The following is a 137,058-nucleotide window of genomic DNA, read 5'->3' as shown; positions in this document are numbered from 1 at the left end:
GGAATAAGCCCATCACCCAGAAGCAGCTTCCTGGACACATGGTTGGAATGCCACAGTCAACCCTCCACAGCTGTGCCAGATAGGGTTAGTATTCTGCAGGATGTTCTATATGCTTTGAGCAGTTGCTGTAATAACCAGAATTCGAAAATCAAGAAACCAAAGAGTTCCTCTCCCTATTAGACACAATAACTCACCTGTGTTTAGACATCAACCAGCTTTAGAGCTGATAACCCCAAAGGATGAAATGTTTCCTTCAGGAACCATATTGGTTCTATTCAGAGACCAGATCACCAAAATGGCTGTTACCTACCCAGTGAAGGAAAACTCTGAGAAACTTTTGAGTTCCTGGACCTTGCAGGTCTTGCTATAAAACAGCCATGTTCAGGCAAGAATCTGGGCTTTCTGCCCAAAGGTCTAGCATGGCCACCCCATTGTCGATTGGAGGCATCCCTGGAAGGAGCACTGGTTTTGTTTCCAGGAGGTTGAAAATTTGGCAGCGACAGCTGTGGGAGGTAGTATTTTTTTTTCTCCTTTAGTTTGCAAACCTTACCAGGTACATCAGAGCTGACTGGCAACAGACACCTGCTGAGGTCAAAAGCCAAACTGAAAGTTTTTTGTTGTTGTTTGGTACTGGGGATTGTGCTTACCACTGAGCCCCATCCTCAGCCCTTTTAAATTTTTTTTATTTTCAGACAGGATCTCAATAAGTTGCTTAGGTCCTTGTTAAGTTGCTGGTCTCAAACTTGTGATCCTCCTGCCTCAGCCTCCAGAGTTGCTGGGACTATAGGTAGGTGCCATCTGGCACCTGACTCAAAAAAACAAACTGAGAAGGTGGTATCATTTGTAAGGAAAAATGTTCCAGTGATCAGTGAATCAGTGCTTGGAGGATTTTTCTCCCCTTTTGGAGGCTTTCTGCTTGACATGGCTTACACTTTGGAGGACAGTTCACTTCCTTTTGCCTGGTTTGATTGAGTTCTTTTTTTTTTTTAAGAGAGAGAGAGAAAGAGAATTTTAATATTTATTTATTTTGTTTAGTTCTCGGCAGACACAATATCTTTGTTTGTATGTGGTGCTGAGGATCGAACCCCGGGCCGCAAGCATGCCATGCAAGCGCGCTACCACTTGAGCCACATCCCCAGCCCTGTTTGATTGAGTTCTTATGTTGTATTGTGTTGTTTCTCTCTCTCTCTCTCTCTCTCTCTCTCTCTCTCTTTCATCAGATTTCAGTTGTTGTTTTTTTTCCAATCAGCAGCCTCTACTCTTTATTATAGGTGTTGAGGCTCTCCTCCTTTTCTCTGCTTCCTCCTTCAAGTGGCAAATATGCACAGCTTTCTGGAGGCATCTGCTGGTACAAGTTAACTAACGTGGCCCTAACAGGAGCTTGGTGAGAGTGGAAGAGAGGCACTCTGCACCTGTCCCAAAATACTCGTCACTTGGCTTATCTGGAAGTCAGCAAGAGCAATTCTTCTCCCCTGCATAAGATGCTTGTCCAAACATGTTGAAAGATGACTCACCAAGGAGGATGAGTGGCCTCTCAAAGCTTGTTCCACACTGTAGATTTGGAAAAGAAATAGCAAATGCGTATATACCTTCTGATTACCTGCTGCCCAGAAAAGAACTAAATGAGTTTGGCTTTAAGTATGGAATATTTTGGTATGTTGGTGTCTACTTTCTTTTTTAGTTGGTGTTCCATTACAGAAAGAAAGCTATTTATACCTGTTATTATTATCCTGTCAAAATGGCAGCATAAGCACTATAATTGAAAACCCTGAATACAGAATGAAGTATGCTGAAGGCACGTGTCGTGCTGAAACTATTGTATTTGGCAGAAAGATCTTAAGGGAACCAACTGGAAGAAATGCATCACTGAATGGTCAGATTTAGCAAATCAGTTAGAGGCACTAAGATATTTTCCACAGAATGTTCCCATAAATAATTTTTTATTTGTTTTGTTTTGTTCTTTATGGTAAACCTAGTGACCTTAGATGGGGAGGAAGGAGTTCTCGAGTTCTTCTTTCATAGAAAAAGACCCATAATTCCTTGAAGTTCAGACCCTTTATCCAGTCAGTATGAAATGGAGCCTTTGAACAAGAGTTCTGAGAAGTATCATTCAAGGCATTCAGAACTGAGAAAGATGGCATGTTCATAAATAAATGATTGCCATTATGAAACGTAAAATAAAAGCAATGGGATCTATAGATTGGATCAGATAGCAACTGGCCCGCCACCACTTTCTCCATCTTTTCTCCTCTGAGGTGAAGGTCTTCCTTGGTTACCTGCCAAATTCCTTTATGTACTTGGATGTCATGGATATCCTTTCTTCAGTTGACCCACCTTCACCTCCAGCCTCTTGATCACTACCTGAACATTTCTGTGAACTCTCACCCTGCTTTCTATGAGCAACAACCATAACATGACCTTTGGCTCGATTTATTAGTACAGCATTAGTCAACTGGCCCAATCAGTATCTTCCCAGTTCTAGGGGAAAGGACAGAGAAACAGAGACAGAGAAGAGAGAGGAAATGTAATCCATAAAGCTCTGGAGTGTTATAAAGATGCGATATGAAGAGCAGAGAAGCCAATTCACAGTAAAAGAATAAAGCAGATTTTCTGAAAGCAGTAAAGTGCATACACCTTGAGAACCTCCAAGGTCCCCTAGGGAACACCAGTTCCTATTTTGATAACTGCACCCCCACCCAAAGACCCCACAAGATGCTCCACTATACTTCTAATAAAATGGTCCCCATTGGATTCCTGTCATTTACAACCAAAACACCCCCAACTAATTTCCTGAAGCTGATAGGGAACTGATGGACATGCATAGTGGGAACAGGAGATTAAAGAATCATTCTACAAACTGGGCCCACGGTACTGACCCCCACATGCTTTCTTTTCTAAAAACCAATTTACTGGGGTTGGGGTTGTGCCTCAGTGGTAGAGCGCTTGCCTTGCACGTGTGAGGCACTGGGTTCAATTCCCAGAACCACATAAAAAAAATAAAGATACTGTGTCCATCTACAATTAAAAATATTAAAAAAAAAAAAAACAATTTACCTGCAGCCTGCCTGGCCTAAGTCCATAAGATATGTTACATTCCTCAGCAAATTCCTGTTATCTGCAGGAGAAATGTAAGCCCAAAATGCTGATTTAAACACACACACACACACACACACACAAGTTACCCTGAAGGGGGGGTGGATTTTTGTGACCCTTACACACACCAAATCCTAGAACTCAGGGAGATAAGGATAATTATAAAATAAAATCTATAAGAACAGATTCCAGTTAGAACCTGTCAGCATAGGCCTAAGTGTGTTGGCAGTGGGGACTTGAAAGTATGATGTCATCCTGCTATCAGATGAAAATCAAGAACTGGACCAGGTGGGACTCTCTGGAATCCTCCCTGGGACCCTCAATCAAACTAGAGGACAGGAGGAGTCAGTCCCTCTCTTCTCTAAGAGGACACACTGTCTCCCTTGAGTGTGTTCCCTTTTCCTATCCTTTCTAATAGATTCATGCCTGTAATTCTGAGCAAAATGTCTGAAATCTTTGTGGCATGATTGCATGAATCAGGGTTTGAAGAGGGGCCCTCCGTGCTGCATCATTTTCCCAGGAGGCCCCAGCCCTATAACAGATCTACCTCTGGAGTTTATTCTGTGTCTTTGACTTGTCTGCCCATTCTTATGGCAATGCCAAGTGTGTTTGAATTAGCCAGATTTATAATATATTTTATTTTATTTTAGTCAAATAGAATTTTTTTAATGGTCAAGTTGTCTCCTGGCCCACTCTTTATTATATGTTTTTATATCTGGCAGGATAAGTCCCCTAGTTATTGTTCTTTTTAAATTTTTCTGCTGGCTACTTTCATATGCTTATTCTTCCAGATAAATATAGACTCGTTGTGACAAATTCTAAAAAAAAAAAAAAAAATTGCAATAGAATTTTTATTTCAATAACCTTGAATTTATAGATTAATCATGGGAAAATTTATTTCACCACAATTTTGAGACTCCCTAGCCAAGAATCAGTTAGCTATATTTGAGCATGTTTATGGCCTTCATTAGAGTTTTAGAGTTGTTTACACAAACACAGTGCACATTTTTTCCATTTGTTCTTAGGTATTTTATGTTTGGGTTGCCATTGGGAATCCTAATCATCCCTGTTGGAGTTTGGATATAGGGACCATAGTTGGGACCCCATATCAGACCTCCTTGACCCACTGATTTCAACCACAACAGAGATGGACATTTCCACATGAGTTCAAACAGCTCCTTGTACTGAAAACATCCCACTATGAGCATGAGCTATACGTTCTGCTCCAGGGCTTTCTCTAGTACCAACAGGAGGAGCTGCTCAGCCATCACCAGTACAGCCCAGAATTTCCAGGGAGTTAAAACCCATGAGAAGCAGGGGCGGGTGGGTAAATCCTCCAGCCACCCCTTCTTTAAGTCAACCATTCTGTATGCTTAGGAGATGCTGATGAGCTCCAGTCACCTAACGTGGGAGTAATCTTGATAATGCCACCCTATTGGAAGCATTTCAATCTTCTCATCTCACCCCCTCCTCTCCTTCATTCCTGCTTTCTGGGATCCGCTCCCAAGAAAAACACGTTCTGCAAATCCTTCTCTCTGGCTCTGTTTTTGGGAGACTCTCAAACTAAAACAGGCTTCCTATGGGAGACTGACTCATAATGAAGCAACTGAGTTTTATAGGAGAAACACTTGAACCAGTTGGAGTTCTGCTGCCAAGAAACATCACACCTACCTGCACCCAGCTGTCAAGCAGAGCTGATGGTCTGGCCTAGGGTCCAGAGCTGCTTCAGGTAGAAGAGAGTGGGGTTACAAGAATGACAGGCAAAAATAGCTAAATTGGTCTTCCAGAGAACCAGGGGAAGAGGGGTCAAAAGCCCTGATAAATAACTGGGTGTGGTGGCACATGCCTGTAATCCCAGTGATTCAGGTGGCTGAAGCAGGAGGATTGAGGACCACAAGCTCGAGGTCAGCCTCAGCAGTAGGATTGCAAGTTCAAGGTCAGCCTCAGCAACTCAGCAAGACCCTGACTTGAAGTAAAATAAAAAGGCTGGGGATGTAGCTCAGTGGTACAGCACTTACCCAGCAGGTGAGAAGCCCTGAGTTCAATCTCAAGTACTGGAAGAGGGAGTGAAGCCCTGAAGGATATGGTTCCCATTCTCTGACTCTTTTCTGGCATACTAGAAACAGGCGCACACACACACACACACTCACACATATCCTTCTGTGAACCAGACACCCTGAGCAATTAAGCGGCCAGAGTATTCTATTACCCTCCCCACCATCTTTTATTTTATTTTATTTATTTATTTATTTACAATGCTAAGGATTGAGCCCAGTACCTCACACATGACAGGCCAGCACTCTACCACTGAGCCACAACTCCAGCCCTACCCTTCTTTTTAATACCTCTGAGAATCTTGAAGCTCCTCCTCAGCACTGCCCACCCACTTCCCTGGTCTGCCTCACCCCAAACCCAGGTCATGGCCTTCCCTTTATATTCTAATGCACAGTCAGACAATAAAGAGAGAAATAAGACAGTATCTAGGGAGGCACCAGGGCATCAAGCAAGGAGAAAACCTTTGCAATGGGAATAGTCCACAGAGGGGGCAGGTGAGTATACAAAAGAAAAGCAACAGCCATTGGTATAGGTTAAGGAAATGCAGGTGGCCCCTGACTTATGTTGGTTCAACTTATGATTTTTCTACTTTACGATAGTGCAAAAGCAACATGCATTCAGTAGAAACCATATTTCGTATTTTGGGTTTGGATCTTTTTCCAGGCTAGCAATATGCCCTGTGATCAAGCCTCTCTCCAGATACTGGACAGTGGCAGAGAGCAGCAGTTCCCAGTCAGCCATACAATCCAGGAGGAGAAACAGCCAACACTCCACAGTGTACTATATTGCTAAACTGTGGTGCTTAGTAGATTAGGTGTATTATAAATGCATTTTCATTTTAGCAATAGCCTTTTAGCAATAGCCTAGACCTACGACAGATTTATTGGGATATAGTAATTCCATGGTAAACTTGTGTATCTGTATATTGCTATTGTGGGTTTTTTGTTGTTGTTGTTGTTGTTAGGGGTGGGAGGGTGGCTACATAGGCATGTTCATACTGTGTACGTTATTTTGCAGCTTGCATCTTTTTGATTTCTTAAAATCTTTTTTTTAAAAGAGGGAGAGAGAGACAGAGAATTTTAATATTTATTTTTTAGTTATTGGCGGACACAACATCTTTGTTTTGTATGTGGTGCTGAGGATCGAACCCGGGCCGCACGCATGCCAGGCAAGTGCACTACCGCTTAAGCCACATCCCCAGCCCCTGATTTCTTAAAATCTTAAACATGACTCTCCCCAGCTATCATGATAAATTAGCTTCATTCACTCAAGATTCAACATTCTGGGAGAAGAGACACAGTGAGCAACATCTCCAGCACATGCCCACTTCTGGCTATACCAGGGAGGCAAGAAGAAGGATATAGTCTCTAGGCTACTTGTGAACATAATGAGGGATTCCCTAAAATAGAGATGACAAGTGTTTACTACAATATCTTTGCCCATTTCTCTGTTGGGTTGAGGTTCTTTTTTTTTTTCCTTGTTAGTTTGTAGGAGTTCTTTATATTCTGGATATTAATTACTTGTTATAAATATTGCAAATATTTCATCCAAGTCTATTGCTTATTTCTAACTTTAGTTCTCATATCTGTCAATCTTTTCTGTAGAGGCAAAATATGATTTTCCCACATTGGATTTGTAAAAAATATATATATATCATCTGTATTTTGGTTAAGTTGTGTTTATAGACTGCAGTTTCTGGTTCATCTCTAGTGATTAAAACACATACAAAGTTGAGAGAATAGTAAAATGAACACCTTGAACCTGCAACAATTATCCACATATGACTAGTTCTGTTTCTTCTATACCCTTCCCCATCTCCCCACCCCCAAATATGCTAAATTATTTCAGAGAGAATCCCAGACATATTATTTCACCTATAAATATTTCAGCATGTATCTCTAAAACCCAGAACCTCTTTTTCCTCAACTTAACTTCATCACTACAATATGATCATGCCAAAAATAATTGACAAGAGGGCTTTATCCAGTTAGTATTTGAATTTACCTGATTTTCCCATGTCTTTTTGCAATTGCTTTGTTCAAATCAAGATCCAAAGTCCAAGCATTGAATGTAGTTGCTATATCTTTCAAAGCTCTTTTAATCTATAACACTTCCTCCTCCCTCTTTTATTTCTTGCTATTTTTTGTTAAAAAGACCAGAAATTGTGTAAAATCTACCACCTTCTAGAATGACCAAATGCATGCCTGCATGTCTATTTCTCTCCCACTGCATTTCCCATAAACTAGTAGTGCTGGAGGCCTAATCATATTCAAGTTCAAGGTTCTTTGATAAAATCATTGCGCAGGCAGGGATGTGTCATCCCTGTTGCATCACAATAGAAGGTACAGAATGTCCACAAATTTTTGAAAAACTGGCCTCCTCCTTTCTCATATCTGTATCCTTATTTCCTTCTCTGGATCAACTTACAAAACAAGTCCAAGTGACAATGCACTCCTTATCTGAACTCTGTGTTTACTGAAAATGCTTCTCATATCTCTCAGTTAAGAGTCATGTCAGGTGTTGAAATGCACAGTTGCTAAATTGGATAATAATCTATCAGGCACACTCTCCTAGCACCCAGGAGGCACTAGGTTGCCTCCAAAAGTAAGATTATGTGGATTATAACATATGAATTCTTCTCTCTCTCTCTCTCTCTCTCTCTCTCTCTCTCTCTCTCTCTCTCTCTCGTATTTAAGATAGTGTCTCACTATGTTGCCCAGACTGGTCTTGAACTCTTGAACTCAAAGTCATCCTCTTACCTCAGCCTCTCAATTAACTGGGACTACAGTTATGTGCCACCATGCCCAGCTCATATATGCAGTGTCCGTGTGTGTTAAATGTAGCCTGACCTCATTCTCTCTCTCTCTCTCTCTCTCTCTCTCTCTCTCTCTCTCTCTCTCTCTCTCTCTTTTTAGTGCATTATAGGTATCATATATTATAGGTATTATAGGTATCATGGTGCTGGGGATTGAACCCAGGGACACTTAACTATTGAGCAACATCCCCAGCACTTTTTTGTTTGTTTGTTTTTTGTTTGGGGGGGGGTTGTTTGTTTGGTTGGTTGGTTTGGTTTTTTGTTTGTTTGTTTTTGGTTGTTTTTTTTTTTTTGGTTTTTTTGGGGGGTTTTTTTGGTACTTGGAATTGAACTCAGGGCACTTGAACACTGAGGCATATCCCCAGCTCTATTTTGTATTTTATCTAGAAACAGGGTCTCACTGAGTTGTTTAGCACCTCGCTTTTTGCTGAGGCTGGCTTTAAACTCATGATCCTCCTGCCTCAGCCTCCAGAGCTGCGAGATTACAGGCATGTGCCACCACACCTGGCTACTTTTTATTTTTTATTTTGAGACAAAGTCTTGCTAAGTTGCTGAGGCTGGCCTCAAACTTGCAATCCTCCTGCCTCAGCCTTTCAAGTCACGGGAATTACAGGTGTGCGCACACACACACACACACACACACACATATATATATACATACACACACACATATATATATATATATATGTATTCTTTTTTTTTTTTTTTGGTACTGAACTCAGGGGCACTCAACCACCGAGCCCATCCCCAGTCTTATTTTGTATTTCATTTAGAGACAGGGACTCACTGAGTTGCATAATGCCTTGCTTTTGCTGAAATTGGCTTTGAACTCATGATACTTCTGCCTCAGCCTCTGAAGCCACTGGGATTACAGGCATGTGCCATCATGCTCGGCTATATATATGCATTCTTTTTATTTTTTTTACAATACTTTTATTTTATTTATTTTTATATGGTGCTGAGGATCAAACCCAATGTGCCTCACTCGTGCGAGGCAAGCGCGCTCTACCACTGAGCCACAAACCACAACCCTCCCCTCTGACTTTTTTCAATGACTGGGTATAAAAAGACAGGTCACTGATGTTCTGAATTGAATTTCTCTAGTTTCTAGGGATCGTAAGCATGTCTTCTGCAGGCTCCCTGTTCTATGAACAGCCTGTTTCTACCCTTTTCCGCTTCTCTGATAGGTCTCCTATCTTCTTCCTCTCTGTGTTCCTTCTTTGCTGGATGCCTTCCATTTGTTCCTCCAGACTCTCTCTACCCTTTTCTGGTTGTTCTGTGGCCTGGAAGGCTGAACTGTATGACTGCATCAAATTGCTCCCTTGCCATCTGGCTCCCAGGTCTAGCAGGAAATTGGAAGGAGGAAAAGGGGAATGAGGATGTTGCCTCTCAGCATGCTCCCTGCAGGGCTGCTGTGGGCTGGCTGCCTCCCACAACTAAAAGTCACAGTTCCTGTTGGGAGGCCCTCTACCTCTGGTCCCACTCTGGGGTACCTGGGTTCCCGTCTCACTTCTTGTGGCTTCCTTAATCCTGCTAACACCTTTACGAATAGTTCTTTTATTAAAACATCCTTCAATTACTCATTTTGAGTATGCCATGTGTTGCTTGCTGGGAGCCTAACTGAAACCTTGTCATTGAACTGAAATTTCTAAATTTCATGCGATTTCAGCAAATTGTTCTGGCTTTTCGGTATGTGCTTTGGAGGGCTTATCAAAAAAAAAAAAAAAAAGTACTTTTAAGTCCTTCTAGAAGTCCTAGGAATATAGATTTCCTTCTCCCTACTTTCTGTTTGTTCTCTAACTTTCATGTTTAGGTCTTCAATCTATTCAGGATCCAGCTATGTCTGTGGTGTCAGAGATGGATCCAATTTTATTTTTCTTAATATAGAAAGCCAATTTCCCCAATATCTTTCCTCCACCAATTTTAGTTGCCTGCTTTTTTGTATATTAAGTTCCCATTGACCCACAGGTCTGTCTCTGAGTTCTTTTTTTTTTAATGTTGATGGAGGGCTGGGGTTGTGGCTCAGTGGTAGAGCACTTGCCTTGCACGCATGAGGCCCCTGGGTTCAATCCTCAGCCCCACATTTTAAAAAATAAATAAAAATAAAGATATTGTTGTCCATTATAACTAAAAAAATTTTTTAATATAAAAAATAAAATGTTGATGGACCTTTATTTTATTCATTTATTTATATGCAGTGCTGAGGATTGAACTCAGTGCCTCACACATGCTAGGCAAGTGCTCTACCACTGAGCCACGACCCCAGCCCCTGAGTTCTTTATTCCATACTATTAGTCTATTTGTTCTTATATAATTGCAGTACTGTTTTGTTTTGGTCTTTATTTTTCTTTGTTTGTTTGTTTATGTGTTACAGTAGTGGAGATTGAACCCATGGGCTCTCTACCACTGAGCTACATCTCTAGCCTTTTATATTTTTTTGAGACAGTGTCTTGCTAAGTTGCCCAGGCTGGCCTCAAACTTGCAACCTGCCTGAGCAGCTGAGATGACAGGCTTACACTACTTCACCCAGTCATATTTTTTGATTGCTTTGTTTTACGGTACTGGGAATTGAACCCAGGGTCTCAAACACGCTAGGCAAATGCTCTACCACCAAGCCACACATCTCCAGCCTTCCAGCCCTACAATTGCAATGCCTTTTCCTGTCTTATACGGTTTGTTCACAGCAGCAATAACAACTCTGTGACAGAGACTTCCAAGAGATCTCTAATATCAATTCTCCCATTTTTTTCTAAACCAGGAGTCAGCAAATATTTTCTGTAAAGAATCAGATAGGAAATATTTCAGGCTTTCCTAGCCACACAGTCTTTATCATAACTGTTCCACTCTGCTGTTGAAGCTTCAAAGCAGTCATAAAGGATACATCAATAGACAAACAGTGCAGTGTTCCAATAAAACTTTATTTACAAAAACAGGTGAGTGCCATAATATGTTGACTCCTGCTCTACAAAAATAGAATTCCCTGAACTTTTCCTTGTGGAATAAAGAGTGCACCTCTCAGAACCATTTGCAGCTAACTGTGGCCCTGAGACTCACTCTGATCCAAGAGATGTAAGCTGACAACTTCCAGAATTGTCCTGTTGACAGAGAAAGAAAGTGTGCTGTTGTCCTTCTCTTTTCCCTGGTCTGGAGTGTGTCGTGACTGGGGCAGGTGTCTTGGAACATGTAGTCAAACAGCAGTGAAGCAACAAGATAGAAGCTGCCAAAGTCCTGAAAGGTTTTATTGTGCAGAGGAGCTGAACTTTTGCTGAGGGCTTTTCTGTATTGTGTAATTTTATCTTTTATCGTCCCTTAATCGATCCTTCTATACTCCCTAAATCTATCATACTAACCAATTTTTCTGATGTTAAATTATCTGAATTCTTGATATATATGCTACTTGAATATGATATCTCATAATATGCTGATTTGATTAGTTAATTTTGATAGAGAAGTTTTATATTTCCCCTCATGGTAGTGAAAATTCCCCATTAGAAATTTATTAAAAGGTGCTTTATGTCCCAGTATTTGCACCATTTTTTTTAAATGTCTGGGAGTACTTGAAAAGAATGGATATTCTGCAGATGATGAGTGAAGTGCAGTGAATATGTCCATTAGGTCATAATAGATTATTCTGCCTTCAAAACATCTGTATCCTAAAGGTTTTTATTTTTTATTTGCTTGATCTATCAATTACTGAGGAAGATGTTTGATCATCCTTTTACAGAAAAAAAAATATAGGTTTTTCTATTTTTTCTTTTTTAAAAAAAATATTTTTAGTTGTAGATGGACACAATACCTTTATTTTATCTATTTATATGGTGCTAAGGATCGAACACAGTGCCTCATGTGTGCAAGGTAAATGCTCTACCACTGAGCTACAACCCCAGCCCTCTATTTTTTTTCTTGTAGTTCAAAATTTTGTACTTCATAGGTTTTGTGGCTATGTTATTCAGTGCATACATACTTATTACTGGTGTATATTCCTGTTGAATTTTTGAACATTTTATCTTTAGAAAGTGGCCCTCTTTTTCTCTAACAATACTTTTTGTTATAAAGTATACTTTCTTATGATAGTTTATTTCAATTAGAATTTGCCCCAATATGTTTTTCATATTTTTGTTTTCAACTTTTCTGATTCAGATGTGTCTTTTGAGCATGTAATTGGATTCTAGTTTGTCTGGAAATGTCTGTCTTTTAACAAGACAACTTAGTTTTTTACATTTAATATAATCAACAATGTATTTAGATACATAACTGATCCTTTATTTTGTTTTTTATTTTCTTTCTTTCTTCCTTTTCCTGATCCTGAGAGATTGAAACCACTGAACTACATCCTCAGCCCATTTTTTTTTTTTTTTTTTTTTTTTTTGAGACAGTATCTCACAACATTGCTTAAGGTCTCCCTAAGTAGCTGAGGCTGGCCTTGAACTCGTGATCCTTCTGCCTCAACTTCCCAAGTTGCTGGGATTACAGGTGTGCCCCACCATACTCATCCCCAGCTTTTTCCCTCTTTTAATTTTGAGTCAGGGTCTCCCTAAATTGCCTCAAACTTGCAGTCAGCCTCTCAAGTCCCTGGGATTACAGATATGGACCACTGTGCCTGGCTGTTGATACATTTTTTACAGGATGTACTTTGCTCTCCATTTCTAACTGCTATATTATGGTCAGAGCACTGCTTGTTTTTGAAATTAGCATATGTCTTGTATGTGAGCAAGCACTCTTGTCTATTTTTGTTACTATTTCCAGAAGTATCTGTAAAGTCCTAATTGTCCTCACTCCCAGGCTTGACTGTTGATTCTGTTAATACTGATGCTTCTCTTTCAAAATCCTGGTTGTCCTCATATGTTTGGTGACTCAGGTTGTATGTATTCATGGTATTTGTCACCTGTTTATGAATGTGACTTCTATTTAATGCACTGAATATAATAGATGCCAGTGAGTTTTATCCAAAGTGTTTGTTTGTTTGTTTTTGTTTTGTGATACTAAGAGTTGAACCCTGGGCCTCACACATGCTAGGCAAGTGCTCTATCACTGAGTTACTTCCCTAGCCTTTTTTTATTTTTTGGAGTCTCAATAAATTACTGTCTGGCCTCAAACTTGTAATTCTCCTGTCTCAGTCTCCTGAGTAGCTTGGATTATAGACGTCACCATGCAAATGGCTCATTTAAGGTATTTGAAGCACTCAACAACTTGGGGTGGTTCAGATCTGGAAGTATTGCAGCAGGTAGATGGTCCCCACTAACAAGCCTATCTTGTGGCTGAGTTTCATAGAACAGAGTTACTTGCCTAAGCTCAACACTTGCAAATAACAAGGCTGGACTCCTACCCAGACCATCTGGCCCAAAGCCCATTCAGTTCTCATGATACCTCTACCTGTCCAGGTCTTCCTAATGCCAACCAGGCCGCTCCCAGTTCCTAATGCCCAGTAACCAGACAGTTCATAGAACGTTTAAATATATTTCTCTTCCTTTTACTCTAAAAAAAAATTGTCAATAATAAGCTTCACACTGCTGAAAGTGTCATGGGTTGCCATCACCCCACCCTTCCAAACAACACTGTACACTCACCCCTCCCCTTACATCCTAGATGAAAATCCCCAAGACAGTGCAGACCCCCACATAGGAGGATTTCCAATCCCAGACCTCAGCAGCTCAAGGCATTGAGGAAATAAATTAGGGGGAGAAAGGCTCCTAGTTGGTTTTGCCCAGCTCTGTCTCACAGACCCAGCGGTAGGGCCTCTGGCAGAAGTCATCATTCCAACGGCCATCAGGGGTGAAGTGGGCACAGTCCTCGCCTCCTCCCAGCCCATGTCCATACCAGTCATCTGGCTGATCTGGTCTCCAGTTCCTGTAGACAGGAGACAGCCAGGTGCCCCAGGAAGTCAGACTCAGCCAACATCCCCAGGAGCCCCCCCACCCTGGAGCCAGAGGTTGGGAAGGTGCCAGACACAAAGCTTTGAGCAGTCACACCCACTCACTTGAAGCCTGTCTCATAGTCAGTCCCATCCACCCATCTCCAAGGGCCATTTTGATCTGTTAGACCCATCCAGGTGTTCAAAGGGCCCATGTGGTGCTGGACAAATTTCTGGAAAGAGAAGAGAGGAGTGGTGACCTCTCCCTTACACAAGTCAGTCTCCCAGAAGTGCCCACCAGGGCCTCACCTGCTCGTTCCAGGAGGTGATCACCACCAGATGAGAGTTCTCCAGCTCACAGTACTTGTCAGCCTCCGGCCAGGGCCTCCCAGAGCTGGAGAACCAGTAGCAACTACCTTCATGTTCCACCCAGTTAATGGGGCAGCAGGTCCTTACAGAGTCTGAGAGGGAAGAGGGAGGGTGAAGAGCCTGGAGCGCTACCTGGAAGGGGGGCAAAAAGCGGGGTTGGGTGGCCCCCTCACCATTGCCCTGGAGGACAGCCATCTGACAGCTCAAGCTTCGCAAGTCAGATACAAACTGCTTCACGTGGAGCAGCAAGCTGGAGTGTTCTGGGGAGACAGAGGACAGAAGGGGAGCAGGAGGAGGAGAGTATGAGAGGGAAATAAGGTCAGTATGAACATGATGGGCGGGATCTGTCATTTCTCTGGGAAGACCAATCACAGATGCCCCTGCCAAGAAGCCTTGGCTTGGTCTGAGAGTTGCACTCCATACCCTGCACCTACACATGCACACACACACACACACACACTCACACACACACACTCTGACCTTCACTCAGGTCCTGCTGTTGTTTTTCCAGCTGGGACTCCAGCAACTTCATCTTTCTTCCCACATTGCCTCCTGGGGGAAGAGACTTGCTCAGTGTCCAGATGTCCTAACCATCCCCCTGCCCCAGCTCCCAACCCTAATCCCCCTCACCCTGGGTGCTCAGGGCCTTGACCTCAGCCTCAGTGCTCACTGTGAAGTTGCTGAAGGTCTTACTCAGGGCCTTCAACTCCTCCTTCAGCTGGGAGTCTGTGCAGGAGAGGCCATGGGGATGAAAACAGGAGGAGACTGTGTTCACCAGCACTGAACCCATCACAATATTGCTCCCTTCCCTGTCACCCCTGGGCACCCACTTTGGGATCCAATCACACAGACAACCACCAGCAACAGAAGGCTGAGACTCAAGGAGAGCAGGAGGAGGCGGGGTCCGGAGCAGAGCCGCTGCAAAAAAGGCTGAGAAGGAGGTAACCCTGCAAGAGAGAGGATCAGGAGCTCAGGGACACAGGCCAGCCTGGAGTAGGTGCAGGGCACTTGGTGAGGAGCAGGCTAAGGCCACTCTAGTAGACTAGGAGGAACCATACAGATTAAGAAATCCAGGCAATGGGCCACTTTGCAGGGCCAGCATAACTGGAGGTGGGGAAGGGAATAAGGATCCCCAGGGGCGCAAATCTTTGACCTTCCCTAGCATTGCCAAAGACTTGAGACTTTGCTGACACCTAGTGGCATTACTGTGACACTGCAGCTAATGAACCTCATCAGAGGCCCACCTAGGGGAGTCTGTCACTGTGCCCCCTGAAAGTGAAGAGGTTTCTTCCTCTCTCTGTGAATACCACCCATCTTCATGTGCATGCAGACAAAAGGCAGGGTCTCGCTCACCCATGAAGAAGAGAATGACACTGAGTCTGGTCCCTGTGAACTGGAGTGTAGGGGCCTCCCCTTCCCGTTCTCTTCCCCAGTACCCACCATCCCCACAAATGATTCCTTTTTGCTCTGGAAGACCAAGAAGTGGGGAGAGGGAACTTATTTTGGATGCACGAGGAAGGGGATTCATCCTTCCCAGAGCAGAGACCTTCTGCCTTTTTCAGGCTTCCTAACCTAACCTCTTTGGCCAAGCTGATCCTGACACCGCGCCCACCCACACACACTGTCCAAGCCTCTCCACAGCTGTGTTGGAAGAGGAAATGAAGAGGGCACTACCTTCGAAGAAATAAGCCCACCTCTCCAACTTCCAGTTGTTCCCATACCTTGGATTCACTCCCTACCCAAGATCCTGAGAATTGGGTAACACAGTAAGGAAGCTTGGGCAGCTGTCACCAAGAAAGGGACTCTAATCCCACAGCCTGCACCTCCCCTAACGTGTGGGTCTCGACCACCATTTTCCATGTGAGTGCGTCAGACCCAAGGACAGAACCAGGTGTCACAGAAAAAAGCAGACTAAGGGGGCAAGAGGTTCCCAAATACTCCTGTTTCAGATGGGAGAGGTGTCCCTCACCTCTTCGGAGCTGATGATGGTCATTCTCCTCATTGTCCAGGTGCTGAAGATCTTGATATTCCTTCGTCATGATAGGCCTGGTGTTGGACCTGGGACAAGTCAAGGCCAAGGTTGGAACTGAGTTTGGGGCTGAAGGGAACAGGGCCTAGAGTGTGGGATCTGTTCCTTTTTTACCTCTGACCAGTGACCCAATGGAGACTCTTCTTTCTTTCATCCCCTCCAAGGCCTACATCCAAAATCCATCCTCTGCCATTTTTCCACCCAACCCCACCAACACACAGAGAGAGAGAGAGAGAGAGAGAGAGAGAGAGCCCCTTCAATCACTCCTTCAACTGTTCTCTCTCTCCATCCCCATTTTACTTGCTGAAGTTCTGTAGGTCTGGCTCCCAGGTCCCTGGATGCTATGCAGATCCCAGGCTAAGAAAGGGGCTGAAACCTGGAGAATTGGAGTTGGTGGCCAGCCCTGAACAGTGGGAGTGGAGAAGGCAGGGTCCATATGAGGGCCCTGGACCCGTGTGTCTGTGTGTATGGGTGTCTGTGTGTCTGAGCACACAGAATCTGGCATCTCTAGTGTTTGGGACTTTGGACAGTAAACAAAGATGGAAATAGATTTGGAACTTGGGGGTGGGAGTGGGGGATGAGTTGCCTCTGCTCTCCTCCCCAGGGAAGGGGAATCTTCTGACCTGTCCCCACACACACCCACAAGCCAGTCACCTCACACCTCATTGAACCCTTTAGGAAGAGGAGCAGGCCTGGGGGCGCTGGGATGCTCTGTGTTGTTTCCCCCTCTGTCTCTGCCCTTTTCACTCTCCACCTCTGAATTTCCCAGAATTGTCAGTGTCTCCAAATATCCCTGACCAGGATCAGAGGGACCGACCAGTTCCCTGCTCTTGCCCAATTCAGGTCTGTGACCCCGGAGGCCAGCTCCCCAGCCTGCCTAACCTGACTCCATGTCTTTTCTGCAGAGTCTGAAATCCTTCAAGCAGCATGGAGGACAGGGGGCAGCGGGGAGCCTCAGCTGGTTTGATGCTGAAGAACTTCCACTGACTCCTGCTATGTATCCCAAGGCTTTTCACTCATTCACTTTGCTTATAATCCCCCAACACAACCCATTTTGCAGAAGAGAAAGCTAAGGCCCTGGTTGGCAATAGCTTGTCAAAGCAGCAGAGGAAGGACTGGGCAACCTGGCTCCACCCTATGTGCTGCCCCCAGAACTGGGCTCCCGTTCCATCCACACATTACAGTCCTGGGGCCCCAGAGATGCTAAATCATGGGCTTCAGAGAGGGTTGTCTGAATTCAAATTATGCTAAGTGGAAATTAACATAATTTAAATTATAGAAACTGGGCAACATTAAAGATGCTAACAAGTCTCCCTTAAGGCTCCAAATGTGAAATTGTACAAATCCTGCTTTGCAGATATTTCAAGAAAACTAGACTTGAATTGTCTAGATTATGTGAGAGATTCAGGAACACATCACTTGCATAAAGAGTGACAGCTCTGTGTGTGCCCTCATTTCTCTGTGTCCTGAAAACCCTTGTGTTTGTTTACATGCACTGGGCCCATGGCCAGTGATTTTGGTAACAATTGGGTTGTTAATTTAACACTCTCTGATTTTATCACTTACAATCTGGTTTATTCAGGCCAACAAGTCTATGCTAATTCAGTCAGAATACTGATTACCCAGTAGGTAGAGACTGGCAGAGAACACAGGAAGGTCGGGGAGTGAGAGAACGTCCACCTTATTGGTCTGGATGCTGGTCATGCGGTGATGTTCAGCTTGTAAAACTGCAGAAAGCCGTATACTTACCAACTGTGCATCTTCTTGTTTGCATTTTGTACTGAAATAAGATGTTTTGAAATCTGTTTTCTACCTTATAACCATGTTCTCCATTTATTGATTAGACCACTGTGCTTGGACTACTGCTAAACATGTATATATGTATCCATATACATATATACATATATGCATCCATATTAATCTTTTTATTTTGTACTGAGGATTGAACCCAGGGGTGCTTAACCACTGAGCCACATCCCCAGCCCTCTTTAATATTTTATTTACAGACAGTGTCTTGCTGAGTTGCTAAGTGTCTCACTAAGTTACTGAAGCTGGCTTTGAACTTGAAATGGTCCTGCCTCTACCTGAGGAGCCACTGGGATTTCAGGCATGAACCACCACACCCAACCACACATATTAATCTTTATGTTTCTATTTAGAGTTATATGGTTTATAATGTATTTAATAGGTTTGTGCAGTTGTACATGTGCATTAGTTATCTTGCTACAAAATAATTACTCCAGCCAGGAACAGTGGTACATGTTTATAATCCCAGCAATTTGGGAGGGCTGAGGCAGGATCTCCAGTTTAAGGCCATTCTCCATAATTCAACAAGAACCTGTCTCAAAATTAAAAAAAAAAAATTAAAAGTTCAGTCTGAGGGTGGGGCTCAGCAGTAGAGCACTTGCTGGCATATGAGAGGCTCTGGGCTCAATCCCTAGCATCACAAAAGTAACAATAGAAAAAAAAAATTAAAGGGCTGGGGATATGGCTCAGTGATAGAACACTCCTGGGTTAAAAAATCCCCAGCATATTGGGCTGGGGATGTGGCTCAAGTGGTAGCGCACTTGCCTGGCATGTGTGCGGCCCGGGTTCGATCCTCAGCACCACATACAAACAAAGATGTTGTCTCTGCCGAAAACTAAAATGTAAATAAAATATTTTTTAAAAAATCCCCAGTATAGAAAAAATAATAATAACTACCCAAAAACTTCACAACTTAAAACAATAAATAGTGATCCTCTCACCCAGCTCCTGAGGGTCAGGGTGCAGCTTTGCTGACAGATTCTGACTCCGGGTTTCTCACAAGGGTGCAACCAAGATTTCAGTCAGGGCTATGTTCATTTGAAGACTTGAAAGAGACTGGAAGATAACTACCAAGAGGACTCACTCACATGGTGGGCAAGTTAATGCTGGGTGTTGGCAGCACTTGGTTCTTTACCACAGGACTACTTGAATGTCCTCACAACATGGCTGCCAGCTCCTGCCAGAGTGAGTGAACCAAGAGCACCATTCCTTTTATGGCCTAGCCTCAGAAATAACAGTCCATCATTTCAAAGCTATCTTACTTGTCTCAGCCCTACTCATTGTAGGAGGGAATCACACAAGGATGTGAGTCTGAGAAAAAGGGATCACTGGGAGCCATCTTGAAGAATGAGTGAACACATATTAAGGGAACACGTGCTCAAAAACATTTTGCTGGCAGGGACATGTGAGCAACTCATTTAAAGACTGTGACTATAGATTATGGGGCCCATGAACAGTTGCAGGTAGGATAGTGCTAGGTCAGATCTCTGACTGAAAGATGCCTGGCCTCTGTGTAGGAGATAGTTCAGAGGTAGGTGGCTCAGAGTCAGGGAGATCAGTCCAGAGGCTGCTGTTGGTCCTAGTGGGAAACTACAAGAATTGAGGCCAGACAGGAAGAGCCACATGGACAAAACTTTAGCAGAGGAATGGAGTGGACCTAGTATTACTGAATGTGCAAAGAGCGAGGGAACATAGCTGGGGAAGACAACAGCAATGTACCTGACCAGGGTCCAGAAGGCTTCTGGGGATGAGTCTGGAGTCACAGGGATTTCTGGGCTGCAGATCTTGAAGGCAGAGTCTTGGGCATGGCCCAGTGGGGCAAAGTGCCAAGAAAAGCCCACCCAGTAAGAGGGCAGAGTAGGAAGAAAGTCCCTGCCAGAATCAGAATCAGAAGAGTGAGCCCCAGAATTGCCACTGGGAAATTGGGGTGACTTTCAGGGCTTCCTGGAACCCCAAAGCCAGGTTAAAATCCACTAGGGCCAGAGAGAGAAATGAGCTTCCTGTCAGAAGAGTTGGGAAGAAGGAAGTACTTTTTAGGCTGGGGAGGCCTGAGCAGCTGGTGGGCCAAGGAGAAGGTACTGACAGAAAGAGAATAAGTGGATATAGAGATTTAGAATGAGCCAGCAGGAGGTCCCCCAGAATGAGGTTAAGTGGGCAAAGCTCATTATCAGACAGTTCTGGGCTCACCTTGCTCTCACCTGGAAAGTGTAGGTGTAATGCCCATCTGGGAGAATAAATGTCAAGGTTAAGTAAAATGATAAAGAGCACTTGGCACAGCACCTGCACTTACTAAGTGCTCAGCACATGGTGGTTGTTTTATTTATTTATTTATTCTTCTAACAGCATGGCCAAGAGTTGAGTTGAACCTCTGGGGCCTCTTTGTGTGTACAGGAAAGGGGCTTGGGGATCAGGATGGCAGAAGAAACCTCTCTCCATACCCCAGAGAATAATTAGCTATTTCACTGGGACAATCCTGGAACCCCAGAAGGACGTCTGAGTTCAGACAGCCCCCCTATCCTTCCACAGAAGAGACCTGGATTCTGAGCTACCCCGGCCCTTGCCTACCCCTCTCAGAACACTTGCAACATTGTGCGGGGGAGGACCAACCTTGATCTTGCCCCAGACCATGAAGGTGAGGTGATACCTCAAGCTCCTTGGCACCACTGGCCAACAGACAATGTAGCACTTCAAGATCTCAAGAAGAGGTAGCTCAATGCTGACTTGCCAAAAAGGTTGGCCTATAGGTCCCCATAGCTAGGAAAGCTTGGGAAGGGCTCAGGCTGAGAAAAAGCAGGAGAGGTTAAGAGAGAGGCACCCAGGCAGTCGGGCTCAGCACATAGGTAGAGGCAAGGGAGTGGTGACTGATGGGGTTGGATGGAGGAGGTGGTCCTCTGCACAGATGTGTAAAATCTGAACTGACACGACCACCCCTTTCAATGAGCTTGAACATCCTAGCTCTGTAGTGGACAGGGACCTTGCCTGTGGGGTCAGGTGTGAACTCTTGATTCTGGCAGGGTCTTTCTCCATCCTGGCTCTCATTTTCCCAACTCTACTCTCTCTGTCCCAGGCACACGCCAACTTTCCAGTCTTGGGACAGCTGGAATTCTGTGAGACCAGGACCCTCTCTATGTCCCTTTTCTATTTTCATTTGTTTTGGTACCGTGGATTGAACTCAGGAGTGATATACTACTGGGATACATCCTCATTTTTATTTTTTTTTTAATATTTATTTTTTAGTTATTGGCGGACACAACATCTTTGTTTGTATGTGGTGCTGAGGATCGAACCCGGGCCGCATGCATGCCAGGCGAGAGCGCTACCACTTGAGCCACATCCCCATCCCCAGCCCCTCATTTTTATTTTTTGAGACAGGGTCTTCTAAATTGCCCAGGCTGGCTTCAAACTGGCAATCCTCCTGCCTCAGCTGAGATTCACAGGCATGTGTCACTGTTCCCAGACTTCTTTCCTACTTTTAAAGGGTGATAATTTAAGAAATTAGGGGAGGGGGTACTGGGGATTGAACTCAGGGACCTCAATTACTGAGCCACATCCCCAGCCCTATTTTGTATTTTATTTAGAGACAGGGTCTCACTGAGTTGCTTAGTGCCTCACTATTGCTGAGGCTGGCTTTGAACCCTTAATCCTCCTATCTCAGCCTCCCGAGCCACTGGGATTACAGGCATGCACCACCACACCTGGCAAGTAAATTTTAGAACTCCAAATTATCCCAGGTTTTATTTAACTTCCAGGTTCATCCAATCACTGAAAACAGACCGAGAGGCCAATAACAACCGTTGTTACCATTCCCTATCGTTGCCAGGCACTAGACTAAGCGCTTACAAGTATTGTCACCTTTCTCACAAGAATTCAGCAAGGCAGGCCAATTTCATTTTACAGCTAGGGAAACAGGCTGAGAGGAGGCGCTCCTTGCCCCAAGTGACAGTGGTGCCACTATCGTCCCCTGTCTTAACCTCAACAACCTCCCTGGCTCTCTATTGTCCCCTGCTATATATTCTCCACCAGCTCCCAGGGCCACCTTGCAGAAATAAAAACCCTGAAGCCCCCTTCTCACAGCCCTCTGGCAGCTTTTTATGGCACTTGAAATAAAATTCATGTAAAGGCCTGTGTGTCAGGCCTGACCCATCTAATTCTCTCCACCCCAATGCCCTTCTGTCCTCCCACCTTCTAAACTTACCCCTACCTTGTCGTTGCCCTACTTGGCACAGTCCCCTCACCCCAGTCTATGTCAACATTCAAGTCAACTCAAATGTTTTTCTCCAAGAAGAGGACTTCCTGGCCACCCTGCATAAACTAGCAAGGACACATGTTCAGTGGTTACTTTATTTGCTTAATAACATTGATTGAATTTCAAATTATCTGTTATTCCCACTGGGTAAACCCCAAATTCCCTGAAAACCGATGTTGCCTTCTCAGCATTTTGAATACTGGCTGGTACCAAGGAAGATCCAAGTGTTTGTTGAAAGACTTAAAGTGCATGGGGAAAAGAGGAGCCAGGATTTGAAGCCTAATCAGCTTGGGAGCCCAGAACTCTTATTCACTGAAGTACCCTGCCTCCTTCAAGGGACCAGGGAAGAGTTCTCTATAGATTTGGAATACTATATCCAAAACTGTTACCATGGTGGATTAAAATGAGGACCTTTTCCAACCATATGTATTTCTATATTTGAATATTTGTCAGGTACATGTATTGCTTTTATACTTCAAACTAATGCATGAAAATCCCACATACTTTGGAGGTTGAGACAGGAGGATCAAAACTTTTGAGGCCAACCTGAGCAACTTAGTGAGACCCTGTCTCAAAAATTAAAAATAGCTGGAGATGTATGTAGTTCAGTGGGAGAGTACTTACTTAGCATCGGAGAGTCAGTCCTTATCATCATTATCATAATGCAGGATTATGTGATTTTTACCCCTTCTAGGTAAACTCCTTAGATCTGGACCCACTGCCTGCACACACTTTCCTCAGCTCCCAGATTTCTCCCTTTAGCCCATGGTAGAGAACAGCACAGACTCATGCCATCTGCTCTTATGCAGAATCAAGCTAAGAGGATTATTCATAAAATGTCCTCTAGTAGCAGTGCTTGTCCCCACAGCAAAACATCAGAATCACCTGGGTGGTTTCCTGAAATGCACACACCTGGATCCCTCCCACCGCAATTCAAAAGGTTGGGTCCTATACAATAGGGTGCTACACAGGTATTTTTTCAGGGTGATCCACAGAGGATCACTGGTGTAAGCAACACCTTGATCCTTGGACTGGTTTAGGCTTGGGCCTCCCCAGGGTCAGGATTTTGCATCCCTCTCAGCTTTGCTCAGGGGTGCCTACAAAAACCTCTTCTGCAACTGTTCAGGACTTAGACACCACAACACTTAGGGCCTTCCACCTCAGCCTTCCCAACTGAGGCCCCTGAGAATCAGAGGGGACAGAATCATAACTGGTGCCAGAAACACCTTACCTATGTCAACCTCAGGTGAGAGCTTGCCAAGCACATGAGCAGGGGCAAAAGAAAGGTTGAGAACTACTTTTCTATAAAGCAGCAATCCAAGCAGCTTTGTTTAGGACTTAGGGCCAGGAAAATCTGACTTCCTAAAATAAAAACTAAAATGACTTACCTTTTATTATAAGGAACTAGGCAATGAGCCATTTCCCATTTTGTCCTGGCTACCAGGAAGCTGAGATAATATTTACCCTCATAAGTCATCCATTTCTCCCATTTATATCTTTAGGATCCAGTTTCTATTTTCCTACCCTCACTATTTGCAAAGCTGCTTCAAATTTTTTTTCTATAGAAATGAGGCATAAAGAAACCAAATAAATAAATATTCATACAGCATTCCTTATCAGCAAACCTCTATAAATGTTATCTCTAGAGCCCAGCTGTCTACAACTTCATGAACATAAAAGTTTCCTCGATACAGACCTCAACTTACATATGATGGTTCAGCCCATGGTTTTTCAACTTGACGATGATACAAAGGCAATACACATTCAGTAGAAACTGAACTTCAAATTTTGAAGTTCATGGATTAGCAATATGCTGTACAGTATGCTGCAGCTGCCCATCAGGCACACGTTTATTCTGTATTATACAGTAGGTTTTGTGTTAGATGATTCTGCCCAACTATGGCTTTACGCAAGTGTTCTGAGAACATTTAAGGTAGGCAAGTCTAAGCTATGATGTTCAGTAACTCAGGTATACTAAATGCATTTTGTTTTTTAAACCAGGGATTGAACCCAGGGGTACTTAACCACTGAACCATGTCCCCAGCCCTATTTTATATTTTATTTAGAGACAGGGACTCACTAAGTTGCTGTGGCTGGCTTTGAACTTGCAATCCTCCTGCCGCAGCCTCCCAAGCCATTGGCATTACAGGCATGCACCACCATGCCCAGCCTAAATGCATTTTTTACTTAGGATATTTCCAACTTATGATGGATCTATTGGAATATGAACCCATCATAAACCAAGAAGCTTCTTTACTTTGCAGGCAAGTCTTCCTGACTATCAGTGACTTTGGACAGAGCTCCAGCCCTCCCCAAGCCCATTCCTCAACAACTTGATTTGCTGCTTCCCTCCAAAGCCCCTATCTCAGGCCACCCTATTCTCTCTGGGTTGGGATGAAGAAGGATCTGAATTTACCAGACCCACCCATCCCTGGGCCCCCACCCTGTCTCCCTCCACACCCAGGACCCAAATAACCAGGCCACACACTGAGTTTCAAGTATCTGTCTCTTCCTTTCACTCTCTCAAAAGAAAAAATAAATAAATTGCAGAAGGCGGCAGCATTTCCAGTCTTCCCCTGGCTCCCAGACACCCAACCCCTAACCCCTGCCCCCCACCCTCCCTCCCATATTTCCCACTCCCTAGACCCATCCCTCCCCTTTCCCCCCCCAAAAAAAAAAAAAAAAGGAAAAAGAAAAAGAAAAAAAGAAACAAAGAAGAAGAAGAAAAATCCCAGGGAAAAAAAAAAAAAGCCACAGTTAGACCTTCCACTCATGCAAACCAGCAAAGAAAAAAGGTGGGGGCATGTGGAAGGCAGGGGACCTGCAGAAGAGTCCCACTACTTCTCCCCAAAAAACCACCTTTTAGGAGAAAAAAAATGGAAAAAAAAAATTGAGAAATCAAGGGACATGGGGAGTTATGATGGAGCAAGGGTGACCCCAGACCCTGCCTCCAGAGAGCGCGGAGGCCTGTGGCCCTGCATCCCTACAGTGGGTGCTCCTTGAGAGGGGCCCTGACTTCTGGAATGTATGGGGGAGGGCGGGCAGCCCCCAGTGGGTCTGTGTGTGCATTGGGGGCAGGTAAGGGTAGGGATCCTGAGGAGCAAGGGCTTGGAACCAGGAGCCCGGCTCCCCGCTCAGACCCCAGGTTCCTAGGATTCTGGAGCCCAGTTCTGGGGTGTAGGGATACATGCAGAGGAGTGTCCCCCCTCCAATGAGCTGGATCCAGTTAGAAAGGAAATAAATAAGAAGGGGTCAGAGGGAGGCTGGGGTGCGAAGGACGTGGGCAATTCAGTCCAGACCAAGGGCCCGGATGATGGAGGCAGGGCGAGTCCAGGCCAAGCCAGGGCAGGAATCAGAGTCTCTCTCGGGCTGGGACCCAGATGTAGGGGCCTGAGAGGTCCTCGATGACACGCTTCACCTTGTGGTAGATCTCCTCAAAGCTGTCACCCTCCACGATGGCTGGGAGTGGGTAGAACAGGGAGTGAGGCCAAGGGACAGAGGATGCCTGACCAAGGCAGGATACAGCCCAGAGAAATGGGCACCTTTTCCTAATTCCCCCAGCCATGAGCCATGAGGCTGCACCCACCTACGGGGCATCTCTTCCAGAGCCATCCCTGCAGTGGGGTGAACTTTGTCAAATCTGAGCAAAAGTGCCGTGTGTGTCACCACTGCAGCCTCACCTGAGAAGCACTCTGTGAACTCCTGCTCCAGCTTGGTGGCTCTGTCAAAGGCTTTGCGGGCTTGCTCCTCTGTGATCCGCTTGTTAATTTCTCTGTGAAGAAAGAAAGACCCAGAACTTTACCTCCTCCATCCAGGGATGTTAGGCTGCAACGGGTACTTTCTTATTGAAAGCAAGTAGCAAAAAATATAATTCCTGATATCCTCTGGTGTCACAGATGAGCCCCCACCCACAACCCACCCCAGCCAGGTGTGGGTATTTCCAGGACCTCTCTAGAGTTTATCCTTCCAGTCTTCAGCCCCAGAGAAGGAGTTAGACTCTAACTCCCAACTGCTCCTGAGGCCCTGGCTTGCCCCAGCAGGCATGTGTCCCAGGAACTACTGGGAATTGTAGCCTGCTTAACTCAAGGTAGGAAAAAAGAGGAAAAGCCTGGGATTCCTTGCAATCTCTGGGTTTCAGCTCTCCATGCAGATCCCCACTGAAGGCTGCTGGAGTTGCTGTCCAGAGTTCTGAGGGGAGAGTTCAACACAGAGGCCTTGAGAGGCCCAGGACCACAAGTGCGGGGAGCAGAGGGGAGGCCCCCAGGACCATACTCACAGCACATTCTCCAGGGAGCGGGGGCGGATGAAGATGGCGATAGGGTGCAGGTGGGCCGCCTGCAGCCGCCGCACAGCATTGGCTGAGACATCGAGGATGCAGTGCTTCCCCTGGGGGCAGGCAGGGTAGGCGGAGGGGGACCAGCAGGTGGTGGGAAAGGACAGACAGAGGTGCCAAGAAGGGACACAGAACATGGAAAAGAGGGGAAAAGAGGATGGCCAAAGGGGAAGTGACATGAATGTCAAAAGACACATGGATAGAGTCAGGATGGGAAGGGGATATGGACAGACAGAGTGAAAGACAGAGAAAAAAAAGGAAAGAGAAGACAGAGAGCCAAGCACAGGAGGGCAGCGAAAGAACAGGATGGAGGATGCGATGAAAACCAGGCAGGAAGGGGACCCAGAAGACGGAGGCAGAGCAGGGTCAAGAGGGGCAATGGAGAAGGGGGGGTGGGGCACGGAAGGTAGGACAGGGCAGTAGGGAAATAAAGCAAGGGAAAAGGAGAAAGGAAGTAGGATAGAGGGAGGAGGGAGAGGAGGACAGACAGAGGACAGACAGATGGAAGGGACAAGGAGAGACAGATGGAGGGAGGGAAGGCAGATGGAGCAAGGAGCCATGGAGAGAGGGCAGGCAGGGTGGCAAGCATCGGTAAAAGGAGTTAGCAGAGGAATGGAGAGGGGCGTGGGGACCCCAGGAAAAGGAAGGAGAGGGGAGAGGGCCAGGAGGAATCAGGAAGAAGGGAGGGACCAAGTTGGAGGAGGCCAAGATACAGCCACAGAAAGAGACGAGAAGTGGGGCGAGGAGGAGGGGAGCAGAGGAAAGGGACAGATGGCAGTGGGGAGCGTGGGGTCAGGAAGCGAGGGCAGCAGGGCACAAAAGAGCAGGCAGCCAGACAGAGTTGCCCAAGAGGAGAAGGAGGTGGAGGACGGAGTGGAGACCCAGCAGGGAAAGAGACAGAGAGAAAGAGAGTTAGAGAGAGTTGGAAGAGGCAATGGGGTAGGGAGAGGGCAGAAGGAAGAGGACCAGGTGCTCACTGGGTCCTACCTGCTCTGCCACCTCTCGCACGGACTGGACGCTGGTCCCGTAGAGATGGCTGTTGTACTGGCCAGCCTCAATGAACTTGTGCGCCTGAATGTCCTTCTCCATTTTCTCCCGGGACGATACAAAGTGGTAATCCCGGCCATCTATCTCATACTCCCGCTTGGGCCGTGTAGTATCTGCCAGGAAGTCACCCCACCCCCCCAAAGATCTAACCACCATCCCTCTAGCTTAAAATTTGCCTCACCAACCAAACCCCCAAAGTGCCCAACTCATCCTTGATAGGAGGCCACTGTGGAGACTAAAACTCAAGAGGGACAGAACCACTCCCCCCACACCCGCCAGAGTCTCCCATTTTCTGGCCTGGGGTTGACTCCTGTATAACATAAGGGGAGCTGAGAAGACCCCTTCTTTGAGGAATCCTGTGACCCCTGCACTCCAATGCCTGCAGGCAGTTTTGCCTGCGGCCCTCACAAGAGGGGCTCCTCAGGCATCCCACTCCTCCACCCCCACCTTCACCTCCACCTCCATCCAAGGCCCCAGCACTCACGGGGAACACAGGATCCAAACTTGTCGGGGAACTCGGAGAGAAGATCGTCATTGGCGCGGTCCTTGGTGGGTCCAAGGATGATGATGGGGCGAGCGTAGTGAACTGAGGAGAGGAGCTGGGCTCAGGCATCGAACAGACCAGGGGAGCAGGAGGGCTGGGGCTGAGGCAGGGGCCAGGGCTCACCTTCCATCTGCGTCACTGTCTCGTAGCTCAGAACCGAGTCTTCTCGACCTGGTAGAAGACAGAGCGTCTTCAAGGGTCTCCAAGACAAGGGACCTGGGGCCCCCTTGCCTTCTTTGGTGTTCCTCTCACCCCAGGGCTTCCCAACTGGCCCTACTTACCCTGTGATCCAGAGCTGGAGCCCCAGTCCTGGGAAGAAAAAGCAAGCCATGGGTTGGTTAAGGGTTCGGCTCTGTGAGGACCCCACTCTTGCACCAAACTCACCCCTCCTCCACCTACCTTGGCCTTTAACCTTGACCACTCCCGTCGCTCAACCCTGTGGAATACATGGAGATATGGAGGGTGGGAAAGTGCCTAGTGAGGCCTAAAAGCTCCCACACTCTGGACCCTGTGATCCTCAGTGAGGAGCTGTCTGCCCCAAAGGCTCACAGAAGCAATAGTCATGAGGAGGGCCCACCAGACAGACTCCAGAGAACCCCCTTTTGGCTGCCACCCTGGAGAACCTTGGGAATTTCAGTGCCTGGAGCAGGAAGTCTGCAGGTCCCAGGAGCCTCACCGTCGTTTGCTGGGGATGAAGCCAATGTCATCCGTCTCACTGTCAGAGTGGACCCGCCGTGCCTGCCACCACTCCTCATCGCTAGCATCAATTACATGCAGCACATCCCCAAAGCGGAAGCTCAGGGCCTGGCTCAGGAAGCCGCAGTCCTTGGTCTTGTCGTAATCAAACAAGGCCCTAGAGGGCAAATGGCTATGGATCAGGGCATGGCTAGTACTCCAGCCACTCCAAGAACCAGCCTAGAGGTTCTGGGCTAGGAATTTGCGGCAAAGCTTGGGTTGTTAGTGGCATGCCCACAGGAACCCCAAAACTAGGAAAGAACCAAAAGCTCTGCTGTAACATATAATTGCCATTACATGTATGATGTGTCCAATTTCCAGGATGAGAGCAAGAACTCCAGAAAGAAGTTTTCAATATTCCTGCATGCCACAGAGTTCCCTTGAATCTGCTCAAATTCATAAGGGAAAAAAAAAAAAAAAAAAGTCCCTCACTGGCAAACATTAGTTACTCTTATCCCTTATCAACATCAAACTCCTGTCAGGGAGTCAAAAGTACTAGGGTTAGGACAAGAAAACTATTGATTCTCCAAGAAAACAAAGATGCAGAATAAAGCAATGGGACTGGGAATATAGGGAGAGAGTCTGGAATTGCTGACATCATCTGGGAGTCAGAACTGAATAACTCTGGGGTCCTACTGGACCCCAGGAAGGAAGGAGAGCCAAGTGGAACCTCAGGTATGAGCCAGGTGTCTAGGTGGATGGTGAAAGAGAAAACAAAAGCACCCAGGATAGAGAACATGAGCTCAGTGCGGGATGTGTTGAGTGTGACATGCCGGTAAGACATCTTAGCAGAGATGGCTAGAAAGCAGATGGCCAGTCCCAATAACCAGGAAGCTGAGGCAGGAGGAATGCCAATTTCAAGGGCAGCCTCGGCAATTTAGTGAAGCCCTAATCAACTTACCTGTCTCAACAAAAAAAATAAAAAGAACTGGTGAGCCGGGCATGGTGGCACAAGCCTGTAACCCCAGCAGCTTGGGAGGCTGAGACAGGAGGATTGCAAGTTCAAAGCCAGCCTCAGCAACAGTGAGACACTAAGCAGCTCAGTGAGACCCTGTCTCTAAATAAAATACAAAATAGGGCTGGGGATGCAGCTCGATGGCCAAATGCCCCTGAGTTCAATCCCTAGTACCAAAAAAAAAAAAAAGAACTGGTGATGTAGCTCAGTAGTAAAGTGCCCAGGCTTCAACCCTGTGGCATGCCCAGGAAGGAAAGAAGGGAGGGAGAGGGAGAGGGAAGAAGGAAAAGCAAGCAGATGGCGAGAAAAGCAGGTCTGTACCTCTGAGAGGTCAGGCCAGGGCCGACGGCTCTAAGACACATGTGCAGACTGGAGTGGCAGATGAGGCTGGGCAAGTGAACAGGACCAGAGAGACAGAGAGAGAGAGAGAGAAAGGGGAAGTGCAACAGAAACTTAAGCCACAGTGCCCACACTGGGGAAGAGCACAAAAGAGAGTCAATAGGGAGAGGAGTCCTAAGAAGGGAATAAATAAATGCTTCTGAAGAGACAGGAGACAGGTGCAAGAGAGCTGTGTGGTCCATCTCTCTGAGAATTCCCACAGGGATGCCAAGACTGAAACAATATTAAAAATATCCTAGGGCTGGGGATATAGCTGGGGATATAGTTGGTAGAAAGCTTGCCTTGCATGAACAAGGCCCTGGGTTCAATCCCCAGCACCACAAAAAATATATATTTGTATATATCCTAAAGTTGAGGACAGTGACATATGCATAAAGTCCCAGCTATTCAGGAGGCTGAGGCAGGAGGATCATTCAAGCTCAGGAGTTCAAGACCAACCTGGGCAATATAGCAAGACCCCCATGTTAAAAGTAAAAAGCTGGTGGATGCCTGTAATCCCAGCAACTTGGGAGGCTGAGGCAGAATGATCACAAGTTTGAGGACAGACTCAGCAATGACAAGGCCGTATCTCAAAATACAAAATAAAAAGACCTGGGGATGTAGATCAGTAGTAAAGCTCCATTGGACTCAATCCCCAATATCTAAATAAATAAATATAAAGAAATCCTAAAAGCCCTGTGTTTACCTTTTAAATGCCCAATTGTGAGGCAGTATGAGACTCCTTGGGGAGAGGTCATGGTGCCCTGGGGCTAGAAGGCAAGTGGAACACTTGGGGTAGAAGTTATTTTCCAATTCAGATGGTGTATTTCAGAAGATTAATCTGTGTCACTGAGCCTGTGAACAGTGGCTAAGCAATAAGCCTGGGTGTGGGGCAGGCAGGCGGGGTGTGGATCAGGCAGGGTTTAGGGCAAGAGCTGGCTAAAGAATAGGGAATGGGCACAAAAGAAAGAGGAATCCACAGAAACCCAGAAAGCTCAGCCCAGCAAGCCTCTGACCTGATATAGAAACCCCTTTTGGGGTTGCTCCGAAGGGAGGCAGTCCCTGAGCCCAGGCTGCTGTTCATGAGCTGTTCCCGAAGGTCGTGGATCTTGGCCTCGAATCGGCTGTACTCTGAAGAAGCACAAGAAAGTTCTTGAACTGTGCTCCATTCTATCACCAAAACCTCTCTGCCCTACCCCATCCTCATCCCTGCTGAATCCATCAGTTGAGGAAACAAGTTCTGAGCCCACAAGATGGGTGCCTTAAGCCTGGTACCTTCTGGTTTATATTGAGCAATGATTGTGACCGTCTGACCCGCATTCTTGAGGGCAATGGCAGCCTGCTCATGGCTGGCATTTCGGAGGTCAACACCATTAACCTAGAGAGAGGAACAGAGGCTGAGTAGCTTGGCATTTCTCATGTCTAAGTGGCGCAGGGAATAGTCCAGCAGGGGACCAGGCTTCGGCCCACCCAGCCCCTTCCCAAGAGCTCTGGGCTCTGCTGGGGGGACAGGGTGGGCAGGCTGGCAAGGGCAGGCCTTCCCTCACCGACAGGATCTGGTCCCCCTTCCGCAGCTCCCCGCTGAGGTCCGCAGGGCCCCCGGCCAAGATGAAGGAGATGAAGATGCCTTCGCCGTCCTCACCACCCACAATGTTGAAGCCCAGGCCCGTGGAGCCCCGGTGGATCACGATTCGCCTCGGTTCTCGGGGAATGTCTTCCTCCCCAAGCAGGTCCTTGGCCACTGGAGAGTAGCGCCGAGGGGAAGTGGGGGTCATGGCTGTGGGGTAGTCAGTGCCCAGGTAGCTGCTATGACTGATCTCATTGTCCAGGTGCTGGGAATAAGCTGAGGGAAGACATAGAAAAAATGAGATGAAACATAAGGAGGATACCCATCGGCACCCACCAGCCCACCCTCTCCAGCAGGAGCCAAGAGAGCCAGACTCAGACAAAAAGGAAGTTATTCTGCCAAAGATATTTGGTGATGTGGTAAAGAGGACATCAGATCCAGCAATGTCAGAGGTCAGGAATTTATAGCATCAGAGATCGGTTCTCTTAGGGGATAAAGGACTTTAAAGTTATGTGTTGTCCTTGATATGCCAGGGATGGTGATGTCAAACGACAATATTAATACCATGCTTTTTGGGTTTTCTTTCTTTTTGGTTGATATTTTTCTCAAATCTCTTAATCCATAAAAATTTCTTTTTTTTTTTTTTTTTTGGTCCCCTCCTCTTTGGCCATTCATCTGTTGAAAAACTAGGTCATTTATCTAAAAAATTATCCCAGGTTTTATGAGGGAAATTCTAACAGGGAAAATTCCTGCATAATACCTGTGGTCTTATTTAACCTATGCCTCTGCTCCTATATCTCCTGTAACCTGGGGACTTTATTCTAGAGGCTTCATCAGATTCAAATTCAATATGTGAGTAAGCAGACTTCACAGGTGGCGCTGTGCACGCCTACTGTGTCACAAAAGGCTGCAATGATGTCTTGTTGTCTTTCAGATGTATTCAGCCTTGTCCACCCATCAGCCTCTCATCCAAACTTTCACAGCCACTGATGATGATCACTGCCTAGTTTGGATATTCATCTGGAACCATCAAATGATAACAATTCTGTTGTTTTTTTTTTTTTTTTTTCTGGTGTGTGTTTCTTTTTCAGATGGGACAACATTAATCAAATTTTCTATAAAGAACTGTCCCATATCAACCTTTTAGTTAATCTAAGGTATAGTTTGTACAGGAATGAAGGATGCTCAGCTCTTTACCAGTTTTCAGTAAATGGGTTTCCTAGCCTCTTCCAAAGAGACCCATTTTTTTTTTCAGTCCTAGGGATTAAACCCCGGACCTTGTACATGCTAGGCAAGTGCTCTACCACTGAACCATATCCTCCAGCCTAAAATTAATTTAATCATAATTTGTTTCTTATTTTTGTTTAATCTTTTCATTATAGATGAACACAATACCTTTATTTTTTTTTTAATGTGGTGATAAAGATCACACCCAGTGTCTCACATGTGCTAGGCAAGCACTCTACCACTGAGCTATAACCCCAGCCCTTGTTTTTGTTTTTGAGACAGGGTCTTGGAAGGTTGTTTAGGCTGGGCTCAAGCAATCCTCCTGCTTCATCGCCCAGGTAGCTGGACTATGGGCACTTATCACCAAGACTGGCTTCCCAATTATTATTATTATTATTATTTTTTATTTTGGTACTGGGGATTGAATCCAGAGGCACTTAACCACTGAACCACATCCCCAAACCTTTTTATATTTTATTTTGAGACAGGGTCTCACGGAATTCCTCAGGACCTCGCTAAATTGCTAAGGCTGGCTTTGAACTCATGGTCCTCCTGCCTCAGTCTCCCAAGTGGCTGGGATTACAGGATTATACCACAATGTCCAGCCTCAATATTTTTAAATATAATTATGACCTCGTGGACTTTCACCTATTGAATGAGTTTTCAATGAATGCCCAGGAGCCTCTTCAACATGGCTCTGTGTCTTTAATGTGACCCTAGTAGTCTTAGATATCTTCCTTCCTTTCTAATATGAAAGATGTTGAAGTTTGTCTCATATATTTCTTGCCAAAGATTTGGAATCAGTCATTTTCCAAGGAGCCCAGGTTCCTTTACATAGATTATGGTATCCAGAAATAGTACCACGTGGTTTTAATGTGGGTTTAAGTATGATTTCATATTAGGTAGGGGCAGCCACACCTCATTATTCTTTTCTAAAATGTCTTAGCTCTTCTCCCACACATACTTTTCCAGCTGAACTTTAGGATCAATCTGCTACATTCCCAGGGGAAAACCAATATTAAAATTCTGATTAGGATTGCATGAAATGTACAGATTAATTTGGAGAGGGTTGAGATCTTCTACTTATTAAGGTTTTCCATCCAGAATCATTGTTTTGTACCCTTCGGTAAATTTTTTTTTCATGTAACTCTCACACTTCTTGTCAAGTTTATATTTCTATCAGATGACAACAGTATTCTTCCTCCCACCTTCTTCCCTTTGGTAATAACAATAAAAAATGTTATGACAAAATTACCCCAGCAAAATTACCCTGGTTGAAAATTATTGCTTTTGACCAAAATAATAATAAACAGATGTTAGATTTGAAAAGAAAGAAACAAAATTAATCTTATTTGTTAATTATATTGTGGACCATTTAGACTAAAACACAAAACAAATTAACTGAAAAACTTAGAAATAAAATGGAAGGTTAAGAATGTGGGGCTAGGGTTGTTGCTCAGCAGTAGAGCACTCGCCTAGCATGTACGAGTCCCTGGGTTTGATCCTTAGCACCACATAAAAATAAATAAATAGAATAAAGATACTGTGTCCAACTACAACTAAAAAAATAAATATCTAAATAAAAATGTGGCCCTGGAAAATAAGTAATAAGAAATCATAGCAATGAGAAGATGTAATAGGTAAAAAGAGCCCAATTAAAAAAAAAAATCTAGGGAGGGGAGGGGAGGGGGGATAGGAAGGGGATAGGAAAGGCAGCAAAATACAACAGACACTAGTATGGCAGTATGTATAAACGTGGATGTGTAACCAATGTGAATCTGCAATCTGTATACGTGGTAAAAATGGGAGTTCATAACCCACTTGAATCAAATGTATGAAATATGATATGTTAAGAGCATTGTAATGTTTTGAACAACCAATAAAAAAAAAAAATTCTACAGAGGCTAGGGGACAAGCTTAATAGAGCATTTGCCTAGCATGTGCAAGGACCTGGGTTCAACCCCTAGCACCACCAAAAATAAAAAATCCTGGAAATTACAAGAACAACAAAGAGTCATTGGACCCAAAGATGTCAACAGCACCAACATTAAGAAACCTGGTCTAGGGCTGGTGATATAGCTCAGTTGATAGAGTGTTTGCCTTGCATTCACAGGCCCTGGGTTCAATTCCCAGCACAGCCAAAAAAAAAAAAAAGTGAAAGAAAGAAAGAAACTTGGTCTAGGGCTGGGACTGTAGCTCAGTGGCAAAGCATTTGCAGTGGCAAAGCGTTTGCCTAGCACCTGCGAGGCACTGGGTTCAATCCTCAGCGCCTGATAGAAATAAAATAAAGACAACTAATATTTAATTCCCCTCTGTTTAAAAAAGAAAAAGAAAGAAAGAAATCCCAGTCTAAGCTGGGTACAGTGCAATCCCAGCAACTCAGGGGACTAAAGCAGGAGGATCACTAGTTCAGGGTCAGCCTGGGCACTTTAGCAAGAAACTTTCTCAAAAAAATAAAAAGTACTAGGGATGTAGCTCAGTGGTACAGCACCCCTGGGTTCAGTTTCCAGTACTGCAAAACAAAAAGAGAGAGAGAGAGAGAAACTTTGTCTAAAACAATAACAGTATCAGTAGTAAGAGGCATCCTATCTCATTCCTAAATGAGAAAAAGGACACACTGCAAAATGTTCATTGCTGGTTGCTAGTAACTACTCTTCATCACATTAAGGGAAAACGTCTCTGCTCCTAGTTTACTGAAAGTTCTCACCCAAAAATAGATGTTAAATTTCATCAACTGACTTTCCATATCTATTTAAGATGATTCTATAATTTTTTCTCACTTTTTTTTTGGACAGGGGATTAAACCCAGGGGCACTTTACCACTGAGCTATCTGCCCAGTCCTGTTTATTCATTTATTAATTTTTATTTTGACATAGGGTCTCACTAAGTTGCTGAGGGTCTTGCTAAATTGTCAAGACTAGCCTCAAACTTCTGATCCTCCTGCCTCAGCCTCCCAAGTTGCTGGAATTACAAGCATGCACCACCAAATCCAGCTTCTCACTTAATTTTTGATATAATGAATCATAGTAAGAAATTTTCTAATAATATGCCACTTTTAGTTTTCTGAAACAATCTTTTTAAAAAATATTATTCTCTTAATATGCTAGCCATATTGGGGTTCCTACTATGACACTAAAAATTTCTGCATCTCTGTTCAAAAGTAAAATTATTCTTTACTTTCCTTCTTTTAGTTTATCTTTGTGACTATTTAAACTGGCCTTATAAAATGAGATGTGAAGCCTTTTATCTTTTCCTACTCTGAAAGAGCATAAGAATCATCTATTGGGGCTGGGGTTGTGGCTCAGCGGTAGAGCGCTTGACTAGCATGTGTGAGGCCCTGGGTTTAATCTTCAGCACCACATAAAAATAAATAAATAAAATAAAGGTATTGACAACTACAACTAAAAAATAAATATATTTTTTAAAAAAAGTCATCTATTTCTTTCTTTTTTTTTTTAATTATTATTACTGGAGATTTAACCCAGGGGCGCTCAGCTCTGAGCTGCAATCCCAGCCAGCCCTTTTTGTTTTTTGTGTTTTGAGACAGGGTCTCACTTGCTTGAGGGCCTTGCTAAATTCCTGAGGCTGGCCTCAAACTTGCAATCCTCCTGTTTCATCCTCCCAAACCGCTGGGATTACAATCATGCACCCCCATACCCAGCTAGAATCTATTTCTTGAGAATTTGACCAAATTAGGCATAAAACCAAGCGGGCCTTAAGCTCTGGAGGGCAAGATTGTTTATCTTTTCTAGTGCTTCTATGGTGACTCATTTTCTATCACTTCTCCAACCAGAGCAAGGATCAGAGGTTGTGACCATTTTATGGGGATAATCTGCAGAGGAATGGTCACAGGGAATATCCTAGAATTATATGTCATGGGGATAACTAGAATGGGTCATGAGGAGCTTTTGAATTTGGAGGGCTCTCACAGGTTGTGATGTCTGGGGGAGCATAGCTGTCACTCAGGTAGGCATTGCTGGGCTTGGCCACCTTTAGGTAGACAACATCATACGTGTTCTTCAGGGCTGCCACAGCATCCTCATGCATGACGTCTTCCAGCCCCACACTGTTGACCTGGGGTCAAGGGAAGCAAAGCTCAGACAGACCAGAAATGGCAACACAGCAGATGTAGTGGGGTGAGGTAATAAGAATCCTGAGCCTGTCTAGGGTCTACAGGTGAGACTCAGGTCTGAGCTAGAAAAGTGGAGGTCCTCACCGCCAAGATCTTGTCTCCAATCTGCAACCTCCCATCCTTGTGGGCAGCACCGCCTTCGATGATCTTGGTTACATAGATGCTATTATCCCCAGGGATGTGCTGGTTCCCTACGCCCCCTGCGATGCTGAAACCAAGACCTGGATGAAAGGAATGGCACAGGTGGGTGCTCAGGTACCTGGGAAGCAGGACTTTTTTTGGGGGGAAGGGAGGAAATTTAGGACAGGAGTGGGGACAAAACTGGTTACTACCTTTAGGCCCCTTGATGAGCTTGATCTCCATGACCTTCTCAGCTGGGGGCTTCCGGCGCATGACGTAGAGGCGCACGATTGAGCCTGCCTCTTTGAGAGCCTCCACCGCTGCTGAGTGGGTCACCTCCCGCACATCCACTTCATTTACAAACAGGATGCTATCGTTGACCCTGGGAGCAGCAAGGTGGGCCTGAGCCAGGAGCTTCCTGCTGCCCTGGCCCTCATTTTCAAGCGTACTAGCTTCCTAACCCCTGTCTCCCCTCCCCACCTGAGGCGACCATCCTGGGCTGCAGCCCCTCCAGGAATAATCTTGGTGATGAAAATGGATGGATCGTCACCGATGTGTGGGTTGTCAGTGCCACCTGCGATGCTGAAGCCCAGACCTGAGTTACCCTGAGAAAAAGGAGGGCAATAGTTAGCCTCCCTCACTGAACAACCAATTCTGGCAAGGCAAGTGGGACAGGGAATAGGTCAGAGAGTTGTAGCCAGAGCACTAAGGGACATGGTTAAAGGGAAGGCCACCTAGAAAACATGGGCACAGAGACACAGGCAGGGAAACAAGAGGAACTTGAAAGGAGGAGCTGGCTCACCCTTTCCAATGTGATCTCCTCGTATTCCATCTCCCCCTCGGTTCCGTTCACCTGCAACTCCAACATGGGACAGAAACACAAAAACAGTGAGATGGACATTCCAGCCTGAGAACCTGGCCCTCCCTCCTCATGCAGGGACTTAGGTCCTCCATCCCTCCCTCCCTCCTTCTGCAATGGTCCCTACCCCAAAATCTAAACAACTCACATATCCTGGGGCTTCTAGGGTATCTGTGTTGACAATCACTGGGGGAGAATTGGCCTGTGAGGGAAGACAGGAAACAAAAAGCTGACTCAGCCTTGGCTTAAGAGGGAGCCCATAACCAAGGATGGGTCCCATCAGCCTAGCTCCCCTTTCAGCTACTTCGCCAAGCCCCACTCTGCCACCCTTAGGGGCTCTTCAAGGACCCAGGCTCAGCCCACATTTCATACACACACACACACACACACACACACACAGATACACATGTGCATGGATTCAACTCTGCTCAGCTCAGGTCCCCTGCAAGTGAAAGGAAGTGTATGAGAAATGAGAAGGGAGAGACAGCCAGACGGAGAGGGGAGCAGCAGATGGTAAAGAGTGGTGGTGGGGGGGGAGCTTCTCACCGGATGTAACACCACGGGGTGTTACATGCCTTATGTGCTACACACATACACCCCAGGGCTCCTGTCCACCAGGTCCTGATCACCCCCTTCCTGCCCGCTCCCTGTCATTATCCCCCCACATTTTTATAATGCACCCCCAGATTTGTCCCTCACCTTCGCATACACTTGCCCTAAACCCAGCGCCCAGGGAATCCGGGATTTCCCCAGCTGCAGGCCCCTCCCTCTCTCTCACCCACCAGCCATCCAATCCACGCCTTCCTCCAGGGACCTTGTTGCCTAGCAACGGTATCTAAGCCCAGTCAAGACCTGGGGAGACCCACCTCCAGGAGGCCCTGTCGTCAGGACAGCCGGCGGGGGAGATGGGCGTGGCCTAGGGTCGACCAGAGGCCTGAGCGCGGCAGGACTCTGCTGGCCCCACCTTTCCTGGCCTGGGCCTCGCCCCCCACTAGCCGGGGCGAGAGGAGGCCAGGTCGAAGAGGTTCGTGGGCACAGCACATTCTGAGTAACCTGCCTTCTAGTCTCCCCTGCGCCCCTCACCCTACGCAGCGCAAAGAAACGTCAGAAACAGGGAGTGGTGAAAGACATCCGGGTCCTAGCCTGCACATCTACTCCCTCCCCCTCGCCTTCATTAAGGAAAGGGTTAAAGTTAGGCGTTCCCAGGTCTTTGACGTCAGGCGGCCAGGTCTCTGGACTCCCGGGCGGGGCCAACTTCAGGCCGGTCCTAGGGGCTTCCCCAATTGCCAGGGCAACCAAAGCCACGTCTCTATGGCAATGGGGGAAGGCAGCCAAGAGCCTCCTTCCGGGGTCCCCAACCTATTTCCTCCTTAAACAGATTAGTTTAAACAGGCTAAAGGATTCTCCTAGTCTCCTTCCCACTTTCCCCCTCCAAAGAGGCCCTCCTCTCTTTTACTTCTATTTCTCAATTCTAGAAACTGCCGGCCATTTTCAGGCTCTACCATAGATTTCACATCCATAAATCTACTACCGCCATCCTCCCAACCGCAGCAAACACTGTTGTCCAGCCAACAGCCACAGACTGCTGAAATCTTATCCACATGTTCATCCCCATTCCTATCCTAGACCCTCCCTGATGCCCCATCCTTCATCCAAGATTACATTCATCCAACACCATCCATCTAGATCCCTGTACCCACCCTTCAGTTTCTATCCTACAACCCCAGCCTCCATTCTCTATCCACTTCCATTTTCAGACCCCTGCCCTATACTTTATCGAGCTCCTGTCCTTACCCTCCATCCCAATTTGATTCTCAGAGAGGGAATCAAATGTTACCCCATATTCAAACCCTCCATATTCTATCTCCAAATCACCCCTTCACTTCTCAACCCACTACCCATCTGAAGATTGGGACATCTCCTGTCCTACAACTGAGGCCTTGTCCTGAGATGTCCTCCAGCATCACTTGTGGCCTCCAGCACCCTCCCTCCACTCCCGTTTGCTTCCTGAGCTCTGGTCCCAACACTCCCTGGCACCTTATTACCTACTACCCCTCAAACTTCCCTTCTCTGATTTCCTCCTCAATAACTACTTAATGGCCCCATCTTGTAAAAGGCATTGCACAGGCCTTGCAGTCAGAATTGCACACAAATGCTGAGCATCATCCCCATTTCCAGGGCCTCACTTTCTTTTCTCTGGACCCACTCAATCCACTGCCCCGATTCCACAGTTTCATCCCTATGTCCTCTTCCCACCCCCATTCAACACCTCTCCTGCCACTTCTAATCCCAAGCTTAGGGGACTCTCCTTTCCTCATCCCCTTAGCTCAGAAACTTCCTCCCCATTTCGTGATAAAACATCAGCAATCTCCCCCTTCCTGGGGCTTCCACACCACTGACCCTCGTTGTCCTCAATCTCACAGCTTGCCTGTGCTCTCCATTCCTCCACATCCTGTGTCCCAGAAAAGGAGACTGAGGGGGAAGAAGATGGAAAGTGGACTGGAAAATAGAAGGTTTCAGAAACAAGGCCTCCCAGGACTGGAGAAGGGAAAGCACACTGAGCAGAGAAGCGGGGGAAAGGGGAAACAGGTGGTGATGAATAATAAGGGGGAAAGTGGGGGAAAGAAAGAAGATATGGGTGGAGGTGAGCCCAAGAAGAGAGGAACAGGGAAGGTGAAACTGAGAAATAGGGAGCTGGCTGACCAAGGAGAAGACTGATCAGGCCGCAGAGGCCTGAGCTGGGGATCAGCAAGGGGGGGAAGGAGATGCGTGGGAGGAAGAGAGAGACAGCATCAAGAACCAGCCAGCCAGCCAGCAGGGAGGAAAAAGCGGTGGAGGGGGAGGAAGAACAGGAGGAGAGCAAAGACTGGGGTAGAGGAAGAGGCAAAAAGGCCCCACGACGACGTGGTGAAGTCTCAGGCCAGACAGATGGAAAGGGCTGGAGACTCAGGGACAGGGAGAGCAGGCCCAGAGGCGGAGGTGGGGGAGGAGGCGGGAAGGGACAGGAGCAAATGAGGGCAGCAGGCGCTTGGAACAGAGCTCTGGACACAGAAAACACAGGAAGCAACCGGAGGTTGGGGGTGTGAAGGAATGAAGAGGGCCCTGGTGCAGGGGGCCTCCAGGGGGATGCAGATGTCTCAACATGCGCACACAGCACGTAGCGCTCAGACACACTCAGAGAGGACACACAAACACACAAGCACCTCAGGCTCCGGACCCACTCCCACTTGCCTGACCTGTTTCTCCTCGTGGGACCAACGTGTTTCCAGCCCCCCCCCCCAAACGCCCCCTCCCCCAGGCCGCAGGAGCCCAAGCCCCAAATGCCCCACCCCAGACCCAACCTTTCTCCACAGCTCTTGCCCTACCGGCCCGTGGGGGTTGCTGCAGCTCCGAGGCTCCGAGGGCCGCACGGGGGAGGGGGCCGCCAGGGTCTCCTACCTTGAGGGGGGAGAGGTGGGCGTGGCCCACGACCCCGTGGACGGCCTCGAGGTGGGACAAGTTCCTCTCCGCCACGTGCACCAGCTCGGGGGCGTTTACCTGGTTGGGGAGGTGGGCCGGGCTGTGCTCCAGAGGGGGCGTGTCTTCATCTTGGTAGCGGTATTTCTGGGGATGGGGACCGAGGCGTCACTGGGCCGGCCCAGTGCCTCAGGCTCCAGGCCGCCGGCCCCAGCCGCCTCCTCTTCCCCCAGCCAGTGCAGCGCGGAAGGCCCTGGGGCCTGACCAGCTCCTCCCCCTCCCTCTCCCTCTCCTCCAGCCCATTGGCTCCCCTCTCTCCACCCTCCCGACGGCCCCCTCTCCCGCCAGGGCCTCAGCACCTCTCCTCTCTCCCCAAATTCCAGCTCCATCCCCCAACTCCTGCTCCTCACATCCCGGGGCCTTGGCCTTCTACCCAGCATACCCTTCCTTGGGCATCAGTGTCTTCACCCCTTTTCCAGGCCTTCTTCCCTCCATCCTTCAAGAACTCTTGCCCCTGAACCCTGATACTTCTATTCTCCCCCAACTTCTTTGCTTCCCTAATCATCTAAATCCCACTCCCATGTTTTAGACTCCCCCTCCCATGCTCCACTTGATGTTCCTGCTTTGCACCTCACCTTCATCATCTCCGTCTCCCCATTGCAACCTCTACCCCATGAGCAATGGGTTTTCCAGCACTTTGCATGCATGAAGCAGGGACCAAAGTCAGCCTCTCCAACTAGAAGGTATTTGGCATCAGACCCCAGGAAGGACAAAGCCAAGTCTGTCTCACTCTTGAAGGGCCTCACTAGTTCCCAAGTAGTCAGCAAAGGGACCCCAGAGCTAGCTGCAACCTTACAGTAGTCCACAGCCCAGCCAGCTAATCCGGATGTACTAGAAAGGGACGTGATGGGGGAGGAAGGGGAGGAACAAAGGCAGTAGGGCTCAGAAGGGGACAGAAATGAGTGCCAGGTCCCTAACTGGGGAAGAGGGTAGCATGCTGAACCTTACAAGTGAATTCAGGTCTTCCTCTGGCCTTTTGGGATAAAAGATCCAACATGTCTCCTGACTCCCTACCCAATTAACCAGCTGCTACCTCAAGGGCCTCCAGTACTAGCTTCATAGGAACACCAGTAAATGAGATTAACTGGGGGCAGAGCGAGAGGAAAAGGGCAGATGAAGGCAGTACTGAAGGACAATTCTGCCTGGCTCCTTTTACAGCTGCCTCTGTCCACCTGTGCTACTCTCCTCAGGAGTTGACCCCCACAGTAGAAGGGTCCAGACTCCAGGTTCAGGGAAGCAGGCAGAGGGTACCAGATGCAGGGATCTCTCAGGGACTAAAAAAGACAGCATACAGCTACTAGTATTCATGAGAAAAGGGGGCAGAATTTCCCTCTCAATTTTTTCTGAAAAGCTGAGAGTACCCCAACATTTGAAGGGAAATAATTGCAAGATCAAATAGGAAGAAGCTTATCAAGTACTATGCCTGGTATATGATGAGTATGATTCTGGAAGTTAGGATGATGAACCAAGGCTGAGGATGTAATTCAACACTGTTGTAGACTAAGGGTGAATGAAGTAAGAGAACTAGAGGAGGGAAATGGTCCTGTCAACATAAAGATTCTCAACTCAGGACACAGAAGCAACTAGAATTAAGAAGCACCTGGATATGTTTAAAGAGTTTTAAAGAAGGGAAATAGGGAATCACCAAGTCTGGGCCATGGATGTGAAGAGAGAATCCAAAACTTCAGGGGTTAATACCATGGGCACAAAAAGTAGAGAAGGAAAGTGGGAGTAGTATGCAAAACAGCCCTCCTCAAGGGCTGAGCTGTCTTGGGTAACAGCACTATGAACTGAAAGAGGTTGTTCATTCCATATCCTGAGAAGGTGGTCTTCATCCTGGACAATGCGCAAGCCGAGGGACAATGCCCTGGAATTGTAGGGTCTGGGAGAAAGGGAGGGAAACAAGTCTCTCTTCTCACTTTGTAAGGCCCCCAATTTCCTGCAAAATAAATTAGACTAAAATTTGTAGTTCCAAGTTTTGGAGTCTGGGAGGGTTTAAGTCCAATGTCCCTCCATCTTCACCCCCTTCACAAAGAAAATTCCTGAATCTGATGAAGAAATGTCAGTGCACCGAAGAAAATGGAAGCATGAAAAGAGACATTTCATGGTTTATTCTAGAGAGGAAATGAAGGTAAACTTTTATCACAGTGAGACCCCAGACATCTCTCCCTGCCCCATCCCCATGGGAGAGGGGAATGTCTAACACTGAGGAAAAGGCTTCTGGGGACTCATAGGTAACAGGAGGAAAATGAGGAACATAGAATGAAGAACTGAAGGTCCCAAAATGTGGTTGGAGGAGGTTAGGCCCTATTACAGCCCCTGGAAATTTTCAATGTATATGTTGTGAGGGGGAAAATAAAGGGGGAAAGGTCTGGAGGGATGGGGGTGGGGACCAGAAATTCTGAAACTGAAAATTGGAGGATGGGGTTGTCAGCACTTCTCAGTCCTGGATTGGGGCAACTAAAGCAGGACAGGAAGGAGGACACCCCCCCCCCCTTTAGCCCACTGGGACTTAGGGCCTTGAGCAGTGACAGCTCAGATAATATTGGATGGAATAAGTCTGCACTCCCAACATATTAGGGTTTGACACAAGTGAAAAGCCTGGAGGGACATAGACGGGCTCGCTGTTGTTCCTTCCCTCTTGCCCACCCCCCGCCAAAGCCCCAGTTTCACGAATGACCTGGAACCAAGGCTTGTACCCCAAAACAAGGATGTGAGTTAGTGGATGATAAGAGGGGCGACCCACTGTGCTTGTCCCCAGGAAGTTGCAACGCAGAGACCCCGAGCCAAGCAGAGGCAAAAGCAACAGCACTTGAAGCTCACACCCTGAGATTTGGGGGGTCCGGGAAGAGGGGAGCGGGGCCGGATCCCGTACCGCGGCACGTACCACGCAGAGACACATGGAGGCGAATCTTTTCCGAGCCGACATGGAGGAGGGGAGGGGAACTGAGGGAAGGGGGCGGGTGGGATATCAAGGGTCCCGGGTTGGGAAAGGGGGAGGGGCAGAGGGGCGGGGGCTGCGGCGGCCGCGGCGACTGGAGGCTGCGGGGGGGGGGGGGGGGACGGCGCCTGCGCAGTACGGGAAAGCGTCACGATGGGAGAGAAGGGTGAGGGGAGACCCTCTTAGCCACCAACTTCCCTGGTCCCAGCTATTTGTCTGTGGACCTCACCTTATATAGTATATTCCTATCCTGACTTCTACAAATAGACTCCCCAATTTATCTGTCTGGTTCTCAGGGACCCCTTATCTCATCTAATGCCCCATGCCCAAATCACCAGGCCCCTAACCATTCACTGAACAGTTCTCCTTCACTTAAAAGAATTCCTAAGGGATCAAAAATGCCTCTCCCAACAGCCCCCACCTTAGACTGTTACTATGAACAGCATCCCCTTCCAAGACATCTCCTATTCTAATAGGCATAGGTCTCCCCTGAAGTCCAGCCCTACTTGATAACCAGACAATGCTTCTTCAAGAGTTTAAAAGACCACACGGATCCTCGCTGTGCCTTCAACTTTATATACCCCTATATCATCCCTTTCTAAATCATATTTGTCCCTCGATTCATTAATAGAGAACTTGAAATTAGTGCAATTCTTACCTTTGTTCTAATATAAATATCCAAATGAGGAGCCTACCAATTTGGGGGGATACCCTGTCCAAATTGCGGAATCTAATGATACTCAGGACTTTCAAATATACCAATCCCCCACAAGAACCCAATTTCATGAGATATTTAATCCACCTTAAGGCAGGCCCTCCCAATTCAACTACAATCTTCTCAATTTATTTCCAAACCCTATGTTAGGAGGTATTTCTCTATTCTTTTCTTTACCCCTCAAATTCATAATTTACTCTGACTGACTCCCTACATCAACATTCCCTCTATGATTCTGAATTCCAGTTTTGTTGGAAAAATCACTCACAAATATATATTCCCTACGCTCAAGACTCAAATAATATTCACCAAAGTAAGATCTGGACTGTAATTTGCTGTGACCCACAAATCTTCCAGAACATCTCAAACGAATTGACTCAGGTTTCTTCAGAGGCTTCCATTTTCTCCCAAACAACTGAAATTGAAAGGCTATCTTCAAAATATTCTCCCATTGAACACCCACCTTTCCAGTTCTGAAATCCCAGTAAGGGGTCTCCTCAAATGGGTTATCTGCCTTCTATAAAATGCCCACCCATGGCAGAAATGACGATTTCCCTAGAACCTCACCCATTGGCATCTGATAGATGCGCCCCCAAAATGACCCCCAATGTCCTAGTTTCATATCTGGATAGAACAAAATGCTTGACTCTAAAATTTTTTTCTAGAACAGAAAATGTACAGGCCCTTCTTCTCCACTAGTGGGCGCTATACCCCATTAAGACCCTCTCCCATCCCCCATTTCCTTTTTCCCTCCATTTTCCGTTTCCCCGTTGCCTGGCAACACAGCAATCAAGGACTTTGGTGTCGCCTAGCAACCGTCTCCCTGGAACAGAGAGCTGAGGTAGGAGGGGTGCTCTGATGAAATCTGAATAGGTCTCCATCTTGGGAAAATTGAGACGTCAGACCTCCCAACCCTCGGATTCTCTTTTCCAAAGACCCCAAAGTCCTGCAGTTCGCGGACAACTGCCCCTTAAATCTGGTCTCCTTTCGGCGCAGAGGACCACGCCACGCCTCTCCTGGGTCAGCCCCGCCCTCATTTCGGTCAGGTAATCCAGCCCCTCCCCTTTCCAAGGGTTGTTGCCCGCCTCCTCTGAGAGTAAGCCAGACCCCACCCACCTGCCTCCTAAAGACCACGCCTCCGTCCACTTCCCGCCCATTCGCTCCCCCGGCCTCGCCCACACTGTCCTTCCGCCACGCCCATGTCGGCCAATGAATGAGGCGGTTGGCCACACTGCCCCGCCCCCGACATCTTAACTTTGCCCAATAAGGACCACCCAGAGGGTTTAACCACTTCGCCTCCGGGGTCCTGGCCAAAAACCCCTCATCTTTTCCCCACTTTATTCCCACCCCCCACTTATTCTGCTCCGCCCTCCACCACCCTCGCCCGGCCCTCAAGTCTGCCACGCAACTTCAGTCGTCGACGGTTACCATGGCAACGGCGGCAGCAGCGCGGGAAGAAGGGGGAGGGACGGGGGCGGAGTGGGAGAAAGAGATGCTCAGAGACAGAGATACTGGCAGAGATAAAGGTAACGAGTAAGACTGTGATAGCTGTAAAACAGTTTGCACAAAGCACAGAGCCTAGCACAAAGTGGCGTTCAGTAATGCTCCTTAAATTAATGCGGAAGGAGTCTATAAATATAGGTGATGAAAGATGGAAAAGCCGTCAAGACCGAAGTGGGGAGCTCAACGACCACAAAGTCTGATCATTCCCTATCTAGCATTTTCGGGGGGCCGGAGCCATGTGCCCCCTGCTGGTTGCTCCTGGGTTACCCTCCGTTGCCCTGGATAGAGATAAACCACAACTCCCAACAGTCCTAAGGGCAGCAACACTCTAACACTGAGTGATCTTGTGCCTCAGGGTCTTATGGGAGTTGAAGTCTTCGCCATCCCGAGACTCAAGTTTTGCGGCCAAGGAATGTGGCAAGCCTATGTCTCTATGCCTCAGAAAAACCCCCAAATGCTTTCTGCAAACCTCCTTCCTTCAAGGATGCTCAATCCTGCACTCCATCAAAGAGGTAGAAGTCTGGAGGGGAGAATGAATAACCCCCATCCACCCACCCAGAACAGGCTCCAGGGCAGACAAGCCCCTCATCCTTGCTCACATTAATGTGTTTGTGTGTTGGAAGCAAAACCCACACATTCCAACCAGCCTGCTGTATATACCTGTACACAAGGGACCATAGCTAGGGAGCCAAGGCCAGGGAGCAGGCTGAAGGGCAGGAGACAGGAGGAGCATCCAGTCACAGACATTGAAAGAAACCAGAACAGGGAAACTGAGGCACAAAAATCAACCAGGAAGAAAGCCCAAAGCCCACAGATTGGGAGACAAGTAGTCCTGGTGAAGAGTAGAGATCTGGGCCTAAAGGTCCTTAGCCCTCAGTCTCTTCCAGTCATGCTCACACGTGCACAATGCATGTGTACACACATGTGTGAGTTTGTGGCAAGGAACATGTGTGTCCTCAGCTCCCTCCCATGAGAAGCTGCAGTTCTCACTAAATATAACCCCCTCCCCAGCCTGTGACTCACCCAGACCCCGCCTCTCCCGGCCCCCACTTCCTGTCCCACCCCCCAACCCCCAGCTGCCTGCCACCCGCCCAAGCATCCCTCCATACACCAGGCATCCAGCTTTCCAGTCCCAGAGTCTGGAAGAAAAGACCTAGGTATTCTGCATCCCACCAGGAGCTTGCTTGCAATACCCATCCAAAATCACCCTTTCCAGGCTCTAACCACGGGGACACCCTTGTAGGGAACCCCACTGCTGCCAGCCTTGCCCTCTTCCTACGCCTTCATCCTACTAGCCTCTTCACACCACTAACCTCAGTCATAAGTCCTCAGGGACCCTTACATCCAGGTGTTCTCCCCCACCTTGATCCCAAGCATCAGGGGTAACAGTCCCCTCCATCTGCTCTTCTCCCTCTTTCTTGAGCAGGGCTAAAAGCAGTGTGGGAGGAGATGGGGATATTTGGGCACCTGCTTGGGAAACCCTCAAATTTTGTACCACCCATCAGGTCCCCCTTTCCAAATCCCCTCCCCAAACCTCTCCTCCTCCTTCACAGAAGCTGGCAATCTCAGCTGCTGCAACCTTCTAGCTCCCAAGGGAGAACCCCAAGTCCTAACCTCACCTGGCCCATTCCCTCAGGTGATTCTATGTCAGGCCTCAGCCTTCGGACAACTCCCAGTTATCTCCGTTCCATATGACTGAACCCCAACTTAACAGTTCCCTCAAATCAAGAGAGCACCCCCAAACGTATATACCATGAGACGCTTGTTCTATAGCCTGAAGGCCCACCCCTTCCCTGCCAGCTGACACCCCCAGTCCAGTCAGGCACTCACAACCAATAACCTTTAGCCTCCTGCCAAGAGCCCCTCAAACTGGACAAGCCACCTGGAAGCCAGCTTTTCCCCCAGGAGGGAAAAGAAGACCCCCACACACATAGCCCACCTTGCCACATACAAGAGGACTCCCATGTGAGCCAGGCTTCTCCTTAAATAAGTTGCCCTCAAACATCGCTAGTGAACCCCCAAACCCTTGGGACCCTGAAACCATGGAATACCCCCAAATTTTCATTTCTCTACAGGTACAAATGGATCACTCCAGGGGGCACCTGTGGCCAAATCCAGGGTTTTCTCGTATGTGAACCCCCAAACTAAATTATGACCCCCAATACATCTTACTTCTGATGCTCTCACTCCAGGGCCTCAGTGCCAGATAAGGCCTGCCTGACCCCTCCCCACATATTCACATGCTCCCTCCAGTTTGTAGCCCCCCCCCATCATGCTTACCTTGGTTGTCACTATACAGAGACAGTCCATGTTGGGGGGCCTGGCCGCGGCGGCGGGTAAGGGGCTCTGACTTCATTGGAGTTTCGTTCCTCCCCTTGGTGGGTTCTCACCCCTCCCCCCTCCGCACCCCACTTTTGCAGGGGGGGCCAGGATGGGGGGAGGGGTGAGAGGGGAAGGAGGGGGTTGGAGAAGGGAAGGGTAGGGGAGCGTGGGAGGGAGAGGAAGGGGGCCCTAAAAGGGGCTCCCCAGTGGAGGGGAGGGGGCTTGGGGAGCACACCCCGATTCTCAGGAGGGGCGGGGGCACCGGGGGCTGGTAGCCCCGAGGTTCGGGGGCTGGGGCATGAGCTGGGATGGGGGAGGGGAACTGGATTTCGGGGAGCCCCGCGGCAGGGGGGGGGTTTGCCAAACGGCCAGGGGCTAGGGGCCGTGGCGGGGGAGTGGGGTGGGGGGGTTGGAGACGGCAGCAGCCGAGGGAGCCGTGGAGCCGAGGAGGGAAGGGGAGAGAGGAGGAGAGAGGAAGCAGGGGGAGGGAGGGAGGGAGCTTGGAGCCAGAATGGGGGGGTGCCTTGGCAGAGTTAACTCCTTCGGTGCTGGCAGGAACCCGGATAATGGGAAAGGAGATAGAAGCAGAAGCAAAGAGGCCCTAAGGCAAACATGGAGACCTGGCCAGTTTCCAATGATGAAAGCAAAGACCATGAGGATAGATTTCATTTGTCAGAGGAGGAAGCTCCCACCGTTAGGCTGGGAGCATGGCGGTTGTTTAAATACTGGAGGGAAGCTGTGGCAGGGGGTAGGGTGTGAGGGAGGGGCTGGCAGGAGGGAATTCCTGGGGGCCTAGTGCTTCCTCAGATTCACAGGAGGAAGCCTGAAAAGTAATTATGTCCTGGGCTCTAGTGCCTGAAATTGGGGCAGGCAAAGAAAAGGGAGAAGAGAAAAGAAGAAGAGCTACAGGACCAACTGCAGAAAGTGCATTCTCAGTGCCCCCAACCTCTGGGCCACTGACTCAGGATGCTGTCAACAGGGCCCCCAAGTCTCAGTTTAATATTGGCAAGACTTTGCTCCCCACTCCAGCCCTGCGTGCTCCCTCAGGAAGGCAGGCACCCACCCCCACCTCCTTACCTGACTCTCTGAGATGGAAGCTTCATAATAGTCCAGGATGTCTGTCACAGGAGCAGAACTGAGTTATCCTCCCCCACCCCAGGCTTCCCCAGACACCCCTGCCACCATCACTGCTGTTTGTCTTGCAAGGGAGGAGGTCCTTCAGCCAAGGCCAGTTGATCCTGATGGAGAACTACTTGGGGATGACCCTGCGTGGGGCTCCAGCTTGGACCAAATGCTGTCTAGGCTCCAACCAGCCCCCAAATTCAGTACTTGGCCTCACAGGCCCAGGCTAGCCCTTTCCACTGTGTTCCCTGAGAAAATTGAGGCTACTCACCCAGCAAGGCCTGGAATAGGTCACTATGCAGCACTGTGAGGAGGGGGGGTGCCCAACGCAGTAGTGGAGGGGCTAGGAGCCAGAGGGCTGACCTGGGAGCTGGTAAAAACCAAGTGATGGAGGATTGAGATCAGAAAGAGAGTAACACTGTCACCTTAGTTTCCCCAGACTTTTCTATGAAAAGATTCAGGGATAAAGATCCCTGAGTCCCAGCCCTCCCACTATGCTCCCAGGCCTCCCCTCCACAGGGATCCCTATTTTTCACCTCTTGGTCTCTGAGACATCTCTCTCTTCTCTCACTTTAATCTCCCTAATCCGCCTGGATTGGGGTTGAGCTGCCTTGTCCCCACCCAATTCTAGCTGTTAAGCAAAGTAGGCAGTCTCTAAATGGACTGTCCCATTCCTCCTTAAGTCTCCAGGAATCACCTTGCTCCCCTCCCTCCGCCCCCCAAAACCAGGCACAATAAGTTACACTTTCCTAAGGGGTCAAAAAGAGGGTCTTTCCCACAAAGGCTCCAACACCTCAAAAAGAAAGGAAGCTGAACCCAGCTCTCTCCTTCCTAGGCCTCTCTCCCTTCCAGTGGGAATCGAAGAAAGAGGGGTATATATTTCTTGGGACTTCTTGAGCCAGAGAAGTTTGAGGAGGGGACATGAGAGCAAGAGAATTTCTCTTAGGCCTGGGAAGAATCCATTTGTCCAGAGGTCTAGCGTGGGCACGTGGGCACATGGCAGAGAAATGTCAAGGAAACTCTTTCTCAGAGGCAGGAAGGGGAGAGGCAATGAAATCAGGAGTTTTGAGAATCAGTGACACCTCCTAGGTCTCAGGAAAATTTGCATGGAACACATTCCCAGCTTGAGTTCCTCCCTCTCCACCATTATCCTCCATTCAGATTTCACAAGGACCCCAAAGAGTCATCTTTCTATGTCTCTGACTCTATCTACCTCACACCTTTCACTTTTCTCACCTCTTTTTCTTTTTTTTTTTTTTTTGTTGTCAATGAAGCTTTATTTTATTTATTTATATGTGGTGCTGAGAATCAAACCCAGAGCCTCACACATGCTAAGCAAGTGCTGTACCACTGAGCCACAACCCCAGTCCCTGCTTTCTAACTCCACCTGGGAAGTGCTCCCTCCAGTCTACCTCCATTCCTCTGGCTACAGTTGCCTAAGCGTTCTATTCCATCACCTCTTCAGAAGACTATATTATAGTTCGGATAGGCGAGATGAAGATACTAGGGGAAGTCAAGGGACACTTGGAGATCACTCCAGGTCAGCCAGAATTCAGGCGCCTGGGATCGCCCTGAAACTACAACTCCCAAGAAGACATGGCGCCCGGAAGCCCCGCCTTCCACCGTGCGGTGCATTGTGGAGGATGAGTCAGGGACCGGGCACCCAGACTTGGGCAGGCGGGACGAGAGACCGAGGTCACCGCTCCAAACAGTGGCGGCCGGAGCGGATTGGACATGCAGACGTCTCGGATGACTCCGAGCATAGGGCGGCAGCTGCTGAGGTTGGGGAGTCGAAGGTCTGTGTATGACAGGAGGGACGGGGACTGGGGACGGTTGCCATGGGACCAGACCAGAACTGAACCCCCTCTCCCTACAGCTTGCGGCCCAGTGTACTCCAGGGAACGCCCCGGCCTAGCACTGCTCAGCGACCCTATGCCAGTGGAGCCGCCCAGGTAAGTGACAGCAGCCCTTGGGAAGGGGTGTGGGAGTAGGGTTGCGACTAGGCTCTCACCCCCCTGCCACCAGCAGGGGTCACCCTCTTCGTCCCAGTCACCTGCTGACAGCTATAACTCCGAAAGTAGGGGAAAGGGCAAGCCAGGGTGTTCTGGGGTGAAACTAGGGGAAAGGCACCAGGTCCACCCAACCCCCACAACCAGCTCTTCCCCAGTCCCCTCTTTGACACAATAGAAACCCCTTCCCCGGCCTAGCTAACCACTCCTTTTCCCAGGCTGTTCTGGACAAGTCAGATTCCCTATCCTCTGATGCTTCCACTAGGGAAAAACAGACCAAGGCGGTATGTGGCCTAAGGGGGCGTGCGACCTAAGCCAGGGATAGGCCTATTCCAATCAGTTCCCTGAAATCCTCTTCTCCCTGCCCAGGAATCTAAGTCCTTTGCTGTGGGGATGTTCAAAGGCCAGCTCACCACTGATCAGGTGTTCCCATACCCATCCGGTAAGGGAAGGAGTAGTCAACACCGGGTGGGACAGGGCAGTCTCACACCAAACTCACCTGACCCAACTCGCCTGACTGACCTGTCTTTCCCCTCCCCATCTCTGCAGTACTCAATGAAGAGCAGACACAGTTTCTCAAAGAGCTGGTAGGGCCTGTGGCCCGTTTCTTCGAGGTGAAGAATGACTGGGGCACTGTCTCTGATGGGGTGGGCAGAAATGCTAAAAAGCTTAAAGGAAGCAAGCCTGGACTTAGAATCCTGTGCCTTTCGCAGGAGGTGAATGATCCTGCGAAGAATGATACTCTAGAGAGGGTGGAGGAAACTACTTTGCAGGGTCTCAAGGAGTTGGGGGCCTTTGGTCTGCAAGTGCCCAGTGAGCTGGGTGGTGTGGGCCTCTGCAACACCCAGGTGAGGGAAGCCTTCTCATTATTTCTCAATATCCCACCCTACTCCAGCCTGGCCTCCTCACCCCTAAAGCTAAAGTCCCTTCCAAACAACTGCCCTGGGGGCCTGTGGGAATGTAACTCTTACAGTCATGTATGCAACCCAGTCCTCCAAACAATACAATCTACATGCAGTCCCCTAGGACCATGGACTTCACCCTTCATCCTTGGGGACTGCCTGACAAGGTAGCATCTTCTGATAGGATTGTAGGAAGCCTCCCTCCCATCAAGACCTAGGACAAAAAGCATCCTATTGTACCCTCTTCATGATCCAAGTTCCCTTCTTCACTCTGGAAAATGGCCTAGGCCCTGCCCTGTTGCCCATACTCTCTTAAGGGCAGGTTCCCATGCAGCCAGTTACAGCCCCAGATGCCTGCTTCCTCTTCAGTACGCTCGTTTGGCAGAGATCGTGGGCATGCATGACCTTGGTGTGGGTGTTACCCTGGGGGCTCATCAGAGCATCGGTTTCAAAGGCATCCTACTCTTTGGCACAAAGGCTCAGAAAGAAAAATACCTCCCTAAAGTGGCATCTGGTAAGACAATCTTAAGATTTGGATTAAGAGTGTCCTGGGCTTGGCACAAACTAGGCCAGTTGGTATTTAGATTACTACAAAGTTAGGTACATCACTCAGGAGATCCTGGGGAGGCATCACAGTATGTTGATGGGAAAATGCAGAGAAACTGAATATAGCTAGAGTATTGAGCTGCCTGAGGGGATGGGAAAGAGGACCAAGGGGAATTCGATGTCCATGAGGACCTCTGGTAAAAGGGCGCTCTACCCAACAGGGGAGACTTTGGCTGCTTTCTGTCTAACGGAGCCCTCAAGTGGATCAGATGCAGCTTCCATCCGAAGCTCTGCTGTCCCCAGCCCCTGTGGAAAATATTATACCCTAAATGGAAGCAAGATTTGGATCAGGCAATCTCCTATTCCTACCTACTTCTTCTCAGCCCAGTTCTACTCCCCACTGCTCTGAGCTCTCCCCACTCTGACCACCACCCCCTCATTCTCCCACAGTAATGGGGGCCTGGCAGATATTTTCACAGTTTTTGCCAAGACACCAGTTACAGATGCAGCCACAGGGGCTGTAAAGGAGAAGATCACAGCTTTTGTGGTGGAGAGGAGCTTTGGAGGTGTAACCCAGTAAGTGGATTTGGGGAGGAAGTGGTAGGACCAAGGGCTGGGAGCAGCACTGGGCTCCAAAGCAAACAGATATTGTAAGTCATCTGGGGGGTGTGCAAAAGCTATAGCAGGGTGGGCATCACCATTCTCTTTGAGACATATATATGTATGTGGAACTGACCTAAAACTTTGGCTTCAGCAACCAAGTCCCAACAGGATAGCAGGCCTCTGTAACCCATATGACATGCAAGCAATATTACCTGTACCTTTCCTGCCTTGTTACAGTGGGCCCCCTGAAAAGAAGATGGGCATCAAAGCCTCAAACACAGCAGAGGTGTACTTTGATGGAGTACAGGTGCCATCGGAAAATGTTCTGGGGGAGGTAGGGGGAGGCTTCAAGGTTGCTGTGCATATCCTCAACAATGGAAGGTTTGGCATGGCTGCAACCCTTGCAGGCACCATGAAAGCCATCATTTCGAAGGCGGTGAGTACCCTGCCTGAATTCCTAGCTAGCCTGAATCAATCACAATGTCCCACTTTCCACATATCCCTGTTCCCTTGAAGGCACTCCCTACTCCAGAGATCCCTCCCCTGCCAGCAGCTCCAGACCTGCTAGCTTAGGTCTCCATCCAATGTGGATTGACCTCTTGGTTGTGGCAAAAATCTGTCCCTCCTAAGCCTAACCCCTCTCCTGGATACAGCAGACAACAGTGGAACAGGTGTGCCCTCTTCCAGGTGGATCATGCTGCTAATCGTACCCAGTTTGGGGACAAAATTCACAACTTTGGGCTGATCCAGGAGAAGCTGGCCCGAATGGCTATGCTGCAGTATGTGACTGAGGTAAGGGCCTCCTGTGCCCCTCTCCCTGTGGTTTTCTTCCCAGTCGGGTCAGACTACAACCCCCAGCAGCACCTGGGGCAGTGGGTCTCCAGCTTTACACCAATGCCCTAGGGGATGCGGGGAGGCATAGCCAGCTCAGCTTCTGAAGGGGGAAGAGTGCTGCTGCTCTGATGAGGCGCTTCCCTGAGGTAACACAATTCTAACCCCAACCCACCCTTTACCTTCCACCCCTTTCAAGAAGTCCAGGGCCTGGATCCCCTAATGCATCAACTTGGAGGACAAAATATTTACATGTGTTTGACCTGACTAGAGTTGGAAGGTGAATGCAAGGGCCATGAGAAGCTAGTCAGACCTAGTTTTCAAGATTTGGATGTTGAGGTTGAATCTGACACAACGCTTTTCAATTTTCCTTGCCTTATGCCAACCATTCCACTTCAGTCCATGGCTTACATGCTGAGTGCCAACATGGACCAGGGATCCACAGACTTCCAGATAGAGGCTGCCATCAGCAAAATCTTTGGCTCGGTGAGGACCCAGGCATGACTGGGGGAGGGGGGGGGGTTAGTTTTGAGACCTCAGTTCCAGGATAATCTCATCTAGTTCTTTATCCCTAGGAAGCAGCCTGGAAAGTGACAGATGAATGCATCCAAATCATGGGTGGCATGGGCTTCATGAAGGTACAGGATGGTCCTCTGCAAGGGGTAGCCAGGCAGTGTGGATAGGCACATCTCAATAGGGACTTATTCTGTTTTCCTTTGTGCTAGGAGCCCGGGGTAGAGCGAGTGCTCCGAGATATTCGCATCTTCCGGATCTTTGAGGGGACAAACGACATTCTTCGGCTCTTTGTGGCTCTGCAGGGCTGTATGGTAAGAGAAGAGAATTGGGAAGAAAAGGTGGGGAGGACAGTTAGTTCTGAATACTGGACCTTCCTCTCCAACAGGACAAAGGAAAGGAACTTTCTGGGCTTAGCAGTGCCCTAAAGAATCCTTTTGGGAATGCTGGCCTTCTGCTAGGAGAGGCAGGAAAACAGCTGAGACGGTAAGTTCAGGGGCCATGGCCAGGGGAGAGCAAGGTGGTTCGTGGTAACTAACCAGTCTTTCTCCCCCTTCCTCCCAGGCGGGCAGGGCTGGGAAGTGGCCTGAGTCTCAGTGGAGTGGTCCACCCAGAGCTGAGTCGGAGCGGTGAGCTGGTGAGTGGTCAGGAGTAGAGCAGAGCCCAAAGCAAGAGCTGACGGGGATGGCCCTTCCAAACCCTGTGACCATTCTCTATCTCTTCAGGCAGTGCAGGCTCTGGAGCAGTTTGCCACTGTGGTGGAAGCCAAGCTAATAAAGCACAAGAAGGGGATTGTCAGTGAGTAAGCTCTGTCTTGTGCGCCCCTCCCCTTGCTGTTCCCTCCCTCAGACTCTAACCACACATACCCCAATCTACCTGACAGATGAGCAGTTTGTGCTGCAGCGTCTGGCAGATGGGGCCATTGACCTCTATGCCATGGTGGTGGTTCTCTCCAGGTGAGGAGGCAGAGGTGGGGTGGGAGGCATGAGCCACAGTGGGGCTGGGCCAGGATCATAGCCCAGGGTTATATTCTCTTGCTTCCTCACCAGGGCCTCAAGATCCCTGAGTGAGGGCTACCCTACAGCCCAGCATGAGAAAATGCTCTGTGACAGCTGGTGTATTGAGGTAAGCCTTGGACTACCCAGTGTAGGCAGAGCATTCAAGGCACAGGCCTGACCCCCTCCTTCCCTCTCCACAGGCTGCAGCCCGGATCCAAGAGAACATGACTGCTCTGCTGTCTGACCCTCGGCAGCAAGAGCTCTTCCGTAACTTCAAAAGCATCTCCAAGGCCTTGGTGGAGCGGGGTGGTGTAGTCACCAGCAATCCCCTTGGATTCTGAATACTCCCAACCAGGACCTGGCCTGGTTATGTGCCTTCTCTCAAGCCAAAGAGCAAGCCCCCTTCCTGGGGGCCTTGGTCTGCCATGAATAAGACCTTGTTTTTCCAGGACTGTGCCTGATCTCAAAAGCACTTAACTGCTACAAATAATAAAATTTCTAACAATTCAGGCTTTGCTACTGTATCTCAGTTCTTTCCCTCTTCTGCCTGCCTCCCTCCCAAAGAAAGGAGCCAGAGGCGTGGGGAGTTTGCCTCTATTGCTTTATTTGGTGTTTTATACAAGTGACTAAAATAAATAGAATAACAAAGGCAGCTACACAACCCCCAAATACCAAATACCCCAGCTTCCTTGGACTGCTGTCTAGAATGTCCAACCCCCTTCCTCCTCTCAGTGTACCACTGATCACCCCCCCGGCCCTGCAAAGGGCAGAGCTGACTGGACAACTGGAAGAAGAGGTCACATTCTGGGGTTAGAAGAAGGGGCCCAGAAGACAGGGATTCTTCATACAAAAAAAGAAAATGTCTATTTAAAAAATTCCCAAAAATGTAAAAAAGTCTATTTCAACCCCCCAAAAGGCTTATAAAAAACAATAAAGCTAAAAATAACCAAAGGTCCCTTGTCTACCCCTGAAGGAAGGGGGAGGACCAGGCACTGTTGGTGAAAGTCACAGTGGTAATGAAATGGTAGGCTGAGCCCAGGCACTGCAAGGAACAATAAGGTGGTGATTGACAAGACACCCAGTCACAGAACAGGGACACCCAAGCCAACGCTGGACAGGCCAAGGTACAGACCCAACATGACCCCAGAGTGCCCTCTACATCACATCCACAAAGAACTCACTGGGGTTGCCCATGGCCATATGGAAGCTTTGGCGGCTGGCTGTTAGTTCTGGGGGCACAGAACCCAGATCTCTGACTGGAGGAGCACCTGGGGGTTGCACTGCTGGAGGAACAGGTGGTGGGGGTGGGGGCATCATGACCACCATCATTGGGTTATAGGGGAGAGCCATGCCTGGAGGAGGTCCATAGGTATGGAGCCCTGGGTGGGCTCGAAGATTGGGAGTACCTCCTGTTGAGCCTCTAGATGGAGGAGGGCCCATATCACCAGTCCCACTAGATTCCCCACCCCGCCGAAGGCTGCCCCCCCGACTGGAGGGCTCAGACTCACTGCCGCTGCCAGACTTCGACTCAGGGGCCCGTTCCTCAGGTCTCCCTGTGCGTCCAGCCCCCCCATCACTTCTTGTTGAGCCACTGCTCCGGCTCCCTATGGGGAAAGAGAGGATGGGGGAAGTGAGACTCGGCCCACTTCCTCTGGCTTCTCCAGCCCCTGTTCCAGCCTCTCCTCCCTGGTTCCCCTCCATTATACACTCAGACCTTGGTTGTATTGGTATCTGGGGATGACTTACCCTCACTGTGCTGGCTGCTGGCACTGCCCCCACCATAGGTGTAGGATGAAAGCTCATGGTAGGGTGGAGGCTGGGGGCTATAGGGGTGCGGGGCTGGGTATTGATAGGAAAAGGTGGGCAGTAGGGGCCAGGGGGTCGCTCCAGGCAGAGGAGCCAGGGTGTCCTGGTCTGAAGCCCCACTAGAGCCATCATTATCATTCAGAGACAAGTTGACTAGGTCTGCAACACAAAGGAAGAGAGTTAAGAAATCACTGTTTTAAGAGGTCAAGAACCTAAGGCACTGAATGGAGAGGAACTGGGAACCATTTCTCCAGAGCCACCCATAATGGGGGTCAAATGTCACAAGCGCTTCTGGTAAAAAAACAACTGATTCTAGGGCAGGGTCCCAGCCAAGGTCACCACTAGTCCATATGCTGCTGCGAAACTAGGCAAGAAGTGTCCCCAGGAGCCACAGCTCTGCACCTGGTGCATACCTTGTTCAGCAAAACATGGGTGAATGTCAGCTCTCACTCAGAGCCAATGCAGGACACATCTTGCTGGTCACTGTTCACAGTGACCTTGACTGCAATTGCTAGTCTGTTCTGGGGTTGGAAAGGCAGGCCACGCCTGTCTCCCAGAGCTGTGATGGGGACTTACAACTCTCACAGCCGCCACTGAGGTCCCCGAAGACATAGTAGCACTGCTCAGAGAAGGTGATCTTATTCACAGTATGTCGGATGAGACCAGCCTTCAGAAGCCCGCTGGCATACTTGCGGGCCTCCCGTCGTTCAGGAAAGCCCTCCACATGATGGTAGAGCCAATCAACCACATCCGAGCCTAATATCAGTGGAAAAAAGCCTCAGGTTCTCCTTCCAAACCCTGCCCTCACCCCTCTTGGCTTTGGTTGCTTCGTCCCATTCCCATGCCACCTGCCCAGGCTCAGTGGTACCCAGAAAGGCATTCGGGATGGTGATCTTGAGCCACATGCGGTCCCGGACTTCCAGTCCTGATTCTGGAGCTGCCATGGCCTTAGTCACAGATGCCATGTCCATATGAATAGAGAGACCCCGGCCCTCACAGCCTGACAAAGAAGACAATGGGAAGTAGGGGACAGGGCCCACTCCCACCCATGGCCAGCCAACCAACCTTCCATGGGGATGGACTGTGGAGTCACCATCAGGCAGAGAGGATCCAGACGTAATGGTGCTCATGGATGAGGAGCCTGGATAGGCTGGGAAAGTGCCAGTCAGTGCAGCTGAGTGTGACACCCAGGCAGCAGGGTCAATTGGCTGGATGGGCTCATCTGAACAAAGCAAGCCACAGATCACGTCTCAATCTCAGAAAGCCAGTCCTCTCTATCCCAAACTTGGATTCTGATTCCTCTTCTCCCCGACCCTCCCCATCCTATTCCCCATAGCCTAGAGACCCAGCCCCATCTCCCAGCTCCCCTATTCTCTTGGATTAGGGCCTCAGTCTAAGTCTTACTCACTTCGGGGGAGTGTGAAGTAGGCCTGAGGGGAGGGATCCCAGCACTTGGCCACTGTCAGCACAATGGGGCTGTGGGAAAGAAAAGGCCAGTAAGGAGGGATAGGGAAGAGGCTCAGAAGGGCTGAGGCCTGGAACAAGAATGAATTCTGAGACAGAAAGGGAGGAGCACACACATGGCTGCGATGGAGAAAATGAGGGTAGGGGGCTCTATAACATGGACGACTCACCAACATGGGTAATTTAATAACACTGCAGAGTGAAACAAGGGGCTACACACTGTATAATTCCATATGCACCAAGCACAAAACAGGTAACAGGGAACCATGTTGTTCCAAGATTCGTGCACAGGTGAAAAAAATATCAAGGAAAATGGAAGTTTTCTTGACTAAGTAAGTAGTGAAGGTAATGTTTACCCCTATGGGAGTGAGGAGGTTGGAGATGGAAAGGGACAACAAGGGACTGGGGGCATCTCTGAGCTATCAGCAACCTTCTGTTCCAAGACCTAGGTGGTGGTGACAAAGAAGTCACTCTAGAACTATTTGCTATGTTCAATTTTTGCTTCGTACCTTTGAAGGCTACGTCATCCCACTTCTTGAATTACCAAAACACAAAATAAAAGGGCATAAACAGGAGGCCCAAGAAACTGAGACTAGCTCAGAGGCTTACCCTGGCTTGTGCACAATGTCCCTCAGTACCCGCACGGCATCATCATTGCTCATGTTCTCGAAGTTCATGTCATTCACCTGGAAGTGAAGGGAAATGGGTCAGTGCAGGGTGCCAGGGTAGGAGAGGTAAGGGTCTCTGCCTGAATGAGCTCAGTAGCCCACCCCAGCACACCTGCAAAAGCATGTCCCCTGGTTCGATGCGCCCATCAGCTGCCACAGCACCTCCTTTCATGATGGAGCCAATGTAGATGCCTCCGTCACCCCGCTCATTGCTTTGGCCCACAATGGAGATACCCAGGAAATTGTACTTCTCTGTGAAGGGAGTCCATGTGAGGAAGAAAAGCCCTAAGAACCCTGGGCACCAGGTACTCCCCTTCCCCAGCCAGGCCCCACCATACCCATGTTGAGTGTGACTGTAATGATGTTGAGAGACATGGTGGAATCTGTGACACTGCTGAAAGATGAGGTCTGTGGAGAGACAGGAAGGAATTGGACTGCCCTTCAGCAACCCAGGCTGCTTCTGTACCAAAGGACTGCCTAAATTGAAGCCCACTTGTCTCATGAGAATCCCCTCACCCTTTCCATGCGAGGTGGCCGCTGTTTCCTCCGCCGTCGATGGCGTTTGAGGAGGCGGGAGGCATTGCTTTGCTCTGTGGAGCTGCTGAACCTGACAACAGTTGAGAGGTAGAACTCTCACAGGCAGAAGTGGTCATGGAACCAAGAGAAATAATGAGGACTGGTGGGATGGAGGAAAGAGAGGGGCCAGAAGCCCTAAGAAGAGGTGTGGAGCCATACCTGCTCATAGTGTCATCTTCATCTGAGTCTCCAAGACTGGTACTCTCCAACTCACTGGTCATGAGGGTAGAAGAGCTCTCATACCCAGCCAGGTGGCGCTCTAGCCTGGAGGGGCCACTGGGCCTGTGGCCACCAGCTGTGTAAGAACAAGAACCTCAGGTTCAGGGCTCCTGCCCCTCACCCTCATCAAAGCTAAGACCCATCTCTCTTCCCAGCTCCCAGTCTACCCAGCCTCCAGGACCTGGCCCCCCTCACCGCCATGCTCACTGCTGTCTCTCCTTCGAGGCCGCTCCCGCCTCAGTGACACAACCGACTCAGTTTCTGTCTCAGGATCCAGATTTTCATGGCTGCCAGACACATTAGGGCTAGATGGGCAGAGACAGTTTCCAACCCACATCAGAACAGAACTCTAAATCTTTGGCCTCCCCTCCCAAAGGGCTTAGATTCTTTCCCCTGGACTCTAGAATGCAGACGACTCACTGGAAGGATGGAGGTCTTGAATCCCCAATGCCACTGGTCCTCTCTGGTGGCAAAGGGGGTAATGGTGGGGGTGGAGGCACCAGTTCTGTCCGAGGCTCATGGGCTGGAGGAGCCACCTCGGGTTGGGGGTTATCTGATGACACTAGCTAAAAGAGTGCAAATAAGAAAACATGACTCCATTGGGAGATGGGGTATAAGAGAAGGAATTAAGAGAAAGGATCAGAAAGGGGATAGGATCTCAGAGACCCTGGGAAAGAACCCAAAAGAGGAGCAGCCAATCAAAGAGGCTCCAGAAGGCTGAGGGATTCCTGCTGGCTCTCCAAGTAGGTAAGGAAGCAGGAAGCCAGCACTGTCAACAACTGGAAACAGGGAGCTATAGAAACAGATAAGAGGCTTAGAGCAGCTTGATAATGAGTATCCTTACCCAGGATACCACTCTTCCATTGAAGCAGGGAAGGCGGGCATTGTCATCTGAAATTTCTTCCTTCACCACCCTACCAAGAGACCTGAGAGGTCAGCAAAACTGAACTAGTTTATCCCCACCCTCATCCCCAAAGTTTCCCCCAATCTCCATCCATCCCAAAGATGCTAACTCTCTCCTGCTCTGTCCAAGTCCTCTGCTCTTATGCTGATACAACTCACTCACAATTAAGAATCTCCATACTCAATTCCCTCTCCCAACTTCACCTTCTCTCCCCAGCTCATCTTCAGGAGCACAGAACTGCTCCAAAAACTTTCCTGGGCTAGGCATACTGATGCATGCCTATAATCCTAGCAACTCAGGAGGCTAAAGCAAAAGGATCACAAATTCAAAGCCAGCCTCAGCAACTTGCAGAGGCCCCAAGCAACTTAGTGAGACCCTGTCTCAAAATAAAAAGGGCTGAAGATGTGGCTCAGTTAAGTACCCCTGGGTTCAATCCCCAGTACCAAAAAAGAAAAAAAAAAACTTCCTTGGGTCTGATTCAACTTCTCCATCCAACTTCAAAGGCTATCCCTTGTGGTTACCCAGCTACCCAAAACAGTTAACTTAGGAGCCATGCTGGCAGCATCTTCCCAATCCCATCCCTTTATACACCTGCCCCAAAAAGGCTTTGGTCCTCAAGTCTCTACTCTTTCACTTCCCTTTAGTTTTCTCTAACTCACATCCAGAGAGCTGTCCAAATATGTAGTCTTTGCCTGAATAAAAACACCCATTAGATAAGACAATAATACCTTCTCATTATGCACAGAATGTCTAAAGAGAGGGGAAGCAGAGCTTCCCATTCCCCTGTGCCTCACATGGCACTAAACTCTACACTAAGCAATCTGCTCAGCCTAACGGATTTCAAAGCCTATCTTTAGGGAACATTTCTACCACAAGTTCCCTGAAATCAACTGGATTTGTACATTCTTCTCAACCACCACATTGAATCATCAACACCTATTCTGTTCAACACCATGTATTGGAGCACCATCCCTAACTTTAGCAGGTATGAACAAATATCTATAAACTAAATCAATAAATATGTCAAATATTGAGTCTTTCTTAAACACACCCTCACCCTCCAATTAGGACATCTTGTCTGATTAACCATTTAGCCTAACATGATGTGGGAGCCTGGATATTATTCCATTAATCCATTTGCTACCAATATGACAACACACCCCAGTCTCTATCAATTTGTTCATAATATTCTTCCCAGCATAACTCAATATTAGTGAATCTCAGTCTACTCCAAGATCTGTATTTCTATAACACTATAACCTAGTCTATAGACTAGTCAGCCTGGATACTAACAATGAAAATTGCCACTCATCAAGAATTTACTCTGTGCCATGCACCTGAAGTAATAAGTATTTCACTCTATGACTAGCTCCATTTCATGTAAGAAAAAATCAAGGCACAGAAGTTAAACAAAATTACCCAAGATGACATTGCTGACCAACAGAATCACCTTGATTTAAATCCAAGGTAACGCCCAAGATAATATTTGCCTCTCAACATTGAACAGTCTTTCTAGGTAGGGTCCAGTTTGTTCAGTTCTCCTAACTAAGGGTGATGCACTAGGCTAGAATAGCAATCTTCACCAGACAGGAAGTCTCTTCCTTCATCCAGGTGCAAATCACCTCTGTCTACCTGACACCATTGCACCCTGCCCCCACAGCTTCTGCCAACCCAGATTATCCCAACCTAATGCAGTGTACCTTCAAAAACTCTTGAGGTGGATTTGAGGACTCAGTCCCAAAGGCTACCACAAATGGGTTCACTTGTATTATTTGCAGTTCCAGCCTAGTGCAGAAGTTCCCAAATCACACCAAGATAGCCCACCTATTCTAATATAGCCTACATTGTTCCCACAAGCAGCTGTCTGCACCAACATAGACTATGATATCCCAATACAGCTGTCTGTACTGACTATCCCCCAACAGCCTGTCTTGAGTGACCCAATAAAACCATGTCTGGTACCAAGAGAAACTAAAACCAACCCAGTAAAATCCAGAATGGTCAAAGTTTCTCCAGGATGATCTACTTCAGGGCAGCCTAGAACATCCCTATGGAACCTTCTTTGCATTACAATAGATTAAAATGTCCTAAAACAATCCTGTCGTCCTAGTAAATGCCAGAATATCCCAAATTGCCCCAGTATAATTCAAACTACATCAGATTCCAGAGTAACCCTAGATAGCCTGTGAGCTACAGGACTGCTTACAGCTTACCAAACTACCAGAAGACAGATAAATGTACCTCAGTGCAGTCCAGACTATCCCCACTCCCCCCAAAAAATGCCCGTATCTTTCCCAGTGCAGTTTAATCTTCTCTTATCTGGTTTAGTATAGCCCAGGCTGTCCTCCTGTATGTAGCTCCGTGTGCTCTCTGTTCCAAGTATAATTTTGTCCGCCCTGAGATACAACCAATCTATCCAAGCATAGTACAATCTGCTCTACCATGGAGCAGAAGATCTCAAAGTAGCCTAGTGTAGATGTCTGCATCTCAATATCGCCCAATCCACTGTAAAAAAAAAAAAAAAAAAAAAAAAAAAAAACCCGGTGCTCCCCCGTCTAGGCCTCGCGCTCACCCGAAATCCTGATCCATAGACTTGAAAAAGTACTTAGCGCCCGCGGGTCGCTGCAGAACACTCTTGAAATCTCCGAGCGTGATGCGCTCAGCAGGGACAGGGATCTTCACCAGGTAGGGAGTCTCTTCTTCATCCAGGTGGTAAATCACCTTCGTCTCCCCGGCACCAACGCCCCCTGTGCTGCAACCCGCCATGGTCTCGCCCGCGCGCTCCCGGGATCCACCGCCCACCCAACGGAGCTAATCGCCCCCGCCGCGCCTGCGCACACCGCAAAGAGCGAGAGCGCGGCCAGGACCCGCTCAGTGCGGGAAATGAGTAAAGGAAAGGCGTGAGGCAGTGGGGTAGTGGCGGTAGGCAGAAGGGTGCGACCTAGAGCCACGGATGCCGCGGCCGCGCGCCACCGCCACCGCCGACGCTAGCGTTCTTCAGATCCCCGCCCACCTCTCCTCATGCCACGTGACACAAGCCCGCCTACCTCGCACCGCCCTGTCACATGAGGCCTCGTTGATCACGTGACTCACTCCTCCTAGGGCTGCCGCCACGTGACCCGCTGCCTTAGGCAACCGCCTCTGGGTCCAAAACGGCCCCTCCCCCAAATGTGCCCCCACAGGAGGTCAGAGAGCACCTTGGCCGAAACTGGTCTCTGCTCCGCTCCGCTCCGCTCGGGGAGCAGGCAACGGGCTCCCACCGCGCAGTCCTCCTCCCACTGAGGGAGCGCTAAGCACTCCTGAGCACACCACTGAGAGTGGGGATTGTTTGGGGCTGGGTATAACCTGAAGTGGGGAGGGGCAAGCCAACTGGGGTTTCAGGCTTGGTTACTCCAGGAGTATCTGGAATAGGTAAAGCCCAGAGGCGGCCCACTTTCAGATTGGAGCCCCAGGCCCAGCCAGTCTTCTGCCAGCTTTTCCCAAGTCTCCCTCCCAAACAGGACACTGAGTGAGGGCTATAAACACAAGAGCCCACTCTGCTTTATTTACAACACGCAGGCTGTCTGTACAAACAGCTGGCCAATATTATTAAAAACAAAAGAGGTGAGAAACATCACCTTTCTGCTTTCCTTCCTCACTCAGCCAGGCTCTGGTACTCCACCTTTGAGCTGCCATGCTCAAAGGGGGAAGTCCAAAATTAAAAATATAACCGGTGTGGAAGAAAATAAATGGGGAGTGAAGTAGAAGAAAAGATGATGGAGGGGAGTGCTATATTTACACTAGTTTTATAGACAACTGACCCATTTCATCCCAATTTGAACCCTGACCCAAAAAGTGAGGGGTGAGAGGTCCAAGGGAGAGACATTTTGTGTCTATAGGCCCGGATAGCTTCCTTCCCCCAACTACAATATGTCCAATTTCAAGTCCATAGAATGGGGAGGAAGGATAGGGTAGGATCGAAAGCCACTCATTTCCATTCCAAACAAGTCTCCTTTGGGGATTCCTGCCCTGAAATAAGGTCAGTATCCAAGCTCCAGGGGAACAGACTGAGGACTCTGAGGCTCAGTTCCCAAGTTATGTCGTCATTTTCAAGTTCCAGCCTAGAAACGTCAGGGCTCTCCAGATTTGGGAAGCCCCCCTAATCGCCGGGCCTCGGGCCGCAGTTCCTTGCATTTCTGACAATAAAAGAAGTCAGGGACATTGGTCTTCTTAATCTTAGCACAGGAGAGGTGAATCCATGTCCCACACAGGCTGCACTCAATCATGGGCCGCCCTGCAAAGGGCTTTCGGCAGTAACACGTGATCAGATCCCACGAGTCATCACCTGGGGAAAAGAAGGTTCATTTGATGTTTTGCCTGAGCTCTTGGATCTATCACCAACGCCCTCCACCCTAATCCCACCATCCCCATTGTTCAGAGAGCAGCCCCAAACCCCTCACCTGATTCTACCATGATGTCCTCATCCATGACCCGCATTTCACCTTCACTGGAGCTGGCATCTCCATCTTGGCTTGTTTCAGTGCTGCCCACCTCCTTGCCTTCACTGTCAGTGGGAGGGGCTCCTTCAGGGTGCACTGAGGCAGGAGGCCTAGGGGCCTCAGGGGGTGTTGGGAGTACAGGGGTTGGGGTTTCACCCCCTACCACTGCTGTCATCTCTTCCTCTTCCTCCTCCTCTTCCTCCTCCTCCTCCTCCTCTTCAGAGTCTGTATCACTGGGGGGTGCCCTGGGAGGGCCAGGAGGTGGGAGTCTATCCCCCCGCTCAGCCTTTTTCAACTTCCGCTTCTTGCTCTTCTTAATTCGAGACCTCTTTTCCCCATCCCCAGGACTTGGCCGAGGCCGCCGAAGCACCCCAAAGCCAGCCCCACCTCCTGGCCCCAATTTTCGGTTCTTTCGGTCCTTCTTTCGAGGCTGCGAGAGATCTCCCTGGGAAAGGGGCACTGGGGTGAGAGCAGCAGGGGACCGGGAGGTATGTGTCAGGGAGGTGGGGGACAGTGGAGATGCCACTTTGGGCCCATCCAAATCAAAGAGAGAGTCCTTGAGCTTCATTTTCTCAAGCAGGGTGGCACTGTCAGGAGCCTGCAGACGTGAGAAGGTGGACCTTGGGGGTCCAGGCTGAGTGGGACCTGCTTGAGCCGCCCTTCTCTTAGATGACTTTGCTTTCTTAACAAAGGTCTGGATGGTTCGAAGATCAGAGGGGGCTGAGTCCCAGCCATCACTGTCTGCAGCACTCTCACCACGCAATGGAGAGCTGGAGCCAGAGGCTGGCCAATCACTTTCCTTAAAAACAAGGGAGAGCAGGGTCAGCAGGTACCTAGTATCTCATCAGCTGCTTCACAAACCTAGCCTGACAACCAGAGACACCAACCACCAAGTCTCACTGTACTGAAAATTTATTCTTATCCCAATTCCTATCAGCATCTCCTACTGATCACTTTCATGTTACCTCTACCCTCAAGTTCTCAGCATCTCCCCATACCTGCCCAGGGTCTATGGAACACTGTACCCCCACAGACCAAAGCAACATTTCTTGAACTGTTTCTGTACAGCCTCATTTGTTACCATTTTCAGCTCCCTAAAAGCATCCAGAAACACTTCCATTCCAGTAACACAATACCATTCCAAAATCTTGACCAATGCCTCCAGATCCCCTCTATCACTGCTGCTCAAGCTAGTTTTCTCTATTATCCCCCCTCCCACACACCAGCTTTCCTATCACAGCCCTGAACTTCAAATTTACCCAGGTTTATATATCATTTCAGGTAGGTTCCTCCTATAAAATAACACAATCCCACCTCAAGGTAGCTGTTCTCCTGTCCCTACCTCTTTGCTGGGGGGAATGTAACCAGCATAGGCCAAAACAAAACTGCAGAATTTGTTGAAATCCTCAATTGTTCTCCGACGTTTCTCTGGTGGCTGAAAGGAAGGAAACAAGGATCATATGGAAGCCAGACTGGAGGAGCATTCCCAAAGGCACAATCCCTAAAGTGAGAAATCTAGAAAAAGAGGAAGGGTACTGTTGGTAGGCGGTGATACCAGCCTGTAAAGATAAGGGACATCTCACCTGAGTCTCTGGTTTAAGTGTCGGAGGTGGATCTGTGGAAGTAATAAAAGCTGAGTCAAGGCACTAGGAAACAGTCTGTGTAAAACAGTCTCCACCTCTAACGCATGGGGGTCCCAAGTGAACCCCCTCCTCTCCTCTAGGTCCCTAGCCAGACCAGCAGGCCCCCAGCTGTGTTGGACCCGCCCCTGCTCCCCCTTCCGCCCCAAGAGGGGCGGAGTCTGGGCGCGGCGCCCTCTCGGCCTCGCTATAGCGCTCCCCTCCCCCCAACCGGAGGCCCGGCGCCCCGCCCCCCCCACTCACGGCTTCTTCAGTCTACTCGGATCTCAGCGCCCCACCCCGCCACACCGCTCCCGGGGCCAAGCCCCGGCCACCGCCCGCCCCCGTCCTTCACAAGCGCTCAGAGCCCGGAGTTCCTACATCGCCGCGCTCCACCGCCCCGGGCCCTCCAAGACCGCACACACTGCCCGCCGGCACCCAGGGTCCAGGATGACCACGCTGAACCGCTCTCCGCCCTCCGGCCCCTTCTCGAGCACGAGGCCGGGCGCGCCCCTCACCCTCACCCCAAACATACGCGGGCACACACATCCAACGCTACTTCGTGTCTGGGACAGACCGGAGAGCTCTAACCCGGACGCGGCCCCACCTGCCCCCCCACACGCACAAGGCTCCCCACAATTTTCGCCGTCCCTCCGCCCCCATCCGGGGCTTTGGCCCCTCCCCGTCTCGAGCTCCTCGGGCTCCCCGCCGGGCCCCCGGGCCCTGTTCCGAGCTTCGCCGGCCGCCGCCCCCCCCTCCGCCCCCGTACTCACCAAGTCACTAGGCTACAGATCCCTAAACTCCAGCCCCCCAAACCAGCTACTCTTTCCACGGAAGCTCCCCTCACCCTTCGCAACTCCCAGGCTCTAACCCTCGCCGACCAACCTCCCCCCGCGAGGCGCCGGTCTTAACCCCCAACCCTGCCCCACCGCCTCCTACAACTACCCAGTTCGCCTCGCTCTCCGGCTCTCTCGCCCCACAACTAGCCCCCGGCACAAGTCTCTCTACCACAGACAATACCCAGACCCCACTTCTCCCCACAACTACCTGCCCACTCCTCTAACAATCACAGGGCTATCTCTGGCGGCAACTACGAGGAGCTCCGGCACCACCGCCACAAACTCCCCCACCTCGACCAATTACCGAGCCCCTCACTCTGTCCTCTTATACATCCTCCCTCCTCAACAACTCTCCGGGCCCCTGATTTCCCCAACCTCCCTGGCTCCACGGCCCCAACCAGCACAAGGTCCTTTCGGCCCCTAACCCCCGAAGCTCAGGGTTTCCAGCTCCTATCCCCTGCCGCTCCCCCACCGCGAAAAAGAAACCACACACGGGGTCTCATCTCCAAGTACCCCAACCCAGTCTCCCACTCCTTTCTCCAGGGTCTATAACTCGTCGCTTTCCCAGCTCCAGGGCCAGGCCCCCGACCCCTTCCCCGCACTCCCCCGCTGAGCTCTGGGGCTCGACCTCCAAGTTTGCCAATTGATTCCTTGCCCGCCCGCCGCCAGCTCCGTGCCGGTCGAGAGCTCACCTTCGGGACTGGGCTCCGCCATGGCTTCCAGCATCGCCCCCTCCCCTCCTCCCGGTCCGGCGCCCCCCTCCCCTCAGCCGGGGATCCCGGTGCCGCCTCTGGTGCTCGGTACTCCTACTGCCTCGCTCCACAGAAGTGAACGCTTCGGCTCCGTTGAGACTCCAGTCCGCTAGTTGCTGCCGCCACCTCCCTTTACCACTGCCTCCCGCACTCCCGGACCGGGCCCCCTCCCCCAGCGCCGCCGGCCGCCTGCTCCCTCCTCCTCCTCTCTTCTCCCTCCTCCCTCCCTCCTTTCCCCCACGACCCCCCTCCGTCGGCGCCGACGCGCAATGCACCAAGGAGCTTGTAGTCCATCCGGGGACAGCGGAAAGGGGACCATATAAGCCTCTGGAACTTCAGGTCCCAGCAAGCCACGGGCTGGCGCAAGCGCAATAAGCCTCTCCCCGTCCCCGGGGAGTGGCGGGGAGCTCGGGTGTTAGTGCATAGACCGGAAGAACACGCAGAGGCCGCTGGGAAATGTAGGCTAGGAGGGACCGATAAATAAGGGGAAGAAGGGATTAGAACTCTCGGCCACCATACTGCCTCATTCTGCACCTTCTTTCTCCCCCGAAAGACCGCCCCACTTCCGGCAGGGCGGAGAAATGATTGTTGGGAAATGAAGTTCTCTTGGTAATAACGTTTTGTGTCCCCCCCCCCCTCCCAGTTTTCTCCCTCCCTCAGATTCTACTCCACGGAATCATACAGGCTGACACAAAATTTGTGACAGGCAACTGAGGACAACAGTACTTGCACCACCTCCCACACATGAATTATCTGGAATAACAAAATTGGATATGTTTATCTAAAGCAGATACTTTCAAACTTTCTTCACAGGAACCAACAATGAAAAAAAGAGTATTTAGAATCCAAGAAACCCGTACATGAAACTAGTGTTTCACCATTGACAACAAACGCATCCTTTTTATGCTGACAGGGAAATGCCCAATATCAACAGAATAAACCAAAAAATATCTGTTCCTCCAAATAATACCCATTCCCTCCTCTTACCCCACCACTGAAGCCCACAAGATCTTGGAAACACTGAAAAGAAAAGCCGGAGAGAGCAACACAAAGCAAAATTCAGTTCAGCTTGGTGGTTTCCTCTTTATTGATGTGCCTCCTACCTTCCCCCGACAATTTCAGGCCCTTCCATCTACCCCCCAAAAAGAAGGTAATGAAAGGAAGGGATTGTTGGGGTTCTGAGCCCCCTGGGCAGTTAGAAAGGAACAGAAACCAAAACAATCACTGGAGGTGACAGAGATTGACAATCAAGAAGTCTAAAGTGGAGTCAGGATGGAGGACAAAGAAAGGTGGGGAAAGGGGAGAAAGGAGAGGTACAAGAGGTCATGTCCACCATTACCCCTCCTGCTAAGAGGGGCTGGAGAAAGAGCCTCAAACATTAAGAAGTGCAGGTCCCAAAGAAGGGAGGTGGTGTGTATGAGCCTGAAGGAGGTGGAGGTCAAGAAAAGGGTGCCACCTCTCTCTTTGTGGAATGGGACCCCCCACCTCAGGGGCAGCAGCTTCACAGACCGTAGACACTTTCATCACTGTAGGCAATGTATAGAAAGAAGTCTTCTTCGTGGTGTTCCTGGGAATGAAAAGAGAAACTGGTGTTCAGGGAACTGGTTTCAGTTACTTGAACCATTCACTAACCAGATACATTCTTCAAGAACCATTCTTCTTAAGGACCCCCAAAACCAGTGCCTTACTCTCCTTCATTGACAGTAGGCTCTGCAGTAGTCCTGAGGCAAAATATTTGTGTTTTCTGATATTTTGGAATGAGGAAGGGAACTAGGTAGTCACCATAAGAACAGTTCCTCTAGTTCACTGGTTGATTCCCTTCTCTCTACTCCCACTGTTCTGTCCAACTCTAACCCAAGACAGACAGGAGGTTTTAATGCTACTAATGTTAATTCAAAAAATTAGCACTTTCTTCCCCTCAAGCTCTCCCAGAACTCCCTTCCAAAGCCTCTATTACTTCCCAGGAACCATACCTGGTATAGCTGACCCATAGTGGCACTAGTGGGTGGAATGACATTGTTGACAAAGAAAAACAAGGCATCCTCAGCTCGGAGATGTATTCGCTTCCGGATCAAGAAGTAGAACTGACCAACTGCCAAAGATATAAGGTGCAAGAAAGTCACAGAGGTCATAAATGCCTTTCAAAGAGCAGCTGCTAGATGGAGCCTCCTCCCACAGAGATGGCACTCCCACCAAAAGGAAGCAAACCTAGGTCTTGGGTCAGGTTCCCACCTGTGAGATCAGAAGGCACCAAGTATTTCTTTTTGTCCAGATCTCCTATCCGAGCTTTAGGAGCCTTTTCTACTATCACCTGATAAAGGAAAGATGAAAATTAAGAGACATAAAGACTACAGACCACAGCTCCACTGATCAAGAACTCAAGCTACAATATATTCCCAGTACTCACACCTGCCCCAGACTCATTTTTCTTTGTCTCTGTACATGCGATGCAGCACTGAGTCCAGAGATCCTGACCTCTCTGGCTCACCTAAATACCCAGGATCGATCCCCAAAAAGCACGTCATAACAAACAAGTACCTTAATCAAAGGAGAGGGTGACTTGTCTGGGCTAACTCGAGCTTCAATCTCGAAAACTCGGCTAGCTGGGAGGATGACCATAAAAAGCCCAGACTGTCAAATCCCCACGGCCTCACTCACACAGATGCCAAAATTTCTCTCTCCGGTCGACATCCCCTCAACCCCCAGCTCTTCAGCTATTCCACTCCTTTCAACCCTCGTCTCAGAGACAGCAGTTTTGGGCTCAATTCTTGCCCCACCACAGACGGGCAGCCCAATTCTGGCGCTGCTGGTCTCAAACCCAAGCCCAGGCTTGGCGTCAGCGTCAGCACCCTGAGCCCTCGACCTGGCTACTGTCCTCACCGGGACCCGGTCTGGGTATTTCTTTCGGATCTTCTCGCCCTCAGAGCGGCGCTTCTCGAACGGATGCTCCTCTTTGTATACGAACTTCATCCTCCCGGGAACCGGGCTGGACCGAGCTGGGCTGAGGGAACCCGGGGGGAGGGGGGCCGGGATGGGGGGGCGGCGGCGACAGCGGAGACGCGCGGGCGGACTCAGCGGAGTGATCCACGAACTTGCGCCACTTCCCTATTCACCAACCCCGCCCCCGACCTCCCGGGGTTGCCCCGCCTGCTAAGATACGCCAGTGGCACAGCGCACTAACGCCGCTAGCGTAGCACCACCCACAGTCCGTCCACCTCACGTCAACTGCGTAATCTCTTTGGAATCAATTTGTGGGCTACGCAGGCAACGTAGCAAAGGTTGTTGGGTTTTACTACGGTGAAAAATACTGAAAACCCTTTCTCCACCTCCCCCAGCCACTAAGTTTGGAATGAAAAGGGATAAGAGATGATAATCATAGTATGAGACTTGGTTCTCCAGAAGTTATTTTCGGAAATAACGTAGGAGAAGACCAGAGACAATTACAAGGCTAGCTATTCAGGAAACGTGTTGCTACGTTGAAGGCGGCCGTTGACACCAAAACAAAGTAGTACCTAAGTGGCGGAAATGATCTCCAGAAACAAGAGGAAAGGAAAGAAATAGATGTTCGGACAGATGTATATAAGGATTAAGGACCAGGAATGAGCGGACCGATAAGGATTCGAAATGAACTCCAAAAGGCAGGAACCACGCCAGGGCGGAAGAACACTCCAGAATTTGTTTTCTACGAAAGTCATGTGATCTCAGAGAAGGGCGGAGCGTCACGTGGCGGGTGCAAAGAAGTAGAGCCGGCTACGGGGAGGAAGTGCCAGGGAGGCGGGGCCACGGCAAGAGCGGGCAAGGGCCCTCCCCGAACCTGGGTGCCATCCACCTGGGGGCAGCGCGGGCTCAAGCCAGGCCACGTCAGTCCCCTGAAGCCAGGTTTTTCTCCAGCTATATGCCCTTTGGAGTCTCCAGGATTCAGCTCCTTTCTCATTCCATACACTACTGCTCTGAAGCTGCCCCACTCTCATTCTGTCACTTGGGTCCTTCCAGCCAAAGTCGCTGAAACCTACTATTCACTACTCCATCTCCATATTCATCACCAACTTGCTCTGGGACAGGGTGGATGTGAACACATACCCCTCCCTTCATTTCCCAAAACCCCAGAGAAGGACCTAGGGCAGCTTTGGTTTCAAAGTTATAATGCATGGTTTAAAAGAGAGGAAAGGGGAAAAAAAGAGAGAAAGCTAGTTACAGGTTGGAGGGAATCTAGGGAGAAAAATAGAGGGAAAGAAAGGGAAGGACAAGTTTAGGGAGGATCCAGTGGCCCAAAATCCCAGTCTCCCACCCACAGCCCAGCCCTTGGAGCAGGAGTGAAGAATTAGATCCGTTTTTTTACAAGAGTTTTAAAAAAAAAATCAAATCACAACAAAGCTGACTTGGCTTCTCTTTGAGCCTCCTGGATCACGGTATGTCTGTCTCTCACTCCAGCCAGTCCTGCCTCTCCACCAGACAGTTTCGGCTCTCCCAGGCCTCCACCTGTCCCAGTCTGGGGTTTCCATGGAGTGTGAACACGAAGTTAGAGTGAGGCTGCTTCACAGTCTGGCCCATGTGTCCATCCAGACTCCAAATGGAGTGTAGGGCTCCCAGGGCAGAGGGGTGGGAGGGGCAGACCCTGCCCAGGCAGTCCTCACATTGGACAGGGCATCTGACGGCATCCCAAGGGCTTGCCCTCCCTTCCCCCCCACCCCAACTCAGGTGGAGGGGCAGCAGCTGTCACCAGAGCCTATGTTGGTGAAGATTTCGGCTCAACACGGATCGAACATCAGCGGTGAACCTGGGATGACAATAACTTGCATTGGTGGAGTACCTTATAGTTGACATCCTCACAACACTAGTGTAAGGCACCTCACTGGATAGGGGGCAGAATTAAACACCACTTTCACATGATGAGACAGGTCATTTGAACAAAACCCTATGGCTAAGAATGACGAGCTTTGGAATTGAGAAGACCTTGTCCAAACATTTAAGCTCTTAAGGGAAGAGAGGTAAGTAAATAAAACTCGGCAAATGTTTTTATTCCCTTGGGATCCCCCACCTCTATCTATCTTTCCTCAGAAATCCAGATTATCTAGAACTCACTTCCCTTACCTGAGGGCATCCAGCATTGGAAGCAGATTGAGAAGGGCCGTGTCACTGGGGTCACTGAACCAGGATTTGATGGGGATGGCGTTGTCTGGAGTGGGTGAAAATGTAGATGAGAAGAAAGGATTCAAGAGATACTGGAAGTTTTTCCTGAAAATCATTACTTAAAAAAAAAAAAAAAAACTATACCTCCACCACCCAAGTCAACAGTCTAAGTAAAAATCTTCCTGATTATACATTAATCACCCAAATTCATACTAGTGTGAAGTTTCTAGTTAAATTTTATTGTCATTGTGGCCCACCTGAAACAAATGATACAGGAAATCTGACTTGTGAAATTCACACATGGGGGCGGGTATCTCACTTGAAATAGAGAACTTGCACGTGGACCAGGAAATCCCAGACCTCAAAGCCCAGGTATCCAGCCTTCTAGTTCCCTCCATTCAAAATGCCTCATAAGTGGGCTGAGTATGTTGCTCGCCGGTTGACCAGCATGTACAAGACCCTGGGTTCCATCCCCAGCACTGCCAAAGCGGGGTGGGGAGGAAAAAAAAAAAAAAAAAACAACCCCAGAGTCATGTCCTGGCCCTGACAGACTCATCACCTTCCCCCATACCTGGGTGGCTCCTGTAAGCCCCTGGTGAATTATCCAGGATCACAATGCTGGAGAGGTCACTGTGGACCACAGAGAGGTCCTTGATGTAGCTGCCCAACTCCAAAGTGCAGTGCTGAAAGGCAGGGGATTATGGAGTACACCTCCCCAACTTCCCCATCAAGGCAACTGCCTCAAAGCCAGATCCCTCCCTAGTGGCCTGCATCACTTTTAAACCTGGACTCTAGCTCCTTACCTGTCTGTAGTATCTCCTCTTGAGAATGCTTCTGCTATTGTCCAGTTTATCTGCCACAGCAGAGCCATAAATCTCCATGCTTGCTGTAAACACCACCAGCTCGTACCACTGGCTCACCTGAAATAGATTGGAAGAAAAAGAGGTGTCACAGGAGGTGATGATTCATTAAGATGTACAGGGTGAGGGTGAGTGTGTGTGTGTGTGTGTGTGTGTGTGTGTCTCGCTCCCTCTCTTTATGTCTCATGCACCTGCATGCTCGCTCGCTCTCTCTCTCTCACACACACACACACACACCTCCCCCTACTCCACCCTGGGTTTTTTAAACTGGTGTACAGTTCTTTTTCAGTCTAATGCTTCAGGCCTCCTAGCAACATGAAATGTCTTTGAGGACAGGAAATTCTGAAATTCCCCAAACCTTCAAAATCAGTGTGTGAGGCTTTCCATAACTTAAGATTCAAAAATACAAACACAAATGAGTAGGATGCCCATGGAAGAATAGAATTATATCAGTATAACAAATGAACCCCAACTACTGAAAGTCATTCCTTTACCTTCATACACCCTTCCCTCTCCAAAATTGCCCTCACCCACTTCTCACCCCTTTCCCCAAATCCCCTAAAATCCCCAAGCCCTACAACTATTCCTTCATTACAGAATTCCCTTTAGCTTGTGTATACTCACCACTTCTAAGAAGAAGTCCACATGGGGCCGCTTATGTACAAAAAAACGGACAGGATGTTTGTCTATGACCACCTGTAGAAAGGAAGGACTGAGCAAATTCTGAACACCATGACACAGGCCTAGACAACATCTCTGTAATCCCCACTACCTCCTGCTTTCCAGGCTGACACAGGTGCCAGGGATTGGGGACCAGATACTCTGGGCAAGGGAGCCCAGGACTGGGCAGAGTAACGGACACAACCCTTTCATCACTATCCATCCCCACACACCTTGAGAATAAAGTCAGGAGGCGTTCCAGGCCGCACTGTGGGCCTCAAGACCCCATCATGGTGGGAGTGAATAAGTGTCTCATCCAGATCCAGCACCAGGATCTTCCTCTTTACCTGGGCTGAACCACAATGGGAAAGAAAAACAGCAACTGACCTCCAGCCCACAGGTGGAGTCCTACTTCATCTCAAGGGGTCTTTCCAGCCACCATACTCACCTAGCCGATTCCGAGACACAGGAGATAAAGGGAGGATATCATATCGAACAGTTTGGTATTGAATTACCTAAAGATAAAGGATTAGAATACTTAACAAGGACATCTTCCCCAGTAACAATAACAGGTATCAAAAACTGACTATTTATCACATGCTGGGCACTATGTGATTTAGGATTATTTCACTTAATCCTTAAAACTATTCTAATAATATTATTATCCCTCTTCCCCAAAACCTTTTTTTTTTTTTTGGGGGGGGGGGGGCGGTTACTGGGGATTTTACCAGGAGTACTTTACCACTGAGCTACATCCCATTCCTTTTTAGTTTTTATTTGAGACAGGATATCACTAAGTTGCTGAGGCTGGCTTCAAACTTGTAATCCTCCTGCCTCAGTCTCCCAAGTTGCTGGTTTACATGTTTTCATCACCATGCCCGGTGTTATTATCCCTATTTTAAGGATGAAGAAACTGAGGATTCCAAGGTTTCAACATCTTACCTCCCCAATTTAGAATGAAAACTGCATGAGTGCATGAATTTTGTCCCAATCATGGCTTCTTTCCCATTGCCTAGGACACTGCAGCAAGGGTGGGCAGTTAATATTAACAGAATCAATGAAGGGGTAGAGTCAGGATTGTTCTCTGAAGACTGACCCATGAGCCTGCCATCTTAACCATGATGTTTGGTATGCTGAACAAAGAAATCCCAACTTTCACTCCAAGGATTCATTGTGGAAACATCATCTTCCATTGGGAACTAAAAGCCTCAGACTCTTGGTGGACAAGGAGATCCTTGGTTTGCTAAGGGGAATAGAGAATGAGGGAATCCAAAGGTTGTCAGGTCAGCTAAGTTCCTCTGGCTGGTGGCCACAAGACCTATTTTAACCAGCCACCTGTCCATTTGTGTCTCTACAAGCCAAGTCACAAGTTTCAGAGAACCTCAACCCCCTGAACAACCTCCTTAGCCCAGTACCCATGTTAGGCAGAGAATATTGGAAAGCTCCACCTGCCAGAATGAAGTAAGGCCTTTGAGAGAGAAGTGAAGAAGGGACAAAAATGTCACCACCTCAGCCTTCCAGCTTTCCTTCTCCAAGCCTTCTCTAGAGGATATTTCCCAAGTCAGGATATTTCCCTCTGCTCTTTTCTTCTAAGGCACACTCTTTGATCTATGCCTAGGCCCCAAGCCAAACCAGAACCAGGCTCCCCCTGTTTGCAAACCAAAAAATCCTCTCTCCCCTTAATCCCAAGGCATCTGCCCTTCTTTTCTCCCTGGGCTGTGATGAGGGCTGAAACAGCTCGGGTATCCTGCCCTCCTATCTCGGGTTGCATATGCTGGGCATGTAGGGAATGCTCCAAGTGTTTGCCAGAAAGCGGGGTGGGGGAGGAAACTAGATTGGAAAGGAAGACAAAAGGCTGTTGGGTCAGTGTTACCCAAAAAGCAATTCTGGAAGTAACTAACTTTCCAATAAATGGACTGGAGTACTACTCCCCTAAAACTGGTGTATTAGGGGGGAGAAGAGGGAATTCTCAGGACAAGAGCAGACAGAGAATGGATGACAGTCAACACATAAAGAAAACCCCAGGAGCTAGCTTCACATTTGTCTCAGCCTTTCTGACCTCAATTTTTTCTTGGCTTCTAACTTTCTTAGGGGAATAGCCCTGCCTACAACCATCACCTCCCCAAACAGTGGGAGCCCTAAATCAGGAACTGGAAGAAATAAACTGTTGGAGAGGAAGAACCCAAGGCCAGGCCATTCCCCAAAATCAATAAGTCAATCACCACTCCCACCCAGGGCTTTCTGGGAATTCTCTTGACCCAGGCTACTATATTTTATTCCTTCAAATTGTATTGAAATATGCCAGAGAATACAGACTTCTACACCCCAGCTCACTCAGTTTTCCCCACACTCCTTCAGAGTATTTGCCCAACTGGTGATGACAACACAGGGGCACATTCACTAAGTGATGTTAGCCAAAGGAGCTTCTTCAACCTTGGAGAAAAGCTTTGGGGGAGGGAACCTAGAGATGTTTAGGTACATCCAAACAGTCTGACCCCACCCCCCTCCCAATTCTAAGGTCTTCTGGAGCAACAAGCACATCTTCAGATGCAAGCTCTACTAACCAGCCTGTCTCCTAACCCAGATGCCCAAACTTTAATGTGCTCCCTCCCACAACTAAGGAATGTCATCATAAAAGCATCTTTTTCTGTCCAGAGTCCCAATAAATCCATAATCCTACAATCCCGCTATGAAATAAGTTTCCAGGGCCTTTTTGGAGGAGTTTCCTTACAGAAACTGCAGAGGTTTCTCCTTCATATCAAGGGCTTTCCCCAAGTTCCCATCCTCGTTTGTTACTTATGCCCTCCTACCCCCCCACCCCCCCACCCTTGACACACATAAGCCTCTCTCTCCAAGACCAAACAAATCCAGAGGTTCCAACAGGAGGGTCTTTCACAAGCCCACATCCATAGATCTGGCTGCCAGCAAACAGGTGTTCCCTGCCTCTCGGTTTCTTTAGCAACAACTCCAGCTTTCTTAAAGAGCGCCCCACCCACCACTCTAGCCCCCAAGAGTTGCCAAATCGTGTGCTATCTAGTCCCATTAAAGCCCCCAGATCTCAGTTCTCTTATAAGGGTCTCCCTCACCACCCTATGTCCCGCTTAGGATGCCCTAATCGTCTCGTAGAAAAGCCCCGTCAGGACTCCCTTCTTGGGCCCAGAGGCCTGACACTTTCCGAAAACCCATGAGCACCAAGAACAGAGTTCCCCACCACCGCCAGTGCCCACCCAGGCTCACCGTGCGGATCTGCCTCCGCAAAAGGTAAATGAAGAAGCTCCAGAGCTTGGCGGCGAAGGCCACGAACGTGCGCAGCCCCAGCAGACACTGCGTCCGCATCATCCCGATGACCCCGGCACCGCCGGCCCCGGGGCCCCCGCGGCCCAGCTCAGCCAGCCCCCCGGGGGCAGCCCCCCGCCGCCGGGAGGGGGAACGGGGGCCCCGAGTGGCAGAAAAGGCTGCAGAGAAGGGCACGGAACGGGCGGCTCAGAAAGCCACCCCTGGCGAGGGGAAAGCCCAGCGGAACGGGGATCTGGGGGACAGGCGTGGGCAGCCCGCGGGGGCCCACATGGGCGGGGAGGGGCACCGACGGCTTCGCGAAGTTTGCAGGCCGAAACAGGTCGGGCAAGGACGGGGTCCTCTGAGACTAGGAGGGAAGGGGATGGAGAATTGGGGGAGGGGGTAGTGGGGGAGGGGGTTAGGGAAAAGGGAGGGAGGGAGACGGGAGGGGGAGGGGAGGGGAAGCGGAGGGTGGCCCGCTGCGCAGGCGCACTAGGGGGTTGCCCGCGGGAAAGGGGCGGGCGGGGGCAGAGGCGCGCGAAGGGCCGCGGCTAGAGAATGGGCAGGGTGAGCGAAAAGAGCAGGGTAGCAAGGGGAGGGGGAGACGAAAGGCGCGGAGCGCTGGACCGAAATGGCCTCCCCCTCCCCGAGGTCGGCGGTCTCTTAGCCGCTGGGGAGCGGGGCTGCAGCTTCTGCAGCTGGATTTCCCACTCTGACAGGCGCCATTTTACCGCCCAGAGGTCTCCCTCCTCCTCTCTTTCCCCCCTCCTCTTCCCGTCTGACACTACTTCCGGTGGTGACGTGTATTCGCTTCACCGGGACTAAAGTTCCCCCTACTCGGTCTTACGGGGGTAGGGATAAGGAAAGCCGAGCGCGCCCCCAACAACAATTCGATATTGCGCAAGCGCCGAAGACGACCGCGGGGCGGGGACTGGAGCAAAGTCTTGAACAGCGTGGGCGGGGCGGAGTGACGTCACTTGCCCTGTGGCTCTGACCGTCCAGGGAGGGATGTGCGACCCCCTCCCCTTCTCTCAGACAACTGTCCCAAGGGCTGTTCCTGCCCCAGTCATTGTGAAAATGTAGGCTGTGGGTATCGTACCTACGTCTGTGCGCTAAGGCTCGGGAGGAGCCATTTCGCTTAAGCTCTCCTGGGAATAATGAACATAAAATCACCTCTCATTCCGGCCTTTGCCAGCTCTTAATTGTGGGAGGAATGAGTGCCCCGCCCTCTCACCCGGAGCGGGCGGGGCTGTGGATCGTGACGCCATCAGAGAGCGTCGTAGTAGGAGTGGGAAGCCAGTCAGAGATGCTGGATTCTGTGTTGGCCCTGGGCGGCCTGGTGCTGCTTCGCGGTAGGAAACTAAGGCACCGGAGGTTCCGGGTCAGATTTATGGGGTGGAAATGGGAAGGAAAGGCCATAGGTCATAGGCTAGGAGTGGAAGTCGCGGTTGTTTTATGAAGGTGGAAACCTCAAGGTTCTCAGTGTTTATTCTGCCCTCGCTTTCCTTAGATTCCGTGGAGTGGGAGGGGCGGGGTCTTCTGAAAGCGCTCATCAAGAAATCTGCACTGCGGTGAGTAACAGGCAGCGTCTCCAGTCCTTGCTTAAGAAGGGAGCCAGTGCCCCACTCTTAGACATTTCCCTCTCATCTCTGCCTTAGTGGGGAGCAAGTCCACGTCTTGGGCTGTGAAGTGAGTGAGGAAGAGTTTCGAGAAGGTTTTGACTCCTGTGTCAACAACCGGTAAGTACAAATTGGGAGAAATTTCATTAGATGTGGGGCCCCTGTTGTTAAGAGACTTTCTTAACAGCAACAAACATAAAAACCCGGTCTGGGTCGCATGCCTGTAATCCCAGTAACTCGGGAGGACCCCGAATTTGAGGCCAGCCTCAGGCAACCTACCGATACCCTTTCTCAAAAAGGGTTTGTGAATGTAGTTCAGTGGTAGAGCGCCAATGGGTTCAATCCCCAGTACTCCCCAACACACACACACAACACAACACAAAGGTAGGTCATATTGTTGAGTAGTAGAGACCAAACTGGAGGATAAGAATGAATACTCTCTGCCTTTTGAGTCATTCAGAATCTGGTAGTGCTTAATTCAACCATGCATTCCAGACTTCGATCAACACTGACTGCAAACTTATGAGGGTTTTGTCCTAGGGGCAGAGGGTTCATTGCATGTGCAAAACTAGGAAGGTATGATAAGACATATCATGAAAGGTGGAAGAGCTTCCCAAAATAGCTGAGGTCATGCAGATAAAGAGGTAACTTGATTGTAAAAGATATAAATTTTCAAACCACTCCTCAAAGTCAGTGGGGAGTGGTTTGAAAATTTGGCAGGAGAGTTGATAACACCATGCCTGTGTGTGTGCTTGCCTCACACGCTAGGCAAACACTCTACCACTGAGCTACACAGCCCCAGCCCTATAATCTTTTTTTTAAGTTATTGAGAATCGAATCCAGTGCCTTACCCATGCTAGGCAAGTGCTCTACCTCTGAGCTACAACCCCAGTCACTGTGTGGAGAATGGATTGGAAGGAGGCAGCCTAGAGACAGAGAGACCAGGTAGGATGGCTATTGCAGTAATCCAGGTTCAGTGTGTACATACTGTGTACCAGTTATAAACCATGTGTGCTGCTATATAGTGGAGATAGAACAGTGAACAACATTGTTTAGAATTTTTTAATATTTATTTTTTAATTGTAGTTGGAAACAATACCTTTATTTTATTTATTTTTATGTGATGCTGAGAATCGAACCCAGGCCCTTGCACATATTAAGCAAGTGCTCTACCACTGAGCCACAACCCCAGCCCTTGTTCTAATGAATTTTAAAGAGAATAATGCTGTGAGGTGACCAAGGTCTAACTCAAGACAGAGGCAGTACAATTGGAGAGTTTAGAACAAATGTAAAAGTAGCTCAGTAGGTAGAATTCCCAGTTAGGTGATTTTGTACAAGTAGCAAAGCCAAGCTTGGAGCTTAGGCTATTGGACGCTAAAGTCTGTGCTCTCAATCTTAGGTTGCATGTCCAAGAGCGTAAGCTCCAATATTTAAGGTATTAGCGAAAATTTAAAAATAGAGCCACAAAGATAGGATAAATTTGAGGTGGCAGGGGAAAGGGGTAATATTATGTCTCCTATTTTCCCTTTTCAGGCTGATTTACTATGACCTCTTCAGAGACCCTCTCAGTTGGTCAAAAACTGGGGAGGCTTTTCCTGAGGGACCCCTGGGAGTCTTGAGAGCCATATGTAGGAGGACAGATCCTGGTCCTGCCACCATAGCTCTTGATTCACTCAGCTGGCTTTTGCTTCGTCTTCCCTGTTCTGCAGTCTGCCAGACCCTCCATGCTCTGAGCCATCAAAACTCCTACCCTGGTGAGAACCCTCCTTACCCTTACATATCTCCACCTGGAAGGCAATATTCCCTTTTCCAACCTAAGAATCAGCATCAAGACTCAGGAACTTGGGAGGCAGAGGCAGAAGGATCACAAGTTTCAGTAAGATCCTGTCTCAAAAAAGGGTTGGGGATGTAGGTTGGTGGTATAATGCCCCCCTGGGTTCAAGCCGCAGTTCACCAGGAAAAAAAAATCCAGCATCAGCATCAGTTGTCTCCAAAGACTTTCTTACATCTTCAACCTTTTGGGGCAAGTTTGTTGTTGTTATTGTTTTTAGTTTTTTGTACCAGGGATTGAACCCAGGGATGCTTAACCATTCATAGCCCTTTTTTATTTTTATTGTGGGACAGAGAAGATGCTAAGGCTAGTCTTGAGCTTGCAATCCTCTTTCCTCAGCCTCCAGAGTTGCTGGAATTGCGGGTGTACCCCATCACACCCAGAATTTTTGACTATAATCTCTCTTTTTTTTTTTTTTTTTAAAGAGAGAGAGGGGGAATTTTTTGATAAAAACAAATAAATAGTTTTTAGTTTTCGGGGGACACAACATCTTTGTTTGTATGTGGTGCTGAGGATCGAACCCGGGCCGCACACATGCCAGGCGAGCGCACTACCTCTTGAGCCACATCCCCAGCCCTATAATCTCTTTTATATGTATGGCTTTATTATTTTTTTTAATGTGGTGTGCAGGATCGAACTCAGTGCCTTACATGTGCTAGGCAAGTGCACTATCCCTGAGCCACAACCCAGCCCCTCTATAACCTTTTTTTAAGTTATTGATAGACATTTTATTTGTTTGTTTGTTTGTTTGTTTATATGCAGTGCTGAGAATCGAACCCAGTGCCTTACCCATGCTAGGCAAGTGCTCTACCTCTGAGCTACAACCCAAGTCATTTTTTTTTTTTAGCATTTATTTTTATTCATTCACTTAACAAACATTAAATACATACAACATATAAGGTTCAATAATGGAAAAATAAAGTCTAACTTTGTAGTTGGGTCCTTGCTCCCTGGGAGCTCAAATTCTTATGCAGATAAGTATACAAGGTAGTCTGATAAAGACTAGAATGATTTAGGAATATATGTACAGGGTACCTTAAAGAAGGAACCATCCTGAAGAGCAAGGCTTAGTCAGACAGATTTGGCCCAAGAGTCAGGAACATTGGGACTAGCCCTAAAGTACACTGTGGATATTAGAATGAGATTTCGAGTTAGACACACCTAACTTTGTATTAAAGTGCTTGATCTCTCAGCACTTCAGTTTTCTCTGTTTAAAAAAAAAAAAAAAAAGTGGGGGATACGATGGTGTTAGAAAAAAAAAAAACACTTGAAATTGCCATATGGCTTGATCTAAAATTGCTGACCTCTGTAAAAACTAAAATGTTGTGTTAATGTTTAGTGCAGAGCCCAACACTCTTAATCCTCCCAAAAAGGGAAAGAAAGGAGGCCCTAAGATCTTAGGAAATTACAAAAAACTGCAAGCAGTACATTGTGTAAGAGATGAAACTGAAAAGTTTGTGGCTATCAGGAGCCAAAAATGTTTATTCCATCCTGAAGACCATGAGGAGCGGCCAGAGTCAGTGGTCCCTTGATCAAATTTGCACTGGAGTAAGAACATGTATGACAAGAAGCTGGGTACACTGGTGCATGCTTATAATCCCTATGGCTCCCCTGCGATCCCAGTGCATGGGAAACTGAGACGGGAGGATCTCAAGTTGAAGGCCAGCCTGAGCAACTTAGACCTTGTCTCAAAATAAAAAAGGGCCAGGGGTATAACTGAGCGGTAGAGTGTAGGGGCTCATAGCTAAGCAGTGAGATTGGCTAGGGTAAGTCAGGACTGTGGCAGAACTCTGATGGAATGTGGGCCTCTCCTTCCTTTTCTTCAGTATTTGCTACCTCACCTCAACCCTAAATGTTCACTACTTTCCTTCATGCCCTGCATTTCCTTTTCTCTCCAGGTGATAGTTCCCCAGTAAAGCAGGTGCATGTATTGGGCCTGCTACATGAAGAACTTCATGGCCCAGGCCTTGTGGGAGCACTGAGCAGTCTTACCCAGACTGAGGTGATTCTGGGTGGTTTAATGGGCCAAGCCTCAGCCCATGTCCTCTTTCGGAAGCCCCAACAGCGCCCAACTTATCAGGTTAGGAGAAGCAACAAGAACAACTAGAAATTAGAGTCAGAAAAAGGGTTGGCATGATGGAAAGAATAATTTAAAAAAATTTTTTTTTTAAATACTTTCCTGTTTTATTTTGTTGGTTGTGTGTGTTAGAGAGACAGACAGGTCGAACCCAGTGCCTTGCACTTTGGTAGGCAAGCACTGTACTACTAAGTTACATCCCTAGCCCTAGAAAAAGATTTTTTAAAAAAAGACTAGAATAGTTATTAGTGGGAAGGAGGAACAAGTCTGTAGGGAGAGACTTAAAAGGAAGGCTAGGGCTGAAAACAATGTGTTCAGGTGATTGGGGGCTGAGGTGAGAGGTCCTGAATTCTCTAGTTTGTTCAGTGGGATGAAAAAAAAAAAAAAAAAACCTTTTTAACTCTCTTCTTTATTCTCCTTAGACTTCGTGGTTTTCCATCCTTCCTGACTTTAGCCTCGACCTCCAGGAGGGGCCTCCCCTAGGGTCCCAGCACCACCCAGATCCTCATACAGCTCTGGTACCTAAAAGCTTGGGATCTGGCAAAAGTAGAATAAAACTGCAGAGGTTGGGAGTGGAGTCAAGGATTCAGGAATGAGGCCAAGTGGCAGTATCTTTTTACCTGCAGGTGGACCCCACAACTCATTTGACCTTTAACCTTCACCTGTCCAAGGAAGAAAGAGAAGCCAAGGATAGCCTGATTCTGCCCTTCCAGTTCAGTTCTGAAAAGTAAGGCTGGAGCCTAAGTGCTTGGATCCCCAGCATCTGAGGTGGGGTGAAGACAGGTTATTGATTAACCTCTCAGACTTTATAGGAGCTAAAGTCCACTTCCAGATATAAGCCTGGGGAGTGGTTCTGTACCCACCCATATCTCCCATAATGGCGGAGGGTCTTCCTGTCTTTTATCTCCATTTCAGCTATGGATGGGTTCTACCTTCATAATTGTCCCCAGAGTAATCTTGCTCTGGGCTGAGCCAGAGCAAACCCTAAGAGGTAACTTTATTCTCCTGCCAGCAGTGCTAGGACATAGGACAGGAAGATGCATGGGTGTGGCAAAGGCTGGTTAACAAGGGCTTGGTAGGTGCCTCTTGTCTGAGCCCAGTGTGTGGGTGGATGAAGCAAGACCGCTGCAGAATCCTTCCCCTCAAGCTGCTAAGAACAGAGCTTTATTAAATAAGAGTAGTACTTATGCCAAGGTCAACTGGTTCTTTCTTAGCCCTAAATAATTTTGGAGGTCAGAGGAGGAACTGGGACCAAGAAAATGACACAAGCCTAGTTTGGGTTGCCTAAGTGAGTCACAGGCACCTCTAAGGGGGTATCCAGACTTGACCTAATAACCACCTCACTAGCACCAATTCTCCCTCAGGCAGCAGGTTCTACTGCGTCCTGCGCCAGGCCAGGCTACCAGCCACATCTTCTATGAGCCAGATGCTTATGATGACCTAGACCAAGAAGACCCAGATGATGACCTTGATATTTGACTGGCCAGACTTGACTACACTAATGGAAATGGGTGGGAGTGGGAGGACTGTGGTCCCAGTTTCTGTACTGCCTTTGTTCCTTTGTCTATGGAGGTCCTACCCTATGAGGTAGGAAGCAGTATCCGATCAGAACAGAAAGTGGGATGAAGAGATAGCATAAGGTGAGGAAATAGGAACAACCCCCCCCCCATACCTAATAAAATCTTTTATTAATTTTTTTTGTTGTTGATAAAAAGGAAATGAGTGGTGGGCAGTGAGAGTGAATGAGGAAAGCCAAGCTCTTGAGTCTTTGGAGTCCAGTCTAAGCATTGGGTCTGAGTCACGATGAAAATTAAATGAGCAAGAGTGGCCTGGCACACAACTGGTCCTCTACAAGGGTTTGAATTGAAGTAAATGTACTTTAGGTACCAAGCTCCCTCCAAGGATCTGAGTGGGAAGAATCAGGCACAGAAAGAAAAGAAAAAGCCTACTTTCCAAAACGTATTTTTTATTACTGTACAAAAAGCACACTCTCCCCACTTTTTGTCTCCTACCCAACCCCCTCCTCCCCAGAGGACTGTACATGGTGTACAGGGATGGAGTGACCAGGAGGCCTTTGTCCTGCACTCTGCCCACAGGCTGAATCCTCTGCCCTGGGTCCTTTGAGTCATTTGGGCATGCCCACAGTTTGTCAGGCTGGGGCATGGGAGTCCCACCTCACACATACTCCTTGGCAGAGTTGGACTTAGGGTAGGAGCGTGGTGCACGGTACACAGCTTTGCTCTCCTGTCCAGGACAGGAGCAAGAGAGCAGTGCACCTCCTAGGAGGACCAGAGCAGACCCTGCCCAGCCAATAAAGATGGCAGAACCAAACTCATACCTGTGGAGAGAAAGGATTGAGATCAGAAACCTGGCCTGCCTCTGCCTTCCTATCCCAAGAACCCATATTTGCTTCTTAGACAGGGATCCCAGACTTACTTAAAATTCACAGGGACGGTGGGGTTATAAAAGTCTGTGACAATCTGATGACCATACCAGGAGCATGCTACCAAGGCTGCAAGACCTGGAGAGAGAATAAGTATTCCAATATTGTGAGGGTCCAAACCAGCACCTTCTCCAACCACCTCCCACAAGGGCGAGAGGAGAGCTGCCTTTGGACCTATGACTCACCTGCTACGATGAAAATGATGCCTCCAGTCATAGCTATACGGGCCTTTTTTACTTTATCGTCTCCCCCACAGCGTGTGCACTTCATACCCATCGTGGCCACAAACATAGCGAGGAAGCCCAGCACCAAGGATAACACCATGAGGGCTCGAGTGGCCTGCATGGCCGCTGCAGAGGAGAAAAGACGCCGTCATTGCTGGAAATGGCTGGCAGTCTTGGCGGGGCGGGCCGCACCCACTATTCCCTGAACCCGCGTCTAGCGGTCGCTAGATTCTGACGCCCTTAGATGTCTAAGGCCCTACCTCCAGCGGGCAGGCTCCCACACCCTCGGGACAACGTAGCCTTCCAGCTCGCGCCCCGCCCTTTCTGCTGAGAAACCCGCCCGGGGCGCCAGGGTTTCGATGAAACTGCTCCGAGTAGGGGGAAGGGTAAAAGGGGGCAGCCAGAACCTGGGCATAGGCTGAACATCCTGATGCGCGTCCCAGCCCTGGTCCCGCCTTCGGGGCCACGGGCCTGCGGCTTCGGCTAATCGTCGGATAAGATTAGAGGCCGCAGGTGGCCGCCCACGTCTGACAAACTGCCCAGCTGCGCAGCCCTCCGTACAGCCTCAGCCCCGACCCCCTTTTGTCCAAACTAAAAGGGCCGGATAACACGGAGGCCTTGGCTGGCCCAGGGCGGTGGGGAGATGACGACCCAGGCTTAGGACTCACTTGCCCAAGCCCAGGTGGAGGCTTGTGGGGGCATTCGAGGAAGAGCGCAGGTTGCAGGGGTATCAGCCCACGTGCGTCCATCAGAACCCCGGCTCGCCCCAGCCCAGCCCCATTGCCCCAGCAAGACCACTTCGACTTCCTCCTGTCCCTGGCAATCAAGGCGCCTGGCCGGGGGACCTCGGCCCTGCCCACACCCCGCCCCACCATCTCGGCCCTGCGCGCGTCCGCCCCGTCGGTCCCGCGGCCTTACCTGGCAGAGCAAGCACCGAGTCGTACATTTTGCAGCTCATCATGCCGGTGCTTTGTGTAACGCAATCCATCCACAGCCCCTTGTACATGGCCTGGGCCGTGATAATGTTGTCGCCTGCGTACGAACTCATCTGCCATTGCGGGATGGCGGTGCTTGCCACCAGGCCCACCCAACCCAGCATTGCCATGGAAAAGCCCAACAACTGCAGGCCTGAATTGGCCATTTCCGCCCTCAAAAAATACGGGACGCCGGACTGGCGACCCTACGAGACAAACCGAATCCGGGGGTCAACCCAACAAGACAACTTGGGGTGGTGTTTTAAGTCACCCAAAGAAGCAAAAATGTTTTTGACCGGATGACTTCAAATCTTCTTGTCACCCGAAGTAAACACAAATCGACCCCTCGGGTGGAGTGACGGTCTCAGCAGAGGGAACAGGCTATGCCCGAAGATCTGGTTTCAGACAAAAGCAGTCCCCGAAGGTCAGGCGGTTCTCTCCGGCGCTCTCAACGAACCCTACCAAACAAAAGGTAGAGGGGCCGTTTGGGTGCGGTTCCCAGAAAGTATTAGGCCTATCGGTCCAGGGATTCGCTGCGCAGGAAAAGTTGCCGGGCAGTGAGCGGGCAGGTGCGGGCGGACAGGTGCGCTGCGCACCTGAGTATATGTAGGGAGTCGGGGACGCGCCCCCGCGGACCGGGAGCGCGGGAGGGGGGGCGGGACCAGAGGGGCAGCCGAGGGTGACCTGACGTCACTGAAGGGACACTCACCTGAACCGGAAGTCCTGGCCCCCACCCCTCCTTGCCCAGGTGAAGAGGAAGAAACCTGAGCACCAGGGTCACGCCCCTCCACTTGCCGGGCTTTAACTACAGGTGGCAACGTCTTCTCAGGAGTCTGAAACTCCCAGTCAGCCCCTCCAGACTGGATTTCCCACTCGCACCAGGGTACCCCTTCCTTCCCTTCTTCTCAACAGGTGCGCTTGGGAAGCTGCGGAGCCAGATCTGGGGAGACGCCCCTGGAAAGGCTCGGCGCCACCTTTTCCCTGCAGGTTTATGCCCCAAGTGTTCTTCGTCCAGCCCGCCTTTCGACTCCACCCTTCGATCTTCTCCTCTTTCTTTTGTCTCCACCTTCAATGGGCCCTGACCCAATCCCGGAAAATCACCCATTGCTGCAGACTTCTTGAAGTTTCCACTCCCAGTGACATCTCCCCAGGACCCCTCCCCTTTACTGCCGGCACCCTCTAGCTAGGCCCTCCTATAGTCAGCGAGCTTCTGGGCACGGCTCTCCAGTAACCCCACTTCCTGGTCCTCTGTTCCAATCCTTGACACACTTAATGCCTGAGCCTGTCAGTATCCCCTCCAACACCAAGGCTCCTGGCAGAGGGCAGAAACCACTGAGATGAGCCTGCAGAGGGTGGGGAGAAGGGTAAGCCTAGATCAGAATCTCGGCTACACCCATCATTCCCTTCCCTTGGAGTCTTTTCAAATTTACCCTCCACTTTCCTCACCCCCTCCCACGGCTAGCACATTTCTCTCCCTTGTTCTTATCCTGGGCGGAACTGTTTGTGTCACTCTACCATCCCCTCACCATTCTGTCCTCCCCAACATCTGGCTCTCCAAAGTGGCCTTTGATTCCACCCTCATTCTTCCACCTCACCCTCACATTCTTTCTCACTCTCTCCAAGCTTCTGCCCCATCCTTCCTCCCAACATCTCTTCCAATCATCTGCTCATTCCTCTCTTTGATCATCTCCCCCTTCTTGCCTTTTCCATTTTGTAGTTTCCTGTTTCACTCCCTCCCTGTTAGTTTACCATTGTACCCAATCTCCAATCCTTTGGAGCCCAGCCCTTTTCATCTCCTTTGTGCACATTACTGCCTCTCCACCCCTTTTTCTTGCTGTTGTCTCCCAGTCTACCTCTCTTCCAACCTCCTTGCACCTTTCATACCCCTTTCTTAATCTGGCTCTCTCATTACATTTTCCTCTCTTCATTTTTTCATCTGTTTCCTCATATCTTCCATCTATATTCTTCTCAAACATTTGTCTGTAAATCTTTCCTTGATTTATTCAATGAACATTAAAGAACACTCTTGTTAAGCTCACTAATCTGCTTTTGTATAAAATGCAGACCTTCATGAACTCTTTGTCATTCATATTTATTGTAATTTTTGATTAGTGGTGAGATTCTTTTTAACAGGTTCCTTCCAGCTCTAAAAGTCCATGTTCCCCTTTGCTTGAGTGTATCTAACACCTCTCCAAGCTCACTGCCACCACTACAGGGTAATCTGGACACTGTAACTACCTCACACCCAATCTCCCCATCTTCACTCTTGTCCTTCTAAAATCTGTTCCCCGGAGTGATCTTTGTTTACGAAATTAGATGTGTTGTTTTCTTTTTAAAATATTTTAGTGGCACTCCTGTGCTCATAGAAGTAAATGCCATACCATGGCTTACCTGGCTCTGTGCCTCAGCCAACACTGGACTTCTCTCTGTTGGTGAAATGTACTATATAACTTCTGGCTCAGTAAAGCATCTTTGAACACTCTGTTCTCTATGTCTGAATACTCTTCTCCATCTACCCCCACCCTCTTTCCTCTACCCAGCTAACTGATTCATTCTTCAGCTATCAGCTCAAATATCACTTCTAGGAAGACTGGCCTGATTGCCCCACCCCAGACTGCTCAATATTCTCATGGCTACGTCACTTTTTTTCAAAGCCTTATCATAGTCTGAAACTATTTTGTGTGCTTATTGATTCAATATGGGTCTCCCTATTGTATGGTAAATTCCATGAGGTTACAGATGTGTCTGGATTTTATCACCAATGAATATTTGATAAATGAATGAATAAATTTCAAATAAATAATATTTCACCCACTGTTCAATAACTACTTTCTGAATGTCTGTCATGTGTGTCAGGCACTATACTTGACCATAGGGATACAGCAATGAACAAAAGAGATAAGGACACTATATTCATGTAACTCATTCTCTAGAAGGAAGCAAGTAATAAAGACATAAAATGGTAAATGTTTTGAAGGCAATGAAACAGGGTAATGTCATGAGGCTGGGTCCAGTCTCAAGGGAGGTCAGAAAAACTTTCTGAAGAAATTACTTTTAAATAATGAGCCAACCAGGAGGGAATCATATTATAAGCAGTAAAAAGAGCAAGTGCAGAGGCTCTCTGTCAATTGTCCCTTTGAGACTTGTCATCACTAATTTAAAGCAGGATTTCTTAACCTTGGCATTATTGACATTTGGAGTCAGATAATTCTTTGTTGTCCTGCACATTCTAGGATAGTTAGCAGCATTCCTGACATCTTTCAATTAGATGTAGTAGAACATTCCCTCACACCCTAGTGCCACAATTGAAAATGTCTCCAGACATTGCTAAATGTCCTAGGGAAAAGAGGAGCGAAATTTGATTTGTCCCAGTTAAGAACCATCAATTTATGACACCACTGAGCATCAGTTTTGTTTCTTTTTTCTTTTTTTTTTTCCTCTTTCTCTAGTAGCCTTGAAATAAATAGCTGGACCCACATGAATTGGATTGGCAGAATATATCATGGTTGGGTTTTTCTAAAAAAAAAAAGAGAGAGAAGAGAGTGATTATATATTAGATCATGATATGAATAGGGTAAGAAGAGGAATAAACACAAAAAAGGGTTGGTGGATAGTGAAAACTGTAGGGTCAATGTTTTAAAAGTCTCCATGAGGTGAAAGGAGTAGGGAAAACATTAGTAAATAAACTAGAAAACCAGGAGGTAGTCATGAGAGGTTGTTGGGTAAAATAACAAAATCATTTAGGGGCCTTAGGGGCCTAAGGAAGGGCTGAAGAGAAAGATCATTAGAGATAAGACTGAGAGGTTGAGAAGCTACAGTTAGATGGATTACCCAGAGGGGTTTGGTTTGGTTTGATTTGGTTTGGTTTTTGAAACAGGTCTCACTAGTTGTGCAGGCTGGCCTCAAACTTCTGGGCTCTAGCAAATCTCCTTGCCTCAGCCTCCCAAGTAGCCGGGACTGCAGGTGGATGCCATTTGCCCACCAACTCTCAGGGATTTTGAAGTCAACAACAATGATGATAGGAAAATAGGTGTAAAAAGGAAGATAATGAGCCAGGTGCTATAATTATCAGTGCACGTGGGTGAATGCCCAAACTCTTCAAGATAGAACTTGGAAGGAGCAGGAGATTTTGAAGAATGAAGGGAGAATAATGGTCTATCTGCAGCAGTCTCAGAGAGCAATACTCTCAACTCCAGATTCTGAGGTATGTGAAACAAGACCCAAACAAGCCTTTATAAAGAGGATTGCCAGGCAGCCAGGCACAGTGGTGCATGCTGGTAATCCTAGCTACTCAGGAGGCTGAGGCGGGAGGATCACAAGCCCAAGACCATCCCAGGGAACTTAGTGAGACCCTATATCAAAATAATAAGTAAAGGGCTGGGGTTGTGCTCGTTGGTAGAGTGCTCGCCTAGCATGCCTGAGGCACTGGGTTTGATCCTCAGCACCACATAAAAAAACAAAATAATGTGTCTACCTAAAACTAAAGATACATAAATAAACATTTAAAAAATAATAATAATAAATAAAGGGTCTGGGGTTGTGGCTCAGTGGAAGAGCACTTGCCTGGCATGTGTGAGGCAGTAAGTTTGATCCTCAGCACCACATATAAATAAATAAAAAATAAAGGTACATCAACAACTAAAAAATATTTTTAAAATAATAATAATAAATAAAATTCAGGCATAGTGGTGCATGTCTATAATCCCAGCAATTCGGGAAGCTGAGGCAGAAGGACCTCAAGTTCAAAGCCAGCCTCACGGGGCTAGGGATGTGGCTCAAGCAGTAACACACTCCCCTGGCATGTGTGCGGCCCAGGTTCGATCCTCAGCACCACATACAAACAAAGATGTTGTGTCTGCTGAAAACTAAAAAATAAATAAAAAATTTAAAAAAAAAGCCAGCCTCAGCAACTTAGCAAGATCCAGTCAAAAATTTATATAACATAAGGGGGCTGGGGATAAAAAAGAATGAAATTGGGGCTGGGGTTATAGCTCATTGGTAGAGTGCTTGCTTAGCCAGTGTGAAGCACTGGGTTCGATTCTCAGCGCCACGTATAAATAAATAAAAGTCCATTGGCAACTAAAAAATATATATTTATTAAAAAAAAGAATAAAATTATGGCATTTTCCAGGTAAATGGATGGAACTGGAATCTGTCATACTAAGTAACATAAGCCAAAACCAAAGGCCAAATACTCTTTCTGATATGTAGATGCTGACACACAATGGGGGAGGTGGATAGAAGTTCATTGAATTAGACAAAGGGGAAGGAAAGGTAGGGAGAAGGGATGGGAATAGGGAAGACAGTAGAATAAGTCAGACATAACTTACACCTGTATACAACACTAGTGTAACTCCACATCATGTATAACCACAAGAATGGGATCCTAATTAGAATAAGTTATACTCCATGTATGTATAATATATCAAAATATATTCTACTGTCTATTTAAAAAGCAGAGGGGCTGGGGATGTGGCTCAGTGGTTAAGCACCCCTGGATTCAATCTCAGATACCATGAAATAAAATAATATATTTTTAAATGGGATTAGGGATATAGCTCAATGGTAGAGTATCCCTGAGTTCAATTCCCAGTACTTCAATAAACCTAAAAAAACAAACAAACAAGAGAGAGAGAGAGAGAGAGAGAGAGAAAAGCCAGGGAAACATGTCTTCCAGACAGCCAGATGTGTCAGTACCATTTAGGAAAGAAATATTCAGGGCAGAGGCTGGGAGTAGTGTCTAAAGTTCAGATCTGTGGAAAGACACCACAGAACAGGGATGGCTGAGATGATACTTTGAGATAAACAAGTGGGTATGGGAACCCAACCAAACTGTTTGTTTCTATGAAAAAAAATCTTCTGGAAAAACTGATAAATGAATGAACTTTGGAATCTTGCAGTACTATTTTAATATTATGCAATATTATTTTAAACTACGGAGGATGGACTGGGGATGTAGCTCAGTGAGAGAGCATATGCCTAACATTTGGGAGACCCTACATTTCATCCCCAGCACCACAAAAACAAAAGCCAAAACAAAACCTTTTGGGGCTGAGGTTACATTTCAGTAACTCTTAGCATGCAAAGGCCCTGAGTTCTATCCTCAAATAAAAAAATTTTTAAAAAGTATTATGAAAATTAATTGAGCTGGGCATGGTGGCACATATCTGTAATCCCAGCTACTTGAGAGGCTGAGGCAGGAGTATCACAATTTGGAGGCCAGTCTGGGCAAATTATCAGACCTTATCTCAGAATGAAATGAAATGAATTGGGGTGGAGATGTAGCTCAGTGGTAGATCTCTTGCCTGGCCACTTGCTGGGTTTAATCCCAGAACTGCAAAGTAACTAACCAAATGAGTGGAATATAATACTGCTATGCCTTATGCATGTAATAAATTTTAAGTGTTCTTTTTCCTTAAAAAAAAAAACTAATTGGTCATCTATTATGATGCTGGTCATACCAAGAAGTTACAGATCTAAGGCAAACAGAATATTCAGGTTCTTGTTTGTTTTCTTTTTGCAGTACTGAGGATTGAATTCAGGAGTGTTCCACCACTGAGCTATGTCTCCAATCCTTTTTAACTTTTCATTTTGAGACAGGATCTCACTGAGTTGTCCAAGCTGTCTCTGAACTTATTATCCTCCTGCCTCAGCCTCCAGAGTTACTGCAATTACAGGTGAGCACCACAGGACCCAGCAGGTTCTAATTAGAATTAGATGAAGCTCAGTAGTAAAGCACCGTTGGGTTCAATTCCCAATATCAAAATAAATAAATAAAATTAAGGAATATTTCAGTGCTGGGGATATAGCTTAAGGGTGGAGAATTTATCTAGGACTGGCAAGGCTCTGGGTTCAATCTGAAGGAGAACAAGAACAACAACAAAAAGATGTGAGGATGCTTCAAGACACTATAGCTAACATAAAAAACTGACCACCTAAGTGTTGGTGAGAGTATGGAGAAACTGGAACTCTCACACTGCTGATGGAAATATGAAATAGTACGTTCACTTTGGAAAACACTTTGGCAGTTTCATAAAAAGTTACATATACATCTATCTTATAATTCAGGTACTTCGTTTTTGTTTTCTTTTTTCTTTCTGTGGTATTGGGGATTTAACCAAGGGGTGCTCTACCACTGAGCTACATCCCCATCCCTTTTTATTTTGAGATAAGTACTCACTAAATTGCTAAAACTGGCCTTGAACTTGCAATTCTCCTGCCTTCTCTTGGATTATAGCCATGAGCCACTGTGTCCAACATAGCCAAGCTATTCTATTCCTAGATATTCTCCAAGAAAATGAAGATGTAAGTCCATACAAAGACACACAGAGATGTTCGAAGCAGCTTTATTTGTAATAATCCCAAACTGGAAAAACCTGCATGTCCACCAACAGATAAACGGATAAGCAAACTGGTATATTCATATAATGAAATATCATTTAGCAATAAAAAGGAATGAACTATTTTGTACATGCAATAAAATACATGAATCTCAAATTTATTATTTTTTGTGGGCAATACTAGAGATTTAACCCAGAAGCAATATAATGTTTAGCTACATCCCCAGCTTTTTTCTTTTTTTTTTTGAGACAGTGTCTTGTTAAATTGCCAAGGCTGTCTTCCAATTCACAGTCCTCCTGCTTCAGCTTCCTGAAGGGGAGGCATGCACCACCATACCCAGCTCAAAATCATTATGTTAAATGAAATAAGTCAGAAAAAAAGAGTACATTCTGTCTGATTCCCATCACATAAAACCTTAGAAAAAACAAATTAGTCTGTAATAACAGAAAGCAGATCTGATAGGTGGGGTTGAAGCTCAGTTGGTAGAGTGCTTGCCTAGCATGTGTGAGGCACTGGGTTCGATTCTCAGCACCACATATAAATAAATAAAATAAAGTCCATCAACAACTAAAAAAAAATTTAAGAAAAGAGAGAAAGAAAGCCAATCTGTGCTTGCCTCAAGAGTTGGTATAAAGGCCAGAAGGAGGGATTATAAAGAAACAGAAGGGGGCCGGGGTTGTGGCTCAATGGTAGAGCATTCATCTCGCACATGGGAGGCCCTGGGTTCAATCCTCAGAACCACATAGAAATAAAATAAAGATATTGTGTGCAACTATAACTAAAAAAATAATTTTTTTTTTTAAAGAGAGACCCAAGGAGACAGGGTATGATGGATATGTGTCTTGACTGTGGGAATAGTTGCACGGGTGCATACATGTTAAAACTTGTACAGTTGTACACTTTAAATATATGTTGTTTTTTGTACATCAATTATACCACATAAAGTTGTTGAAAAAAACAACAGGGCTGGGGTTGTTGCTCAGCGGTGGAGCGCTAGCCTAACATGTGCAAGGCCCTGGGTTCAATCCTCAGCACCACATCAAAATAAATAAATAAAATAAAGGTATCATGTCCATCTACAACTAAAAAATAAATATTTTTTAAAAATCAAATAAGGGCTGGGGTTGTGACTCAGTGGTAGAGCGCTTGCCTGGCATGGGTGAGGCCCTGGGTTCCATCCTCAGCACCACATAAAGATAAATAAATAAAGGTATTGTGTCCATTTACAACTAAAAAATATTTTAAAAAAATAACAATGCAATTTATTCTAAGCATTACATGAATATTATATTATTCTCTTTCATTAAAACCCTAAGATGCAGATACTATTATTATCTCCTTCTCATTTTACAGATGAGGTAAATAAAGCACAAAGAACTTAGGTAGTTTTACAAAGGGCACAAAACAGATCTGGGGCTCAGTTTAGGCAATTTAGGCCCACATTCATACTCAAATGGGCTACTTCTAGGTGATGCTGTCTGAGAGTTTACAGTGTCCTGGAGCTTTCTACACTGCTGATAGCATAGACACTGAACCAGCCATTCTGAAGAACAAGTTGGCAGCACATAGTCACATTAGGTGTGAGAACACCCTATGACTCAGCGTTTCTGCTTCTGCAGATATTTATAAATACAGACAGAGTCATAGTCATAGACATAGACACATCTTCCAAAAAAATTCTAACAGGAAGCCTTGCATAGTGGTGCATGCCTGTAATTCCAGTGACCGGGGAGGCTGAGGCAGGAGGATCATGAGTTCAAAGCCAGCCTCAACTTTGTGAGGTCCTCAACAGCTTAGTAAGACCCTGTCTCAAAAGGGGAGTGGGGCTGGGGATGTAACTCAATGGTTAAGTGCTCCCGGATTCAATCCTGGTACCCAAAAAAAAAAAAAAAAAAAAAAATTCTAACAGAGTTCATAATGACCTTGTATGAAAATATTCATTCATTTATATATATATATATATATATATATATATATATATATATATATATATATATATATATATGTGTGTGTGTGTGTGTGTGTGTGTGTGTGTGTATCCCAAATTGCTGGGATTACAAGCACGTGACACCTGCCTGGTGCCACATTATTTGTTGTGGTTGGGTGATATGGGTGCCCATTAATAGGATTGTTAGTAGGTAAAATGTGTTGTGACTGATCCATGGAGTATCATGCAATAGCTTTGATAATCACAGACCACAAGTGGATTTTACAAACTCAATATTTATTGAAGATAATAAGGCCATGGCCACGGGTATAACTCACATATTTAGCATGTGCAAGGTCCTGGATCTGATTGCTAGCACACGCACACAAAAAGTAAGATCAGAATAAAATATATGACAAGATACTATTTACAGAAATTAAAAATGCCTGCATACAAACGGGGCTTGGTGGCACATGTCTGTAATCCCAGTGGCCCAGGAGGCTGAGGCAGGAGGATCCTGAGTTCAAAGCCATCCTCAGCAGTGGTGAGGTGCTAAGCAACTCAGTGAGACCCTGTCTCTAAATAAAATGCAAAATATTGCTGGGGATGTGGCTCAATGTCAATGGTTAAGTGCCCCTGGGTTCAGTTGCAGTTACCAAAATTAAATTTTAAAAAAATAAAATAAAACTCAGTGCTCCAACACACATCTGTAATCCCAGCAATACATGAGGCAGGTAAGCCTTAGCAATTTAGTGAGACCCTGTCTCAAAATTAAAAAAAAAAAAATTAAAAGCATTGGAAATGTAATTCAGTGATAAAGTGCCCCAGGTTCAATCTAAGTACCAAAATAAAATGAAACAAAAAGAAGACATAGATCAGTGAAGACGATTTGCCAAGAACTGTTATTAGATCAGTCTTCTGCACCTAAGACTAAAATATGCAAACAAAATACAGGGAAGGGACAAGGGGGAGAAGGTAGTGTTGTTGAAGCTAAGTGGTCAGGGATTCCTCCCTGAAACTGGAAGCCAAATGGGAGATGAAGGTGTGGGTTAGGGACAATCCTGAATTTCTTCTGCCATCCAGCCTCTTAGTTCCTTAGCCTAAGGGCTTAGAAAAACAAAAGTCTGCAGGAATTAGCTCTCCAAGATAGTGAAGCTTAGAAAAGTCTACAATGGGATCTGAGATAAACCAGCCAAGGATTACTATACAAGACCAACATGCACATAAACTACAAAGCAAAGCTCCCTGCTGTCATGTAGTTTCTCTTTTCTATCAATTTAGCCTCTTCCACCTTCCCTGTCATTTTTTTTCCTCTTCTTCCTTCAACTCCTTTTTCTTCTTTTAGCTCCTCTTCTATTTCTCCATTACTTTTTCCATACTCTTTAAACTATCCTGTCTCCTTATATTTCAGTTCTGACTTGCTCTTCCTGATTCCACATTCTCTGGGTTTAAACACCTAGAAAGGTCCATCCCTGAGAAACATCAGGAATGAAACTTGTCCCAAGTGGCAGGTCAGAACCCAGAGCACTGGACCCCAGCTCTGCACCCACTCACTGCACTGCAGTCTGTGCCCCCTTCCTACTCTTCTTTTTAACTCTTGGCACCTTGCTCTGCTGATTTTCTTTCTCCCTGACCTTCTCCTTTGGTAGCATTCCAGCATCCCTGATTCTCCTTTTACCTTCCTGATCAGTCAGTCCCTCTCCTACCAGCAATCTGTTTTCTTCCTTCTGCTTTTAAATGATTGTTGCCATCCATATGCAATAGACCCTTAGTGCATTTATTCAACAAAACTTTGTGGGCTTTTTTTAATTCATTCAACAACAACAAAAAAAGCTGAATATTAGAGATACAGAGAAACAAGATGACTTTCTACCCTTTGCGGCTGAATTACAGAAAGGAGGGGAAATGAATGATAACAGACTATGTGTAAGAACACACACCTTTCTGGAGGAATGTCCAAGAAAGCTTCACAGAGGATGGGGAGTTTTTTTTTTGTTGTTTGTTTGTTTTTTAATGATGAATGCAGGACCTCAGGCTTCCCAGGTTGCAGTGATTCATGTAGCAAAGGCACCAAGTGAAAGAGCACAATGGATTCCAGTACATGAAGCAGTTAGGCCTTGACCTTCAGAGGAAAGGATTAAAGGCAGGAGTAATAGATAAGGCAGAAATGAAAGCAGAAAGGCAGGAGGGTTTGAACTTGACAGGCAACAACAGAAATGTAGTGACTTTGGGGTACTGGGGTGAGGTTAGACATTTTTGCAGTACTAGAGATTGAACACAGGGAGCGCTCTGTCACTCTACTACATCCCCAGCCCCCCCCCCCTTTTTTTTTAAGAGAGAGAGAGAGAGAGAGAGAGAATTTTTTTTTTTAATATTTATTTTTTAGTTTTCGGCGGACACAACGTCTTTGTATGTGGTGCTGAGGATCGCACCTGGGCAGCACGCATGCCAGGCGAGCGCACTACCACTTGAGCCACATCCCCAGCCCCATCCCCAGCCCTTTTAATTTTTGAATTTTGAGACTGGATTGGAAATTGAGAGCCACCTGCCTCAATCTCCAGAGTCGCTGGGATTACAGGCGCCCACAACAACATCAGTCTTCCAATTTGAAAATTGCGCGCTGCCATCCTTTCAAAGGAAGAGGAAAAGCAGCAAGACCAATCAGGAATATGGTGTTCCAAAGTGGCAGAATACAGAGATAAAATCAGATAAATGAGAAACGGTCAGAACACCAATGTTAGCGGGTGGAGGGATGCTGGACAGTATAGGAGATCAAACATGATCTCCAACATAGGGGTGATAAGGAAGTTAGGACGCGGAGCATCAGGTTTGAACATGCCGATGGTGTGAACTACCCCTTCACGACGATAGCTGCACACGTGGGTCTAGAGCTCCACAGAAGCTTGGCTTGAACATAACTGAAGCCTTAGGCAGGTAGAATGCCCAGGGACCTTCGGTGTTAGGCTACCCTGGTCCAATACACTACTGCTCCTCGCTTTCCCTCCAGGTGGCACTACAGCCCCGCGCTTCTGAGGCGGGTTTTCTGAGCAGCGTGCTCTCTAAACTCTAGGTGTCCGTCTTTTCTTCCTAGACCCGCTGACTGTTGGTCGCGCCCTCTTCGCTGGGGTTTGGCTGGGGATCCAAACCCGGAGCAGGCTCTGGAGAGAGTGTCGTCCACGCGACCAGCACATGTATGGCGGCTCAGGGACCTCAGGGTTGGCGGCGTGATGGGCGTGAGCACCTGTCCCTTGGGACACCTCGAGGAACCAACGTGGAATGAGTGTAGAGGACGGTGCCAACAGGCAGTGTATGGAACAGGGATGCATGAAAAGAAAGGACCGCGGAACCCATTGTGCTCTATCACTTGGTGGCTTTGCCACTGGACCCAACAAGAACGGAAATTCCTGGCTCCCAGGGCCATCCCGGCGTGGGAAGCTTGTCGCGGACCCTTTAAGGCTCCATCTCCCTGCCCTTCCCCGCCCAGGACAGGCCGGGACACCGGGGACCTGACATTTGGCGGAGTATATTGTGGGAGCTAAAAATAGTCGCCGCTAGGGGTTACTTCGGGGCATTGTTCTTCACACACCCCGCGCGCGCGGGCTCGCACGCTCTGTGTCATGCTATTGGAGTTCTCCCCTCCCCGGGCAAGTACACCTGGCCCATCCCCACGTCTTCGTCCTAGCAGCCTGACCTGCGGCTAGACTATAAAAAAAAAAATCCGTCGCTAGGTATCTCGGATGGTGGGGGCGGAGTCCTGACACGTGGTGGGCGGGGCCTTTCGTTTGGCAAACCCTGCTCAAAAAAACTTTATGGCCAGAAGCTGGCGGGAACCCGAGGGGCGTGTCTCGCAGGCGGTAAGGGGCGTAGTTTCCCCCGCCAGCCCCACTAATTCAAGCCAAACTCTAAGCCCCAGGTTTAGCGAGGGGGCGTGGCCTTTGGGGTGTGCGGGCTCCTGGCCAATGAGTGTTGTGAAGGGCGTGTCCCGCAGCGGGGCGGGAGTGAAGTGGCGGGGGCTTCTCAGGTCTTTTCCCGCAGCCGGGCTCTGCCAGATACCAGGGAGCCCCGCTGCTTTCTGTCTCCTTCGCTTGTGGCTGTGGGACCCACCAGGACTGCCTTCCGCACATTGCTCCAGGATACCCGTGGTCCCCGCGCCTCTGCCTGCCGGACCGGGGTCAAAGACTTCCCAGTCGCTTCTCATCTCTGAAGCTCCTGCACCTCCAGCTATTCTAAGACAAGATGCCGTCGGGCTTCCAACAGATCGGCTCAGAAGTAGGGTTCAGCATGCGGGGGCGGGGTGGGGGCACAGGTCCAGCTTATCCTGGGCTGGGGTCGTGACCGGGGTCAGCAGGGGGGTGTTCCTGCTCAGGCGTAGGGGGTGGAGGTGGGGGGCTGGCTATTTATACCCAGCCTAGACAACCCGTGACTGTCAGATTCCAATCTCGCCAAGAGGCAGAGTGGGTATGGGGCACATTTCGGGAGCTCAGGCCGCAACTAGATTATGCCGAGTTCAGAGTGCGTCTGCTTTCCGGCTTTGCGGAGTTGCGCCCCATTCTGGGACGCCCTGCGCTCTATCCAACTTGGGAAAAGCCTCCACATCCGGGAGGATCTGGCCCCCAGTAGCTGTCCTCTTGTCCCGGCTCACAGGCAGTGTTTCGAGGACTGGAGGCTCTCCCTGGGCCCCACCCCCAACTCCTGGCGGATCTCCAGGACGCTGAACTTTCTCTTGGCCCGTTGTGGGTGGAGGGGTAGAGGGGAGTGTCAGCCCCCCCCCCTCCCCCAGCTCAGGTTTCTGCTCGGAGACAGTCTGTGCCGCCAGCGAGCAGCCACCACTGCCACCGCCCCTCACGCCACCATCCCTCCCTCTTCCCTGGGCATGGCTCTCCCTGGCAGAACCCCGGCACAGCCCCCAGCCCTTGGTTGGAGCTTAGAAGGGGAGGGGAGGCCAGGGCAGAGAAATAGAAGGCCACCCCCTGAGGAATGACCTGGATGTCCTTTTTGGAATTGCCCTTCTTGGGCCTGTTGGGGGCCTCCTGTAGCTGACTGAGAAAACCCCCAGAGAGGAGGGAAGAGAACAGTGGCTGATGATAATGCACTTGTCAGGTTATAAAACTAGCACTATTAGAGTTACTGTAAACATTCGGTTTTGATTTTCACAACACTTTCACTGACAGGTAAGCAAGGCAAGCAACATCACCCCCAGCTCACAGAAGAGGAAACTTAGGTTCAGAATGGGAAAGTGACTTGCCCAAGGTCATACAAATCTGAGCCTGTCCCAAGGTCACAGGGAAATTCAGGCTTAGGTCCTCAAACATTTCTCTGCCTGTGGACTCAAACATTCAGTTTCTCCTACATGCCCTGGTTACCACTGGGTTCTTTGTGCTCCTGTTTATATTGAGATCTTTGTGCAATTCCTAATATGGCCCAGTTTCCCTCACCCAGCATGTTGGATGGAACCCAGCATCTTCAGGCTCCAGCTGGGCCCAGGCCCCTGGGGAAAGGAAAAAAGCATGATTCCACATGACATGTCCCTCTCTGCTTCTGTCTGTCCAGGATGGGGAACCTCCTCGACAGCGAGTGACTGGGACCCTGGTCCTTGCTGTATTCTCAGCTGTTCTTGGCTCCCTGCAGTTTGGCTACAACATTGGAGTCATCAATGCCCCACAGAAGGTGAGGGGCCTGCAGCTAGCAGGGTAGAGGTGCCCAAATCAAGGACAGGGAGACTTGAGGGGATGGAAAAGGAAGGGTTTGCAGGGAATCACTACTATGCTGTCCCTCCAGGTGATTGAACAAAGCTACAATGAAACATGGCTGGGGAGACAGGGTCCTGAGGGACCTGGCTCCATTCCACCAAGCACCCTTACTACCCTCTGGTCTCTCTCCGTGGCCATCTTTTCTGTGGGCGGCATGATTTCCTCTTTCCTCATTGGCATCATCTCTCAGTGGCTGGGCAGGTATGGGGTTGGAGGGCAAGGGTGGGGGTTAGGAAGGGAGCCACAGCATGGGTCCCTGATACTCACAGCTCCACTCTTTATTTGCTCACTAGGAAAAGGGCTATGTTGGCCAACAATGTCCTGGCGGTGCTGGGGGGCACCCTCATGGGCCTAGCCAATGCTACTGCCTCCTATGAGATACTCATTCTTGGACGGTTCCTCATTGGCGCCTATTCAGGTACCCGTGAACACCACAGCCCTGCCATGAATCTAGCTCTCCTTCACCATACTTGGGTTTCCAAATGGGAGTGGGCAGCTGTACTCAGCCCTTTCATCTTCCCTCTGCTCAGGGCTAACATCAGGGCTGGTGCCCATGTACGTGGGGGAGATTGCCCCTACTCACCTTCGGGGTGCCTTGGGGACACTCAACCAACTGGCCATCGTCATTGGCATTCTGATCGCCCAGGTAACTAGGCTTGGCCTGGTGGGAGACTAGGCAGCGGTTAGGTTAGGGTGGACCTCCAAGGTCCATCAGGAGGCATGAGTCACCTGCTTTCCTTCCCTACCTTCTCCCATAGGTGCTAGGCTTGGAGTCCATGTTGGGCACTGCTACTCTATGGCCACTGCTCCTGGGCATCACAGTACTTCCTGCCCTTGTGCAGCTGGTCCTGCTGCCCTTCTGCCCTGAGAGTCCCCGCTATCTCTACATCATCCGAAACCTGGAGGGGCCCGCGCGAAAGAGTGAGCTCACACTCTGTGTCTAGCCGAGACCCATACCTCCACCCATACCTCCACCCTAACTTGCTAGTACCTGTCCTCCTCTCAGGCCCCATCAGTCCTGACCCCCCCCCCCACCCCCGCCAGGTCTGAAGCGCCTGACGGGCTGGGCTGATGTGTCTGATGCGCTGGCTGAGCTGAAGGATGAGAAGCGGAAACTGGAGCGAGAGCGGCCACTGTCCCTGCTCCAACTCCTTGGCAGCCGCACCCACCGGCAGCCCCTAGTTATTGCAGTTGTGTTGCAGCTGAGCCAGCAGCTCTCAGGCATCAATGCTGTACGTATGGAGCAGCCAGCAGACCTGGGGAGGGGAGAAGGGAACTAACTTCCTCCATTAACACTCAGGGTTGGTCCAATTTGGTATGGCTGGAGTGGAAAACAGGACAACTCTGCCATCACCTCTTCTTCTCCCTTACCTCTAGGTTTTCTATTATTCGACCAGCATCTTCGAGTCAGCAGGGGTGGGGCAGCCAGCCTATGCCACCATAGGAGCTGGTGTGGTCAATACTGTCTTCACCTTGGTCTCGGTAACTACTTGCCTCTGGAATGGACTGCACCACAGGCTTCACATCCCTGGGTTTCTGAAGGCCCTACTCTTGGTTATCCCCACCTGTCAACATGCTCCCACTTCCTGTGTCTTGAAGGTCCCCTGCCAAACCCTAACTCTTCCCACAGGTGTTCTTGGTGGAGCGTGCTGGGCGTCGAACACTTCATCTCCTGGGCCTGTCAGGCATGTGTGGCTGTGCCATCTTAATGACTGTGGCTCTGCTTCTGCTGGTGAGGCCTGGGGGGCTGGGACTGGCCAATAGCCCAACCCATGGGAATGGTCCCAAGGTTCTGTGGCTAGTCAGGATCACACCTTAACATTTATGCCTTCAATCCTGGGGCTGCTGTGTGCCAGGACCGTGGGTGCTTGGCTATAGCACAAGTCTGTCAGCCAGGAGAAAGAGCCCCTGTCAAGCCTCAGGAACAATAATTCCTAAGAACTCAGATTTAGAGCCAATGGGGAATCAATCATCATAGGAATTGAGACCAAAATGTTTCCTCTGCCTTGAATCTGCATGGGGCAGCCAACATAGTGTCAGTGTTCAGAAATGCTTCAGGGCCTGTTCTAATGAAGGGTGGCACACCCCCCACAAGCTGCTGGGAAGGGTAGATTTCAATTCTCCTGTAGGTCAAATGCAGGTAAATATCCAGAAAGCCAAAATCAGCTTCACTACCTTCCCTGCCTGGTCCCTAGGAGCGGGTTCCAGCCATGAACTATGTCTCCATCGTGGCCATCTTTGGCTTTGTGGCTTTCTTTGAGATTGGCCCTGGTCCCATACCCTGGTTCATCGTGGCCGAACTCTTCAGCCAGGGACCCCGCCCAGCGGCTATGGCAGTGGCTGGTTTCTCCAACTGGACGTGCAACTTCATCGTTGGCATGGGTTTCCAGTATGTTGCGGTAGGTCCCCCATCCCTGCCCCAATCTCCCACACTGGAGAATAGAGGGGGCAACACATCACTATCCTACTTGCTTTCCAGTCAGGGACCCCCAACCCTAGAGTGGTGGTCTTTGGATCAATTTGGTGGAGCTGCTCCACCAGAATCAAAGGAAAATGGGGCAGAACTAGATTGGATAGTAACACAGGTGTCTTTGGAACAAACCAGTGGCATAACTTAACTTAGACCAGGAATAAAATGATTTAAACTTTGTATTAATACCACAAATGGCTGGGAATCTCCTCTGAGTGCAATATGGTGAAGGGAAGAGAAATGGGTCTGGGTTCAGATAATCCATTTTTCAGCGTAATCCTTCATTTCTGGTCATTTCCATTGCCCCTTGAATTGTCCACCTGTTTCTGCAGTAGTCCCAGCTCCCTATTAGGAGTATTTAGTTCCTGACTTGCCTGAAACTATCCCTTCCCATCCCACGCCACCCTACTCTGTCAACACCTTTCTCCACTTATCCCAGGATGCTATGGGTCCCTACGTCTTCCTTCTATTTGCGATCCTCCTGCTTGGCTTCTTCATCTTCACCTTCTTAAAAGTGCCTGAAACCCGAGGCCGGACGTTTGACCAGATCTCAGCTGCCTTCCGTCGGACACCCTCTCTTTTAGAGCAGGAGGTGAAACCCAGCACGGAACTCGAATACTTAGGGCCAGATGAGAATGACTGAGGGGCAAGGCAGGGGTGGGAGAACCAGCTTTCTCCACCCCTGAGATCCCCTCCTTTCCTCTGCAGCACTTTAACCCTCTCTTCCCCATTACTTCCAGGGTAGAGAAAAAACCCTGCAACCTGGTAGAATTGGGAAGCTGAAGGGAAGGGTGGTCTAAGCACCCCTTCATTCCCCTCGTGTGACTCTTTTGGATTATTTATGTGTTGTGGTTAGGCCGTGACTGTCAGGGTGGGCTGTTTTCCCTCTCCTTTCCCACCCCAAACTCCTCTCCAGAATACATCCACCCCCTCTAGGGAAGAGGGGCTAGAGAAGAGGTGGCTCTAGACTGGCTTCTTCAGTGGAACAAACTGAAGCAGAAAGCAGGACATGAGACCAGAAGTTGAGTTTCCCACCACCTTAGACTCCTCCCACAACCTGGCACTTTCACTGAATTATTGCCACATAGACTCTGGGTGAAGGGGGCTCTGTCTTGACCCCTCTAGGGCAAAGGACTCACCCTCCCCAAATCTAGCCTCTCCTCCCTCCCTCCAGGCTCAGCCTTTCAGAGTAAGAGGGAATACAAAGTATGTACGTACCCTCATGTGGTGAGAAGGGAGAGAAGGCATCTGCCTGTAAACTTGGGGCCTCATCTCAGTTGTTCCCCAAGCCTGCCAAGTGGGGAACCCAGCTCTTTTCTCCACTCCTATTCTGGAAGGGTGCTGCCCCCACAGGCTTTTGACCAACTAAGGGCAAAAGGGGATTTGAATGACTGCCTGTAAACAGTGGATGGGAGGAGACTTTGGATATTTTTGTATATGTTTGAATGGGTAGGGAGCAGAAACCAAAAGGCTGTTGTACTAAATATGTATATATAGATTCATCTATAAAGTCACTGTATGGAGAAGAGTGTCCTGTCATGGAGGCACTGGAGGATGGCTGAAACGGGGACTACAATCCACTTTGCCTGCCCCTCTTCCTCCCTCTGTCTTGCCTCACCTCCAGGCCTCAGAATCCTCTAGATGTTGTCACTCATGCCCTTTTCCATTACTTTTTATTGCTTTAATAGTAAATGTTCAATAAACAATAGCCGCAAGTGCCAGGCACTGCAAGGGAGGCATCATCCCTGTTTGACAGGAACAGTGAATCTCAGTGTTGAAGGCACTTGTCAGAGCTGCACAGCTAGGGACACCAGAGCAAAGAGTCAAGGGTAGGCCCTGCTGACTGCCTATATCTTCTCACACTTCACCGTCCATGGTTCTGAAGTGAGTTACCTGTGATCCAAATTCTCCAGAACAGAGAAGAGGCAGAGACCAAGACAACAAGAAAGCCTGTTTTTGTTTTTACTGGAGGCTCAGGTGGCACATGACAGTTCATAAAATGGCTTCAGAGGTAGGGAGTTGAAGGGAAACAAAAATAAACTGGGTGGGAAAGAAAAGCAACCAGGAGGAGGTTAAGAGCTGGCTGGTTCCTTCTCAGCCTGACTTAGGGGAGGAAGTTGATGCCTCCGAACACTAAGGATGGAGCCCTTCCTTCAACCCTTGATAGGGAAGAATGGGGAAAAAAATGCAAAAGGCTGTTTCTTTAGCCCTCTTGAGTCTCAAGGAAAAGGGGAAAAGCCGGTCTTCTGATGTCATGAGTTATGGGAAAGGAGGGAGGGGGTGCTGGGTAGGGTACAGGTCAGTTGGAAAAAACTGGCAGATACCTAAGAGAACAAAAGAAACAGACAAATCATGAACATAAACTTATCATCATGACCCATTCCCCAGCCTTCTTGCCACCTGCCCTCTGAAAAGAGCAGCCTCTCACCAGATGGTAGCTCTGGGTGTCCTTTGAGTTGGAATCACTCCAGTATGGTGGTGGGGGGGTCCCCACTGTTGATGGGGGCTGAGGTCTAGAGAAAATGGTAGTCAATTAGGCTTCTTGTTCTTCAGGAAGCTTCATGCCTTCTGTCTTTCCCTTTTGCCCTCCTTTCCCCAATAATTTCTACCCACAGGCTGGTGCTAAGGCTCCAAGCAGAACTGAGGTGGGGGTGGGGTTTTGCAGGGGGTTAACATGGCTTGATTGTCTCTGCTGGGGCTGATTGATATAGTACCTACCAAGGATGGCCCTAGCAATCTACATGAAAGGACAGAGACAGGGGAGTGGCACAGTAATAAAGAAGGGAAGGGAAAGGGCCAAAAATGGGACAGCTGGTCCCAGCCATTTCCCTCCACCCCCAATTCCACTATCCTCACCTCTGGGGCTGTGGGCTGCCGGGGGCCAGGGGGCTGCTGCCGTCGCCGCTGGAAGTAGGGGCGGTTTCGTGGGCGCTGGGGCTCAGGCCGGGAACCATCAGTGGGGCCTTGGCTGGGTTTGGTCTCACCATCCCCACCTTCAGTGGTAGGCTGCTGAGGTGGCCTGGGGCGGAAAGGCCTAGGAAAAGAAGCAGAAGCCATGAAGGGACTATGGAACCCAGGGCAGACCACTTCTCTCACCAGGACTTCCCCAGCTTCCCTATTCCCATCTCCAGAAGCCAGGCTTTCAGCTCCATGTAAGTCGTGCTTCCCTCTGGGTACCTCTAACCATTAACTTTAGGCACTTCTTAGGAACTCTTCCCCTTTTGCAAAGACTAAACACCAGACAGCAAAGAGAAACTGGGCCCCAGAAAAGGAGTCTTACCTTCGGTACCTGGGCCAGAATCTGGGTGGAGGCACCCGCTCATCTCCCTGCTGTTGGTCCACCTCTAGCGGAGCTGTCTCTTTGGGTTCTACCCCATCAGTGCCCTGGGAATATACAAAGGCCTTGGTGGGCTGTAGGAACCCTGGCTGTCCAGGGGCCAGATTATCCCTGGCTCTTCCCAGCCCTTGGTTCCACTTCCTTTGTGGACCCTGTTAGTCTCTAACCTCACCAATTCCCACTTCTGCCTAAAATTTGAGTAGATGGCTCCCTTACTGCAGCTTCCCCTCACCTCTATAGGCTGCTGCTGATTAGGGGGCCGAGGGCCTCGCACAAACCGTCTTCGGTAGAAGAAAGGTGGTGGGCGCCGTCGTCTGGGCCGCTGCCCAGAGTCCTCGGCCCGCTCCCCTTCACTACCAGGTTCTGTTCCACCTGAGGGAGCCTCTGCCACCATAGGTGGTGGGGCAGCTGGGCAAGGCCGGGGGATGAATCGGCGGAATCTACGTCGATTGGGGGCATAGCGGCTGCCTTTCACTGGCACCCCCCCAGGCCCAGTTACATTGGCAGCTTCTGCACCCTGGAAATGTGGAAGGGGAATCGTCAGAACCCCCCACCCCATGACAAACGCACAACATTTGCAAACTTGCTGGAATCAGTGGAGTCTCTTCTGTCTTCCAGCCCAAGTCCCCTCTCCAGCTCTCCTGTAGCTCCTCTTATACTTATCCAGCTCCCCCACCCTGCCAAAGGGCAACAGTGAGTTGGTACTCATCTAGGAAAGAACAGCTTGTCCTTTTGAAATAATTGTTATGGCACCCTCCCCCCAAAGACCATGGGGTGGAGAAAGGGCTGGCAGCTACTGTCCATCTTTTGCTCCAGAGGACTGACTCAGAAGCATCCTGCTGGGGATGGGCCCCATATGGAAAACAGACATGGAAGTGCTTGGTGAACTACTGAGAAGACACCTCGATACTACTGACTGAAGACAGGGACACATTATTTAGAACATCCTTAGTGTTAAGACACATCCTGGTGAGAACATAGCCCCATTCCCAGAGGCAGAGCTGGTCCCAGAAGGGTCAAAGCCTGGGCTGACCTCCAGGACACTCCCCCACAAGCCCGGCCAACTCTAGACCCCACAGCAGCCCCCAAACCTTCTCTCCTTTCACGACATCAAACTCCACAGTCTCCCCATCTCCAACGCTGCGCAGAAACTTCCTGGGGTTGTTTCTTTTAATAGCTGTCTGGTTGGGGGAAAGGCCATGAGAAAAGTGAGGGCAGCAAAAAAGAGTCTGTCTGTTCCACCCTTGCTGGGTCCACCACCCAATTCCATTCAACATTTTACTTGGGGTCCAGAGCTGGAGGGCAGAGCCAAAGATGGTCAAAGTTTAGTAGGGGAGGGGCTGGGGTGTAGCTTAGTGGTAGAATGCATGCTTAGCATGTGAAAGGCCCTGGATTCTATACCTGGCATTGAAAGAAAGAAAGAAAAAATTTAGTAGGGGAAAAGTCAAACTAGCAGCCTGGGGATCCACTGAGAAGTTACCACTGTCCCCAGGATACTCTCTCCCTTCCCTCCTATATCCCTCAGGGACTTCAAAAAGGGAGGCAAGAAAGAGGAAATCAAAAGCAAAACAAAAAGCAGAGACAGTCTTAAATTGCAAAATGGGTAAAACATACTGTGCTTCTTACCTCAATCCCAGAGAGCTCTTTACACCAAAGCAGTGGTTCTCAAGCTAGAGAGCATCAGAATCACCTGGGAGCTTGTTAAAACGGTGCCCAGCCCCAAGGTCTGACTGATTCGGTAGCTTGGGGCGGGGCCTGAGAATTTGGATATCAGGTGATGCTGCTGGTGGTGCGAGGACCATACTTTGAGAACCACTGCACCCAAGTCTCTCGGACCTGAGTTCTTTCCCTTGGAAAACTGCCTGATTCCTTCCTGTGGTGTTAACAGGTCCCAGTAGGTGGAGAGCATGTAGTGCCCAGAGGGCAAAACACACTGACAGCTGTTCAGTAACCCAACACAACTGGGGCTAATGGTTGATACAAGCACCTGAGGCAGATGGGAGAGTGGCTATTTCCACGTGGGCAGGCCGTTGAGGAGCTGGAGAAAGACTGCAGCTAAGGGTTATGGGAAAGGCCTTCAAAGAGAGGGCCGGTTCCTCCCCTCAGAAAGCCAACCTAGCTTACCTGGTGAACAAAGACATCCTCCTTGGTGTCATTCCTGCAGAACAGGATGGGTCGTTAAGGGGGTGATTTTAATAAGACACTCAGTTCCACTAAGGCCTCCCTAGCTGTCCATTCTAAGATTGGTGGGCCCATCCTCTTCAGATTTCAGTTACTTGGGGGATAGACAGCACCCCCAAAAGCTGGTATAGAGAGGTACACCTAAAACCTCAGTGAAAATCCTGGTCTTCATGAGAAAGGAATGGAAGAGAAGGCAAAGGCACCTTGAAAGAGCTGGGACAGCTCTTTACCTACAGAGTGCTCCACCTTCTACCCTAGGGCACCTTAGAACCTGCTGGTGCAGGCTATAACTGTTTCTAGCCAACCCCCCACCCCCAGTCCCTACTGGGACTGGAAAATTACACTATCTCCTTTTTACATCCAAGGAGCAGGCCAGAGGTGCAGAATGACTTTGGGAAGGGGACAAGGTGTCAGGAACTTGTTCCAAACAGCCACAAAACCTTATGTTCATACTCAGCCTGGAAGTAAATCCACAGTCAGGCTCCCTCTCAACATACAGAGGGACCAAGGATGAGAGAAAAGAATATCCATTCTCTATCATTACCTTGCCTACAATCCTAGTTTATCCTAGAACCCTGTAGGATGAGAGGAGAGGAGAGGGACTCTTCACAGGAGCCTGCCTTCACCAGAACAAATGTTCCAGCTTTAAAAGCACTTGGATCTGCACAAAGGTCAGCCTGCTAAGAGGGAACTAAGGCCTCCCAGGAGGGCTTGGCTGGGCAGGGTGCCCGGGCTGGGGAAGGCTGCACTTGGGGGCTCTGCTCAGAATCTACCACTACAGCCTCTCCCAGGCTGGAAGGGGAGGGGCTGCCAACTGAAGAGAAGCAACAATCTCTGGCTGGACTACCTCCTTCCTCCCTCCCCCTACAGCCAGTCTCAGTCCCATCAGGTGGGGGATTCAAATGAGTCACAGCTCTTTAAGGGAGATGAGTCGTGAGGGTGCCTCAAGTGCTTCCCTTAACAGGAAATCAGTGAAGATTCTAGCCCAGAGCCCTGAGGTACAGAGAGCGCCATAATTCCACCCCCAAAGTACAGCAAACTAAAAATAATGAAAATTCCTGAAGGTGAGACAGAAGCTAGGAAGGTCAGAACCAGGTTTGCCAAGTTCCTGGATCATTAATCCTCTGCTTGCCCTTGAAGATGTGGAGGAGGCTTCATCTTGCCACTAAGCACAGGTTTGTGCTGTGGTTAAAGACTCAACCAGCGTCAGCTGGACATTGCAACCATGTGCCTTGGCAGGGGTAGAGATGAGGATGGGAAGGTGTCCAGTCCCACAGGCCAGTTCGAAGACACCCATTCCACCCTCTCCCTGGGTTCCTCGGATACCTGTTGATGAATCCGTAACCATTCCGGACGTTGAACCATTTGACAGTGCCCAGGACTTGGATTGCTGCCAGGCAGAGATGCAGTGGGGATAGTAAGATGGGGGGAAGAGATGGAGTTGGACTGAGTTTTGAGACACTCCAAAAACCTAACCTGCTTTCCTATTAAGCTTATTTTCAAGACAACTAGGTTTCACTACTAGCTTTAAGGTATTCTTATCCCAATTCCACCAAATTGAATCATCCACACAGGAGGCTTAAGCTTTCAAAACCCAACTCTAAGGCATGTTCCTCAAATGCTATATAATTCCAGGTCCTTCACCTAGAACCGGTACTCACCTGATCCACTGAGTGCCACCCTCAGGTTATAACTCAAGAGCTTTTCTAGCCCTCCCAATGTAAGGGTCCCCAGTGCACCTGCTTCCCAAGTCAGAGTTTACCCCATGCTAACGAAGTCAACTGGGCCAAGCCTCCCGCCCCAGAGGCGTGGTCGAAATAAGGGTTTATTCTCCACCCCAAGGCCTTGGCTGAACCTGCTAGCCCCGGCTCTGCTCTGCCCCACCCCTACCGCCACCCCCACCCCCGGAAGGCATAGCAAGATTTCCCTCCAGGGGAATCCACTTTGGTCCGCAGTTCCCAGCTCGGTTAGGCCTGGGGCCAGGCCCATCTTCGGCTCTCTAGACCCTGTCAGACCCCATGCTGCCCCTCCCCCAGTCCGCCTACCCCTAAGAGCCGCCCTGGCGCGTGCGCCCCCCCTCACCCAGCACCGGCTTGTCCGCCTGACTCCGAGCCGGGGGCGCGGGGGTCCCCGAGGCCGCCTTCACTGGGTTGCCAGGGGTGCGTGAGCCTGGCGCCGAGGGGGTCCCAGCAGCGGGGCCAGAGGCGGCTCCGCCCCCGCCGCCGCTGCCCGCCCCGCCGCCTGCTTTCTGCGGCTCTCCCGCGGGCACCGGTACCACCACCGCTACCACCCCTGCCGCCGTCGCGGGCACCGTCGCCGCGGGGGCCGCTGTCGCCACCACTGCCGCCTCCACCTCACTCATCCCGCCGGGTCCAGTACGGGCCCCCACCGCCACCTCCTCCTCCTCCGCCGCCGCCACCGCCACCGCCCCGGCCCCTCCCCCCGGCTCGCGGACCCGCCGCCCTGCTCGGTCCTCGCGCCCCGAGCCTCGCCCGCACGGCGGCAACGGGCCCTGAGCCCAGGCCAACAGCAGCCGGCTGCCGCGGCGCGCGCAGGCCCCGCCTCCCGACCACAGGCCAATCCTAGTCGCGCAGCCCCCCGACCCTCACGCCGGCCCCGCCTCCCGGACTTCTCACGGAGGCGGAGGCCCCCGCCCGCTGCCCCGTAAGTACACCTGGGCCCCGCCCCTATTACGCCACGTGACTTCTCCCAGCTCAGCCCATTGGCTGACAGCTATTTTCCCCTCCCCCCTCCGCCCCTTTCCACCGGCCGCGGGAAATCAAACGGGCTGGTTGCGCCCCCAACCGCCACCTGGCCTCTGCGCGAAAGGCGGGGCCGGGGGCGCGGCTCCGAAGGTTGCCCCTGACGACCTAGGTGGAGCGCGGCTGTCAGCAGCCTTAGGTCTGGCGGTGAAAGGCACTACTCGCCCTCAACCTCTAGACCGACCTAGCCCAGACCCTGCCAGGCGTAGACGCCTTCTCCCAGACACCACCGTTGATTCATTCCCCTTAGAGGATGTCCCGGCACACGGGGCGACTGTATCTGCTCGCAGGGCAGGCTGGAAAGCACCGCAAAACGATTTAACCAACTCAACAGTTATTTTCATAAGCCTGGGCCCCTGGTTTTTATTTTGTTTTTGAGACAAAGGGTACATGTAGCACACAAAGCGCAGTTTTGCTGAGTTTTGATATGTCTATCCATGTAGGCAACACCTTAACCAAGATATGTTTTCCTCGCCCCCAGGAAGTTCCCTGGAGCCTCTTCCAGGTAATTCCAGCATCTTCACCGGTCACAATTCTAATGTCTCCCACCGCATGTCTCTCACGTCTATGTACGGGGTGCTGAAGTGTCTGGTTTTGGCACATGCAGTTTCCTCTGCTTCGAATGCGCCCCCCCGCCACCCCGTGTCTCTTAGGGTGGCCCTCTTCAAATATCAGCTTACATATCACGCCTCACTATCACATCATACATTATTTTTAAGGCACTTTTGAAAATATGAAGTGATCCTATTTGCTTATTAATTCTACTCCAGCCCTACGCACATACGCTAGTGCACAATGCTCAATATTTATTGAATAAATAAATGATCCCCAATTCACAAATGAGTAGACAGATGACTGGTGCGCAGCTGTTCTCAGGTTTCTTGGAAGCCCGAGAAGTCCGTCCTAGGAGCCGCAATCTCCCTCCCTAAATAATGAGGCTCTAGAAGTCGCTCCTCCAGAACGCCCACCCGGGAGGACGCGAGCCTCGCTGGGCAGGGCGTATTTTTGGTTAGGGCAGCGGGTCCCAGATCAAGACACAAGCCTCCACGCGCAGCTCGTTCTGCCCAAAGTCTACTTCCCCAGTGCTAGGCTAGTATGGGCCAGGGCCCGAGTCCCGCAGCCGCCGCAGCCACAGCCTCTCCCGATCCCGGCGCGCCCTCTGCCGGCCAGTCTTGAAGGCTGCCAAATAGCGCTTCTTTGGCGGTCCACCAGCTACTAACCTACCTGATGGATGCACACCACCCATCCCGCCAGATGATTCGATTTCCAAGGCATTGGGCACAGTGGACAGAAAAAGAGAAAAGATAAGCAAACGACTACATCGCAAGGCGAGGCGGTGAAGGATACAGAAATGACCACCCCTTCCTCAAACATGTTAAGGACCAGTTTATCTGTGGCAAGCCCTGAGCTTAAGGGAAACGGAGACCAAGACTGGGGAAAGCAAGCAAGACACCTCACGGGGTGACCTCTGCAGCAAAGAATCACATGGGAAATGCACGGAGTTCATTTGAAGGGTGAGATGAAAGGAAGCTCAGATGAAGGGAGTGTGATTTTCCTTACTTTCTTAGTGAAATTAAGAAAATGTCAGGAAAGCAGAGGCATGGGATATTGCAGGGAAAAGTACCCTTGGCAGATAAACTCAAATACAACATCATAATGAATAGAGGAAAAATTGAAAGCTTTTCCTCTAAAACCCAGAAACAAGACAAGGTTGTCCACTCTTACCAGTTCTATTCAATGTAGTTCTTGAAACTAGCCAGAGCAATCAGTCACAATGAGAAGGAAAATAAAGGGATACAAATAGGAAAAGAAGAAGTCAAACTATCACTTTTTGTTGATGATAAGATCCTTTATCTAGAAGACCCCCCAAAATTCCACCAGAAGACTCCTAGAGCCAATAAATGAATTTAGCAAAGTCAAAGGATACAAGATCAACAATCATAGATCAATAATTTTTCTACACTCCAACAGCAATTCAGCTGAGAAGAAATCAGGGAAATTATCCCTTTCACAATATTCTCAAAAAATCTGGGGGGGGGGGTTAATCTAACCAAGGAAGTGAAAGATCTCTGCAATGAAAACTATAGGACACTGAAAAAAGAAATTGAAGCAGATCCCAGAAGATGGAAAGACCTCTCTTGTTCTTGGATAGGCAGAATTAATATTGTCAAAATGGCCACACTACCAAAAGCAATGTACAGATTCAGTGCAATCCCTATCAAAATACCAATGGCTTAAATTCATTTGGAAGAATAGCCAAAGCCATTCGGAATAAGAAAAGTGATGGAGGAGACATCACAATATCCAATCTCAAATTATGCTGTAGAGCTATAGTAGCAAAAACAATATGGTATTGGCATCAAAATAGACGCAAAAACCAATAGAATAGAATAGCAGACACAGAAGCAAATTCACATACTTACAGAGAACCATTTGTTAAAAAGGCTTTCAACTCTTCAACATACATTTTTGGCACCTTTTAAACAAATGGTTCTGGGGCCAGGCATGGTAGCACACGCCTATAATCCCAGTTACTAGAGAGGCTGCGGCAGGAGGAGCAAAAGTTTGAAGGCAGCCTCAGAAACTTAGGGAGAAAAAAAATAAAAAAGGGCTAAGGATATAACTCAGTGGTAGAGCATCCCTGGGTTCAATCTCCAGTACCAAAACAAAACAAAAGCAAATGGTGCTGGAGAAACTGGATATCTATATGTTGAAAAATTAAATTAGATCCCTTTCACTTCCACAAAAGTTAAATCAAAATGGATCAAAGACTTAGGAATTAGACTAGAAACGTTGCAATTGCTAGAAGAAAACATATGGTCAAAGCTCAAGAAATAAAACCAAGAATCAATAAGTGGGATGACATCAAGTTTAAAAGCTTTTGCATGGCAAAGAAAATGAGAATAAAGAGAGAGCCTACAGAATAGGAAAAAAATCTTTGTCAGCTATTCCTCTGACAAGGGATTAATATCCAGAATATATAAAGAACTCAAAAAAACTCAATGCCAAAAAACCCCCAAATAACCCAATTAATAAATGGACAAAAGAACAGAAATTTATCAAAAGAAGAAACACAAAAGACCAACAAATATATGAAAAAATGTTCAACATCTCTAGCAACCAGGGAAATGAAAATCAAAAGATTTCATCTCACTCCAGTCAGAATACCAATGATCAAGAATACAAATAATAAATGCTGGTGAGGATATTAGGGAAAAGGTACAGCCATACACTGTTGTTGGGACTGCAAATTAGTACAATCACTTTGGAAAGCAGTGTGGAGATTCCTCCAAAAACTAGTGATGGAATCACTATATGATCCAGCAATCTCACTCCTCAGTACTTATGCAAAAGAATTAAAATCAGAATATTATAGTAATACAGCTACTACAATGTTTCTAGCAGCGCAATTCACAACAGCCAAATCATGGAATCAATCCAAATGCTCATCAGTAGATGAATGGATCAAGAAAATGTGGTAGATATACACAATGGAGTTTTACTCAGTCATAAAGAAGAACGAAACTATGGCACTTGCCAGTAAATGGTGAAAATGGAGAAAAATCAGAATAAGTGAAATAAGCCAGACCCAGAAAATCAAGGGTGGAAAGTTTTCTCTTATATGTGATAGCTAAAAGCACAGTAAGGGAAAGAAGGTAGTGGGGAATGGGATTAGATATAATAAAGATACAGTGAAGATCAGTGAAGGAGAATGAGAGGGAGGGAGGAAGAACGGGAAAGAGAAAGAAATATGGGCTGAATCTAATGGAATCATGCTATATACATATATAAATATACCAAAGCTTATATCTCCTTCATGTAAATGTAGAAAGTACCAATAAAAAATGAATAAATAAAGGAGTAAAGGGAAGATAAGTAGAAGGGGCAGAAAAAGGGTAGGGAGGAGGAAAGAAAAGGGGGAAGGGAAATGGGGGTTGAAATTAAATTCCTTGTATGTATAATTTTGTCAAAAGGGATCCAAATACTATGTATAATTATGATGCTCTTAAAAAAAGAACTATAATTCTGACTCTGTGAAAACAGTAATCTGAATAGATGCAACATAGCAATGTTTAATTCAGATTATTTTAATCATTTTTTGGGGGTACTAGGGATTGAACTCAGGGGCACTTGACCACTGAGCCACCTCTTCAGCCCTATTTTGTATTTCATTTAGAGACAGGGTCTCCCTGAGTTGCTTAGCGCCTCGCCATTGCTGAGGCTGGCTTTGAACTTGCAATCCTCCTGTGTCAGCCTCCCAAGCCACTAGGATTACAGGCGTGCACCACCACTCCTGGCTTAATCATTTTTTTTATAATAAAACAACTGTGCATCAAGAAAAAAAAATACTCTTGGCAGATGAACACCACCTATTCATGGAACAGTGTAACATACACTCTATCGCCAAGGAGAAGGACTAGCAGACGCCACCAAGAGATGCAGTGAATTGCCTTGTTCAGGTAAAGGATTTGTGCATGTCATTTTTTTGTTTTTCAAAAATATTTGTGTACCCTTTTTTTCTTGTTTTCGTAATTCCTAGGTTCAGTTAATTTTTTTAAATTAATCAATTAATTTATTTTGTGGTGCTGTGGATTGAACCCAGGGTCTCACTTGTGCTAGGCAAGCGCTCTGTCACTAGCTTCATTCCTAGTCTTGAATTATTTGAATATTTTTAAGTTCTGTAGATAACAGAGTCTCCTCCTTTTCCCATCACTCTTTTCATTTGCTCCTGCTCACCTTTTGCCCTGTACATCCACATTATTATAACACCAAACTTACTGAAAAGCATTTTGCTGTCACCTCTCATTCTCCACCATCCTTCTACAGTCCACCAAACCAAATTTAGTTTTTGCCTCCTAAAATATAGAATCATGCTATGTACATACATAAATATACCAAAGCTTATATCTCCTTCATGTATATGTAGAAAGTACCAATTAAAAATGAATAAATAAAGGAGTAAAGGGAAGATAAGTAGAGTAGAGGGGGCAGAAAAAGGGAAGGGAGGAGAGAAGAAAAGGGGGAAGGGGATAAATAAAATAATTAAAATAATCTACTCCCCTGAGGCTACATTAGCAATGACCCCGTCTCTTCTCCTGCCTCCTGCTGCTGCTGCTGCTGCGGTTCCTCCTCCTCCTCCTCCTCCTCCCCCTCCTCCCCCTCCTCCCCCCTCTGCCTCCCCCTCCCCCTCCTCCTCCTCCTCCTCCCCCTCCTCCCCCTCCTCCCCCCTCTGCCTCCCCCTCCCCCTCCTCCTCCTCCTCCTCCTCCTCCCAGGGCCTTGCACAAGCTAGGCAAGCACTCTACCACCAAGCTACATTTCCAGTCCCTATATTTTAAAATTTTGAGGTGGTGTCTCATTAAGTTGCCCAAGCTGGCCTTCAACTTTTGGGATTCTCCTGCCTCAGCCTCCCAATTCTGTCCCTTCTTAACTGGAACATTCAGTGAGTGCATGACTTTTGGTTTTCTTTGGACTCCATCAAGTGACTTGTCAGAGCTTCACCCATCTTCTCATGTCTTTCCTTTTGTGACTTGCCCTCCACCAACCCCAATATTTCCAGATCATGTTCTCCTATCATCTCAAGGTCATTTATCCACCCCCCTGGCTTTTAGTGACTAAATGACAAAAATGCATATAAAGCACTTAGCATACTGTATGACACATAGTGAGTAATCAATAAATGGTAATTCTTATTATTACGACTAGGTTAAAAAAAAAAAAAAAGAGGTTCCAAGAAGGAGGTGGCAAGTAATGATATCAGATATGACAGATGGGACCAGGAGGTGGGAGGTGGAGAAAAGTTCAAGTATTTAGCCATCAGACCACTTTCTGATGGCTCTTAAACCTGTGTCTCCAGCCCTGAAGCCTTCTCACTTCCTACCAGATTCTAAGACCAGTACTTTCTAGACAATTGCTCCTCAGGCTTCTGAACTTCCACAAGGCCAGGTTTAAGTTATTCTTTTTCCTCTCTCCTCATTAAGTTAATTCATCACTATTCATCCACAAACACTCATCCTTTAGTGCCCATTCCTTATTTATAGGAGTCTCCCCTGGGTGCCCTGGGTTAGCACAGCAAAGGTGAAGATATATAGTATCAAATTGAAATAATATTTGAAAGATTCAAGAGAGAGTGTCACCCCTATTTCCTACCACCACATACTCCCAAGCAACTTTCCCCTACAACTTTCTTGTTGCAGCCCAAATCACTTTCCCTCTCATTTCTTCTAATATCTGCTCTGATTTGTCAGCTGCTAGAGTGTTCCATACCTGCAAACTCTGGCTTCTCCTTGCCCATTTACTTCTTAGCTGCTCTTATCCCTGCCCTCCCCTCTTTGCTGTCTCTGTGAGCACTCTGCCAAATACTTGACCTTTTCTCCACCTCCCACCTCCTGGTCCATCTGCCATATCTGATATCATAATTTGCCACCTCTTTCTTGGAACTTCTTTTTTTTTAACCTAGTCATAATAGTAAGATTTACCATTTATTGAGCACTCACTATGTGTCATATAGTATGCTAAGTGCTTTATATGCATTTTGTCATTTAGTCACTAAAATAATCTTGGGAAGTGGATACTATTAAAATCATCACCAGGTGCAGTGGTGCACGCTTGCAATCCCAGCAACTTGAAGGAGAATCACATGTTGAGGCCAGCCTCAGCAACTTAACAAGGCCCTAAGCAACTTCAGCAAGACCCTGTCTCAAAATAAAAAGGGATGGGGATGTAGCTCAGTGACAGAGTGCCTCTCCATTCAATCCCCAGTACACAAAAAATAATAAAAAATTTTTAAAAATAGGGCCAGGGTTGTAGCTCAGTGTGTAGCACGTGTGAGGCACTGGGTTCAATCCTCAATACCGTATAAAAATGAATAAATATAATAAAAGTATTGTGTCCATCTATAACTATTTTTTTAATTTAAATAAAACCATCCCTATTTTATGGAAAAGGAAACTAAGTTTTAATGAATTGAAGTGGCCAGCCTAATGTCACAGGTGGGAACAAACCAAGCTGGAATGTAAATACCAATCAGTCTAACTCCAGAACTCAGTTTCTAAGTTACCAGCCTCCTTTCAATATGCTGAGACTACATTAAAAAAAATTTTTTTTTGAGTTGTGGATGGACACAATATATTTATTTACTTATTTAATTTTAATGTGGTGCTGAGGATGGAATCCAGTGCCTCACCCGCACAAGGCAAGCGCTCTACCACTGAGCCCCAGCCCCAGCCCCAAGACTACATTTTTCATCTTTCTCAACAATTCCTTTGCTTCATATCCCCTTCTAAGATCTTTCCATATGTCAGACTTTTTCTTTCAAAGTAAAATTCTGAAAGACTGTTTCTATTACTCAGCTTCTGCTACTTCCCTTGGCTCCACATTCAGGAGAGATACTGACATCAGTGATATTACCCAGTTCAAGGGACACATTTTTGCCCTGTTACTCTACCTCTGTGTATGTGGCAAATGCAAGACTCAGTCTTAGCCACCTCATAGTCACCTCAGTCTTCTACTTGCAGGCCTGAGTCACAGTTCTTCTAACTCAATTTCACCTCTTTCTTGGTGTGTTACTCTACTTCAGATTTGACATGATAGGGGTTGAGTTATATCCCCACAAAAAATATCGAGCTGGGCAGGGGTAGTGCATGCCTGTAGTTCTGCTGCTCTTGAAGCAGAGGCAGGAGGTATTATCTATTGTTTTAGACCATAAGTAACAGTCAGCTTGAGGCCAGCCTCACTGATGTAGGGAGACCCCCATCTCAAAAGAAAAAAACAATGGCTGGGCATGGTGGTGCGGGTGTAGTGCCAATCACAAGTTCAAGGCCAGCCACAGAAACTTAGTGAGACCCTCACTAAAATAAAATATAAAAAGGTCCAGATGATGTGGCACATGCCTATAATCCCAGTGGCTTGGGAGGCTGAGGCAGGAGGATTTCCAGTATAAAGCCAGCCCCAGAAATTTAGAGAGGCCCTAAGCAACTTAGCAAGACGCTATCTCTAAATAAAATATAAAATGGGCTGGGGATGTGGATCAGTGGTTGAGGGCCCCTGGGGTCATTTCCTAGTACCAAAATATAAAATTAAATTAACTGGGTGCCATGGCGCATGCCTGTAATCCCAGAGGCTTGGGAGGCTGAGGCAGAAGGATTGAGGGTTCAAAGTCAGCCCCAGCAACAGGGAGGCACTAAGCAACTCAGTGGGACCCTATCTCTAAATAAAATACAAAATAGGGCTGGGGATGTGGCTCAGTGGTCAAAAGTCCCAGGTACCAAAAAAAAAAAAAAAAAAAAAAAAGGCCAGGGATGTAGCTTGGTGATAGAGAACCCTTGGTTAAATCCTCAGTAGCTCCCCGCAAAATGTTGAGGAGCTGGGGATGTAGTACAGTGGTTGATCCCTGGGTTCAACCCTCAGTAATCATGGGTGCTCTGCTGCTGAACTACATCCCCAGACCTTTTTATTTCTATTTCTATTTGAGACCGGATCTCAATAAATTGCTTAGGGTCTTGCTAAATTGCTGAGGCTGGCCTTGAACTTGCAATCCTCCTGACTCAGCCTCCCAAGTCACTGGAATTAAAGACATGTGCCATCACACCTGCCTTTATTTTATCTCTGTGTGTGTGTGTTTTGAAGTTTTAAAATGTAAATACCTGTGAATGTAAACTTATTCAGAAATACAGTCTTTGCAGATGTCATTGGGTTAATATGAGGTCATTTCCTCTTATAAAAGGGAACCTCCATGTGAAGTCAGAGACACATGGGGAGACAGCCATGAGACACTGAAGTCTTGAACAGGTAAAATATGGAAGGTGTTGGCTTTGGAGTATTGAGCACCAAGTCTTGGCTGTTGCAAGTCAAGGAACTCCTGGGACTACCAGAATCTGGAAGAGCAAGGAAGGATCCTCTTCTTTAAGCTTTGGAGGGAGAACAAATAACTGCATACTTCTTAACTTCAGACTTCTATCTTTCAGAACTGTGAGTGAATTTCTTCTGTTATTTACCAAGTTTATGGCATTTATTAGGGAAACCATAGGAACCCATACACAACCCAAATTCAGATGACTTCCTAATATGCCTGCAGCCTAGACACCCTCCCGAGCTCCAATTGCCAGCTGGAAATCTCTAGGGTCCCTTATGTTAGTAAAGGGAACCACCACATCTAGATGCAGAGACTGAGAATCAGCCTTGATACCAGACTCTCCTTCCCTACATCCAATGTCTCACTGACTCTAGGTCCTGTCAGTTCTACATTGTCACTTCTGTTTATTTCTCCTCATCCCTCCTGCCTTCCCTGGTTCACACCATCAGTATCTCTCACCTGCATCACCACAGTACCCTCTGCCTACCTGACTTCCTTGCTTCCAGAGGACCCTCAGATCCATTTTCCATGAAGTATCACACCAGCAAAGCAACTCCTCCAATCATTCTGCCTTAGAACCCTGCTTTATTTTCACTATCGTCTTTATTAGTCCTTGGTATTTTCATATTCTTATTTTCTTGTTTATAATCTGTAATTTGGATCTTGTCTATCTTGCTCACTGCTATTTTCTCAGCACCTAAAACCACACCAGGCACCTTATAAGTAACCAGTGAATGTTTGACTGAATGAAGGAATGCAGCTAGAAAGATCTTTCTAAAATGCTTTCTTCTTGGTCCCCCCACCAGTGAAAGTACTTAGGCACATTAAATATATGCATTCCCCAGTAACCAGCAGTTCACCTGTGTATTTGACCCAAACATATTTTTCTTTTTTTAGATGAGGATTTCCCTATGTTGCCCAGACTGGCCTTGAAATCCTGGGCCCAAGAGGTCCTCCAGCGTCAGCCTCTGGCATAGTAGAGACTGCAAGCATGCACCACCACTCCCCACTGGGCTCTATGATATCTTGAGTATCTTTCTTTGACATCTGGCCAGGACAAGGAAAAGTACACAAGAACTGTCATGATAAATCCAGTGTTGGTTAGCACTTCTGTGAATTGTCTTCTAAAATATTTCTAGTTTACAATAAAATATGCATGTTCATTAATTTCTTCAACAAACATTTATTGAGCACCTACAGTGTGCTTGGTGCTATAAAAGGTTCTGGGGTGTCAAAGTGAATAAGGCACACAAGATCCTTTCTATACTTAGAAAATACAGAAATCCCACATTATAATAAAGGAGACAGTGAAATAAATAAACGATCTATAGAATAATTATCATTATACTAAAGGCCTTGAAGGAAATGCAGACTGATGTGATATTAGGAGAATATGGGGGGGTTAACCCAGAGTCAGGCTATCAGGAAGACACTCCTAGGAGGTGGTATACTGCACTGTGACTCAAAAGATAGAACAAAAGCTAGAGCCTATCAGAAGAAAAAAATTAGTGCAGAGGGCAAGTCTAGTGAATAGGAAGAAGATGGAGATAGGCAAGATCAGATCAACCAAAGCCTTGGGATCTAGATTTTATTTTAATTAGTTAGTTAATTAATTAATTAATTAATTGCTATACTTGGAATTGAACTCAGAGCCTTACACATAGTAGGCAAGTGCTCTACCACTGAGCAATATCTCCAGCCCTTTTTATTTTTTTTTTGTTTTGAGACAGGGTCTCATTAAGTTGCTGAAACTGACCTGGAATTTAGGATCCTACTTCTTCAGCCTCCTGAATCACTAGGATTACAGGTATGTGCCACTCCACCCAGCTAGATTTTTTAAAAAATATTTATTTTATATTTGTATTTGGACACAATACCTTTATTTCACTCATTTATTTATTTATTTTTTTGTGGTGCTGAGGATTGAACCCAGAATCTTGTGCGTGCGAGATGAACGCTCTACCGCTGAGCCACAACCCCAGCCCCTAGATTTTTTTTTTTTATTTAATTTAATTTAGGGGTTTTATTTGGTTTTCACAGTGCTAGGAATCAAACCCAGGGCCTCATACATGCTAGGCAAGGGATCTACAACTGACATATACCCCCAAACCCTAGATTTTATTCTAAGAGTAATGGGAAGACTTTGAAGAGTTTTGAAAAGGGAAGAGAGCAATATGATCTGATTTATGTTTTTTTTTATAATTTATTTTTTAGTTTTAGGTGGATACAATATCTTTATTTTTATTTTTATGTGGTGCTGAGGATCGAACCCAGTGCCTTACACATGCCAGGCAAGCGCGCTACCACTTGAGCCACATCCCCAGCCCCTGATTTGTTTCTTTAAAAAAAATTTTAGTTGTAGATGGACACAATACTTTTATTTATTTATTTGTATGTGGTGCTGAGGATTGAACCCAGTGCCTCACACATGCGAGGCAAGTACTCTGCCACTGAGCCAAAACCCCAGCCCTGATTTGTTTTTTAAATGTTTTTTAAAGGCTTTTTCAAAACAACTTTTTATTTTTTTGAGCTAGGTATGGTGGTACATGCCTACAATCCCAGCTACTTGAGAGGTTGAGGCAGGAGGATTGCAAGTTTGAGGCTAGCTTGAGCAACTTAGTGAAACCCTGTCTCAAAATAAAAAATAAAAAGGACTGGGGTGGTGGTTCAGTGACAGAGCACTTGCCTAGCACCTGTGAGGCACTGGGTTCAACTCTTAGCACCACATATAAATAAATAAAATAAAGGTCCATTGAAAAAAGTATTTTAAAAAAAAGGACTGGGAATGTAGCTCAGTGGCAGAGCACCACTAGGTTCAATTCCAAGTTACCACAAAAATAAAATAAAATATATATATACTGTGTGTGTGTGTGTGTGTATTTTGCTGGTGTTTGAATCCAGGACCCCTCATGCATGATGAATACAATGTTTTACCACTGAGCTACACCCCTAGCCCCAACTTTATTTTAAAAAAAAGTTTTAGTTGTAGATGGACACAATATCTTTAGTTTATTTATTTATTTTTATGTGATGCTAAGGATTGAACCCAGTGCCTCATACCTGCTAGGCAAGTTCTCTACCACTGAGCCACAACCCCAGCCTCCCAACTTTATTTTTTAGAGCAGTTTTATGTTCACACAAAACGGAACAGAGACACAGAGATTTCTCATATCCCTCCTTCCCCCATCCACACACAACTTCCTCCACTTAACTTAGGTTTTTAAAACATCACTGGGCTGCTCTGTGGAAAATAAATTGGAGGGAAGCTGAGGTGATGAGCATGTGGATTAGTGTGAGGCCATAAGGAAGAAGTGGACCCATTTGAGGTATGTTTGGGAGATACAGTCAGCTCTCTGAACTCATGGGTTCCACATCCACAGATTCAACCGACTGTGAATCAAAAATGTTTCTTAAACAGGGGGCAGTGGTGCATGCTTGTATTCCCAGCAACCTGGGAGGCTGGGGAAGGAGGATCATAAGTTCAAGGCCAACCTCAGCAATTTAGCAAGACCCTGTTTCAAAACAAAAAAGGCTGGGGATTTGACTCAGTGGTTGACCACCCTGGGTTTAATCCCTGATACCAAAAATAAATTTAAAAAAAATAAGCCTTGAGCTGCATGTAGGGGGAATCCTCATTCTAGACCCAGTTCCATCTCTAAGGTTGGTTTCCTCTTTATGGAGTTCAGCATTTGGTGAATCCATTCATCTCTGACCTGCCAGAGAATGAATGACAAGAAAGAGGACTCCTCCTCCTCTTCTTCCTCCATTGTTTTTGGAGTCTCTCTGTATGGTCCAGGTTGGCCTTGAACTTCTGTGCTCAAGCAATACTCTCACACATAATCCCAGAGGCTGAGCTCTGGGATTATGTGTGTGTGCAATACACCCAGCTCCATTTCAAAGGACAAAGGACAAAATTGGGGCCAGCAGTGCCAAGAAGGCTAAGATACCTAAAATTGGATCAAACCTCCCAAAAAGAGGAATGGGGCCTGGGAAGAAGAATGGCTTACAGGTCAGATCTTTTTTCCTGGCTATTCAAGACAAGGTGGCCTCTTGGACTGGGGTTGTGGCTTGGTGGTAGAGCACTTGCCTAGCGTGTGTGAGTCACTGGGTTTGATCCTCAAACATAAAAATAAATAAATAAATAAAAGGTATTATGTCCATCTACAACTAAAAGAATTTTTTTTTAAATATTTATTTTATTTATTTTTTTAGTTTTTCGGCGGACACAACATCTTTGTTTGTATGTGGTGCTGAGGATCAAACCCGGGCCGCACGCATGCCAGGTGAGCGCGCTACCACCTAAGCCACATCCCAGCCCCATAAAAGAATTTTTTTAAAAAGACAAGATGGCCTCTAAAGCTTGCCCATCACTAACTTCAAACTCCCATCTCACTGTTTTACAATAGTCTTCCCCTCTTCTCTTTCTCTCTTCTCTTCTCTTGCAATATTTTTTAATTGGTACATTAATTGGTACATTATAGTTGTGCATAAATGATGACATTTGTTGTTACATGTTTGTACATGCGCACAATGTAACAATATTAATTGGCTGACATCACTCCCCAGCATTCCCCCTCCCTTCCCTCCTCCCATCCCTCCGTCCTTTTCCTCTACTGATCTCCTTTTGGTTTTCATGAGATCCCAAGCCCCCACCTTTATTTTCCTTTTTCCTCTCTAGATTCCACATGTGAGAAAAAATATATAACCTTCACTTGATTTTTTCAGTTTGTCTTATTTAGCCAACCATAATGGTCTTTAATTTCATCCACTTTTTCCTGCAAATGATATAATTTAATTTTTCTTTGTGGCTGAATAAAAGTCCATCATATATAGAGAGACCATATTTCTTTATCCATTTCTCTCCTCTCCCTTGATTCCCTCTAAGCATTTGGCAGTTTCTTCTGCTTGCATTCCCTTCCTACCCCACCACCAGTTGTTCTACAAACTTTTATAGCTGACCACATCCCAGGCTTTGTGGCAGGTGCTGAGGATCCAAGATCCTACAATCATGGAGCTGCCATCTATTGGGTAGACAGATGGTGCTGGCAGGGATGAACACAGAGTGCATGAGACAGAGACAATGACATCTGAGCAAACTGGGAATGTCAGGGATGGCATCCGTGGAAGATGAAACCAGACCCCAGTATGAAAGGCCCTTGAAAGTAGGACAGGTGAAAATGGAATTAAAGTAGATGCAAGGGACACAGGATGCAGAAAGATATCCTATATGTGGATATAAGAGTTTCTCTAGAGCTGGAAAGGAGTAGAATTAGATCCTGAGTTACTCTTTGGTACTTTCCTTTCCAAATACAAATGTCATCTGCTCTTCACCTCCTCTCTTACACCATCAGGTAATCTTTTTATTTCTAGACCAAGAAGGGATAATAGTCATCCCTCTTATATTACCTCTTGTTTTATTTTTTGGGGGGATTGGTTTGTTTTTGCAGTGCTAGAGATCAATCCCAGGGCCTTATGCATGTTAGGCAAGCACTCTACCTGTGAGCTACACACCCAAACCCTAAGTTTCTTCCCTAGCACCTAAATTCAGCAAGATCTCTGGGAATGAGGATGGGTTCTAGTTCTTTTTGCAAGACCAGAACCATGCCAGTCTTATTCTTATCCATCTCCCCTCTCTTTTCCTTTATTTCTTTGAAGCAAGATCAAAATCTCAAAAGATGCCTCAGGAATGTCCTTAGAGTACTGCTCCTACTTTCATACCAACTATCATTCATAAACCTTTTCATTCACTGATGATAGACATGCTGGTACTATCCTGGGCACACAGATTAAAATTACATACTTATTTTAGATGATAATTTTAAATAAAATTATATATATTATTTTCTGATTATCTACACATTGCAATTTTGCTCCCAAGGGGCCACACTTGCATCCTAAGTATCAGACATATATCTATATCGCTGGTACTCTCTTTCTCTGTCTCTCTGTCTCTGTCTCTCTCTCTCTTGTCTCTGTCTCTCTCTGTCTCTCTCTCTTGTCTCTCTCTGTCTCTGTCTCTCTCTCTTGTCTCTGTCTCTCTGTCTCTCTCTGTCCCGCTCTCTCTCTCTCTCTCTCTCTCTCTCTCTCTCTCTCTATATATATATATATATATATATATATATATATATCCCACATTCCTAGCCCCCTTTTTATTTTGTATTTTGAAACAGGGTCTTGCTAAGTTGCTTAGGGCCTCACTAAATTGCTGAGGCTGGCTTTGAACTTGTGGTCCTCCTGCCTCAGCCTCCCAAGCCACTGGGAAGTATCTGACATTTAATATCCTCAGTGAATGTTAGTTGAATGAATGAAGTTGAGGCTTCTGCTGTGATACCAGCAACTGGTGCTCTGAGATTATGTCCAGTGACAGCCAATCACTACAAAGAAAGTATCATCTACATGCCCATTCCCAAGTCTCATTTGATGTATTTGACTTTTATAAAACCCCTTGATGATAGAAGGAAGTATAATCTCTGACAAGGACCCCTGAGAAGGATAAATTTTTACTGTAAAACACTTATACTACAGAGAACCCTTATTCTACTCCAAACCTTGCAGCAGCTGACTTCATTTCCCTTCACATGCAATAGAGAATATATTCACTACTCTCTCAGATTGGTTAGGGGGCATAGTCAGCAGGATATGAATCAGATGTATTTTTTTTTTTTTTAAAGCATGGAAACAAGACTGGAAGAAAATATGGTGAAACACCTGTAATGCCAGTGATGCAGGAGGCTGAGGCAGGAGGATCAAAAGGTTTAGGCCAGTGTGGGCAACTTAGAGAGATCCCATCTCAAAATAAAAGTTAAAAAAAAAAGGCTGGGGAGTGTAGTTCAGTGGTAGAGGGCCCTCAGATTACATCTTTAGTACCACAAAAAGAAAAAGAAGGAGAAGAGGAAGAAGAAGAAAAGAAATTGTAGTAAAACATTAACAGCAGTTGCTTCTCAGTGTTGGATTTGTGGTTAATTGTATTTCCCCAAATCGTCTACAGTGGACTCACATTTCTTAAAAATATTTCCTAGTTGTTAATGAACTTTTGTTTTACTTATAGGTAGTGCTGAGAATTAAACCCAGTGCCTCACACATGCTAGGCAAGTGCTCTTCCACTGAGATACAACCCCAGCCCCCAGGACTCACATTTTTATAATAAGAAGGTTTGACAGAAACTTTTTAATTTTACTTTTATTTTTATTTTTTTGGTACTGGGGATTGAACCCAAGGGCACTTTACCACTGAGCTACATTCTTAGTTCTTTTGTAACTTTTTTATTTTTTTAAATTTTGACACAGAGTCTCAGTAAGTTTCTGAGGCTGCCATTGAATTTACAATCCTCCTGCCTCAGCCTCCCCAGGTGCTATGTGTGTGCCACCATGTCCTGCCAGAATCTTTTTTTTTTTGGTACTGGGGATTGATCCCAGAGGTGCTTAACCACTGAGTCACATCCTAACCCTTTTTATTTTTTATTTTGATACAGGATCTTGCTAAATTGCTATGGCTGGCTTTGAATTTCTAATCCTCCTCTCTCAGTTTCCCAAGTCACTGGGATTACAGGCATGCTTCACCACTCCTGGCTTGGAATCTTTATAGTTGTGTAAAAACATTCCTCTTTTCTTTGGTACTGGGTATTAAACCCAGAGGTGCTTTACAACTGAGCTACTTCCCAGGACCCCCCCCCCCTTTTTTTTTAAAGAGAGAGAGAGAGAGAGTTTTTAATATTTATTTTTTAGTTTTTGGTGGACACAACATCTTTGTATGTGGTGCTGAGGATCGAACTTGGGCTGCACGCATACCAGGTGAGCGGGCTACCGCTTGAGCCACATCCCCAGCCCCCCAGCCCTTTTTATTTTGAGACAAGATTTTGTTAAATTGCTGAGGCTGAGATTGAATTTACAATCCTCTTGCTGGATTTTTAGGCTTGTACCACAGTGCCCAGCAAAACATTCCTCTTGATATAACTGGAGCCCTTACCCTTTTGGTGAGGGACAAGAGGTCCAAAAAACAACTAGTTTGGTCTCTTTTCTCATCCTACTCCTCCTTCCCAATCCCAGCTTTGCCAGAGGACTAACTGCATGCCCCATCAAACTCTGAGCTGACTTAGCAAGAATCTCAGAATTCTAGAATCTTATGAGGATTTCCCAATTCCTGCATGACTGCATTTATTTTCAGGAACGGCTTCATTAATCCATCATGTCCTTCAGACACACAGACTGACAGTACTTAAAAAAAAAATGTTTTGTTTTGTTTTGTTTGTTTTTTTAGTTGTAGATGGATACAGCACCTCTTTTTTTTTTTTTTTTTTTTTAATGTGGTGCTGAAGATCAAACCCTCACATATGCTAGGCAAGCACTCTACTGCTGAGCTACAACCCCAGCCCCTGACCACACTTTGATTACTCTGTGCCTTCAACTTCCTCATTCAATTAACCAGGTCTCTAGAATGTCTCAGACATTCATCTTTTGTCTCCCTACCTCACTCACCCAGCCTGTCTCACTGCCCTGGTCAGGCCTTCCTACATGTTCACTTGGGCTACTCGCAGAGACTCTCCAATGGTCTCTTGCTTCTGGTATGACTGATTTTAATTCCTCTGTCATCCATGGGTGGTGGGAACTTCTTAGAACAGAGTCACATCAGTGATTGGCTTTGCCTTTCTAATCAGTAAGAGAAAAAAGGGTCCAGATTCTTTGCACACATTGAGGCCTCCCTTCCCTGCTTTACCTTTCAATTAATATCTCTGCCCACACCCCAACCCTGACATGACTCTTTCTTTTATTCACTACACACATCTTCCTCTTCATCCATACCTTTTTTTTTTTTTTTATTTTTTTGTACTGAATACTGAAACCCAGGGGCATGCTACCACTGTGCTACATCTCCAGACCTTTTGTTTTTTTATTTTGAGACAGGTTCTTACTAAGTTGCTGAGGCTGTCCTCAAATTTGCAATTGTCCAGCCTCACATTCCAAAGTCATAAGCATTATAGGCATGTGCCACCTCAACCAGATTTTTAAAAAATTGTTTGTTTTTTAAGAGACAGAATCTCATCTCCCTCTGTTGCTCAAGCTGGCCTTGAACTCCTAGGCTCAAGTGATCCTACTGCCCCAATACCTCCGGTTGTAATTGGGATTACAGGTAGGTGCACTGCAATTGGCTCCTTTTCTTGGTGGGGTTACTGGGGATTAAACTCAGAGGCACTTGACCACTTAGCCACATCCCCAGCCCTATTTTCTATTTTATTTAGAAAAAGGGTCTCTCTGAGTTGTTTAGCTCCTCGATTTTGCTGAGGCTGGCCTTGAACTTGGGATCCTTCTCCTCAGTCTCCTGAGCTGCTGGGATTACAGGCATGAACCAAATTGACTCCTTTGTTCTTATTTTTACTTTCATCGGCAAATCCCACACAACCATCCACTCCACTTCTCAGTGCTGGGGATTGAACCCAGGGGCTCCTATATACCAGGTAATTATTCTCCCACTGAGTTACATCCCCAGCCCTAACTCATTTCTGGAGATCCTCAAGAAATCCTAGTTCAGAGCCTCTTTTTTTCTTCTTCTTTTGGTACTGGAGATTGATCCCTAGGGTTGTTTTCCACTGAACTACATGCTCAGCCATTTTTATTTTTTATTTTGAGATAGGATCTCACTAAGTTGGTTAGGGCTCTCTAAATTGAGATGCTTCTGCTTCAGCCTCTTTTTGAAAAATTGTAGATGAACACAATAACTTTAATTTTATTTGTTTCTTTTTTATGTAGTGCTGAGCATTGACCCCGGTGCCTCACACATGCTAGGCAAGCGCTCTACCATTGAGCTACAACCCCAGCCCTGCCTCAGCCTCTTGAGTTGCTGGGATTACAGGGATTACAGGAGTGCATCACTACACCCAAAACCTCATTTCTTTCTTTTTTTTTTTTTTTTAAGAGAGAGAGAGAACTTTAATATTTATTTTTTAGGTTTTTTTTTTTTTTTTTTTTTTGGCGGACACAACATCTTTGTTTGTATGTGGTGCTGAGGATTGAACCCCGGGCCGCAGGCATGCCAGGCGAGCGCGCTACCACTTGAGCTATATCCCCAGCCCCCAGAACCTCATTTCTTGATAGATACCTGAACTTTCATGACTGCTTTCTCAGAGCTTTCTTGTATCTGGTCTCTTACTCCATTTCTGGACTATCCTGACCTAACTCTATTTTGTATATATCAGAACTGCTCTTCCCTTTCAGTGGACCCAATCAGTGGTGGCCTGCTAAATGTTTAACAACCAGTTCTGATAAAGGAAACTGATTTGTAGCACTTGCCAATTTCTGTGGGTGCAAACACTTCCACCATGGCTAATTTCAAGCTACTAATTAAACATTATTGAACATGGAGTTGGTAAGAGATGTGCACAATTGGTTCTTATCTTTTATTATAGCTTATACAACCAGCCTTTACCACACTACTGGTTCCCATTCAAACTTTTCAATGGTGCTTCCAAAAGAACTCTTTATACTATTGTAACTTTTCTGTAAATCTAAAATTATTTCAGAATTGGGCTGGGAATGTACCTTAGTGACAGAGTACTTGCTTAGTTTTGCATGAGACCCTGGGTTCAATCCCCAGCAGAGTGAAAAAATATATCAATCAAAATATGAAATTTCTGCCAGGAGCTGTGATACATGCCTTGTAATCCCAGCAGCTCGAGAGGCTGAGACAAGAGGATTGTGAGTTCAAAGCCAGCTTCAGCAATGGGGAGGTGCTAAGCAACTCGGTGAGACCCTGTCTCTAAATAAAACACAAAATAGGGCTGGGGATGTGGTTCAGTGGTTGAGTGCTGCTGAGTTCAATCAATCCCCAGTACCCCCTAACAAAAAAATTGAAGTTTCTAAAAGTCTACCAGAACAGTCTAACCAAACAGAAGTAAACTGTTGGCAGACCTCTTCCTAGCAAAATATGGGTATTCTGTAAATGTTACCTTTGCAGAAAGGAAATGAGGAAGTAATAAATGAACTCTATTGCTAGTATGTCATGCAAAGCCATTGAAAATCTATTGAAGGGTAGCTGGAAACTTTTAAAGAATCTCTGAATTCTAATCTGGTGAATAGGTGTGTCACAAGAAGATAGAAAAGGGGTATGAATGTCATTAAAATAAATTAGAATCTGTGTGCATGTACAAATATGTAACAATGAATCCCACCATTATGTATAGTTATAATTCAACAGTAAAAATATATAAAAACATTTTAAATTATAAAAGTTAGTCATAATCCAATCAATTGTTTTTTGAACAAGTTCTCAAGAAAGAAACTTTCATGTGAATGGAAGAATGCTGAACATGTAAATTAGAAAAGAAAGTCCAGGAGAGATTCTCCTATAGTTTTAAGGGAAGTCCTAATCCAGGATTATTAATAGTTCAAATTCTTCTGGAAAGGAAGACAGACAGGACTTTTTTACACTGAAGGCAAATGAACTATGCTGCTTTTTTGGTACCGGGGATTGAACTCAGGGGCACTTAACCACTGAACCACATCCCCAGCCCTTTTCTTTGTATTTTATTTAGAGACAGAGTCTTACCGGGTTGTTCCGGAGGCCTTGCTAAATTGCTGAGGATGGCTTTGAACTCGGGATTCTCCAGTCTCAGCCTCCCTCCCTTACCTCTGGGATTACAGGTGTATGCTACCTCACCGGATGCACTATGCTCTTAGAGCTGTATGGTCTAATAGGTGCAGCTAATTCCATTGCTTTCAAGCCTCCTTGATTGCCACATCACTTTATATTTTCTACACACACACACACACACACACACACACACACACATTTTAGTTGTATAAAGGATGCAATACCTTCACTTTATTTATTGTTATGTGGTGTTGAGGATAGAACCCAGTGCCTCACACATGCCAGGCAAGCCCTCTGCCACTGAACTACAACCCCAATTCTAAAAAATCAACCATTTTAAAGTGAACAATTCACTGGCATTTTGTGCATTCATAATGTTGTGCAACCAACACCTCCAACTACTTCCAAAACATTTTCATCACTAAAGTAATGTCCCTTAACCTGTTCCTCTCCTTTTCTCCCAGGACCTGAAACCTCCTTATCAGCTTTGCTTCTGCAAATTTACCTATTTTGGATAATTATTTTTATCAATGAAATCATAGAAAATATGACTTTTTGCTGACTTTTACTCAGCATGTTTGAGATTCATCCAGCTGTAGCATTTATAAGTTATGCCATTCCTTTTTATGACTGAATAATATTCCATTATAAGGGTATAACGCATTTATATTTGGGTTATTTCCACCTTTTGGATACTGTAATTAAAGTGCAGCACTGAACAATCACATGCAAGGATTTGAGTTGGCAAACACTCTCATCACTGAGCTACCCCCTCCCCCAGTCCAAGTTTGTTTTGAAATCTTTGGGTATATGCATAGGAGTGGAACTGCTGTGCCATAGGAACGTTACGTCTTAGAAAAGAGCAAGAACTGGAGTTTTAAACAATGTTCCCAAGAAGTTTGTTGTTGTTTGGGCAAAGGACAGGAATTTCAGAAAACTGAATGGAAAGATCTGGAGGTGATAGTGTAATGTGCTACACGAATGTAGTAATTCAAGCTCCTGTTTGCAGTTCACACATTTCACGGGGTTTTTACACCCTGGTGAATTAGAAGTTTAGACAGCATTATTTCCCTCATTTTAAGGGAAGAAAATTAAGACAGAACGATTTTAAGTAATTTCTAAAAGCCACAAACAAGAACCAGATTCAGGGTTTGGGGTTCCACGATCAGATCTTTAGTCGCTTGACAGTACTGCTATCCACCTAACGGGCATATCAAGGTAGTCAAGGCCATAGTGGGAAACGTAGGAACTAGAGGAAAACTAAAATGTTTCTGGAATAGCAGCAGCATTCTTTCCTAAGACAAGCAACAGGGAAATAAACTCCGAGTGGGAAAGGTCGTTTCCAGTTTCTTAGTCATCTTTTATGATTTAGAGAATGTCAATGCAATGTAACATATTACTCTTCTTTACAGATAAAATTTTTCTAAGGGGATTGTAGATAATTCTTTGGAAACCACAGAGCGCAGATGGAAAAATGCTATGTCTCTTTATTTGGGATCTGGCATAGAACTGTTTCTATGGAAGCCACAGGGAGGAACGCAGACCTGGACTTAAACAAGATGGTGGCTGGTACGGGACCGCTCTGTCTTTCCAGCGAAACTCTATGGTAGAGCAGAGTCGTAGATGAGAACTGAAGCTGAGATGGGTGGTAACCCGACCACACATCGCGCTAAATGAGTGGAGCGAAAAGCGATCTCTCGCGCATGTGTGGAACTGAGAGCAAGGACTCTGAGGAAAGGGGCCCAGCCCACAG

General features: G+C 47.6%; 11 protein-coding genes across 27 annotated transcripts; 3 read left to right on the top strand and 8 right to left on the bottom strand.

The window, feature by feature from the left end:
• Positions 1-12,320: 12,320 nt before the first annotated feature.
• Positions 12,321-16,222, bottom strand: LOC114101799 (asialoglycoprotein receptor 1). Its single transcript, XM_027946959.2, has 8 exons — positions 16,153-16,222; positions 15,014-15,130; positions 14,814-14,909; positions 14,664-14,735; positions 14,357-14,443; positions 14,124-14,275; positions 13,941-14,047; positions 12,321-13,810 (listed from the first exon to the last, which is right to left on the bottom strand). The coding sequence occupies exons 1-8, from the start codon at positions 16,220-16,222 to the stop codon at positions 13,654-13,656; spliced, it is 858 nt and encodes a 285-aa protein (XP_027802760.1). The 3' UTR covers positions 12,321-13,653.
• An 8,743-nt stretch (positions 16,223-24,965) lies between these two features.
• On the bottom strand, positions 24,966-49,204 carry Dlg4 (discs large MAGUK scaffold protein 4). Of its 6 annotated transcripts, none has more exons than XM_027946876.2 (20): positions 49,118-49,204; positions 41,601-41,765; positions 38,311-38,364; positions 38,106-38,156; positions 37,784-37,908; positions 37,516-37,685; positions 37,268-37,404; positions 36,981-37,125; positions 31,804-32,099; positions 31,532-31,634; positions 31,273-31,387; positions 28,865-29,041; positions 28,588-28,624; positions 28,470-28,497; positions 28,312-28,359; positions 28,129-28,230; positions 27,585-27,757; positions 26,541-26,650; positions 25,945-26,036; positions 24,966-25,723 (listed from the first exon to the last, which is right to left on the bottom strand). In XM_027946876.2, exons 1-20 carry the CDS (start codon positions 49,145-49,147, stop codon positions 25,617-25,619), a joined length of 2,265 nt encoding a protein of 754 aa, XP_027802677.1. In that variant the 5' UTR covers positions 49,148-49,204; the 3' UTR covers positions 24,966-25,616. The 6 variants fall into 6 exon arrangements, with proteins under 6 accessions (XP_027802677.1, XP_027802680.1, XP_027802681.1 ...); XM_027946879.2 differs by having other exon boundaries at positions 38,106-38,165; positions 41,700-41,765; XM_027946880.2 differs by having other exon boundaries at positions 41,700-41,765.
• Positions 49,205-51,909: 2,705 nt separating this feature from the next.
• Positions 51,910-57,192, top strand: Acadvl (acyl-CoA dehydrogenase very long chain). Of its 3 annotated transcripts, XM_027946883.2 has the most exons (20): positions 51,910-52,077; positions 52,158-52,233; positions 52,509-52,574; positions 52,660-52,732; positions 52,840-52,904; positions 53,004-53,138; positions 53,562-53,706; positions 53,960-54,089; positions 54,189-54,314; positions 54,579-54,777; positions 55,029-55,133; positions 55,572-55,658; positions 55,748-55,810; positions 55,898-55,999; positions 56,074-56,171; positions 56,250-56,322; positions 56,411-56,483; positions 56,569-56,641; positions 56,735-56,810; positions 56,884-57,192. In XM_027946883.2, exons 1-20 carry the CDS (start codon positions 52,016-52,018, stop codon positions 57,022-57,024), a joined length of 1,968 nt encoding a protein of 655 aa, XP_027802684.1. In that variant the 5' UTR covers positions 51,910-52,015; the 3' UTR covers positions 57,025-57,192. The 3 variants fall into 3 exon arrangements, with proteins under 3 accessions (XP_027802684.1, XP_027802685.1, XP_071459360.1); XM_027946884.3 differs by lacking the exon at positions 52,509-52,574; XM_071603259.1 differs by lacking the exons at positions 52,509-52,574; positions 52,660-52,732; positions 52,840-52,904; positions 53,004-53,138.
• Positions 57,193-57,267: 75 nt separating this feature from the next.
• Positions 57,268-65,326, bottom strand: Dvl2 (dishevelled segment polarity protein 2). 4 transcript variants are annotated; one of them, XM_027946874.2, is made up of 15 exons: positions 64,893-65,326; positions 62,261-62,330; positions 61,837-61,982; positions 61,612-61,721; positions 61,357-61,492; positions 61,138-61,228; positions 60,960-61,029; positions 60,734-60,873; positions 60,563-60,639; positions 59,898-59,965; positions 59,583-59,711; positions 59,358-59,489; positions 59,066-59,245; positions 58,430-58,648; positions 57,268-58,287 (listed from the first exon to the last, which is right to left on the bottom strand). In XM_027946874.2, the coding sequence occupies exons 1-15, from the start codon at positions 65,084-65,086 to the stop codon at positions 57,839-57,841; spliced, it is 2,211 nt and encodes a 736-aa protein (XP_027802675.1). In that variant the 5' UTR covers positions 65,087-65,326; the 3' UTR covers positions 57,268-57,838. The 4 variants fall into 4 exon arrangements, with proteins under 4 accessions (XP_027802675.1, XP_027802676.1, XP_027802672.1 ...); XM_027946875.2 differs by having other exon boundaries at positions 61,624-61,721; XM_027946871.2 differs by having other exon boundaries at positions 59,358-59,711.
• A 510-nt stretch (positions 65,327-65,836) lies between these two features.
• Phf23 (PHD finger protein 23) lies at positions 65,837-70,317 on the bottom strand. 3 transcript variants are annotated; one of them, XM_027946869.2, is made up of 5 exons: positions 70,284-70,317; positions 68,382-68,413; positions 68,141-68,233; positions 66,760-67,597; positions 65,837-66,644 (listed from the first exon to the last, which is right to left on the bottom strand). In XM_027946869.2, the coding sequence occupies exons 1-5, from the start codon at positions 70,300-70,302 to the stop codon at positions 66,430-66,432; spliced, it is 1,197 nt and encodes a 398-aa protein (XP_027802670.1). In that variant the 5' UTR covers positions 70,303-70,317; the 3' UTR covers positions 65,837-66,429. The 3 variants fall into 3 exon arrangements, with proteins under 3 accessions (XP_027802670.1, XP_027802668.1, XP_027802669.1); XM_027946867.3 differs by lacking the exon at positions 70,284-70,317 and adding an exon at positions 69,949-70,187; XM_027946868.2 differs by lacking the exon at positions 70,284-70,317 and adding an exon at positions 68,942-69,019.
• Positions 70,318-71,066: 749 nt separating this feature from the next.
• Positions 71,067-73,066, bottom strand: Gabarap (GABA type A receptor-associated protein). The gene is made up of 4 exons (XM_027946935.2): positions 72,889-73,066; positions 72,241-72,319; positions 71,982-72,100; positions 71,067-71,575 (listed from the first exon to the last, which is right to left on the bottom strand). Exons 1-4 carry the CDS (start codon positions 72,976-72,978, stop codon positions 71,510-71,512), a joined length of 354 nt encoding a protein of 117 aa, XP_027802736.1. The 5' UTR covers positions 72,979-73,066; the 3' UTR covers positions 71,067-71,509.
• A 1,067-nt stretch (positions 73,067-74,133) lies between these two features.
• Ctdnep1 (CTD nuclear envelope phosphatase 1) lies at positions 74,134-80,702 on the bottom strand. 3 transcript variants are annotated; one of them, XM_027946934.3, is made up of 9 exons: positions 79,896-80,702; positions 77,107-77,173; positions 76,892-77,010; positions 76,623-76,694; positions 75,942-76,058; positions 75,710-75,821; positions 75,100-75,184; positions 74,729-74,785; positions 74,134-74,497 (listed from the first exon to the last, which is right to left on the bottom strand). In XM_027946934.3, coding segments are annotated over exons 1-9 (732 nt in total). In that variant the 5' UTR covers positions 79,998-80,702; the 3' UTR covers positions 74,134-74,496. The 3 variants fall into 3 exon arrangements, with proteins under 3 accessions (XP_027802735.1, XP_027802734.1, XP_071459507.1); XM_027946933.2 differs by having other exon boundaries at positions 74,134-74,785; XM_071603406.1 differs by lacking the exon at positions 79,896-80,702 and adding an exon at positions 77,755-77,901 and having other exon boundaries at positions 74,134-74,785.
• Positions 80,703-81,029: 327 nt separating this feature from the next.
• Elp5 (elongator acetyltransferase complex subunit 5) lies at positions 81,030-87,157 on the top strand. 2 transcript variants are annotated; one of them, XM_027946932.2, is made up of 8 exons: positions 81,030-81,286; positions 81,445-81,505; positions 81,593-81,673; positions 83,087-83,307; positions 85,283-85,386; positions 85,884-85,979; positions 86,088-86,188; positions 86,826-87,157. In XM_027946932.2, the coding sequence occupies exons 1-8, from the start codon at positions 81,148-81,150 to the stop codon at positions 86,938-86,940; spliced, it is 918 nt and encodes a 305-aa protein (XP_027802733.1). In that variant the 5' UTR covers positions 81,030-81,147; the 3' UTR covers positions 86,941-87,157. The 2 variants fall into 2 exon arrangements, with proteins under 2 accessions (XP_027802733.1, XP_027802732.1); XM_027946931.2 differs by having other exon boundaries at positions 85,283-85,464.
• Positions 87,158-87,525: 368 nt separating this feature from the next.
• On the bottom strand, positions 87,526-89,269 carry Cldn7 (claudin 7). 2 transcript variants are annotated; one of them, XM_027946955.2, is made up of 4 exons: positions 89,047-89,269; positions 88,090-88,254; positions 87,898-87,982; positions 87,526-87,799 (listed from the first exon to the last, which is right to left on the bottom strand). In XM_027946955.2, the coding sequence occupies exons 1-4, from the start codon at positions 89,267-89,269 to the stop codon at positions 87,637-87,639; spliced, it is 636 nt and encodes a 211-aa protein (XP_027802756.1). In that variant the 3' UTR covers positions 87,526-87,636. The 2 variants fall into 2 exon arrangements, with proteins under 2 accessions (XP_027802756.1, XP_027802757.1); XM_027946956.2 differs by lacking the exon at positions 87,898-87,982 and having other exon boundaries at positions 87,661-87,799.
• Positions 89,270-102,341: 13,072 nt separating this feature from the next.
• On the top strand, positions 102,342-108,116 carry Slc2a4 (solute carrier family 2 member 4). Its single transcript, XM_027946896.3, has 11 exons — positions 102,342-102,639; positions 103,921-104,037; positions 104,149-104,321; positions 104,414-104,538; positions 104,651-104,766; positions 104,879-105,041; positions 105,165-105,352; positions 105,498-105,602; positions 105,751-105,852; positions 106,316-106,519; positions 107,030-108,116. The coding sequence occupies exons 1-11, from the start codon at positions 102,607-102,609 to the stop codon at positions 107,231-107,233; spliced, it is 1,530 nt and encodes a 509-aa protein (XP_027802697.1). The 5' UTR covers positions 102,342-102,606; the 3' UTR covers positions 107,234-108,116.
• Positions 108,117-108,528: 412 nt separating this feature from the next.
• On the bottom strand, positions 108,529-114,484 carry Ybx2 (Y-box binding protein 2). The gene is made up of 9 exons (XM_027946929.2): positions 114,191-114,484; positions 113,435-113,498; positions 112,052-112,085; positions 111,019-111,108; positions 110,160-110,444; positions 109,871-109,974; positions 109,447-109,624; positions 109,019-109,103; positions 108,529-108,914 (listed from the first exon to the last, which is right to left on the bottom strand). The coding sequence occupies exons 1-8, from the start codon at positions 114,468-114,470 to the stop codon at positions 109,053-109,055; spliced, it is 1,086 nt and encodes a 361-aa protein (XP_027802730.1). The 5' UTR covers positions 114,471-114,484; the 3' UTR covers positions 108,529-108,914; positions 109,019-109,052.
• Between the last annotated feature and the right edge of the window lie 22,574 nt (positions 114,485-137,058).

This window comes from Marmota flaviventris, chromosome 17 (genome assembly GCF_047511675.1).
Source record: "Marmota flaviventris isolate mMarFla1 chromosome 17, mMarFla1.hap1, whole genome shotgun sequence".
Taxonomy (NCBI): domain Eukaryota; kingdom Metazoa; phylum Chordata; class Mammalia; order Rodentia; family Sciuridae; genus Marmota; species Marmota flaviventris.
Note: the sequence above shows the minus strand (reverse complement) of the source record. Positions and strands in the feature narration are given on the sequence as shown.

Coding starts and splice junctions, on each gene's coding strand:
- LOC114101799 (XM_027946959.2), bottom strand. CDS start 16,222: ATGACGAAGGAATATCAAGATCTTCAGCACCTGGACAATGAGGAGAAT. Junction 14,910..15,013: donor CTGTGTGATTGGATCCCAAA/GTGGGTGCCCAG, acceptor TCTCCTGCACAG/ACTCCCAGCTGAAGGAGGAG. Junction 14,444..14,663: donor ACAGCAGGACCTGAGTGAAG/GTCAGAGTGTGT, acceptor CTGTCTCCCCAG/AACACTCCAGCTTGCTGCTC.
- Dlg4 (XM_027946876.2), bottom strand. CDS start 49,147: ATGGACTGTCTCTGTATAGTGACAACCAAG. Junction 37,686..37,783: donor GCCCAGGATGGTCGCCTCAG/GTGGGGAGGGGA, acceptor TGCTGCTCCCAG/GGTCAACGATAGCATCCTGT. Junction 29,042..31,272: donor AAAAGGGGTTTCTATATCAG/GTCAGAGGCTTG, acceptor TTTGCCCTCTAG/GGCCTTGTTTGATTACGACA.
- Acadvl (XM_027946883.2), top strand. CDS start 52,016: ATGCAGACGTCTCGGATGACTCCGAGCATAGGGCGGCAGCTGCTGAGG. Junction 54,090..54,188: donor GGAAGCAAGATTTGGATCAG/GCAATCTCCTAT, acceptor ATTCTCCCACAG/TAATGGGGGCCTGGCAGATA. Junction 55,134..55,571: donor TGCTGCAGTATGTGACTGAG/GTAAGGGCCTCC, acceptor ATTCCACTTCAG/TCCATGGCTTACATGCTGAG.
- Dvl2 (XM_027946871.2), bottom strand. CDS start 65,086: ATGGCGGGTTGCAGCACAGGGGGCGTTGGTGCCGGGGAGACGAAGGTG. Junction 60,874..60,959: donor TACAGTCACACTCAACATGG/GTATGGTGGGGC, acceptor CTCCCTTCACAG/AGAAGTACAATTTCCTGGGT. Junction 59,712..59,897: donor CTACTTCACACTCCCCCGAA/GTGAGTAAGACT, acceptor TGCTTTGTTCAG/ATGAGCCCATCCAGCCAATT.
- Phf23 (XM_027946867.3), bottom strand. CDS start 69,982: ATGCTGGAAGCCATGGCGGAGCCCAGTCCCGAAG. Junction 68,234..68,381: donor CACTTAAACCAGAGACTCAG/GTGAGATGTCCC, acceptor CCTTCCTTTCAG/CCACCAGAGAAACGTCGGAG. Junction 67,598..68,140: donor ACATTCCCCCCAGCAAAGAG/GTAGGGACAGGA, acceptor CTTGTTTTTAAG/GAAAGTGATTGGCCAGCCTC.
- Gabarap (XM_027946935.2), bottom strand. CDS start 72,978: ATGAAGTTCGTATACAAAGAGGAGCATCCGTTCGAGAAGCGCCGCTCT. Junction 72,320..72,888: donor AATACCCAGACCGGGTCCCG/GTGAGGACAGTA, acceptor TTCCTTTATCAG/GTGATAGTAGAAAAGGCTCC. Junction 72,101..72,240: donor GGTGCCTTCTGATCTCACAG/GTGGGAACCTGA, acceptor TATCTTTGGCAG/TTGGTCAGTTCTACTTCTTG.
- Ctdnep1 (XM_027946933.2), bottom strand. CDS start 79,997: ATGATGCGGACGCAGTGTCTGCTGGGGCTGCGCACGTTCGTGGCCTTC. Junction 77,011..77,106: donor TGTGTCTCGGAATCGGCTAG/GTGAGTATGGTG, acceptor ATTGTGGTTCAG/CCCAGGTAAAGAGGAAGATC. Junction 76,059..76,622: donor TGGACTTCTTCTTAGAAGTG/GTGAGTATACAC, acceptor AATCTATTTCAG/GTGAGCCAGTGGTACGAGCT.
- Elp5 (XM_027946931.2), top strand. CDS start 81,148: ATGAGTGCCCCGCCCTCTCACCCGGAGCGGGCGGGGCTGTGGATCGTG. Junction 85,465..85,883: donor AACAGCGCCCAACTTATCAG/GTTAGGAGAAGC, acceptor TATTCTCCTTAG/ACTTCGTGGTTTTCCATCCT. Junction 85,980..86,087: donor CAGATCCTCATACAGCTCTG/GTACCTAAAAGC, acceptor TTTTACCTGCAG/GTGGACCCCACAACTCATTT.
- Cldn7 (XM_027946955.2), bottom strand. CDS start 89,269: ATGGCCAATTCAGGCCTGCAGTTGTTGGGCTTTTCCATGGCAATGCTG. Junction 88,255..89,046: donor CTCGGTGCTTGCTCTGCCAG/GTAAGGCCGCGG, acceptor TCTCCTCTGCAG/CGGCCATGCAGGCCACTCGA. Junction 87,800..87,897: donor ACCGTCCCTGTGAATTTTAA/GTAAGTCTGGGA, acceptor TTCTCTCCACAG/GTATGAGTTTGGTTCTGCCA.
- Slc2a4 (XM_027946896.3), top strand. CDS start 102,607: ATGCCGTCGGGCTTCCAACAGATCGGCTCAGAA. Junction 104,539..104,650: donor CCTCATTGGCGCCTATTCAG/GTACCCGTGAAC, acceptor CCCTCTGCTCAG/GGCTAACATCAGGGCTGGTG. Junction 105,353..105,497: donor AGCTCTCAGGCATCAATGCT/GTACGTATGGAG, acceptor CCTTACCTCTAG/GTTTTCTATTATTCGACCAG.
- Ybx2 (XM_027946929.2), bottom strand. CDS start 114,470: ATGAGTGAGGTGGAGGCGGCAGTGGTGGCGACAGCGGCCCCCGCGGCG. Junction 112,086..113,434: donor GGTTACGGATTCATCAACAG/GTATCCGAGGAA, acceptor CCTGTTCTGCAG/GAATGACACCAAGGAGGATG. Junction 111,109..112,051: donor AGGATGTCTTTGTTCACCAG/GTAAGCTAGGTT, acceptor TCCCCCAACCAG/ACAGCTATTAAAAGAAACAA.